Below are 119,036 nucleotides of genomic sequence, written 5' to 3'. Positions count from 1 at the left end.
ACCTTTATCCACCTTTGTCATGGTAGGAAGAACACGTCAATGTAAGGGTGGGGTCATCTAAGATAACACAAAGCAATTCGGACACCATGGTCTCTACTTTTTTTTTTAAATGCCGAATATGATGTCATCGACTTCACAAAGTTAAAATCTAATTGATATGAGCATTTTGCAATGATCATTTTTGAATCCACTGTGTTCTGAAGATGAAAACATTGATGGTTTATTTGGCAAAAAATTGTTTAGACGCATTGCATTGTGGTCTATTTTCGCCAATCGACTGAGCATCGATGCACACTGGTTTTTCGCAGAGACTTCTTGGAAGTTTCTAGGGCACTCGATTTTGGAGATTCGGACAGCACTACAAAATGGCGAACCCGCTATATAGTGAACCATGTAGTGAGTAGTAAAGGAAGTCACACACAGCCATAGACTTCTATTGAGAAATGAAACACCTTTTGCCGTTTTTAAGATGTTCTTGCTAATCCCATTTTTCCAAAATATTTATTTTTTTATTGAAATATTTCCCGTTATTAACTGATCAATCAGATACAAAACATTTGACAGATTTTTTTAGGCCTGCTTTCAAGTGGCAGGGTTGTGGACTGCAAAAACGCTCACTCCTGATTGGCGAGGGTGGTTGCCATGGGCACAATGATTATTTTGGCGCTGGTAGCAATCATTTTCTATATGTGATGTCACACTCAATTTTTCCAGAGCTATGTCCGAATTCCCACCCTAATCTCTAACTATTAAAATACGATATAGTGCGGGACTGTGGGATTTTTGCTTTTTGGAACTAGCGAGTACTTCCTGCTTGGAATACACTATATAGTGCACTATATAGGGAGTGAAGGAATTCGGACATAGCCAGGCCTTTTATACAGACAATGGGTTGAACAGTCTTTTTGCCAAATTTAAGGTCAAGTGTTCAAATCCCAAAATAAACATTCACTGGGTCATTGGGCAGGACACCTAGCCTAATATTGCAAATTGTTGATAATCTGTCTGTCCCTTTGAATAAAGGTTTCTGCAATTTAGTGTAAATAGAAAATATGTGTGTTTGAAACTTTTTGGAAAAGTTTCAAAAAATGTGGAGGCAGGATCGTCCAGGATAAGCAAACATTTTCACTGAAAAGCTTCTCCGTGTTCATCAGATTCAAAACCAAAATCAGTTACGTTTTCTTTATGAATTAAGTTTCATTTCAGGGTTGAGCTTTCCCACCAATACTGTCTATTTAAAGGCTCAAACTCTGTTTAATTTGACTTTCTTGCTTGGACATCTGCTCACTCCCACTCAATTTCTCTATCACTCTTGTAAATGATCAAGCCAGAGCTCTGTTTACGCTCGGTTTAAGAAACTTTTAGTCTCTGAAGGGACAAAATCAGGTCAAAGATGTTCCAACTGTTTCATTTCAGGACAAACTTCACTTTAATGATCCCTTTTAGCTCTCCCTGTGCTCGTCTTTGCGGAGGCTTACAAAGACTTGATTTTCACTGCAGCAACGCAAGGCTGGAGTTGATCCATGAATGAACCGCTGTATTGTTCAGGGTCAGTCGGGCAGGTCTGCGTGAGGCTCAGTTTGTAAAGTAATCTTGTAGTCCCCCTGAGTGGTTTACAGACGCACTGACACATCCCAGGCGCAGGGCTCCCTGTGCACTGTGGATGCACTCCAAAGGAAAAACATAATATTTACCCCTGACTGAAATTAAGGAAGTGTTCACCTTAAAGGCCTTCTGTGCACTGAGGTTTGTTAAAAAGAGCAGTTACCTGACACAGCTGCTAAAAGCCCTAATGGGTGTATGACAAGGAGAAATAATTTTTACAAAAGACTCAGGATGTTGGTGGTGAGGCCTTTCATTAACCAGAGCTGCTTTTAAACAAACCTCATGATCTGACACGTTTTCAGATTAAAGAGGAGGAGATTAGAGGACGGAGGGAAGCTTAAAGTGGACAACTACCCTGCATTTGGTCCCTCGCTGACCCGGGGAGAGACCAACACCCTTTCCCACAGTCAGACATAAATGTACCTCAGTGTCAGATCCTCCAATCTGAGAGAACACACCTAGTAACGCGGCAGGCAGGAAACATGGGGACATGGGCAGGAAATGGGGAGCCATTCTGGAAAGCACAGGATTTTGCATTTGTACTTTGCCACATAAACTCAGAGGGCAAAATTCTGACAGCAGGTGGGATGAATAATGCAGAAGAATCTGGAAAATCTGCTTCTAAATGTAAACTTTTTTTTAAGTTTTAAAGCAACACGGTTTTGAGCAGAAAAAAAAAAAAAGACCTGGTATCTTCACAAAAATCAAATCAAATCTAATCAAAGTACAAATTGATTCTGTTTACTTCCCATTATCCTCCTAGTGCAGGGGCATCCAAACCTTCTGCGAGGATGCCAGATTAGTCAAATCAAATCAAATCAAATCAAATCAGATCAGATCTAATCTAATCTAATCTAATCTAATCTAATCTAAGATTTAGTGACAGGAAAATGTGTGAATGCCAAACATTTGGCCTGCATTCATTGATAATAACATTAAATACAAACTGACTACGTAATGAAGATATTGGATACTCTCATATATACATAACACAGAAATATATGTAAATACATTTTTACCAAAATTAATGTGAATTTCTGATCTGAAGACCAGAAATAAAATAAAGAACTACCTGGAGTAAAAGGCTTTTGTCAAGGTTAAATCTGGGTTCCTGTACAGTGTTGTTCTTCCGCTTTCGGCACATCCCATATAAAATGTTACATATTATTCACAATTGAATGCTCACTGTAAACTTCTAAATGTAAATAATGTGAACAGAAAAATAAAAATCCAATAACAATACATATCATTACATATCTTCTCATTTGGGCCTGAGCCACAGGTTGCTGCCACATGTTTACAACAGTTTATGATGTTATTTAGTCAATTATAATCAGGAAATCATAGTTCTCAGAAATTTCTGGGGGGCGTATAAAATTGGTTTTATGCCAGGAACCTGTGGGCCAGTGGGAATTCGAATGTGGGCCACATTTGGCCCCTGGGCCGGACTTTGGACATGCCTGAAACTCTTCTGAAACAAAAATATATAAATCATGTAAATGTTTTATGAGCTGTGGTTTGAATGTATTTAAGCAAGGTGAAATCACTTTAGTTTTGTCCTCTATTTTTGTGAAAAAGTTACTTCCAACATTTAGCTTGAAATGATTTTCCCTCTGTTATTTGATCTCTAAATGATTACATTTGTACTCGTAAAAGCTTGTGACACCGAAAGCCTCGTGAGCAGCTGCACCATGCAGAGACAGAGATGCCAACTGACATGCGAGTCATGCACCGCCCCAAAGCAGATCTTTCTTACTGCGGACTGGATTGAACTTGAGAGGATTAAGAAGAGTCAGAGAGACTAAAGAACTTAAAATGACTTTTTAACTTGTCAGTGTGGAGGAAAGGGGCTGACTGGAGGCGAGGGATGAGCTTGAGTTTTCAACCACCGCCATTGGAAGAGAACACAAAGAAGAAATTACAAAGGGAACAGCACAAAGAGTAATGGGATCCGGAGAAGAAGAAACATATAGTAGTAGTCATCTTGATAACATTTTCACTTAAATCATGAACTGTTTATTTAAACCTTAGACTTTTTTTTTGGTCAGAGTCCAAAAATCTTTCCCTTTTTTTGTTTGTTTGTTGTTTCTTTGGTGTCACACAGGATCCTGTTCGCTTAATTTCAAGCCTGCCTTTATAAATCAAGAACAAGTGATTTTGTTTTGGTAACTTGATAAACATCACCTGTCTGTCATTTTGCTTTCACATGACAGGTTGGATGTTAACAGAGGAATAAATGCACTTTAGTACCTGTTACATGTTCATGCCAAAGAATCCAATTTTTTTTGTTCTTTTGTTTTTTCAAGACTACTGTTTATTGTTTGGGTAGAGTCCTGAACTAATTTAATTTAACGCTGAATCAGGATTTAAATAAATAGTTATTTGAAAGTCTCTTCTTTGACTTTTGACTAAAATGGTCATTTAAAAATGATTTTGGCAAAGAGTGTGGCATTGCATAAAAAGCAGGCTTTCATTGATTGATACTACAGTAATGGGGAATACAGTAACTTCAATCTCTGACAGTGGCTTATTTTGTGTGTGGGGGGGGAAGGAAAAGTGATTAAATTCCTTAAAATCTCACATATTCCCAGTGAACTTAACCAAAATAAAAAAAAACTGTCATTGTGTATTTTCTGCAGCGCAAGGGGATATTTGCCTTTGAATTTTGGCTCTTGGAACAACTCAGAGGCAAATTTCTAATGGTACCGTTTTCAGCCAGATTCTAGCTCAGACAAGGAAAACGAAGATGCACATGGATCTATTTGTCTACAAGAGGATGCATCAGAATGGAGAGGATCAGAGAGCATATTTTCTACATAATTAGCTCTTTTTCCAACTGCATTTTTTCATCTGCTCCTGATCTACAAAAATCTGAGTAAAGGAATACTCAGAAAAACAATTCTAGGCTTTAATTTTTTCTTGATATATATGTCCTCCATCATCAGAAAAATGCCACAACAACATTTCACAACATTTCAAAAACATGATTTTCATTGGAATAATTTTTTAAAAACAAGGACGTATGGTCACCCAGCTGTAGAAGACAGCTAACATCCAGCTGACAGCAGCATACATTCATTTACTATTGAGTATTCAGACTTGTGTTTTACAAAGAGTTTACGATCGCTGTGTTTCAAGGCTGGATCGGGTAAGCCAAATAAAAAAAGCAACTTTATTGGATGATGAAGACGTGAACTGGGTTGATGAAACACCAGCTGCTGCTCAACCCACAAGAGAAGATTTCAATCCACCACCAGTCGTGATAATAACTCCTCTTTGAGGCTGTGACTTCATGTCAAACTGTGCCAGCGAGGTCCCTGAAGTCCTGAGGGATTAATTTGATTTGCATGTTCACTAACGAGGGTGTAATGTAAATTGACAATAGAATAGTGTTACTGCAGCGCGCTTGTTATGCACCGTAGTGAGTTCAGCGTGAAACAAGTGTGAGTTATGAATAGCAGAGTTTTCTGAATTAAACATGATCTGATGCCTGAGTTGGTAAAGGCTATTTTTGGCTCGAATGTTGCCATATTTAGAAACGATGCTTCCTATGCTGCATGAACTGATTCAGGTTATTCGTGCATGTGCACATGAATACTTCTGCATTCATGTGTTCCACACAGAGCAAAGCTTTGAGAATGATTTAAGAGTCAAATGGGCTAAAGCAGTGAATGACAGCAGCTCTGTGAATGGAAGCAGGAGGGTGAAGAGCTTGATACTATCCAGCATCTGTGTGAAAACTAGCAAAAAAAGTTTGAGAACATCAGAGCTTTTACAGATATTTTACTACTAACGTGGATGTGCACAGGTATCATGTTAACCCAGTGGTGGGCCGTCAGGGCCTTCAAGGCCTTCTCTAAGGGCCTAAAAAATATCTGAATCATGTGTTAACTATATTTTCTCCATGCATACTCATTAAATTTTTCCAAATGGTCTGTCCATTCCCTTTTATAGTGTTTATGATGGTTATGCTGCTTCCAGACAGACATATTTTTTATATTGGAGCATTTAACCACTTGCATTTCAGCTGTCCTTTGTTGCCAGGCAAGGTCAGAGCTAAAGAGGCCTTTACTATCAGTCCTGAAGGTCCTCTAATGCTAAATCAATGTCAGACATTCATTTCCCTCAACCAATCAGATTTGAGTTGGTGTCAGCAGGGCCTTGGGCAACGTCACAGTATTCAGACCTTCTGATTGGACAGACGTTTCAGAAAGACAGGAAGATTTTCCTGCCCTACCTTGTCCAGTTTGACACAGACCCTCAGAGCACTATTTGATCTGTCTCAGTTAAAAACAGATCTGACTGGAATGTACGCCATGGATGATTTAGCAGGCAAATCTCCCACTGATCTCCTTGACTTCCTTTATCAGAAAGATGTGAGAGACCATGAAGCAGCCTTACAGATTTGTTTGTTTGGCCAGACCATCCCCGTGTCCACGGCAACTGTCGAGCGGACATTTTCAGCTCCAAAGTGATTTCAAACCTACGCAGAAACACAACTGGACAGACTCGACTCTCAGCACTGGCCTTGATGGAATAGAAAAGGACTTCATGATGGAACTGAAGCGCAATAATCTACATGACTACTACATGACTGTTTTGAGGAAAGAGAGGAAGATGGATTTTGTCTTCAAATAATCCAATTTTTGATGAGGGAAATGATAGATAGATAGATAGATAGATAGATAGATAGATAGATAGATAGATAGATAGATAGATAGATAGATAGATAGATAGATAGATAGATAGATAGATAGATAGATAGATAGATAGATAGATAGATAGATAGATAGATAGATAGATAGATAGATAGATAGATAGATAGATAGATAGATAGATAGATAGATAGATAGATAGATAGATAGATAGATAGATAGATAGATAGATAGATAGATAGATAGATAGATAGATAGATAGATAGATAGATAGATAGATAGATAGATAGATAGATAGATGACTTTATTAATCCCACAATGGGGAAATTTCATTTCTGTGGCAGCAACACGACATTCAGAAATAATCTATATAATATAACATCAATAAAGTACATCACAAATGACATTTATATTAGATAATTAAAAATATTACTAAAATTATTATGAAAAATTATTATCAAAAATGAGATTCTTATTAAATAAAGAAATAAATATTAAATAAATACAGCTGCAAAAGTGTAAAAAACATGCGGTCTGCAAAACATGTAAACTGTAAAAAAACATTACAAATTTTTTCAAAATACAGAAATAACTAATGAAGTTCACACCAAAAACAAAAACAAACAAATGTTCAGGAACAAAAAACAATTTAAAATTGAAAAACAACAACTACAACAAAAGTAAATGAATAAATGACTAAACAGAAAAAACACCCCTGGGACCGTGGAGTGTCACTTTGACACGGTGTTGTACAGTCTGATGGCTGTGGGGAGGAATGACCTGCGGTAGCGCTCCTTCTTACACTGAGGGTGCAACAGTCTTGTGCTGAAGGAGCTGGTCAGCGCCTCTACAGTTTTGTGCAGGGGGTGGGAGGGGTTATCCATGATGGATGTCAGCTTAGCTAACATCCTCCTGGATGGACTCAAGTGTGCAGCCCAGGACAGAGCCGGCCTTCCTAACCAGTTTGTTAAGCCTCTTCAAGTCTCTGCCTGCACTGCCCCCCGCCCAGCACACAACTCCATAAAGGACCACTGAGGCCACCACAGTGTCGTAAAAGGTCCTCAGCAGCTGTCTGCACATGCCAAAGGACCTCAGTCTCCTCAGCAGGTGAAGGCGACTCTGGCCCCTCCTGTACAGAGCATCCGTGTTGTTGGACCAGTCCAGTCTGTTGTTCAGGTGAACACCCAGATATTTAAATGTGTCCACGACCTCAATGTCTGAACCCTGGATGTTCACCGGTGACTGTGATAGTGAGGACCTCTTGAAGTCCAGGATCAGCTCCTTTGTCTTGCTGGTGTTAAGCAGCAGGTGGTTAACTTCACACCAGCTAACAAAGTCAGTGATGACCCCCCTGTACTCCTGCTCATCCCCCCCTGATACACAGCCCACAATGGCACTGTCGTCTGAGAACTTCTGCAGATGACAGTGGTGGGAGTCGTAGGTGAAGTCTGATGTGTACAGGGTAAACAGGAATGGGGAGAGCGCAGTCCCTTGAGGTGCCCCCGTAGTTGATGGTCCAAGCAACCAGATGTTGGTCCACACCTGCAACCTCCAGCTTCCTCCTCAGCAGTGATGGCTGAATTGTGTTGAAAGCACTGGAGAAATCAAAAAACATGACTCTCACAGTGCTCCCAGGGGCCTCCAGGTGAGACAGGGCCTGATGCTGCAGGTATATGAATATCATAATAAATAATATACCAAATTACTGTGGTTATTTTCTATGTTTTTTGCTGGATTTAGTTGCAGAACGAGATTTGTTTACTATTTTGTATTTGCATTTATTGTGAAGCTCGTTTGTGCATCATAAAATGGTTCATGAGCGGTTCCAGACGTAGCCCTACTGAAGGCCCAGGTGTGTAATGCACGGTCTGCCACTGCTCTTATTCAGTGTTTCAAACTTTCTGGAGACAAAAGCAGAACGAATAACAGCAGCCTCCATGCAACGATTCACTTTCTCCACAATTTTGTTTGAACCTCGATTTTTGGGTTTTGTTTTGATTTGATATATGGTTTGTGTATTACAAAAAAACAACAAACTCCAGAAAATGTGTTTTTTTATGCCAATAAGCAAGTTACAAGGGCAAAAGACTTGTCAGTTGGCTTGTACTAAGCCTGGTGTAGTGTGATAAAACAAAAAACAATAAATCCTTCTTACACATAAACATACTAGTACGCAGTAAGGACCCAACAATTCACTTTCTCCATGATTCGGATAGGTAGTGTAACATATGGTTAAGTTTAAAACTCTAGCAGACATTGATATTTTTAATCACTACAGAACTGGTTTAAAAAAAAGAGCTTAATTTGATTTCTGGTTATCTTGAAGTCATTTAGCAATTCTCTGTTGGACAGATGACTTTCATCCACAACTTTTTTAAACATTTCAGGTGTTTAAAAGGAACAGCAAGGAAGAGCAAAGGGGAGGCTCATGGATGTAGTGATGGAGGACATGAAGGCGGTTAGTTTGACCAAGCAGGATGCAGATGAGAGGGTTAGATGGAGGCAAATGATCTGCTGGGGAGCCCTCTAAAGATTGTTTCATAAACAGTGTTAACTTAAATCTGGAGGGAAATTAAAATACTTCAGATCTAAGTCACTCATTAACAAAGCATTATGGGTTTGTGGAACACAGTTGTAGGTGGGAGTGATCTTCTGCAGGCCCAAAGAAGCCCTGATTGTGTTGCCCAATCAAACCTGTGTCTGTGAAATCAACCATTTTGGCTGAGCCTGTGAGCTAAATTAATTCCTGGATGTGTTTCTGGATGATTGTCTTACTTAATTCCCCTTTTCAGTCAGAATAAACAATCCCAGCATGTTTGTGAGAACATACACAATCTGGTGCTCCTCCACTGACCTCATTCTGCAGTTCTTTACATAAAAACCACATGCCCTCTCTTTGCACATGTGGCAGCAAGACAAAACGGATGAAGATTTATTTTTCATGGAAACCTCAGGAAATTGACTCGTTTCATCCATTCATAGACGCCACATTCCGAGAAATCCTGAAAACCTACAATCCAGATTAGATGCATGACATCATCAGAAAGGGTGGTAAGACAGACATGATAATAAATACAGAAGAGGCACACAGAGTTTCTGTGAAAGGAAGTGAAGCAGTAAAACTGCTGTGTATGTCTAAATGCTCCTTCCCTCCCCCGGTACAGATTTCATGGACATTAAAACTGTCCAACGTTGACCTCACTGATTTTCACCTTTCCATCAATGGTTAAATCCAGCCTAACGAGGGAATCCACCTGCTAGATCTGCTGACCTCCCATTGAATGGATCACGCTGCCAATTCATTTCTGATTGATGGTCCCTGATATGATGTGACTACATTTAGATAATGACTTTCATACTGAGTTGGCTGTCAGGTCACGAGCATATGTGCTGACCTCTGACCTCTGGGAGCACACTGAGTTGACCTGATCATCACTGTGAGTGGGTCGAGGGCTGGACCAGTCTCTCAGTCTTGTCTAAAGATATACAGCAGTCCTTTAAAAAGGACAAATTTTTGCTGAACCCTGATGTTCCTCGAAACATCAAATACAGTCTTACCCAGATAAATTAAACCAGTGTGACATGGACTGTTTTACATGTACAGCAGGCATTTATTACCTAAAGAAAATTACAGCTTTCATCCAAATTAAGTCAATAGTTGTCTTTTCATAAGACTTAATGGCTGTGATGTCTGGGACCTGAACCCTTGACTGTTCCGACAGTTTTTAGCTTCTGAACAAACAGAGCAACAGCCATAACATCAACTGCTTCAGTGGGGTTTGATGTAAATCAGCACATGTGCTGTTAACTGTCAGAAAGTTTGTTTTATCAGGTTGTCGGTAAAAAATCTGTGTTTTATAAAATATGAACATAATCCTGTAGCACTGATAAATGTGTCACTGAAGTTACAAAGCATTGCAAAAAACTGTTTCTAGGGGCCAAAAGATGCATTTTTTATTTATTATTTATTCATTTAGTTGTAAATGCTGTTATTGTTCTAAAGTATGATTGTTGTACTGACAATAGAGCACTTTTTAAATTTCCGTTATGTCAGTGACATAATGTGCAAACTTTTATTTTCCATAAATGCTCCAATTTCAGAGGACATAAGTATGTTCTTTGGATGCCAAATGAATGCAGAAAACCTACAAATATCAAACTGCTCATGTGTTCCAACACTAGTTTTGACTTCCAGTTCTTTAATTAAAGCTAATTTCAAAGCTGCATCAGTGACGAACTGTAAACTAAAAAGCAGCAGTTTTTGTGTTTTGTTAAATGTGTCTGTGAGCAAAGATTTAAAGAGTGTTGGGGGGGGAAACAGACATTTCACTGCATCTATTTGCTTAAAATGAAAAAATGGGAGAGAAAGGGAGAGCAGCGGTCTTAGAGCTCCACCTTCTGGTAGCAAAAAATAAATAAAATGTATTTTTTGTTTCTTTTCAAAACACTTTTACAGACCATTTCAAAGTTTCTATCCCTACATCCTTTTTAAGAACTTCCTAAATTCCTTGCGAGCTGTTGGACAAAGGCAGGATGCTTCCTGAAAGGTCGCTGTTGCAGGGCCACACACTCATTGGTGGACCATTTTCTCAACCTTTTCGTTGTCACGGGGTTGCTGGAGCCAAACCCGGCTACTGTTGGGTGAAGGCGGGGTACACCCCAGTTGCCAGTCTGTCCCAGGGCACGCTATCATTCCCACTCAGACTTATCCAGAGTAACTAATAAACCTGTGAAGCATGTTTTTGGAATGTAGGAAAAGCCAGACTGCATGGAGAAACCCACACAGGCACAAGAAGAACATGCAAACTCCACACAAAAAGAACCCAGCTGGGATTTGTCCTGGAGTCTTCTTTTTGTGATGCAAAGACACGATCCACTGCCCTGCCGTGCTTCCCCCAACGGTTTCCCACTTGTGCTACACAACTTTTATTATTTTTATTTTTTTTAATCATGAAATGATTGTAATCTATCATCCATTCCCAAAGCCACATATGTGTTCCAGAAGAAAAGGAAACCACAGAACTTTGAGTTTGCCATCATTAGGAACGTTTAAGGGAAAAAAATGTAATGGTAATGTGATCATAACTCTAACCCATGGGTTTGCTAATGTGACCTGAAAGCTGAGCATCACTGACAAAAAGCTTTGATCTTAACCCTTGTGCTATCATAGATGACCCCACCCTTGCATTGACGTGTTCTCCCTACCATGACAAAGGTGGATAAAGGTGGAAAGATTTCATGTAATCCATGGACACCAGTGAAAATCACAAATCATTGAAGAAAAAAGTTTTAACGCACTGTCTAGTGGGTCTAGATGACCCAACTCCCAACGTTAAAGTGCCTAGGATAGCACAAGGGTTAATGATATGTGATCTTCACTGGTGTCCATGGATTGCATGAAATCCTCTTCACCTTTATCCACCTTTGTCATGCTAGGGATAACACGTCAATGCAAGGAACGGGTCATCTGGACCCCATAGGATAGCACAAGGGTTAGTGATCGGACTAAAACCTCACAAAACATGTAGAAAAGTAGAACTGAGTATGACTCAGCCTGTTTGTTCAGAATTATTAACACGTTATGAAAAATCACAACAAAGAATTAACTTCTTAACTATTAATTACTTAAATAGTTACCATAATCTGGTTCTTAACTTCTAAGTAGTTATTTATACTTTACCAGCCAAAGTATCGATCATTTATTAAATTCATAAGTATCAATAATATTCAATAAAGTGCTTATTAATTACAATAGAAATCTTTCAGAAATCTTTATTACACTTTTCATTATGATACACATCATAATCAATAAAAAGGAGGATGTGGTGATTCCAGAACACAAATACTTTTAAGGTGATCATGACCAAGAAAGTTATTGCCTCACACCTTAGTGACATCATGGTGGACAGGTGGGGTCCGAATAGATATAGAATGATACTCGTATCAGAACATTCCAGGTGAGGTTGAGTACTCACAGTCTTGAATTGCATTACAATACCCAGATTTTTGATGGTTTACAATAATATCTGGGTCTTTTAAAATGTTTGGTAACGCAAAAAAGGCACATTTCCATCCTCCTAAATGCCAGGATTCTCTTTAAACTCTTTAAATATGAAAATGGATTAATTTGTTAAATGTCGGATTCTCCACAAGAGCAAAAAGGAATCATTTGATTGTGGTGATGCACCACATCATAAAAGAAAGAATTTATAAGATGAAGTTATTTTTACCAATCATGCAATTCTACTGAAATAGACTCAAAAATGTCATTTTGTTGGGTAAAATTTATTTCTATCAATAACCACAATACTCTATATTTTTATACAAGACAGAATTTGTACGTGATCAGTTAATTTATTAAGAAGTGAATGGATGCAGATGATACAAAGCAGAAGCTACAGAACTTTATACATTTTTAAAAAATGAGAATGCAGCTTTTAGAGTTCTTTCAACACAGCAGCTCACTTTGAAAGACTTCATTTAATATCATCTATTAACAAACAGCAGGAAGACGAGCCTAAAGCTTTAAGAGGTTTTACATGGAAACATGGCAATGATCTTTGTGGCAGGTGGTCTTAATACACGTGCACCATTCCGTACAGGAAGGTCCAAAACAGGACGTAGGTGAAAAGGCCCCCGACGAGACCTCCAGTGAAGAGCAGCCGCCGAGATTTGAAGCATTTGTTCCATCGCCGGCCCGCTTTCAGGATGAGCAACAGAGAGAGGAGGAAGGAGGACAGGAAGTAAAAAACGAAGCCGTGAAGTCCCGTCAGCCCGAGGATGCCTGCCGTCGCTCCGGACAGGGCCGACACGGACGTGCGGCAGTAATCCAGCACGGCGGCGTTCCCTCTCATGGCAACCTCGCTGATGAACTGCGGCCCCTCTCGTTTGGCCCCGACTCCTGCCATCTTGGATATGGTTAGCTGTCAAAACAGGGAAAAACATAACAAAATGGATCTTTGATCTATAATCAGACCAGCAACAGGACAAAATGAACAATTATGATAGAAATAGGAACATTGGGGGGTAGAAACTAATAAAATAAGGTAAAAATCGAATTAAAACATTCATAAAGTGGCTTTAAAAGTAAATTTATCATCCAAAATGTTAAAGTCCCACTGCGATCATCTTTTGATCTGAAATCCCACTCAGTCGTATTTTAATTACCATTATGCCGTTTTTAGCTCAAACTGAAAAATCTGTTGTTTTCTATGACAGTTCCTGAAGGGCGGCAGTACTTCATTAGAAATTCACCCCTGAGTTGTGGGCCAGACTGTTAGCGTAGAGCAACCCCACACTCCCTTCCCGTCACCCATGATTGAGAGCTATCCGTTTATGCTCTCTCCCACTAGCTTACAGCCCCTAAAACCCAAACCTAACATCACTGGTGCAACAAAAATGGCAAATAATATTGCAGCTATCCAGCCGTTCAGTTTTGATCAAGATTCCAGCTCAGACGGGGAAAACAAAGACGTACACGGATCTATTCATGTACAAATGCATTGGAATGAAGAGGAGCAGGGAGCTTGTGGTTGCGTATTTTCTACGTCACAAATATAATCTTGTTTATGTGGCATTTTTTCGTCTCCTTATTCCTAATGATTTTAGTAAAGAAATACTCTGAAATGCAATTTTAAGCTTAATTTTATTTAAATGTCCTCTATTGAGAAAGAAATGCAACAAGAACATGTTAAAAAACTCTAAAAAGTGGATTTTCATCTGTGTGGGTTTTTAACCTTTGTGCTTTCCTAGGCACTTTAACGTTGGGAGTTGGGTCATCTAGACCCACTAGACAGTGCACTGAACCTTTTTTCTTCAATAATTTGTGATCTTCACTGGTGTCCATGGATTCCATGAAATCTTTCCACCTTTATCCACCTTTGTCATGGTAGGGAGAACACGTCAATGTAAGGGTGGGGTCATCTAAGATAGCACAAGGGTTAATGCAACCTGCTTTACATTTCCAATTGTATCCAAAGAAAAAATAAAGCATCAAACTTGAAAACAATAAGAAAAAAAGAGCAAATTTAAATTGGTAAACTGAGGGAAGTGATTTTAACAAAAAATAATAATAACAAACAAAATAGAAAAGAAGTAGTCCGCCTCTGCACTTGATAAGTCAAGTGGACCGAGCGACCGTGTCTCTGAGCAGAGCAGTTGGACTTTGTGCTTGAGGGGAAGGGAGGATGCTTTGTTAGGTGTGCGCTATGTGTGGGAGACTTCGGCCTGCGATCCGTCCCGCAGCTATAGGTGAACGAGCTACCAAACTCACGAGAACCGGGTCTCCCGGTAAAAGTGTGTATCCGAGCAGAGCTCGGGCCGTCAGCTTTTCAAAGCAGAAATGTCGCTCAGTCCTTAGAAACCGTTCAAACAATCACGAGGATTTGTGTTTTCTGTCGTGTCCCGACAAAATAAAGGCTGATGTTATTCCCACATATTTACATTCAGCCAAGCTGCAGATTGCAGCTTTTCCTGCATGGATTTTGTGTTCATCAAAGGCTAAATGTTGTTAGTCTGTGTTAGCTGCTCTTAGCCCTGGCTTATTTCCGGCTCCGTTCTTCAACAGAAAAAGCACTGACCACACAGATTAAAATTAAAATGATGAGCGAACAGGCGCTTCATAATAACCGTAACATTAATAAAAGCCTGTTTAGAAGATCATCTAGTATATTACAGAGCTGCCAGATATCTATGGATGTAGCCTCTCAGCGGAACTAATTTCCTCTTCCGGTATGTCAAACACTACTGCGCATGTGCGAATGATTTATTCCGACCGAAAGTGTGACACATGTGAACGTTTGTTATAATCAGAAAAAGGTTTTCTGGGCCCATGTACGTGATTGAATTCTAATCTGACCATTGATCCGATCAAGATGTTTTTGCACATGTAACCGCGGCTTATGGTGTCAACTAGCAGTGTGGTTGGGGGCGTGGCATCACGATGGTGTCTCTCCATCATGATGTCAGTCAGCCATCAAAATGTTGTTGTTGTGCTGTACAGGAAGGTCCAAAGCAGGATGCACCTGCTGAGGAGCATGTTGGGGGGGGGGTCCTTCCCAGGACCTTCTACTTTGCTGTGGCATCTGCCATCCCGTACAGCCCTGAAGCAGCAGCAGAACTAACAGAGAGGAAGGAGCTGGAATCAGTCAGGGAGGAGGGAGATGATCCAGTCCTGACCGACACCAGTCCCATCCACTGGAGGACACCCTGTCTGACATGGAGAGTCACAGACTGAAGCTTGTGGGCGAAGCCAGGGGACAACCTGGACAGGTCGCCAGTCTGTTGCAGGATCACAAATCAGAAACCCATGCACACTTCACAGCTAAGGACCATTAGAGTAACCAATTTATCCATGAGGCATGTTTTTGTACAAAGTATGAATGAATGAATGAATGAATGAATGAATGAATGAATGAATGAATGAATGAATGAATGAATGAATGAGATTCTGCAGGTATTTCCTTCAAGCTGTGGTCTGGCTCTATAGTGAGAATCCCTGACAGGCTCACTTTCTGGATGCAAACACTTCTTTTAGTCCTGTTTGTACATGACTTATTATAAAATGTATTTCTGTTTTTTTCCCCCCTTTTGTTCCCCTGGTACTTGCTGTGTTTTCGTAGTATGTTTCTTAAGTTATTGAAAGAGAAAGCGACTGCAATAAAAACTAAATACATAGTTGTTCCTTTTATTTCCATTAGCGGAGTCAGGATCCTTAATAAATATTAGCATAAAACAGCGCCATGAAGTTCCGCTTCACAGCAGGATCTTCTCATTCCGTAAAAACCTACAGCAGAGACCTCACGGCTCCGTTTAACCCCGCAGCCTCGCGGTGTTTAAAGGCTCGTGTCACCGCTGCTGCCGTCGTTAGCATCGTTTACGCCTCCCGCTAGCACGAACCGGCACTCACCGCTTCACGGCGAAGAGTTTTTGAGTTCCTCGCGTAGCTTTCACGGAGATATCTAGCGGTGGCGTGACGTTAAAGACTGAAATATTGGACAATTTCTAATAGAACAACGCGTCCATTCTTAGAAGGATAACGCTGCAAGTAGAAAGTCAGCCATGCTCCTCCGCAATGCATTGTGGGTACACGCCTTTGCCAGCGGAAAGGTCAAATTGTGCTTTTATGGCGCACTGAATTGTAGGAAATTTCGTTTAATTTAATAAAGTACACTTTAAACTCTTACATGTTTGTTTTAGCTCTGTTTCACCATATAAACAAAAAAAAATTAACGTAAAAAATGATAAACTGTAAAATGCTGTTTGTCTGTATTTTATGAATAAACTAAGTTGAAGACAATATTGACATTATCATTCAATAGTAGAAATAATGGAGCCAGACTCCAGTAGGGTTATGTCAGCACCATAATAAATTTAAAAACATGGCTGTGTATGATCTATAATTATAACTACGGTGGCTGGGCCAACGTACATAATCGAAGCATAATCATGAAATTGATTGGGTTAAAGGACATGGATGTACCAGCATTTGACATTAAATTGAAACACATTTTAATTTAAATTAGGAAAAAACAGTTTTAAAACAGTCTTAAAGTAGTGCCAGAAATTTTTTTATTTGTTTAAATAAAAAACTGGGCAAAAATTTAAGTTGAAACAGAAGTAACAACACAAGACGAACACATCAAGAAACAACTGTACAAAATATTAGCACAGTATGCTAACTATTTGAAAACTATTATTTGAAGTTGTTGGAGACTTAAAAAAAATGTGCACAGATTTAAAAAAATCTGTAAAGAAAGTATCTTATGGGATGGAATATTTTTCATGTAAAAATCGATTTAAATTCAGACTCTTTTTTATTTGACTTACAATTTTCTTACAGTCAAAAGACACGTGTCTGTGATCCAGCTCTGACTTTGAAATGGTAGAGGAAAATGACAAAATCGTGTTTTTATTTCGGTTTCTGCATATTTTTTCACCGAGCTTCGCCTTGTCCGACTTCCTGCTGTTCCGTGAATGCAGCAGCATCGACCCTGTGTAGGTACCATAACCATTCAGCCTGCAATAACCGTTCGGGGTCCTTTCGACTGAGGAGAATGTCACACTACAGTAACCCCACTTGGATAAACTACGTCGTAGTGGAGATCAGCTCGGGCTCTACATATTTTCATTTTCACATTTCCTTTTGTAACCCAAAGTTCTTTTCCCTCATAATTGGGTCTGATATTATTCTTTGTAATGTTTATAGAGAGATTTTGCCACAACCTACTTTGTAAAAAGGTCCGTGGCTGTTAGAATGAACCTGCTGCTCTACAAGTGCACCGTGTCTGAGTCTCTGATTCAGCAGCTGGAGTCTCGTGTTCGCAGGTGGGAAGGTGCTTTCTAATAGTGTGCGGTCCGGTGAAGGGTTCGGAACGCAGTCCATTCGGCTGCAAATGCACTTAATAATAATCTTAACAATAATAAAAGCACGTTTAGAAGATAATCTCGCTCTTTGTCTGAGCTCTGATGGTTTACAACGGACCGCATAATTTCTTCTATGGTAAGAATCATATTTTGTCCGGACCAATCAGTGTCTGATACGTCATCGGACCAACGGACGGCCAATCAGATGAAGTGACGTCAGCACTAGTCCAAGGACCCACCGGCTTTCATGTTGATGTTGAGTCTGGAGCAGTCATGACTAACTTCATCCTGGGTTTGGACGTGGGAACCACATCCGTGAAAGCCGTCTTATTGGCCACGGACTCCAGAACCGTGAGCGTCAGCCACGCGTTACCGACTGCTGCCGACATCAGCGACGACGGCGGGATAAAGGTGAGCAACTTTGCAATCAGCTCCTTCTTTCCCTGGCTGAGCGGGAGACGCCGGCGCGTGCCATCCTCCAGCTGACGTTGAAACGGCTTTGCGGTGCAGGCGAAAGAGCAGGACACCGGCCGGATCATAGACGCCGTGAACCGCTGCGTGGACGAGCTGCCCACGGACAAATTGCGGCGCGTGTGCGGGATCGGGCTGTCCGGACAGATGCACGGAGTTCTACTGTGGAGGGCGAAGAGCGGTGAGATAAGGCGCTGCGTTAATGCTGGATCAACTGATCAGATTATGTTGATCTGTAAATCAATATAAACATCTGGAATCTGTATGAAATCGTTTTTTGTGTGTTTGTTTTTTTTTTACTAATGCAGGTGTTAAAACATACAAATTATAACATTTCTGCAACAAGTTACAAGAAGGTAATCAATAGTCATCAGCTGGTAGTTTGGTCACAAAGAAGTCAACAGTCTTGTTTATTGCATCTGAAGTTCAAATGTGATTCTATTCATAGACGATTGGAAGATTCCTCATTTAAAATACAATAAAGAATCTTAAACCAACTTCTGTTGATCTTTAATGAAAGGGCCTTCAATCATATTTTATTTTTTAGCCTATAGTTATTAAAAATGATGTTTTTCACATGTTCTTATGGCATTTTTCTCATGATGGAGGGCATATATTTAAAAAAAATAGGATTAAAATAGCCTGAGTATTTCTTTATTCAAATTGTTGTGAATCTGGAGCAGATGAAAAATGTAATTAAAAAAACGTTTGTAGGTTAGATGTAGAAGCTACAGCTCCCTGTTCTGCTCCATTCTGATGCATCCACTTACAGACAAATAAATCCACGTACGTCTTTGTTTTCCTGGTCTGAGCTGGAATCTGGATCCAAACTGAACAGCTGGATAGATCCAATATTGCTCCCCTAATGTAATGTTGTGGTTGCATGGGGCTGTAAGCCAGCGGTGAACGTGAAAACAGAGGGATGTTGATCTATTTGAATGATGTCCTAGAAAACAACACCGTTTTTTTTTTTACTTTGCCTAAAAACAGCATTATCATAATTAAAAGACCAATGGGAACACTTTTACAATAGGTCAAAAGGTGATCGAAGTGAGTTTATAACATAATAAACAATCAACAAAAGTGTAAAACGGTTTAAAGAAAAACCATGTACCTATTGAAAAAGTGTTTGTGTATAGCCGCTGGATGGCTCAGTTGGTTAAGCGCAGGGAAACGGGGGGTCGGGGGGGGGGGGGGGGGGGTCTCCCTGTTCCTGTCCCTTGCCTGGATATAATACAGGGTTATGTCTGGAAGGGCATCCGGTGTAAAAAATCTCTCTGCCAAACCACGTGAGATCGGTGAAAGCTGATTCACTGTGGCGACCACTGAAGGGATGCGCTGACAGGTGAACAACATATTTACTCTTTCATACACTTTGGATTCCATTTTTTAAATGTTCTTTCCAAGATTAGGCTGCATGGTGAGATAGTGGTTAGCATGAGAAGGCACTAGTTTAAATCCCGGCCGGGACCTTTCTGTGTGGAGTTTGCATGTTCTCCCTTAGCATGTGTGGGTTTTCTCCAGGCACTCTGGTTTCCTCTCACAGTCCCAAAACATGCTTCGTAGGTTAATTGGCAAATGGCACCTCTGTGTCCATTCATGTACGTGGCAACAGACGGGCGACCTGTTTCTTCAGGGTGAACCCCGCCATCACCAAAGAGGTCACAGGCTCAGCCTGTGACCTCAAAAGGGATTCAGCGAGTTCTGAAGATGGATGGATGTAAGGATGGATGGCATTCTACATGTTTTTAGTTAACATTATTCTTATAATTAGTGATTAAAATAACTCATGATGGCATCTTTATAATAAATTTATAAACAGCTTTGTTAAAAAGGAAATATTTGTTTTTGTTAAGCATAAGCTTTGACAGCTAGATTCTGTAAGTGATCATTGCAAATGTCAACCATCTGGTGCTTAGCAGAAAAGTCGCCTAATATTAAATTATTTTTTCATGAACGGATGTGTTAAAGCAGTTTTTTGAATCCCTGCTCCTTGTTTAAAGTACCTTTGAGCATGGCACCCCTTCCCATCATCCATCGCTTTAAACCATTGACTGTATTGGAGAATTGGGCTGAGTGACTCCTCCCCTATGGCTTTCTAAACAGGAAGTACCCACTGGTTCAAATAAGCCAAAATCCCATAGATGTCTATTGAGAAATAACCAGCTATCACTCAATCTGTTTGTCAGAATAAACCTTCTTTCTCTGCCTACATGGTTTTAACATCTTATTTATAATCCTAATTTTTTAATATTAATTATTAAGTCCTAAACTGGCCAATCAGATGCCTCAGTAAAAGCATGTGGTGCCCACCGACCTCCACCTTAAACATTCAAATGTTTGATTGACAGTGGTAGGGGGTGTGGACTTCCAAAAAGCCCTCTCCTGATTGCCAACAGTGGTTGCCATAGAAACATTGACTCAGACTGACTCTGACCAATTATTGTTTATGGCTATCATCCTGTTTCAACATGCCGATGTCCTTATAGTGGAAATATGTCGACCGAATTGACGTCATTTGGTAAGAACTGGAAGTAAACCCTTTTCTACGACTGGTGTCACTCTCGCTCAGTCCAGTTCTCTTTCACAGTGGTGTGAACCATGGGTGTTGGACACCGGCCAAACATGTGTGCCGGGGTGTCCAACATGTTTTTTAACATACCTGCCATTGAAGCTCCATATTGTAAACACACGTGATCAAGGTAATAAGCAGCAGATGGGGCAGGATTTCTGGAAAACCAGCCTTAGAATTACTCAGAAATGCAATTTTAAGCTAAATTTTCTTTACATATGTCTTTCATCACCAGAAAAATGTTAAAAACACCAAGAACACGATTTTCATCAAAGTGGGTCTATTTGAGCATATTGAAGTATTTCTTTTAAGTTTTCTTTTAAGTATTTCTTCAAGTCGTCGTGAATTAAGAGCAGACACAAAAATGCTGTTAGAAAAAAAATCATATTTTTGATGTGAAAAACAGACTGGGTGGGCCAGAAGCTCCGCCCCATTCTGATCCATCCACTTGCAGACGAATAGATCCATGTACGTCTTTGTTATCCTGGTCTGAGCTGCAACCTGAATCAACACTGTACGGCTGGATAGCTCTGATATTTTTTCACTGATGATGTTGGGTTGGGGGTGTGAGAGGCTGTAAGCTATTGGAAGAGCGTGTTAAACAGAGAGCTCTCAGTAACAGAGAGGGATGAGGGTTCACTGGGCACAATTTTGAAATGGATGAAAAGATGATTGGTGAGGGTCTTTACCCCAAATGAAACCATAGCACATGGACAATATCCGCTGTTCATTTTCCTTTTCTTCACCCCCTAAGGCTGTGATTGGTCAGGTGGGGACTTCTTCATTCCCAGAGACACGAGTCAGCTGATCACATGGCAGGATGGACGCTGCAACAGCGACTTCCTCCGTTCTCTTCCAAAACCAGACTCGCACCTGAACACTGCCACAGGATTTGGCTGTGCAACTCTCTTCTGGCTCATGAAACACCGGTAAGTATGCTCAGACACCGACTGGTTGTAGTGAAGGCAACCTCCGACTGTACGGATTTCACCGCAGACCTGAGTTTCTGGAGGGCTTCACGGTGGCAGGCACCATCCAGGACTACGTGGCGTCTATGCTGTGCGGTTTGGACGGGTGTGTGATGACGCCTCAGAATGCCGCCAGCTGGGGTTTCTTCAACACTTCCACCAATCAGTGGAATGAAAGCATGTATGAAAAACACTAAATCTAAAAGGTGTTACCTGTGCCTGAACTTTATTAACAGTTTGCATGATCAGAGTCGGCTTCTTGTCCTGACTTGGCTGTGTTGTGCATGCTCTAGTTTAAAGGCCGCCGGCTTTCCTCTGCACCTGCTTCCTCAGTGTGCGCCATCTGGTGGCTTGGCAGGGCAAACGCGGTCTGTCTGGCACAGCATCCCTGCCGGTACACCAGTAGGGGCTGCTCTGGGAGACTTCCAGTGCTCCGTCTACTCCTGCATGAGTGCGCCTACAGATGCAGGTGAAACAGGAAGTCTACTCATGACTCATTCAGTGTTTATCTTTCAAATCTTAAATGACACACTTAATTTATCCTGCATGAATAGTTCTATCCACCACTTTCTAACATCACTTTAAGGTCTTGTGGTGTTTTACTCAGCGATTCTCATTTGTTGTGCTGCACAAAATGTCAAATCTCTCTTTTGGCCTCCAGTTCTCAATATAAGCACTTCTGCTCAGCTGACCTTCGCCATGCCAGCTGGCTTCAGACCTCCTGATTCTCCAGATTCAACCTCCTCCATCTCCTACTTCCCGTACTTCGACTCCTCATATCTGGCCGTGGCAGCGTCGCTCAATGGGGGAAACGTACTGGCCACTTTTGTGGGGATGTTAACCTCTTGGATGAGAGAACTTGGTACAGACACACCTTTTTATTTTAGATTGTCGTTATTTTTCTAACTTGCAAAGAAAATGGAAAATGTTGGTTGAAAACACAGAAGACTTTAAATAAGTACCGGTATACCCCATGTGTTAATAGAGCAGAAAAATCTGGTTCCTCCCTTATAAGTAGTTTCCTGTCATGTGATGTGTGCGCCTCCCTGGAGGGCAAGCGGGTCCAAGAATCTAGGGCAGGGATTAGAAGTTTCATTTCAATCAAACTCTAAAAATGACAAGAAGCTGACTTTGGCATTTCTGTCCCCTGTTTGCAATTTTAAATTCAAACGTATATTAAAACAAAAAAACTTGTAAAATTTCACCTCAGTGCAGTTATCCTGCTTATTAGATCTAACCACAGAGCTAAAAAAAAAGGTGGAGTTAGAGTGTAAGAATGGGTTTTCTGTAGTAAAGTTAGATAATTTCACACCAATGTGAATGAGGACCACCTTCATGTGTAATGAGCCCCCTCCTGGTTATCTGGGGATTTGCCCTGGCTCCAATTGTTTTAGTTTTAGTTTGTTTTAGTCAAACCTCAAAGAGCATTACACTTGAATCTGTCAATCTCATTGAATCTAGTTTTTCACAAAAACAGCATCAAAGGCTGCACAGTGGGGCAGTGGTTAGCACTCTTCACAGCAAGAAGGCCCTGGTTTGAGTCCCGACTGGGTTCTTTGTGTGAAGTTTGCATGTTTTCCCCGTGAATGTGTGGGTTTTCACCACTCCAGCTTCATTCCACAGTCCAAAGACATCCTTCATTTGTTAATTAGTTACTGTGAAGTGAACCTATAGGTGTCTGTGTGTGGGAGTGATTGTGTGCCCTGGGCAGACTAGCGTCCTGTTCAGGATGTACCCCGCCTTCACCCAATAGTAGCAGGGACAGGCTCCAGCAACTATGTGACCCCCAAATTGATTCTGCAAGTAAAGAAATTGTATGGATGGGTGGAATAGCAATAAAAAGTGAACTTTTTTTGTAACCTTCCAGAGTTCCTTCAATACTGGATTACAAATGTTAGACAGGAGGATTTAAAAAAAATCATATTATAATTTACCTTGTTGTGGCCAGTAGCTCAGAGGATTACATTCAGCAGATACACTTGAGAAGCCTTTCATGTCGTGCAGCCGGACCCCTCCTACTGTCAGTCCATGAGTGCAGGGCGGATGTAAACTGATTCCAGCAGCAGACGTCCTTTATTTCTAGCAATACCTGCTTTTCACTGGAATCCTGCTGTTCGTGTTACAGAAAAATGACATCATGTAAGAATGTGTTTTTTAAGTGGATCATTTGCAGTTCTTGCTGCGTTTTTAGTCCCATTTTAGTTCTTCTACAATTTCCTACCTTTCAGCAGAATATCTGTTTTGTTCATTTATCTGTTTGCTTTCTTTTTCCTGCAACTAAAACTAAGAGTTTGGGACAAATGTGTTTAAAAGTTGTTTTATTTCATAGTTATAGGAAACTTGTCAAATGCCCATTCACAGTTTTATCTTTAAAATCAGGATCAAATATTTGAAAATGTACTGATTTGTGAAATGTTCCTACCCCTGCAGGTGCAGATCTGAGCGAGTCATGCTTGTATGAAAAGCTGATTCATTCTGCCTTGAACCAGGAAAGCAGTGACCTGAGAGTGATTCCTACCGTCCTGGGAGAGAGACATGACCCTGGGAGCTTGGGTCAGGTGACCTACATCTCCACCAACAATCTCTCCCTGGGTCATGTGACCAGAGCGCTTTGCCATGGAGTCCTGAGCAACCTCGCCTCCATGATGCCTGCAGAGCTCCTTCAAAACGCTGGCGTCAGCAGAATTGTTGGCAGCGGCAGTGCACTAGCACGCAACCAAGTGTTCAGGCAGGAAGTGGAGAGGGCGTTTCCTTTTCAAGTGGTGTACGGCAAGAACGCGGATTCTGCTGTGGGTGTGGCCATGGTCCTCAGTGACCGGCTATGATCCACTATTAGAATGTAGGATTCAGGATTCCTGCATGTTCTGAAATCTTTAAGGACTATTTTTGGAATAACGTCTTCTTGTGCCTACAGTCGTGCACACTGCTTCACTTTAGCGTTGGAAAGTACAACAGATTGTTGAAGCAACAGTTTAGAACAAACTGTAACGTTTTTTAACAGTATTATTGTAACTTTAATCAAAATGAAGCAACATATCAAGGTTGTTGCAATAATAAATAGCTCCAAGCTGCAAAATCTTACAGATTTGCCTTTTAATTGAAATAACAGATTTTTTTTTTCATTGCGTGGAAGAAGAGGGTAAATAAAATACTCTTAAACTTATTTTCTGATGTACACTTTTCCAGAAGTACCTGGAGAACTAAACTGTGATGACTGAGAGCAGATTACTGTATTTTTCTTTGGGTGTATACCTTGCCCTGGAGTATAAGTCCCAGGAGCCAAAAATACATAAAGGGGGGGAATAAATCATATATGTCGCACTTTTGGGAGAGTTTTTTTTTTTTTTTTAAATACAAGAAAAGAACATTTCATCTTGAAAGACAATTTATAATAACAGAAATAATAATAGACTGAACATTTACATGCTTCACTATTTTAACAGACTGATGCTTATTTAGCTTCATGAAACACAGGAGGAATCTATTATATTAGCATAAGTAAATATATATATATTTTTAATCACATACTAGTTGCACCTCTGGCTGAACTATGCAAAAAACTGAGTTATACTCAGAAAAATACATAAAGGAAAGATCTCAGCTCTGTTGTGGAAATCTGAATTGTTTGGTGATTAGTTTACATTCAGTCCCACTGGAGGTTTTTTTTTACTATGATGATCATTCAAAGCTGGTGAGCTTAGATCATTTTCTTTCTGCACAACACAAGTGCTCTTCAGATGAAGGCTGCGGGTGGCTGAACAGAGACAGTTATTCACAGGATTTTTAGACAGAATGTAGTTTTTTTTACAGTAGACTGTACAGGATCTGAAGCCTCAAATTAATGTCACAACCATCGCAATGTTTGACATTTTTTCACTTCTTTTTGTCATTAACGCTGTGAGAGTTTTACTCCAGATGTAACAGGACATACCATCCTAACAGTTTTTCTTTTGTTTTACATGACCTCAATATTATTATCCTAAAGTGCCTTCCTCTGAATACATACAGAAGTCATAACATCCCACCATGAACGCTGACCTGCAGGCATGCAGTTCCTAGGGTCTTTTTGATCTCTCCTGCTGTGGTTTAATCCTGTTCCAATGTTCTTTCATTGAAAATAATGACTCTCACTGTGGTTCACTGTTGTACCAAATGCAGTTTTTTATTTGCTGCTGAATATATGAAGATCACAGTATGATGTGTTTTTTGCTTCCTTTTGTCACACAGCCATTTAGCTGCAGGTCTGCATGGTGTTTAGGCTCTATTGTGCCAAATTAAATTAATCTCAGCAACTTTTGACAGTTCTCCTTATTTTACCTCATTGTGTGTAAGCGTTTTTTTTGTGTGTTTGGCCAGATTAATTAATCGTAAAAATTAAAATAGGCTGATGAAAATGCAAGTTATATTTTAAAGTCCTGTACAAACCAGGGGTGACACATTACGAACGTGTTAGCAAGAAAAGAGCATCAGCGCGTTCTTCTATTTCCCTGAAGGGGTAAACTTCAGGAGAAAGGATGAAGAACATGGATGTAGGTGATTCTGACTCTTCTGCAAACTCTAGTAATGTTGACATTGTGACTGCAGGTCAGAACATCCGTTCTCATCTCAACCCATGTGAAATTCAATTCTGAGACGGACCACTTTGAAGCAAACAACCTTTCAACCAAATTACTCTTACACATCACCTGCACACCCCATGTGTGTAGCATTTGACCACGGTCGGAAAGGGGTCACTATGCACTCCTTACTAACGAGTAGACTGCGGCGTAAGGGCAGCGTAAAACAGCATCACCATCGTCTAAAGTACATTTAACTTACATTATTCCAACAAAAATACGTTTAAAACACACTTGAGAATGGTACGTTCCATTTTTTAATGACGTCCCTAACCCTTGTGCTATCCTAGGCACTTTAACATTGGGAGTTGGGTCATCTAAACCCACTAGACCAGAGGTGGGCACTGAGGGCCGCATTCCTGCATGTTTTCAAGCATACCCTGCTCTGGCATGTTCTAATTGGCTGGACACACCTGAACCAGATAATCAGCCATGAGTGGGGCAAGACTATCTGGAAATCATGCAGACACACCGGCCCTCAAGGCCTGGAATTGCCCACCCCTGCACTAGACAGTGCGCTCAACCTTTTTTCTTCAATGATTTGTGATCTTCACTGGTGTCCATGGATTACATGAAATCTTTCCACCTTTATCCACCTTTGTCATGGTCGGGAGAACACGTCAATGTAAGGGTGGGGTCATTTAAGATAGCACAAGGGTTAAGGTGATCACAAAAGCCTTAGGGAACCGTACGAAACTCCTACAGACCCCTTAACCCTAGAACACTTTCGCTGTAAAAAGTTACAGCATCGCTTTTGCCAATATAAATACCCAACAAAAAGTACTTCTCATAAAAAATAGATCAAAACATTACAACACATAATAAATTAGAGTGGTTTTCTTTCGTTTTCAAATGTGGTATGTTTAACAAAAAGAAAAACATAGGAAGTTCCTAAAAACATGATCTAAACTTACTGACAAATTAGGAATTTGAGAAGAAAAAAATAATAAAATGATATTCGAAACTTGGTCTTTGGTCCACCTATTCCTGGTGCATGTGAGACTTCCCTGGTGAAGGCACAGACTCCTTGACACGCGACATATTGAATTCATGTAACTAGTTTTGCCCGTGTGAAAATCACCCGGCGATAGTGCTTCAGGGTTAAGCTGCGGCTGCTCCTCTCTATGACCTTCCACGGGCCTGGGCTACCCAAAACCAATGGACCCATACAGGCACATGTGACTAAGGCACAGACCTTTCAAAATGTTATTAAAAATGTTTTATGGCGTGTTTTTGTTTAATTCCCATCTTGGTCATTACCCCATGTTCCCCTGACAGCCAATCCACTGGTGATGTCCTACCTGGTTGGACAGAGGAAGAGCATTTTTGCAGGGTTTACTTCATTATTCGTCTGGAGGTCATGGAGACGCAACAAACAGGAGGGAGATCCTGCATTTTTCCTCGTGTTTAGAGTCTCACACAGTACAAGTTACTGAAGCGAAGGACTGAATGAAAAGTAATGAATGGTAAATGTATAAGTAAGTATGAGTAAATATACTTATAGAGAGTCCTACTGCCTTCCTTAATGGTCCAAAGTGTTTTACAGTCACAGTCTCATTCTCGCACACTGATGCCAGCTCCACCACACCCAGCTAAAATCACCAGGAGCAGTATGGGAATTAGTGTCTCGCCCAAAGATACTTCTACACATGGGTGGAAAAGGCAGGAACTGAACCTGTGATTTTCTGTTCTGGTCGATTCAAAAGTGTCATAGTTAAGACATTTTTGATTGTCAAAACATTTCTCACTATCATTGTGTTACTTTAACCCTTGTGCTATCCTAGGCACTTTAACGTTGAGAATTGGGTCATCTAAATCCCACTAGACAGTGCACTCAACCTTTTTTCTTCAATGATTTGTGATCTTCACTGGTGTCCATGGATTACATGAAATCTTTCCACCTTTATCCACCTTTGTCATGGTAGGGAGAACACGTCAATGTAAGGGTGGGGTCATTTAAGATAGCACAAGGGTTACATCAGCATTGGGAACACAGTAACAGACATTTCTGCAGCAACACAAAAAAATCTTGAGGTCTCTGTGGACAAACGTAGCATTTTTACAAAAATGGGTTTTAACCCTTGTGCTATCCTATGACCCCACCCTTACATTGACGTGTTCTCCCTACCATGACAAAGGTGGATAAAGGTGGAGAGGATTTCATGTCATCCATGGACACCAGGGAAGATCACAAATCATTAAAGAAAAAGGTTGAGCGCACTGTCTAGTGGGTCTAGATGACCCCACTCCCAATGATAAAGTGCCTAAGATAGCACAAGGGTTAAGAAAGGAAATGCATTAGGGTTGGGAATGCAGGGAATCATTATTCTTTAGGATGCCCATGCAAAAGAAAACCACTTACATGTTCAATTTACAGACTTTGGAGGCTTCTAGGAATTACAGATTTGTCCATTGAGGAGAATCAGATCTGAGTAGATCAGTTCCCCAAACATCCATCTATTGTGTTCAGGGCAGACAGTAGTGCTGAGAGATCAGGACAAATCTACTCGCTTGTAGTTGATGTGCTCAAAAATGAAACTGAAACCAGGCAAGACTGGAGAATTGGCTGTGTGTTACTAAAAATAAATGTTCAGGGTATCGTTGAAATGCTTGCATGTTTGTAATGTATTATGAGGTGTTTGTGCCACAATCTAAATAAATGTTACGTTTTTGTAACAGTTTCGACCTGCTCATTAAGGGAAAGAAAGTACTGGAGTTGTACTTTTTTCATTTTCACAAACAAGTGGACAGAGCCACACGGTTGATGTATTTTGGTAAAGGTGGCACCTCTAATCTGTTTGAGGCAGATTATTGTCATCCATGACGTTTACTCAGAATAAAAGAGTTAAAAGAGGATTAAGAAGGTTTCTTTACTTGTTTTAATCTGTTTTATTGTTATCCCGAGGAAACTGAGTTCTCATGCTCATATCTCTGGATGAAACCTGTCATTTTATCAAGAAAACTCAAAAATTCATTCTGTTTTCTTGACAAAACAGAAAGAAAATCAAATGCTTGTTTACTATTTAAAAACTGTGCAGTCAAACCACAGCACTTCCCAAAATTATTCATACTGCAGGGTACAAATAATGTCAGGCAGCATTCTGAGGAGACAGAGGACCGGAATTAGAAACAAAGATAGTTTACGTTAGAGTTACTTCAAAGTAATATTACTTAAATTATTATCCCATATATGCTCTGACAAAAAAAAAATAGATTTATGGACTCAAATTAGTATTTTCTGTGAGATTTTTTGGTCCGTTTAAGTTGTTCTTCTGTCATAGTCACATCATGTTTATAATCATCAACAGCTATTTTTATTTCTGTCAACTGTCCCTATACATATGACTGTCTAGTTTTCAGATCTCTAATGTCGGTCCATCTGATTTGTTACCCTACAGTTGAATCTTTTGTTCCGGTTTTTGTCATGTTTGGGTTTATTCAGTAAATGTTTACATTTCTACCACCAAGCCTGGTCTCCTGCATTTTGGGTCTTTGTGTCGATTCCTGACATGATTGACATTTTTAACATGAGGTCTGGTCCATTGTTTAAACTTTTTGAAATGACAGCAACAAAAGCATTTCAATTCTTGTTCTAAAGTACCTTTAGCAAAAAAGTAACCTGTTTAAGAGTACTACAAGTATACTTAGGACATTCTAAAAGTGAGGCAGCATACTGGAAGTTTACTTTTTATAAACTACTTAAAATGTTCCAATTCAGTCTAAAGAAGTATTCAGTTAGTATGCTTCCTGCATTACCCATATAGTATACTTGTTATACTCAAACTCATGTATACTTAAAAATATTAAGTGTACTACTTGAACACAAAGGTTAGTGTTAAATTTTTTTACCTACTTTAGCTTTGTGCCTCAAAAAGCCCACATTTAATTGGACCATGAGGACCAGATAGGTGTTTTTATCTGGGTTTAGCACTGTTGTAGTATTTTGAGACTCCCTCACAGACAGACGAATCTCGTTTCTGTTCAGAAGAGGAAAAAGGAAGTGGCATCTGAAACGCATCTCAAGAGCACCAATGTGCTTTTTGTTTCACGCCGGTAGGCAGACGCTCTGCAACCACAGTCATAGGACCAGAAAAGCGTAAACAACACACACAGATACACACACACACACACACACACTTAGACTTAAAAAACAAAGTGCGAAACAAACGTAAGACATCGGAAGCTCTCTGCTAACTTTATGGATTGAAAAGTTAAGAGATCAGCCATCCACTGCAGGTGAGTGAATTAAAACGTTTTATTGCTTTTAGAGAAAAACAAGGACATTTATGGTTTTCTTTTCCATTTTTATTTCCTTTCGTGAACTAACAAAGGCCTTAGTATCCTCTGGATCATGTCGAGTCCATTGCTGAGAATAACTGACCAAATCTATCATGTTTTAGATCAGCAGTTGTTCATGGGAACTGCTGACATAATCATGACTTCCATTTGTGCTCATCATTGGGTTCATCTTGAAAGCTTAGGTGTCGTTTGCTTTGGTCGATACAGCATCCTCTGAAGCTCTCAGTGATGTCATCTGATCTCTTTAGGGCTGAGCCTCAAGCATCTTCAGAAACAGCAACCTCGTTTTTACACCCTGACCAGAACAGGACGCCACTGTTTGCTTTTGTTTTCAACCTAGAAAACAGTGTTTTTGACTAACAAGACAGGTAAGTTCAGTTACGTGTTTTTTGCATGAGCATGCACGGATCAGATTATATTAAACTGCAATAATTATTCATTATGTATTTAATTAATTACCATTAAGATGACAGTCTTTATATATTGGAGATTTGACCTCTTGATGCCTATTAATGCAAATATGCATTAAACCATTTCGGCTCCCAAATTTTCTGAATTGAACATCTGTTTGAAAGCAAAAACATGAGTGAATTTTTTTTCATAGCTGGAAATAAGCATCAAGTTTAAAGAGCACAAATGCTGAAAAATTTTATGATATAAAGATTTAAATTTATGATCTAAAAGTTGTGATCTACAGAGGTCTGTCTGCTTTTGTATAACTGTCATAAATCAATGACTCTTAATAATACAGCAGGACACTTTTTGACATCATGTACAAAATGCTTCTGCACACAAACCATAAAAGTCTCACATATCACCCCCCCCCCCCCCCATCTTAAAGGCAAAGACAACATTTCCATATAATTTCTGTGTCTAACAGATTGTGCTCACTTCTGTTTTTCACTGCTTTTTCCGGCCTGCTGTGCTTTACCAGTAGAATAGTCATGGAGCCTCAAGATTTCCTCTACGTCACAAATTCCTCATTTTTGTTACTTGAAAGGAGAACATTATCCTTTAGGGGCTCCGTGGTACAAAATTTAGTTACATCCATTCCACATATTTCACACTTTGCATTGACTTCACAGCTCAACATGATTTGTTTGGCTTAGTGAACTATTCTCTGGAAAAAAAAATTTTTTTAACATTCTTTAATTTTGTTTTTTTTTCTTTACTGGGACCAACAATATGTATTCAAACTCATGAAAGGGGCTGAGGGGTGAGTGCTCTGTCTGCTGTTGCTATGGAAATCTAAATAAACTCATCATTAGACGAGGGGCGGTCGGGTCACGTGACTGAAAATATGTCTGTCCCTGAAGGCCTATGAGAGCATCGGCTGTGGTGAACCCACTGCAGACAAACACTTCCTACATTTCAGCAGACACCTCTGGGTTTTGGTTCATTAATCATGGATGTGTCATCATGGATATACCCATTTGTTCTTGCAAACAAGCTTAGATTTGATGTTGTTTTTGTTGATGGAGACTGTTGAGTGACTTTTTTTGCACTGATTTGAATAGATCTTCAAGGTGAAGATGAGGAAGTCGGAGATGTTTGGATTCAGCTTGGAAACAGATGACAGGACGAAGGAAGAGCTGCTACGGGACAAACCTACAAAGAAGGGTGTTGATTTCCTTCGGGGCCAGGAAACTGCAGAGCCTCCTATGGACACTGATTATCATGAGGAGAAGGAGAAGCCTGCACCTCAACTCAGATTTAATTTAGGATTTGACAAGTAAGCCACTCCATGCAGGGATTAAATGATTTGTGGCTCCATTTACCTCCCAGAGCAGCTGCTGTAGTGTATCATACTGTGTGAAGTTAATTGAAATGGATTGTAAAGCAGTTTTTACCCAAAGTGAGCTGCAGCAACTTTTCTGTTTGTAAAATTTAGACTGGCTCGAGGTAAGGAGCAGAATAAGAGGGACACCAGGTTCACCAGGGACCTCTTGTTTGAGGCAGCAGCGAGTGGTGATGTTCAAAAACTTGAGGGTCTGGAGGATTATCTGCGTTTGAACATGAAGAATCTGTCGGACTCCCTCTGTAAGTGTTAGAAACCTTGTGACAGAAGGTGCCTCTAAAATCAAACTGCTAATCTATATCAACATTTCAAAGAGCTTTGTGAATTTTAACCCTGTTAAACCATTCATATCATATTTGAATCACCCATTTCTAACTATCTCATTAGCGTGATCCAAACCTTCCTTCAGAAATCTTTTTTATCTTTATATATAACTTGGTCCACGTTTTCTGTCCTGTTGTTATTTTGACAAGAGGTGGCCCTGTTTCCGTAAAATCTCTAAAACACTTTGGGCTGGAAAGGTTTAGCTAATTTTCTGAACTTTATGGAGAAGATAACTCATCTACGCTATTCATTTTTTTAAATAACTTACATATTGAATTATACAAAATTGTTAATAATTATTCTTTATTTACACAATGTTAAAAATGTGTATATTACATTTGAGACAGTGGGTAGCCTTTTTCTAATATTTATTGCCAATACTTTTGCATCTTAAACCAAAATTGTTGTATGAAAATAGTTGATCCCATAAAAAATATATTCCAATTCTTTTGTGAATTTTATCAAATGGGTTTAAAAACATCTTAACTCCCCCCAAATAATTTAATTTGTGTCACCTCTTTGATACAGTGAGCTTTTACAGGGTTAATGAGTTTACAGCCTACACTAACTGTGACTACAAATATGTAGTTACCACTGACTGAATTAATGGTTTATTTGCTCTTTTACAGATCAGTCCTATGGTAAAACTCCTCTGATTAAAGCACTGATGCATCTCAAAGATGGCAAAAATAAGACAGTTGAAATATTCATCAACACTGCAAAGAATATTGGTGACCTTGAGAAGTTTGTGAATGCAGCCCACACCAGCAACTACTACAAAGGTGCACTTACCACTAAATCAATTGCTTTTTGGAAAAATTAGTCCTTGTCCAGATGTTTTAAGTCTCTGCAGGCAGCATCAAGTTCATTTAACCCTTGTGCTATCCTGTGGGGTCGTATATTACATTTCATGTAATCCATGGACACCAGTGAAGATCACAAATCATTGAAGAAAAAAGTTTTGTGGGGTCTAGATGACCCAACTCCCAATGTTAAAGTGCCTATGATAGCACAAGGGCCAAAGACCCACTCCGATAATATTGGCGTCTTTGGTGTTTTTCACGTTCTTATGGCTTTTTTATGATGGAGGACACATATCAGGAAGCCTAAGCCCAATGTTACAGAATATATTTCAAATCACTGTGAATCAGACGAAAAAATGCAGTTTGAAAAAGAGCTTATTTGTGACGTAGAAAATACGTTGGGCAGGCTGCAAGCTCCCTGCTCCAAGCTCTCAGCAATGTGGAGGGGAAGTGGGGCGGGGTTTCTCCACCCCAGCAGTCCCACCCATAGCTCAGAGGTGAATTTCTAATAAACTCCTGTAGCTCTGTAGAAACTATGTCCTACAAAACAAAACAGGTGTTTTGCTTTTGCCGCAAAACGGCACAATCGTAATTAGAAGACCACTGGGAACAGATTTACGATAATTTAAAAGATGATCGGAGTGGGACTTAAACTAAAACGTGTCATCTCGTGGCAGGTCAAACAGCTCTGCACGTGGCCATAGAGAGAAGGAGTCTTCCCTATGTGCAGCTGCTGGTCAACAGTCACGCAGATGTTCACGCCAAAGTGTCCGGAAAGTTCTTCCAACCACATGACGGGCCATGCTTCTACTTTGGTGAGTGTCTGCCGTCTCACGAGGGAGACCTCTGAGCCACAGGATGACTCACTTTGGGCTGGATGGTGACATGCATGAGCTTCGTGGTGATTTCCACAAGGACTCAAGCTGACTTGTTGGCTTATCTTTGAGTAACCAGGTTACTATCAGCTTTCTTGATTTCTTAGGTCTCTTAACTGTCATGCCAGGTGGAAATATGGTTTCTATACTATGCTTGGGATTTGGGAGGTATTTTGTAAAGGTCATTTCCACCATTAATATAATTTAGGATAAAGGATGTTGATGCTCAGATGATGTCCCTGCTATGTGTTGATGGTGTGGAAGTCTGGTGACTTATACACATGCAAACTCATGAGCGGATTTCTGTGATAACCAGGTGGAACGTTGGATTAGAGGGCAGGGACAAATGTTGCAAAGATCTAGGAGGCAAAAAAAAAAACACAGTGTGAGTCTGCTGGAAATGTCTGACTGACATTTATGAACTTCCAAAAATGTTCATTTCCAAAGGATGAGTGGGACATTAAGTCTGAGTGAGCCTTGTTTTGTTTTGTTTGCTGGATGTGGGAGTATTGTTTCGGCTGAAGCATCTCTGCAACACTGCATGGACACCAGGACACCAAAATTATGGTGATGTTAACCCTCTCTAAAAAGAACAAAGAAAGTGTTTTAATTACAAGTGTATAATAGCATCTCAGAACCTCTGGTGTAGTCTGGTTGATAGTGGAACTTCAGAACCAGTGGGTGCATTCTATCCCAGCTGTTAGGGTTCATGGGAGTTAGCTCATCAAATCCATATCCATTTTGTGAACAACAACCATGTAACAAAGGATATTATGTGGGGGTTGCATTGGTCTGCGAGTGTTAGAATAAATCACCCGCCAACAGGGGGAAAGAGCATGATTCACATAACTGGCAGTGACGGACTAGCCATAAAATAAAATTGGGCTGTGCCAACATAACCACAGAGGGCACTTGATGCCTTTGGTTCCACCTATAAAGTCGGCTCGTGTCCATCGTCCCATTTGCAAATCCTGGGGCTGATGCTGTTGCACACCTCTGTAAAGCAGGCCGGAGCCCGGCACTTTGTTTCACAGTGGCATAGCCAAGTGGTGGATGGGGGCAGCTGTGGGAGACTAAAAACCCAGTGTCTGTTGTTTGTCATGTTGGATTTCTCCAGCTATGAGAGACAAGACCTTTGTGTTTAAGGCTGTTCTTGACCACAAAAAGGAGTTATCAGTCACTTTCCCCAGGCAGAAGATGGAAGTGTGGCCATGAAAGAGAAGGATGGAGTGTGCAACAGACAAATTCATCCATGTAATGCTGATTTGTGTGAAAAGTGAGAGTTGAGGAACAAAACTTCTAATTCACCAATCTATGTTGCTTTCCTTAGCAGAGATTGGGTTTGAAGCTCAGCCGTGCAGAAAAAAACTCAAAGTACAGTCACTTCTCCTCCACATAGAGAAAAGCCAGTTAGGGTGGTTTTGACTTTATATATGTAGTTGTAGAGTCCTGGGGGAGGATCCCTCCTTCTTGTGGGCACCCCGGAGGTTTCTTCGTTTTTTCCGGAATCCGTTTTTTTTAGGAGTTTTTCCTTACTGCGAAGGAGTGTCTAAGGGCAGGGATGCCAGTATAGCTTAGTCAGTTTGTTAGTTCATTTTAGTATTTTCCTATTGAACTCTGTGAAGCCCATCGAGACGACTGTTGTTGTGATTTTGGGCTAAACAAATAAAATTGAATTGAAAATTGAATTGACAAGAGGAAGCCCTGCAGCTGACCAAGGCCAGGCTGGGGAGGATATAGTTGCCGGCTGGCCTGGGAGCATCTTGGGGTAATTTCATATTGAGACTGATGCTGCAGTTGTCACAATCAGAGGGAAAGATAAAGCTTAATGGTGAGAACAGAATAAAGCTTATTGTAACCATAATCATTTTGAGTCCAGAGCAGGCAGTGTGCAAGATCTAAGGAAGGGTAAGTCCAGGGTCTGGGACAGTAGATCAGACACTCATAAAGGGCCAGAGATCAGCAAAACTCAGAGATGGGCTCAATACTGGAGGAGTGATGAGTAGCAGGAGAGTCAGGATGCCCTGCCCTCATCCAGAACAGCTGTAGAAACAAAGAAGATGACAGCAGAGGAGGCCACAGGACAGCAATAGCAGCCATGACCAGGAGAGGGAGACAGAGGGACAGGGATCTGTCAAACAGTGACACTAATGCATGCATGTATGAATAGACCAAGAGACAAATGCTATGTTTGTGTTTATGATACCTAGACAAAAAGTACACTCATAATAAAAAGAAGGAAGCAAAAGGTTCCTAAGTTATCAAGTTGTGTAAATCACGGACTAGCACGAAACAAGGAAAAAAACAGAAACAGTGAGGTCTCTGTCCATGTTTTGGAGTTAAGCTCTATGTTTACAGTTTCCAATTGATTTTTAACATTTTAGTAGAAGTTACCATCAAACTTTATTATTAATGTATCTTACTTGGGAAGAAAATTCCTTCATTACTGTCGAGCAAAAATGTAACCTCAATTTTTCGCCAAAAATGTAAGTTTAGCAGAGCTCAACTGGAAAATTTAATGTTAGATTCCCTCCTTGGTCATCATCAAACTGGCAGGACAAGCAGTCACTAAACCCAGGTGTTTGTTTACATGTGCACAAACAAGTAAAACCAACAACCCTGGCAGCTGTAGGAAAATGACCGGAACGACTGTTGCAGAGCAAAAGATTTCAGTCTGCCAAATCGAAAGACTATTTATGGTGTTTTGAAGACCCACTCCAATGAAAATGGTTTTTTTTGTAATGGTTTTATCATGCTTTCTTGGCAAGGCCCACACATTCAGGGGCACACACTGGACATGGTTTATTTTTTGGGCTCATAATCTCACAAATAGAAATATCTGAGACAACTATCTCAGATCACTTCCCCATAACTTTTGAACCACAAGCCCCTTCCTCAATCAGCAAACCACCGGCTCCGTTCTGCTGGCGTTGCATCTTCAAGTGCTCGACAGCAGGAGAGTTCTCTGCTGCATTCCAGGACTCCCAGTGGGAGCATGGTTTTCCCCCCTCCATCCTGATAACATGCTGTCTTCATTTTGTTCCACCTGATCTGAGATCCTGAACTTTATTGCTTCAAAAGAGGTCGTCCAAACCAAGAGCCGATCCCTGGTTAAGCAGCAACACTCGCACCATTCAGCAATGTTGCAGACAGGATGAGAGGACTTGGATGAAAGACAAACTGCACGTCTCCTTTGAGATTTTACGAGACTCCCTAACTGGATATCAGAACTGTGTCAAAGAGGCCAAAGCCCAGTATTTTTCTTATTTCATCTCTGCCAAAAATCATCATCCAAGAGAGTGTTGTTTAATGCAAATAATACACTTAAAAATCTGCAGCTCTCAGCCATCACAGACGTCTCCACGGCCACCTGTGAGAATTTTCTTACTTTCTTCATTGATAAAGTGGATTCTGTCAGACAGATCATAATTTCAGCAGTTAGCAGAGACTTTTCAATACTGTCTGTTGTTTCTGACGTGTTTGATCATTTTAAGTTGATTTCTCTTCCAACTCTTTCTAAAATTTTTCAATTCACTCAAACCCATAAACTGCTGTCTTGATGTGATTTTGCTAAAATTCTAAAGGCAGCTTTTGATATTATTGGGTCTGGGCTTTTGAAATTTATCGACGCGTTTTTAAGCTCTGGAGTTGTTCCAGCTGCTTTTTAAACATGCTGTGGTTAAAAAACCTCACCTTAACACCTCTGTTTTATCTAATTTCCTGTTTCCCTTTATTCTTTTTTATCTAAGTTATCAGAAAAAGTTGTTTTTAAGCAGTTGCAGTCGATTTTAGAAAATAGTTTTATTTTTGAGAAGTTTCAGTCCGATTTTAAATCTCGGCACAGTACAGAGTCCTTCCTGCTAAAGGTCCACAATGACATTGTCGTGTCTGTTGATCCTAAACAGTCCGTTGCTCTGGTGCTATTGGACTTGACAGCAGCTTTTGACAAGGCGGACAATATGGTACTCCTGTCTCGTCTAGAATATCATGTCTGCATTTGACTGGTTTGTCTTTTTAACAGGGAGAAGTTTTTCGGTCAGGATTGGTCAGGCCTCCTCATCTGTGGTGTGATGGGCCAACTCACTCTCGGGGCAACATATTTAATTTTTGAAGAAGCTGCAAAATAGACGAAATTACAGTCTAAAAGCGCACTTAGTCACGTATGCTGCAGACTCATTTATCCCGTACTGACTTCGCTTCTTCTGCTGGTCAGTTACTGATGTATTCTCATAACCCTGCACTATTAACACATACAATACACTAGTTTTTGGTGACACCTCTACAGCTGATTCTACTTTACTAGCTGACAGCTGTTTTAAATTTGACAAACAGATTGACAATGTTGTCAACATGATCTTACATTACTTGCGCCTTTTAGCTAAAGGTGAACCTTCCCTGAGTTGCAGTGATCTAGAAACAGCAATCTATGCCATGATCACCTCTCGCATAGATTATTGTAACTCTCTGTTCTTTGGTGTCATCCAGCGATCACTGAACCGTCTCCAGTTAGTTCAGAATGCAGCAGTACGACTGTTAACTGGAACATCCAGACGAGAACACATCACTCCGGTGCTCAGTTCACTTCATTGGCTCCCTATTCATTTGAGAATTCTGTTTAAACCATTATTTTTTTGTTTTCAAAGCCCTTCATGGTCTTTCCCCAGTTTATTTAACTGAGCTCTTAACTGTCTGCAGCCATTCTAGAGCTTTATTCATTCATTCAGTCATTCATTCATCTTCCGTTTTTTCACTTTCGGGGTCACGGGGCTGCCGGAGCCTATCCCGGCCACTTGTGGGCGAAAGCAGGGGGCACCCTGAACAGGTCGCCAGTCTGTCGCAGGGATCTAGAGTTTAAAGTCTTCTAATTAATAGTTACTTCATGTGCCCAGATCACAACAGAAACATTCGGGTGAACGCGGTTTTTCCGTGGCCGGCCCTCAGATATGGCACAACATTCCTGCAAAACTCTGCATGACATCTGACCTTACAGGCTTTAAATATCAATTAAAAACATACCTTTTTAGAATGGCCTTTATTACTCAGTAGTCGGTGGCATCTTGTTGTCTTTTATTTGTTTTCATTGCATTCTCATATATACTATACACTGATTGTTTTTTTGCAATTTTATGCAGTTTTTAATTTTCTTTTTAATTTACCTAATTTTGAAATTTAGTCTGTCTACCTTTAATTGTAAAGCACTTTGGTACCCTGATTATTAGACTGACTTTACTCAGATGAAGAATTAATGCCATTAAGTCTGTCTCCAGGTGAGCTGCCTCTGTCTCTAGCAGCCTGCACGAACCAGCCTGAAATGGTGGACTACTTACTGAAGAATGAGATTCAGAGAGCCGATCCTGAGCAGAGGGACTCTCATGGCAACACTGTGCTTCATGCCCTGGTTGCGGTGGCTGACAACTCAAAGGAGAACACGGAGTTCATAAACAGCATGTACGATCGCATCCTCAAGATCACAGCGAAACTGCATCCAAAGAAGAAGCTGGAGGACATTAAGAACAACAAAGGGCTGTCACCTCTCCTAATGGCTGCAAAGACAGGCAAGATTGGGGTAAGATGTTACAGGACGCTGTGAGGAATACAATAGTGGGAATAGAGACAGAAATGATACAGAAACAGGACTAAGAATTCATATACCCGCTTGGGCTGAGAGCTTACAGTTGTGTTCAGTTGAGCCTTGATTTTGTTGCTTGGTGTTTCTAGTTTGTAGTAAAGTCAAAGTTCATCTCATTTTGACTTTTCATCATTGACTGTATAAGAGAACTGGACTGAATGTGCATGAAATCACCCATAGAGGACGACTAATTTCTAATTCCAAGTAAATTCATTCATCATTTTTTCCAGCCAGACAACATCAGTAAGCAGTGATTGGTCCAAGTTGGTCTGAGTCAACGTTTCTATGGCAACCACTTTCACCAATTAGGATGGAGCCTGTTGGAAGTACACACCCCATACCTTGAAAGCAGGCTCAGGAGAATCTGTCAACCAGTGTTTTGAACATTTGACATGACACTACACACTTCTATTGAGGCACCTGATTGGTCATTTTATAACTTTTGCTACAGAAAAATATAATGAAAAAAAATTAGAGTTACTAAGAACATGTTTAAAAAAAAAGGTAGCAGATCATGAATGGTTATTCTGACAGATAGAATGACTGAGTAATAGCTGTTTATTTCTTTTTAAAAGTCCACGGGATTTTGGTTTCTTGAAATCAGCAGGTACTTCCTGTTTGGAACACCAAGTCCAGTTGTCATATACAGTCAATAGTTTTGCCCTTGGAGGAAAAAAAACTGTTACCCTAAAAGCTCCTTTTCTGTTTTGCAGGTGTTTTCACACATCTTGAAGCGGGAGTTTCATGAGAGCGACATCAAACATTTGTCCCGTAAATTCACTGAGTGGGTTTATGGACCTGTTCATTGCTCCCTGTATGACCTGGCCTCAGTGGACTCCTGTGAGAACAACTCTCTTCTGGAGATACTTATCTACGGCAGTGACATCCCCGTGAGTCTCAGCGCCGTGAAACCAGCCACAGCAGAGAACGCTGTTGTCCTGCGCTGACTCATGTCTTTCCTCTTCTCAGAACCGACATGAGATGTTACAGACAGAGCCGTTGAGCCAGATGTTGCAGGCAAAGTGGAAAAAATTTGCTGGCGGAATGTTTTTAATCAACTTCCTGGTCTACTCACTGTATCTGACCATCTTCACCTTTGTAGCCCACTATATCAGAGGCACAGCAGAATACCGTGAGGTAAAATGGATTGAGAAGAACTTTACTGTCATGTGAAATGTTTGGTTCTAAAATCTTTCATGGGTTCCACAGTTTCCCTTTCCTTTAAAAAGCTACGATGACTACTTGTTCGCCACGGGTCTACTGCTGACACTTCTGGCAAACCTATTTCTCTTTATAGCAGGGGTAAGGAGACGTCACTGATAGTTGTGGGTAACATCGCCACCCTGTGGAAAGTCTGATACATGAACTTCTGTATCTAACTTCTCAGATCACCGACATGTGGAGGAAACGGCCAAATATGATGACTGTGCTGATTGATGGATACTACGAGATACTCTTGTAAGTTTTTGGTTTGCTTCTAAAGTGTCTGCTTTATTTGTCTCAGATAAAGTAGACTTAAACCAGTACTTCATTTCATTTCATTACGGCTTACTGTCAGCAAAACACTTTAATCAAGTAAAGCATTGCTCATTAAAAAAAAAAACACCATGGTTTAAATAGATTTTTGGGTGTTTTTAACATGTTCTTGTGGAATTTTTCTGATGGAGGACATATGTAAAGAAAATTAGGCTTAAAATAGCATTTCTGAGTATTTCGTTATCAAAATTGTTGTGAATCAGGAGCAGACACAAACATGCACGTACATCTCTGTTTTCCTCGTCTGATGATCAGAGGGGGACTTCCATTTTCATTCTGATGTTGTTGGTACTTTGTTTAATAATCACTATGGGTATGTTTTTTTTAAATGCTGCAAAGTGGTTTGCGGGTTTCTTCATTCGTAGATGGGAGAGGTTATTTGTAGAAGACATATAGGATCCATTTTACTCAGATAATTCAAATGAGCTCACATACCAAAATCAAAGTTCCAGTCTCCTCCTTCAGCATTTATGAAACGTGTCTTGCCTCTTAAATTTAAACTGCAGGTAATGTCTTGTTTGTGATCCAACATTTACATCTTGGATCCATTAAATGCATCGTACATTCAGCACCAGCCATAACTACCTCCTAAACCGTTTGCCATCCACAGTACTGGATTAAATAATGTAAATCCAGTTCATGAGGTTGCACCTGTTTGCAGACCGACTGCAGCGTGTGTGTTGACAGTTGTGTGCAGGGCCTCTTCTACCTGTGTTTCGCTGTGCTGTATGTGGCTGGACTGAAGGAGTACGTCTGCTTTCTGGTGTTGTGCCTGGCTCTCAGCTGGGTGAACGTGCTTTACTTCTCCAGGGGTTACCAGCACATGGGCATCTACAGTGTCATGATACAGAAGGTACCTGATGCTTGTGGCGTCCCCCCTCCAGGCAACACAGCAGAGACGTGTTGTCTAAAGGCTTATGTTTTCATTGCAGATAATTGTTTGTGACATCCTGCGCTTTCTTTTCGTCTACGTTGTGTTTCTCTTTGGATTTTCTGCAGGTATTTTTTTTTTTACTCATCTTGTCATTTCATTTTTGTTGACTTGTGTCCATATGTGCTCCATTGCTGTTTGTTAACTGCCTTCTGTCTCCTGTCACAGCTGTGGTGACTCTGCTTATCGTGCCTCCTGAAAAGCCCAGAAATGCTACAAAGGGCAGGAGTTTTTTTACTACTCAAGCTCCTGGTGAAGACTGTTTCATACCCACCTACAAAAACTTCTCCTTTACCGTACTGGAGCTCTTCAAGTTCACGATAGGCATGGGTGACATGGAATTTTCCCAGGCCTTTCAGTACACGGAGATCTTCTATTTTCTCCTTATCGGCTACATCATCCTCACCTACATCCTCCTCCTCAACATGCTCATAGCCCTCATGAACCGCACGGTCGAGAACATTACCAAGGAGAGCACCTGCATCTGGAAGCTCCAGGTGGGTGATCAGTGATCCTGCAAGTGTCCTTCCAGCTGCAGAAGATTATTGAAGTACTGTGGTTGTTTTTAGAGAGCAGTCACTATCTTGGACATGGAGAAGAGGCTGCCCTACTGTCTGAGGAAGAGGCTTCGCTGTGGCGTGGAAAAGAAACTTTGCACTGCTCTGGGAAACGACCAGCGCTGGTGTTTCAGGTTTGTCCGTTTAAGGAGGCTTGTACTAAAACACTTCAAGACACTTGATTTTTCACTCAAAATAAAGAAGCTGCAGTGCTTTTCAGAACAGCATTGGGTTATTCTGGCTTTAGATTTAGATTTAGATTTTAGATTTTATCGATTTATTTCAAGCATTGTAGTCAAAGCAATAAATAATTTACACATATTTATCAAACTCTTTACAGAAATGATGAAATGCATAGATTAAAAAGACAGAAAACAAAACAAAAATGTCACTTAAATCACATTTGCTTAATTAAATACAGTGATCATTAACTGAAGTATAAGTAAAGTTTGATTTATTGCTTGAAAAGGAGTGGGAAAAAGCAAGCTCATATAATCCCACCCCTACTGAGTTCATTCATTTGATAGTTTTACAGTGTTTTAAATCCGGTTCTGATCAGATAGATTATTTTTCAAGTAACAAAATCCAGTGCTTTGTAACAATTAATGACCTTCAGAAAACATTCATTCATGATTTCAGTAAACAGTAACGGTACCGATATGTAATAATAATTAATTATCATTAGAACACATGATAACATTAAACCAGAAATTATTGCCACACATTGCAGATCAAATAAGCAAAATAAATAGCTTATTGATTCTAATTTAAAAATTTCAGTAATCATTATTGCACATTACAATGTAACACTCAGTGGTTGTAATTGAAAGAGCTTTGATTATTTCACCATAATCAAGTTCACACATGTAATGTAGATGTTGAAGGCATTCAATAAACAATAGCAGCACTGTGAAAAAGTTTTAAAAATATTTGAAGTGTATGTTGGCTTAATCAAAAAATATCTGCATGTGGATGCCTTAACTCAAAAAAGTCGGAAATTTATTGTTTTTAATGAATCGTTAAGTTTTTGTCCAAATGAGCAGCAACGAAAATGTTCAGACAGAAATGTGGAAATTACATCTGTACACACATTTTGTTTATTTAGTCACAATTGAGGTAAAAAGGGATTATTGCTGGTGATATTATGCAGGTGTTCCCCACCTTAACCTAACAGTATTAGGGATAGGCTCCAGCAACCCTGAAAGGGATTCATTGGGTTCAGAAAATTGATCAATGGATGGTATTTTACATTTATCCAATCCAGGGACTCAGTCAATTTACAGCACATAGGGATTCAGTGGATGATAATATCATCACTTATGTTATTTTCATCCCTAAGTCACAACTTCACCCAAATTGAAAAGTCCCCATTTGCCTTTGATCAAAGTTCAAAAGAAGAGAATTGTTTACGTATATAAAAATGTGTGCACCTGTATATATATGGAACCTAAAACACATTTTTACACTTCATCTTAAGTCTGGCTTAAATGCTACACTTTTTATTAAAGGCGGAAGATCCAAAAATGCTTTAGTCAAAGTAGCTTCGAAAATATTATGAATCAAGCAGAAAGGAAGAGCAGACACAAATATTAACTGAAATGAGAGTAAAAATACAGAAGCTGATAGACAAGTCTAAAATGAACTTTTAAAATGTAATTTTTAGTTACTAGAATAACACACTGAATTTTTTTGAACAAGTCTTTTGGCAAAAGCGATGTGTTCACTGATATATGGGAGGAAACGGGATCTTTGCTCAATTTAATGAGTCAATAAACTATGGTAATAATAAACTTCTCTCATCAAATGAATGTTTTACCTCATCGTACATCACTGCTGCCTTATAAACATTAACAGATTGTTGCTTTCTTTCTTTTAGGCTTCAAAATCTCTACTCATTTAGGAAGTTTTCTTCAGAGTCCTCAAACCTAGTTGCAAGTAACAGATGAACATTCAGCAGTTGTTGGTATGATGCAATAATGGCCATTCCATAAAATCATCTGCTGCCATTAATGTGCAGAATAAATGGTAAAAATGTCGCAAGCAAAGCAAAGAACATTGATAGGCAAAGTCCATTGCTTCTCAGTAAGTTGTGTAAGGTGTGTATCTTTTCCTCTCACATGACTTGATCCGCATCTCCATACATGGTCTACAAATCGATCCATAAAAGATTCAACTCACTTGAGTTGATAAGATACAGTCCAATTCTATTACCTTAATGGAAACAACCTAGATACTAGTTATCTAGTTAAATTATTACAATTCATTTGGTTAAACTATGAAGGAAATGTCCTATAACAGAGAAACTGTTTCTTTTTGCCACTTTTTATTTGAAGCAACAAAAACAAAATGTGTTTAATATAACAGCTTCAAACATAAAAGCCTCCATTTTGGGTCTTTTAGATCATTTTGTTCTTTGTCTTTGTTTGCTACAAAGTTTGTCAAGTTAATTTATTCAGGTAGTGTTTGCATTGCTGTGAAAAAAAGGGTTAAGTATCACTGTGGTTCACCTTCAGCCAATTGGAACTGACCTGACTTGGTAGAAGCTAGTTGGTGATCTTTTTTGTTTGCATCACATGTAAAGAGAAAGACACAACAGGAAGAGAAATGGACAGTTTGACAGAAACTGATTTACTGTCTGATCGATTTTTACCTTTTTACCATCATAATACTATTTGTGTATTTGGTTTCCAACCAACACTGCTGTTACAGGTCAATTTCTCAGTATATATCTGCATAATTTACAACCCTAGTAAGAGTACTGCTGATTTATTAGGAATGTATGCGTAATGTTATTGAGCAAAAGTAAAACAACTCAGAGGGGTACAATCAACCTTTTTAGGTAAATGTAACAGGTTGTAACCCACTCCTGAAATAAAACTTGGAGGAAAAGGTAAATTTAAGTCTACTAGTGGTTAAAAAGACGGTAAAAAACTTTTCAAAATAACTAATAATAGCTATTTTTGTAAATAATTGATAAGTATCTGTTGATAAATAACTGTTAAGTCTTTTTTTTTTTTGTTATAAGATATACCTTCATTGTCACTGTCGGCATGTATAAATTGTGAAATCCGGTGAGCAAATTAACCCTTGTGCTATCTTAGATGACCCCACCGTTACATTGACGTGTTCTCCCTACCATGACAAAGGTGGATAAAGGTGGAAAGATTTCATGGAATCTATGGACACCAGTGAAGATCAAGAATCATTGAAGAAGAAAAGTTCAGCGAACTGTCTAGTGGGTCTAGATGACCCAACTCCCAATGTTAAAGTGCCTAGGATAGCACAAGGGTTAAATTCCAATAGTCTTTTTTTTTATCCCTGTGAAGTGGGAACATCTGAAACAGAAGTGCCGAGTCAGCATGTCTGGTTTAATCAGCTGAAGCGAAAAAAAAGTCACAACCAACAAAGCTGTTTAGATCAAATTGAAGTTACCGTCTGTTTGGAAAACAGGTTACAGGACATGTTAGGGTGGTGCTGTAGTGCAGTTCTTTAGTACAACTGTGACAAAAAAAAATAGTTTTGGATTGTGATCCTGATGAGTTCAGGTTACGAAGACAAAATCTTTCATTCAAAAATGTTCAGTTTGGCACAGTTCCCTGGAAAAACCACAAAATGGATTATTACATCATCAAGCCAGGCTCTGTTCAGACTGACTTGATTTTTTTTCACAACTTAAAGCTTCTCCACAATGAATTTAAGTCTTAATTATTGAGGTTTTTCTCAAGTTTGGCTGTATTAGCCCTTATAAGATTACTGCTATTCTAATTTCTTCATTTTCCCCCTATTTTCTTACTGGCAACACTTATTTAGCAGACCTGCTTGGCTATTTTAAAAGCGGGTTTCCCTTTTTGGTATCTCTAACCTAAAAGTTTCAGCACCTTATGTCAACTCCAAATAATAATGCAGAAAGATCTTCAGAGAGAAGACAATGTCCAAACTTCAGGAGGATTTCTTGGAAAGCGGGGTCAAATGTTCACTTGGTTGAGTTAATTTACTCTGGAACTGCATGAGCAGGATCAGCTGCTGTTCACTCTGCAGACACTCATCCAACCGTGTGTCCTCTTGTCTCAGAGTGGAGGAAGTCAACTGGAATAAATGGAACACCGACATCGGCAAAATTGATGAAGATCCCGGATACTACGACCGCTCCCTGCAGCCCGGATCCGAAACCCGCCCGATCAGAAGACACAGAGGCACAGACACTCAGGTTTATTTCATCCACAGAAGTCAGGTTAGGTCTGTTCACTTTTCCTTCTTTCTCAACAGGGAGGAGCTGGAAAATATTGTTCCCGGAGGCCAGTAGGCGGTTGCAGGGATCTGAGTCGACAGAGATGAGCACCCTGACTGTCTGAGGAAGGAAAAAAGGTTCACCGAGGAGGCTCAGCTTAGCTGACAGGAGCAACGAGCCATTCAGACCCAAACGCACCGATCCAGCTCAATTCTTCAAGAAGCTTAACTGCCAAATGAATTCTTCCACGTGTCACATCCTGGTTACATTTCAATGTTTCTTAGTTAAGCACAAAAGAGGAGTTCTCCTGTTCAGAGATTAATCTGTATTATGGATGTTTTAAACTGCAATAAGTGTTGATTATGTCCATGAAAACCTGCATTTTAGATTAAACATTTAATCAAGGAGCTCCTCTGGAGTTTTTCCGCATCTGATCCAGATGTCTCATCACCTGCCTGCTCCTCTGGCATCACTCTCAACCGTCAGAGTAACCATGATCAGGGAGGTGCTGATCCTGCCCTCCTGCCGCTTGGCCTTTATACAAGGCCCGTTTTCATCACAGTCAGACGAGCCAAATCTACTGCAGCCTGCTAGAGCTGCAGACTTCACAGCTTGCTTTCTCTACTCCACCTTCTCCTGCAATGTAGCAGGAGGAGGCCTGGATAAATGGCATGAAAGCACAGCTATTGGAGCAGCAATCGCCTCCTTCAGCATTTGCTGTCACAGTTAAAGATCTGCAGTTTAGAGAGACCTTTTAAAGCAGTCAAATGTGTTCCCGCATCCTTTAGAAGACGGTTGTGTGAATAATGATCCACCCAGCTGAAATAAAAGAGAAAAAAGGAGGAGAGAGCTTAGCAGAAAACTCCAGTTAAACACGCAAGGTGATGCTCAAAAGCATAGAGCTCCGACTCGCCTCAAAGCATAAATTAGAACTTTATTTTATTATTACAATATTACAAAAAGAGTAACACAACTCTCACTCTCTTGCCCCTCATCTGTCGTACAGAATAACACAAAAAGGCTTGTGAACTGTCTTCCATTTTCACAGCAAAAGTACAAGAAAAAAGGAAAAATAATTAAATATCAAGCAGATCAAGTATCATAGTTACAACTGCGAACTGAAGCTTTGAAAAGGGGAAAAAAACATACAGCTCTGAAACTATGCAGTGCTAAAACCTTAATTACAAAATATTCCTCTTGCTTTAATTTATAAAGAATCTCAAATAAATTTGTTTTTCATGAAACAAACAGATAAACAAACTAAGCCCCCCCCCCCCCTACAACAACAAAAACAACTGCAGTTTCTGCTTATCGCATCCAGTCTTATTTGGATTTTTTTTAAATTAAAACCATGCTCATTTTCTTAGGAAAGTCCAAGGACTGAACACTTAAGGCTTTTTTAAGGGCTGTTAGGGAGTTCAGTGAAGAAAAACAAAGGTGTCATTGTGTTACTTTACACACAAACACTCGCACTCCCACCCTGAAATGCAGCCGCACACATTCACACACAATCATCAACCTTTAAAATTACAGTAGTCTAGTAGGTAAGCCAGTGTACAACAGAAGAAAACAATGCATTTGCTGTTTCACTTTGAACTCAAAAAGTCTTTTTTCTTTACTTCCAGGAAATCTTGCAAGTGATCAATTTGATTCATTAGAGTCAGTAGCAAATACAACCCCCCCCCCCCCCCCCGCCCCCCATGTGGTCAGGATTCAAACTTCACTCATTTCTTCGTTTCCTTACCAACAAGTCCCTTTAAATACCTTCAAAACAGACTCAACATTCAAGTAATACATTTGACACAAAAGCAATCAGATATAAAATGGCACAGCTTCATCCTGGTTTGTCCTCGTGGAACCTGACTTTGGCCATTTTAAGGTAGGAGAGTTAATATGATTTCAGAACGTCGACACCTGATTTCATTGCAGCATTTCGAGCAGGACAGAGCGTCGGCTTTTCTACACAGCCGCTCATCGCTGGAACATTGCAATGTACAAAAAGAACCTGATTACATGCTTCCCGTAGTGACAGAGTTATTCTTTAGTATTCCTATTATACAAATAAATAACTGGTAACAGAATAAAACTTCTGTTGAGATGTGCACACCGTCTTTGTTCTAAAACAAGACCAGTTCCTGCGTTTCCGTCCTGCAGAGATTGTTTTCTTTTTTTTTTATCTTAGCGTTACCCCCAAAGTGTAGTCAAGTAAAACTAGTCGTAGCCATAAAGCTTGGACATGGTCCTGCTCAAAAAAAGAAAATACAAAGTGACAGAGGAAGTCTATCCCACGGTTGGTGTTGCAGCTCATCAGCGAGGGATGGTTTTCCTTCTTAACGTGCATGAAAACATTTACTGCCACATCTGCTGCAGAAATAAAACATCTGTTAAGATCCAGGCACACAAAACTATGACGGAGGACAAAGCAGGGCGCAGTACATATGTTTACACAAAAGTTACCTCAAGTTATAGGTAGAAGCACTCAATATGGTAATTGATCACTTGCAAGATGGAAAAAAAGAGGGGGACAAATACTACCTTTCTGCATTTAATATATTATTTTACCTCCTCAATACTAGTTGTCCTTTAAGGTATCACTAGGGTTGTGTTGATGTGTTTCCTTTCATAAAACTAAACCAAAACAAAGGGGTTGGAAACAGAGACAAGGCCATAGCTTATCTGTACCCTGGATGCTGGAGGAGAGCGGTTCTGCCATCCCCAACCTCTGGACCCACCCTGCTCAGAGCAGGCCTGTGCATCTTGCCCATTAACCCTAGATTCTGATCGCGGAAGTAGGGTGTCTGGAAGTCCCCACCCAAGTAATCTGCAGTTTGCATCAGATTAGCCTGGGTGGAGGAGGGGGTGAAGGAGCTCGTTCCAAGCCTGTAATGGGGAGCCCCAGGGGGCCCACAGTCTAGTGTGGTACACCCTCCTGGGCCTGCGCCATGGAATGACATAGTTATGTCCTGAGACCCGGAGCTGTCACTGTTGGGTGTGGGGAGGATGCTGCTGTTCCAAACATGCGACTGGAAGTAGTGGCCATTGGTGTAGTGGGTCATAGAGCTGGGCATGTTGTTGACAGGAGGGGAGGGGGTGGGCCTCTCCACAGGAGGTTTCATTGAGTAAGGCTGACCCACACACACCTCTGCGGGGTAGCCTATGCCCTTATAATGAAAGGATGGGTCTCTGGAAGGCTGCTTGGGGAGATGCACCCCGCCGTTCTGCATCTGGGGTGCTAGAGCCAACTGCTGCTGTTTCCATGAGCGCATCTTCTGCTGCTGTGGGTTGTGTTGCTGCTGTGAGTAAAGATGCTGCTGCATCTGCTGCTGCTTGAGATCAGTGTGGCTGGAAGGCAAATGGTTCATAGCAGCCACACTAAGTGCAGGGTGGGCTCCCATTGGGGCAGCGGCTTTTTCTTGAGAACCTATAATGCAGTTGGGTGGAGGGAAGCCCGGTGTGGCAGGGTTACTGTGCATAGTCACCCTGGAACATGCACTGATGAGCAAATTGCGACTGATAGGGCTGGGGTTGGCGATCTGGCCCTCGCACATGGAGGTGGCCCCTGCCCCCTGGGCCCGAGCTTGGCAGAACTGATTGAGTTGATGCACAATGGTGCTCAGGTCCGCCTGCCGGCCAAGGAGAGGTCCGGCAGCCATAGAGAGAGGAATGGCTGAGGTAGAGACAGTAACGTTGGGTGGTACGTCGCCATCAGGCAACTTCCTGCCCCCCTGCAAGCCAGGCTGCAGCTGAAGGTGCTGCTGCTGAAGCATGACGGCAGGGGGCGCTTGAGGTTGGCCAAGGGCTGGGTGCTGAGGCATAGTCTGGAGTCTAGGTAGGCCCTGCGGATGCTGGGCCATCGGGGGAGGGTGTCTGAGACTCTGGGAATGAGCTTGCTGCTGAGGAACGGTCATGTGTAAAGTCTGAGGCAGGTCCTGGAGCGGTAAGCAGTGCTGTGGCAGGCTGGGCAGAGGTGGGTGGTGGTTTAAAGTGCTGGTTGAAGCCACTTGAAAGGATCCCGCAGGAAGGTTCATAATGACCTCAGGATGCAAGCGAGCCCGGCTGCCGTCAAAATCTTTAAGGATGCCTTTGACTGTGGGCACCTTGACGATGGCGAGGAGTCCAGTCTTGGCGCCGGCCTGAGAGGAGGGATATGGGCTGTAGCGCTGGCCCGATGTGTCCAGCCCGTTGATGGTACGGCGCACGTGGTTTCTCTGGGGGACCTTGATGCTGTTGGGGAAAATCTTGATGGTCAGGGGGTTGTTGGCAACCTTCTTAGCGTATGCATCCAATTCTGCAGGGGTTGGAAACGGAGCAGATCTCATCCTTTGTATGGTGTCCCCTGGGGGGAGGACAGGACAGATCGAGAGAGAGAGAGGAAGAGGAGACAGAATGGAGAAGAGTGAAGGAGAGAAGGGGGCAATAAAAGAGACATCTTAATTCAGTTAGAAGTGCATATGGCACAAAAGAACACATCAGTGGAAATCTGAGCAGCTGAGTGGAAGAGCTGATCTGGAAAGAGCTCTTATATTTCATATCTCCCCATTTTCCTCTGAGCACCCGTCTCATGTGGACAAAGAGAAATGCCTTCTACAGAATTATCCTGGTGAACATATTCCCAGTGAAAAAAAAAATAACCCGGTTAAGTGTTATTGGTTGGTGGCTTTGAGGCCAAGAGCTTTTACTGGCTTTAATTGACGCACAAAGGCCAAGAATAAGTGAGCATCTGAGGGTCGGCTCTGATGTTGGAATGAATCACAAACTAAACAAAGAATGAGAGCAGCAGGGATGGTCCCCTGTGGCTGCTATGGGGAGGGGAAAAAAGGATGCAGAGCAGAGCTCCATGACAGCAGACAAGCAATCAGGCACAGAAGCAGCATCTCTGATCTGCAGGAATACCTCCCAGGTCTCAGCTCCAAGCCATTTGTTACACCTGCTAAGCACAGCGTCTAAATTTAACAAAGTGACAATAGGAACATGTCTACCTGTTTGTTCATGTGAGACTGCTTCATTTAGGTGTTGGCTTGTGTGAAGCTCTTATACAAGTTAATTGATTGTAACTTTTCAGATAAAGTGGTTTATGACTGGGCTGTCAGGGTCTTCTACCTTCATACTTTGAAATGATCTGAGGCGAGCATCAGTGCGCTCACAGAACTCAGGTGAATCAGTCTTTGCACCATAATAGGTGGGTCTTTTTCCTGTTGACTGAAGACTAAATCTGAAATACCGGAGATCTAGGCAAGGCTCCGTCACATATGGTGGAGGTGGTTGTGCTCCGTCTCTCAGCATTCACACTGGGCTTATGGGATGAGGCACAGAGCTGAAAAGAGCCCCTGACACGGCAGCGCCAAGACTTGTGCCAACTGGCTAATTAATTCCTGCTTTATATCTGAACAGGAAACAATGGGCAGTTATGTGCGGGGGCTGGTCTGGTGCTGCACACAGGGGGGCTGCTGTAACTAAGTGTTCAGCCTGCTGATGACAGCCTCATTAATGCAAGGGTCTGGGCCAAGAAGCTGGAGCTCGACACCCGCCATCATTGAAGCCCAATGTCTGCCGCTTAAATAAATAGCAGCCTAGGCAAATGCAGATAAATGAGCACGAGCACACGGATTGTTTTCACCCGTCACCCACAATAAATGTTTAATGATTTTGTAGGAAATTATGTCTCAAAGTGTGACAGTAATGGACTTAAAAATATGAAGTCCGCTGGTTTTATTTTCTTAAACTCCAGTGAAGCGTGCATGAAATGTTGCTGCCAGAGGACTGCAGGTGGAAGGAACGGGATCCACATCCTCTGCTCATTAGAGCATCGATCGGCTGATTGTCTCAGAGTCAAAGTGACACTAAAAACATTTAATATCATGACTGACAGAAAAAGCATGGACACACTCCACATTCCGTCTTTTAACCACTTGATGTCTGAATTTATTGCCAGCTAAGACACAAAAATCCCCAAAGTGTTCCCTTTCATGTAGATACTAAATTAGAGTAATTTGGGAGCAGAAGTGGTTTGATATTTGCATCAATAGTCGTCAATGACCCATCTACATGTTGAAACATTTGGAGGAAGTTGGCACCATAAAATAAGTTTCCATGTTCTGCATGTGACTGATTACAGAGGTCAATTCGTTAGTGAGGCAACCGTCACACACACAAACTTTAAAGACCCACTCTGATGAAAATTGTATTTTTGGGGATTTTAACAAGATCGGCATTTTTCTTATCATAAAGGACATAAATAAATAAAAATTAAGATCAAAATTGCATTTCTAAGTATTTATTTACTCAAATCGTTGTGAATCAGGAGTGGAAAAATACAGTTTGAAAAAACTAGAAGTTATTAAGGCAAGCCACGAGATCCCTGCTCCACAACATTCTGATACATCCACTTGTGGAAGACTAGATCCGTGAACGTCTTTGTTTTCCCCGTCTGAGCTGGAATTTGGCTTAAACTGTACAGCTGGATAGCTCCAATATTGCCCGCCATTTTTGTTGCACCGGTAATGTTAGGTTGGGGGTGTGAAGGATAGTAAGCTAGCGTGGGAGCGCTAAGCAAAGAGCACTCAGTTATAGGTGACGGGAAGGGGGACGGGGTTGCTCCACGCCAACAGTCCCATTAACAACTCATAGGTGGGTTGCTAATGAACTACTGCCGCTCTGCAGAAACTATGTCCAAGAAAACGACACAAAGGTTTATTTAACGTTGGCTAAAAATAGCACAATCATAACTAAAAGACCACTTTTAACGTAGATCAAAAGATGATAAGAGTGGAGTTCATGAAATTCAACACACACCACCAGCTTAAGTCTACAACCACAATCAAAGTTTCATAGACCTTTGACCTTGGGAAGAGGCTGCCTTGTTGAATTTTCAAAAAAATAAATAAATGTTAAAAAAAAAAACAACAAAAAAAACCATAACCTTTCAAGTTAAACAAAAGCAAATGACATTTGATTTCAATACATTAGGAATGTGGCCGTGGTTAGCATAAAATCATCTGTGGCTAAATAAATCTAAAACTTTACTTTGGCGAATACTTCATAAAATTACATAGAGCTTTTAGTCATTCACAGGTAAAAATATATAGTTGCTATGGCGATAAAAGCAACAGAAAACTCTGTCATGAATTTTTCATGAATTTGGCCCATGCAGCTCTGACCAGGGTGACAGTGGGAGAACTGGAGGTCGAGGGTCGTGTAGCAGCCACTCGGCGAAAGAGGGCAGGTCAAAAGATTTGGGGTTGGGGCATTAATATGCCGCTTTTGGCTTTAATTACATTACATTTAATTATAACGTATATGTACCGTTCTGTACTGTAGGAGCTGCGTTTATTGGATCTTTTCAACATCACACACTTCAGATTAGCAGCTTTAACGGGCTAACAAGAATTATCTGCCACAAAGCTGTACTGTGGTTGTTCCAGACGCAAGTGACCAGACTGAACATAAGTATACAACGTGAGAATAGACAGAATAAAAGTTAGTTTTATAAAGAACACTAGGAAAAAGAAGAATTATAGAATCGGAGCATTAGTGTCTCTGAAGATATACCCAAGAAGATTGTCTGCCTTTCTTGCCTGTGCTTAATTTATGCAGAGCTTCTTTCACATAGGTCAAGGTGAGAGTCGGCATATGCATGTCTTTTACACTCTAGACTCTGAAACCATGCAAAAGTTTAGTCACATATGAAAAGCAGACGTGTCTGCTGGAGGCAGCTTCATTTTCCATGAGAAACAAGACATTTTGTCTGACGGACGCAGCTTAAAGTACAAGAGTCTCTCTGGTTGGTACACTTTTTAATCCACAAAAAAGTCATTGGAATATTGCACAAGACAAGTGCTACTCATTCTAATAATACAATGACAATATGGCAGCAATTGTATATTTTGAAGCTGTACAATTTTGTTGTAGGTGAAGAAATTAAAGTATAGAGGTCTGTCTGTTGGTTTGATCTCACAGCTCAGCTTTCTTTGTCCACCATGCATAATAACCACCAACAACACAACATTTGTAGAACAGCAGATGAGACTAGTTTATGTGGTACGCTGAACAAAAAGAAGCTGACGAAGCCTTGATAGTTAAGGTGTTGAGACAGAAAAAGAAAACCAACATAACATTTTCTATAATCACTGTTAGAAAAAGACAGTGTTTCACTTTTCATATGAAACAACCTCGACTGTTCCAAGGCAGTCCCATCAAAAAAAGGATTCACATTTTCACAGGTCTCCAGCAGTGACTGTATGTCTGCAATCATCCACGGCCAGTACATAAACATTCACTGAAAACAAACTGTACATCCATTTAAAAACAGCAACAGTTGCCAAATGAATAAGAAAATGTTCTTAAACTAACATTTGTAATATAAAAAATAAGACAAATGGAACATGCATCAGTTTAAAAAATTCAAGTCTTGATCTCCACAAATTAGCAAAGTCGGGCAATAGAAATGGACCTCAGATCTGGTAATAGCTTCTGTCAGCGGCTGAACACGAGTTCCAGTAAGCAAATGTATCTTATTAGCATTTCAACCTAAACCTGAAACCTAGATTAGCTACAGCTTAAACATAAATGGAGGGTTAATGAGGAATATGAGCAAAGTTTGTAAGTGGAGTGGCTGCCACTGGCAAGGAGCGCATCATCTCCGAGATCTCCCGCTGGGCACATTCGCAGTGAGGAAGCTGCAGAAAAAGGGCCACTCTGGCCGAACACTAATTATCCTGCTGCTAGCAAACTGATTGGAACACAAGTGCACAGTCAGCAGGCACTAATTAGGGTTTCTTTTATTCAAACTACTGTTTTTATTGAGCAGCGGGGAGCAGAAGCTCATGCTGCCATAAACTGCAGTTTTTGCACATGAGCAGGAAATTAGATCTGAGGTCTCCACGTCAAATTAGACATGATTTGAGTTCCTTTTCGGGTTTCTGCACTTTTGAAAGTAAAATGATGTTGATGGAGCAGAGACGCCAATCCTTCGATCATCGGCCGACCTGCTCAACCGCCTGAGCAACTGCTGCCCCAATAGTTGTAGTTTGTCTTCGTTTGACAGTAGCCTGGGATAGGCCCCATGACCCAAACAGGGGGGGGGGGGGGTGGGGGGTGGAGGAGGATGGATGGATGGATGGATGGATGGATGGATGGATGGATGGATGGATGGAGTTCGGCTGTCGAAGGCCTGTTAAATTCTGCACAGACTGCTAACATGCAACAGCTGATTGGGACTATGATCAGCAACCTGAGAACGAACAGTATTTTTTTTACTGGCTCCGAGATAAAATAATTACCTCCAAATGAAATACGGATCTGAAGCTTTTGATGTAACACAGTGTCTGTTTGAAGAACAGATGAAAAGGAAATGCATTATGAGGGACCGATAAGAGGAAAAAATGGATTGAAATTACACTTCCAGGAATGGCCGTGCAATGGGAAGCATGCTCCATCACCTAAATGGATTACAGCGTCGGACAGAAAAACAAATTGAACTGGGGTTGTGCCTTGTGCTCTAATGTGTCTTAGTGTGAGGGGTAGAGGAGGAGCAGAGTCTGCTTGATGGCTGCACCATGTCACAGGCCTGCCTGAGGGAGGCAACAGACGCTGGCACTTAGCAGACTCCCTCACACTCGCTGATCTCCTGGGGGTTGACTGATTACTGTGATTCTGAAATTACAGTCTTGATGAGCAGGAACATTTCACAACAACAACACAAAAAAAATGCAGAAATGGGTCAGGCTGGGGAGGAGTCTCCACTCAGGGAGGTAAGGGCAGAGGAAGACTTCCTTGTGACTGATTAGCTTAAGCTGAACATTGGACACTATTCAACGCTAACGTAAATGCTAAAAGGATATCACTTGGCATCAGCTGGAAACTTTTGACATGATATATGTTAAGAATCAGTTAAAAGTGAAACACCAGCTTCTCTCTATTTCTGTTTAGTGAGACTCAGCTCTCTGTGGCGATTGCTGCTGACCTTCATTTTTCATGTATTCTGCTGGTTCTCCAGTTTTTCAGCAGTTAAGTAGTAAAACTCGAACACATTGACTTCAACTGGCAAGAACTGACAAGTCTGTTAACCCAGGACAACAGATTGCATCTTATATTACAGGATCAGTGGGGCAAAACCAGTCATCTGCAATCTGTCTGCCAGTCTGACAGTAACTAACTCTTCCTAATTGTGAGAAGGAGGCGAGATGGTTGAGTGAAAACACTTGATGGAGATGGTGGTGGTGTGAGCACCAGGCAGCCAGTTTACCGTTCATCAGCACGTTCATGGTGCCGCTGGCTCTTAATTTCCCTTCAAGGCGGATCTGTGGTTCCGCAAAAGCAGAACCCTTTCTCCGGCGCTGCAGGAGGACGGGTCAGCGCAGGAGCGGTTGGTAAAAACGGAACAGCTGAGCTGAGGTGCGGGTTGTGTGAGGTCAGTACTTACATTTCAGAAGTCCAGTGTTCATCTGCGTGTGAGGGAGAAGCTGGAGGGGGAGGTCACCTGGCCCTGGCAGACAGGCCAGCATTTCACACAGACACTAATGCAACATGGGACACGCACTTCTCCTCACACTGCAGAGAGAGCAGAAAACGGGGAGAGGTCAGACGTGACTGCAGGGCAGCACATGGTGCGCGGCGATACAGAAGCTGGGTCTGGACTAATAAGACTCTGTAGCTGGTCCCTGAAGGCACCGAGCTGTGGGAGACACATTTAGCTTTCAATTGGAAACTGATTCACACCTGCAGCATCAGGTAAGGTGACATTTGATGCCAATAAAAACTTAAATTACACATCAAACAGCTGAAGTAAAACGGCCTGCAGATCATGTTAAAAAACATTAAACTAACATTAAATTCTTCAAAGAGCCCGCAATTGTGATAAATAGGTAAGAGGAAATGTGCAAAAACCGTTGAAAGTGCCCACTCCAATCGTCTTTTGGGTGGTCTTTTAATTATAATTACCGGTATGCCATTTTTAGCCAAATTCAACAAATCTGTTTAGTTTCCTAGGACATAGTTTCTGCAGAGCGGCAGGAGATTATAAGAAATTCACCTCTGAGACTGTTGGTGTGAAGTAACCCTACCCCCTTCCTCTCCCTGAAACCGAGAGCTCTCTGTTTACACCATCTCCCGCTAGCTTCAACCAATTACTGGTGCAACAGAAACGGTGAGCAACATTGGAGCAATACAGCCGTACAGTTTAGAGACGGATCCCTTCTCTGACAAAGACAAACAAAGACGCACATAAATCTATTGGTCTACAAGTGAATGCATCAGAATGGAGAGGAGAGTAGGTTAGCTAGCTGTTGGGATGCTGACTGTAGTTTGTAAGCAATAACTACAATCTTTTTCAAACAGTATTTTTCGTCTGTTCTTGATTTACTACACTTTGAATAAAGTGATACTCAGAAACACAATTTTGGGCTTAATTTTCTTATTATAAGTCCTCCTGTGGCGACTTCCGTACAGATAAGCGAAAAGGTGAACAACCTTATCAAAAAAATGCCACAAGAACAGGTTAAAAACACAATTGGGTCTCTAAACTCCTCCAAAGGCTGGACACTAAGAGACAGAGCAGTTAGCATGTTCCACTTGGCTTACTGCTGTATTCAAAACACCACAGATGCCTGCTTAATCAGCACTGTAGAACAGTCAGGAAGGAAATTAAGTCTGCAGAGTCCGTGCCCTCCCCATTTGCTGTGCGGCGTCAGAGGAGGGCTGCATGTGTGCACAGACAAACAGCTTCTACCAGAAAGGCAATTACACACAAAACAACCTTGGCATGCCTGTTTGCCGCAGGGCGACGGCTTAAAAGTATCTTACCCCCTGAAGAGAGAAGAGACAAGTGGAAGAAAGAGTGACAAAGCGGGAGGGAAGAGCAGGGAGGATAAAAAAAAAAAAAGGACGGGTGGCGGGTTCGGGGCAGCGGGGGGCTGAACGTGCTTTAAAAAGCAGGACCTCAAAAAGGTCAGGATGACAGCTCATTTAAATCCTCCCAGGGAAGAGTAGAAAAAACAAGGCTTAATGAAGCTGCCAGTAAGACGTAGGCAAGACGCAGATACCTGAGGGCGTTGCACCTTGTGATGCTGCAGGGACAGGGTGGCGGGGGGTGGTATTTGCGGGTGGTAAGCGGAGTGCGACAGAGACGGTTCTGAGAATCAGGGAAAAGCTCTGTCTGGTTGATGCTGCATCACTTTTTCTCGTTACTCTGCCTCCCACTCCCTCATCCTCCTCCCTTTTCCCTGCTTTCTGATTTACAGCCTGGACTGCCATATGGCAGCAATCCCTGCCCTCGATTCAGCGTGTCACCATGCATTAACTTTAATTGGGCTGATATGTTATTCTTTTCCCTCCGGCCTTGGAAGGATTTTAGGTACACAGAGCCTTGATGTCAGCAGGCAAGATTTCTACTTCTCCCTCCCTCATTTATCAAGTTGATCTCAAACAAAGATAACAGTGATCTCTCTGACGACAAGCAGGTATGAGGTGAGAAAAACTTTATAATAATTAAAGCAAAAAGAGTGACGGAAGATCAAAACTATGTCAAGTAAAACTTACAATCAGAATATTTGTTAGGAGATCACACATGTCAATGCGCTACAGGCAAAAAACAGCCTCCAGGCCAGCCCCCTCCTGCTTCCCCCACAGCGCCCCTGAATGTCAAAAAACTGTGGAGTAGGGAGTGCGGCGGCAAAGGTCAGCCTATGGTAATGCACAAGCTGACTCTCTGCTTTACAGAGCAGAGCAGGAGGAGATGAAACCCGACAGACATAAGCCTGACGTCTACTGACTCGCTTATCGGCGGCGCTGCCACAGAGACTTCAAATGCACCAAGGCTCCTTTCACACAAGGATAATCCCGCGGACTTGGTTCCAATGGGCGGATAATGCTAATACATTTTACGCCTTCATCTAGTTAGGTTGGCTTTCAAATGTGGTGCTCTCCAACCAAAAAACTGCCAAGAATTTTTAGTAAGCTCCAAACGGTGCTCACTAGGGGGCGATATTTCCCATCCAAGGCAGCGAAAAAGGAAAGAAGAAGAAAACCAGCTATTAATGGCTAGTCCCGGTTAAAACAGTTATAGTGGGGTGGGAAGAAAAATTAATGTGTTTCTTCCCATTCCCTTTCACGCAACAAATCAAACTGACTTTAAATTAACAAACATTATATTTAATAAATCTAATATGACTTTTGTGCATTATTGGATGTACAACTGAAAATTTGTCTAATTATCATGAGTATTAACACTGTCAAGAAGTTTCTTTTTTCTGTTTCTGATAAATACTTTTTCTGAAACGGGGTTGAAATATCTACTTGTGATTGTTTTCTTCCATTTTTTTAACTCTTGAAATAAACCAATTAATCATATAACGTAGTAAGAGGTTCCTGTAGCTCCTTCTACAGTATTTGCTTTGTTGACCTTGTTCTTAGAAATCTTAGAATTTTTTGAGTCCCACTACTTCAGTTTTGTGCAACCCGAACTTCACGGCACTCAAGTCATTTAATCCATTCATCATGTGAAGGGAGACCTTCGCTTTCAAGGGGACCAGGGTTCATGCGTTTGGTCATAATTCTGGTAAGTGGACAATCTGAACCAATGAACATGCTGCTAAACAAACCTGCCAGGGTAAATGCCCCCCAGCACACACACTTTCTAAAGAGGCACACGCACACACACCAGCAGAGGCTTTTAACCATGTTCTATTTCTGCATCAGCAGCTGGATGACTGCATCTGACAGCATCAGGTCCAGATGGGGACTTTGCGAGTCATCATCAGCACGTGATCGACCCGAGTCCTGACTAACCTCTGAACATCAGATAGGTGGTTTAGGTCAGTCTGACCCAACCCATCACAATAAGCCAATAGCTTGAAGACAAGCGTGTCTGGACATGGGTCCGAGTCTGCAGAGCCCCGTAAAACTCGCTGCACAGGAGTTCGATGTTAAGCCAAGTGTCTCACGCTCCACGCAGAGGAACATCACAGAGCTCTCAGAGTCTTAACCAGGGCCCGTGTGACTCGGCAAGTCTCCACCAGCTACTTATAGAGCCGCAATAAAAGTGTGTGAATAACTGTGTCAGTTTCATTGCAGACAAATAAAAGTCAGCAAACAAAGCAGGACTTGAGCAAGTGATGCGCATGGCTTGTGTCATGTGTCAAATTGTTCCCATAAAAGCTGACCTATATTTTCTTTTCATCCCTCAGTGGGGAAAAAGAAATGTCATTCGGTGGTTAAAAAAAATAAAAAAAGTGAAAAGAATCAAAGGAAGATTGCAGGGAAAAAAATGATACCAAGCAGCTGCATTTCTTCAGAAAGCATTTTTCCAAAACTGAAGCTCAGCGAAAGCAGCAAAATTCCAAACGTTCACCCACAGATTTCATACAAGCTCATTAACAGCATGAAACAGAATATTGATTAAAAATAGGTCAATTAAATATTTCCTTCTTTTTCTATCATTTATAAAGTAAATATAAACGAGGAGGGTCCCTTGTGTGTAGATTGGAGGCTCTTACAGCAGATGAAGTGAAGGTAGTAGAAGACATCAGATAGCTGGTATTTTAATTGCATGTTTACCCCCAGGTTACAAGTCTGAAATGAAGCCAAGAAAAAAAAATATTGAAGCAGAAATTCAATAGAACTTTACTGTGTTGATTCTCTCAGGGACACAGAGTGGAATCACTTTTCTTTGCAAGCCGAGCGTCTGAATAGGATGTAAAAGAAAAAAAGGACAGGAGATGAGAATGGCTTTTTATTCTTTAATACCAAAGCTAGAGGACTGTGCACAAAGGAGTAGTAGGAAAAAGCCTAGACTCAGAGCACATTGAGAAGAAGAGACTGTTTGGTGAGGCCTTGAATAGCCCATTAAGAGTTATATACCACAGTTGTAGAAACAAGGAGTTGCCAAGGGCTGGGAGCATGTTAGGCCAGTTCACCGTGTCAGTCAATAAATCCCAATGACCCCAGGGATTTGGGATGGCCAGTGGACTTTTGTCAGGAAGCAGTGCAGAGTATTATCTCAAGCCACAAGAGAAAGATTCCGGATGGAGGACGGCCATGATTGTAAGCACCAAGTGTAAAAATGAAGAGATGTCAACCAAGCCAAACCCAGCTAGCAGCAAAATTGAAAGTCAGTTCAATGGTGGTTTCCAAATTGCGAGATTGCCAGCGGTAAAACTGTCAAGCGAGGTATCTGTGCCGGTAGTGTGGGAAAGAGAGAAGACAGATACTTCTTTCGAATAAGTGAAGAGACCGGGAGGCAGGGCGAATGCTTCATAACTGAGTGATGAAAAATTGACAGTTCCCTGAAGTGAAACGAGGCAGTGTACGGGGAAGGAAGCGAGACAGCATGCCTCAAGAATACTGCAAAAGTCCACAACTGGATCGGCTGCATTCTTGTAAAGATCCAGAAAGGGTCTGCGGTCAGAAAGTAACACGACTAAAAGGAAACTCTCTTTCCACTGCTTTGTCAGATTTTTTTTAAACAAGAGTATTTAGCTGACAATATGATTGGAACAGCAGCAATGGTCAAGCAGTGACCTCACTTTCACATACGACTCCTGTTCACAACCAGTGTAGAACTTGGTTTCACCGACAGCCACTTAAACAGTGGAAGTTTAAAGTCAGCTTTACCCCACAGACACAAATACGGAAGGAAAAGCTCCGTCATGTCATGTTAGCCAAGGTCAGGTGTGCAGACAGAAAAGACCGGCGGTGCCAGAGCCGCATCGAGAATGCCAAGATGCTGTGCAGCCCCTGACTGTGCAGTTTGACAGACATGTTTACACCTGATAGAAAATCTGGTGTGGATGGCCTGCCAAAACAGAGGCGATGCAAAGCGGGGAATGTCAGTGTAGTTATTTATTTATCTACCACAAATCCACCGAGACCACAGCCAGCAGCTGGGCATTATTCAGGCAGGAATAAGTCAAGCTACTATCAGAAATGACAGGCCTGAACGACTCAAGGGAGGAAAAAAAGAAAGAGGTAAAAAACAAACATTAAAAAAAAAAAAAAAAAAAACACCTAGGGAGATTTTTCTGGTGATTAAACTAGTTCTAAACACCTAAATAAAAGAATAATTCTAACAGAAGGTGGTGTTTAATCAAACATATAAACAGTCAATCCTGACCGTCAGCGCCCGGGTGATCATGGCATTTATGCGAGATAAACACTGCTTCTTTTATCTCCTCTGTGATGCCTCAGCATCTTTGTTATCGCAGTTGGTCACATCACTCCAGACAACAATGTGCTGAGTCACGTGCAGGCGTGTCAGATGGCGGCGTGTGGTGCATCGCTGAAATGTCAAGGTTAGGCACAAACACCAGACCAACAAAAATCTACAGTCTGAGCGCAATGTGGAGTGACTAAAACCGCCAGACCAGAGACGGCCAGACCCCGCATCCGAAAGACTGCAGATCAGTTACAATGAATACAGTTGTTCTAAACAGAAATGATCAGACACTTGAGGAACAATTTTCCTAAAGTTTATTTAATGTTAGACGTTAGCCACTGCTGCATAGTACAGGTTAAAGACCCCAGAGCTTCTGCTCACTATTTTACTGTAAGAGAAGCAAGCCATCTTCCTGCTTAGTGGGAAATAACTCAATGTGCTGAGAGCTAAAGTGAGGTAGCATTGTTCCAGCTGGTGGAAAAGGGGGAAATGAAGATGGAGTGGTTTGATTTCATTTGTTAGCAGGTGCATCCATTTTGCGTCCCCCCACTCCCCCCGGCCCGTCTCGCCTCTCTCAGTCAAAGCGCTTATCAGAAATTCGACACCGCAGTGACAAATTGAGCCTGCGATTAAAGGGAGAAAGAGGAAAGCTTTGTTAAGTGCTGCTGATTGGGATCCCAGGCTGCCCTCACACATGTGTGATGTGCGAGTTTGTGCGTGCATGTATGCATGGTTCAGAGCCAGCGGCAGAGCTGACACCGCCGCCGCCTCCTCTCCAATTTTCCAGGTGTTCCCACGGCTTACATTTCTGCTCCGAGTACTCAAACAACAACAAATCAATGCAGCTGTTCGCCCATCGCTCCCTCTCTCATGCACACACATGCAGCACATGGAGTGCATGCAAAGCAAACTACAAAAGCCCTAATTAATATACGCTGGTGCTTTTTCCCTGCAGGAAAAACTTAAGTCTGTGTTTGTCTCACTCAGACCTACTTTATTGACCCAGCACACTGCACAGTTTTGCCTCTTCTAGGCAGAATCGTGCACTCGCTGACTCTCACAAATTATCCTAAAAGGGCTTAACACACAAAACCAGCATCCGGGGATACACAGGCCTTCTGTGAAAGATTTATTCACCATGCTATTATTTAAACCACCTTCCACCCATGTGAACATATAGATAAATATATATGAAAAATGGGCGATGAACAAAGATCCTGACCGGCTGATATGCAGCATGCGTGGATAAAAATATAAACCCTGATGCTTGAGGAGAATTTGTCAATCCTTCCCTGCAACAAGATACACTAACTAGACTTAGGCCTCAGAGTTAGCACACCTTTACTTATTCCAAAATGAAAAACACTGATGTTTGTTGACATTCTGTCTAAATCGAGGGTGCCCAAAATGTCACGAAGGAAGAGTGGGTAGATTGAGGGCGATCAAAAAAAGTAAACAAACAAAAAAAGTATCGATATTTTATAAGTTGCATTCAGATCATCTTTTGATCTTTTTTAAAAGCATCCGACATGGTCTTTTAATTAGGATTATTAAGTTAAAATTCTAAAACCTGTATCGTTTACTAAGACATAGTTTCTGCAGAGCAGCAGGAGTTCATCAGAAATTCGCCTCTGAGTTGTAAATGGGACTGTTGGCGTGGAAGTAAGCCCACCCTTACTTCCTGACATCTCCTGTTTCACAGCGATCTGAATTAAGAAAAACTCAGAAATGCTATTTTCAGCTCAATTTTATTCTTAGTAGTTCTCCATCATGAGAAAAATGCGACAAGAACATGTTAAAAACATTTTTTCTATTTATCATCAGCCACCATCGACCTCGATTGATCTGCAGAACTGAACATCGTCTGATAGAAACGTCATGTGTCACTAAAATGAGCACCATGATCAGTTTGCAGATGTGCAGTTTTATTTCCTCCTAAACCTCAGTAAGATGTGAGCATTCAGCGACAGACTCCTTACCGCTGATATAGCTGCTAATGTGCTTTATTTTTTCTTGAATAGCACAAGTTCAGTCAATCAAAATGAACCTCTAACAGAGCGCACACGGAATGTTTAGGTTTTTCGGCACACCATGCTCTGCGGCCTCGTTGACACAGAGACTACAAACATACAGGTCCAAGTCAATAACATGTTGAAAGAGAAAGACGCAAAGCATCTTAACACAATCATGAGCACCAGTTTAAAATAATTTTGACTAAAGCTGAAGTTTAGTTTTAGGTATAGATGTTGAAAATTACGTTTTACTCTTTTTTTCTTTTTAGTTTTTGCCTTGGAAGAGAACCAAAAATAGAAGGTCTTCATTCAGACTTCACTGAACCTAGCAGGAAACGGCCTGGGAACAAACCTAGCTAAAATCTAAATATATACCCTAAAAAGTTTAGTATAAACAAGTTAAAAGTAGATCGCTGTTTGTTCATTTTAAGCTGTGCAGTAAAACAGAATGTGTCCATATGGGTGTTGTAAGGTCAGCACCCTCCATGGCAGTCTGACCTCCAAGGAGTCCAAGCAACCCCCACCTATGCCCACAGACTACTCCAGGAAAAAAAATCATATCCAGTTTTACCCTTTGACTGATCTGGGAAAAGAAGTAAGTCTTTTAGACTTTACCACTGCATACAACATTTGCAGTCTCTCTTTGGTAGGTATGCATATCTAAGCTGGTCTGCTCCCAGCTCCTTTGCCGGTGGAGAAGGTGTTGGAGCAGAGGGCAGCCAGGCGGCGACTCTGGAGAGCAGGGCAAACACTGGCTCAGCAAACATCTCACCTCTGTGACAGCATGGGAACCCGCGGTCCTCCTTAGCTCAAAGGGCCGTCCATCTGTCTAAATGTGAGCCTACGCACAACCCTGGTGTGTACTGGTGTTGTCATGGAGCCAGTTTTTCCCTCCCACACAGGTACTGGTTGATGTACAAAAAAAAAAAAAAAAGAGAGGCTACACTTTCAAAGCAAATGAGAAAAGTTCACTTTCAAGTCCTAAATTGTAGATTTAGTTGCTTAAATTTACAATCTGACAAAAGCCCTGAGTAGAATAAAAGCTGTTTGACTTTCTATTACGCTGCAGTTAAAGAATGAAATAAAAAAAAATAAAAAAACATTTTTAAGTATTATTTCCTGGAAACCTTTAAACACCACTCCAATCATATTTGGTCTTTTATTTAAAATTAGGGTTTTTTCTAGAACGTAGTGTCTGCAGAGCAGCAATAGTTTATTAGAGAATTGCCTCTGAATTGGTGCGGCGCAACCCCAAACCCCTTCTCCTCCTTGTTGCTGAGAGCGCTCTGTTTACACCCTCTCCCACTATCTTACAGCACATTACACCCCCAACCTAACATTACCGGTCCAACAAAAATGCCTTTCACCTTTCGGCATATCCCTTCAGGGGTCACCACCGTCTCAGATGAGGAAAACAAAGGATGAAACAGCAACAACGGTGAACAATGAATCTAGTTGTCTATAAGTGGATGCAGGGGAATGGAGCAGTGCAGGAACCTTTTGATTGTTGTGGCCCGCCCAGACGTCATGTTTCATCTGCTCCTGATTTGCAGCAATGTGAATAAAGAAATACTTAGAAATGCCATTTTGAGCTTAGTTTTCCTAATACAAGTCCTCCATCATTAGAAAAACACCACAGGAATATGTTAGAAACAGCAAAAGCACTCTTTTTATCAGTGGGTCTTTAAAAGAGCCCGATCCACGGCCTTAGAACAGACCACCCTGCTGTGTCATGCCTGCCCTACCCACCCCTTACTGTTGTCATTAGATGTTGATTTGACTTAACTCACCTGTTGCAAATAATCAAGTGGCCTTCCTGATCTAAAAAAGATTTTAAAAAGTACCATCATATTTTCTATGCATTTATCAGGGTGTAGCATTGGCTAACACTGGCTTAAACTACTCACTGGCGATTCAAGATGTATTGATGCTGAGATTTTTTTCTGTGTGGCTACTTCCGACTTTAACTCTAAATCTTCATTACCTCTGTCTGGCCTGCATTGACGAGACAAGGTCATGTGAGTAATAGAGTTAAGCCAGCAGATAAAAAGTTTTTGTTTTTTTTTGGTCGATCTCCCTCTCTTTCCTTCTTGCATCATGCCCGCCTATACAGATCTCCAGTGGCCATCCAATGAGTCAAGACTGATGAGGCTTGCTCAAAGGTCTGTGCCATTGAACACAGCATTAATGCACCCGGCAGCAAATTTTTTGCCATCGACCCCAGTTCTCTGCAATAAGGACAGAGCCATCAATCAGCCTGAGATAGCCGACACCAGACACAGGTTGATGAAGTGAGGGACTTTGGAGCTAATGACAAATGTATCTCTCAGATATGGTCACAGTATGCCATGACAATCTGCTAAGAACATTTGACCTTTACTAAAATCCTCAGCAACTTTTCTGCCTGCACAGCAGAGGGAATGAAAATGGGGTATATGTACTGTAGGAGGTTATGAAAGAGCAGAATATTTCCTTAGTTCAGCTGAGAGCCTCAGCACCGTCAGAGCTACCACTGTCTGGCCCGGCCTCCCCTTTTCGTACACCAAAGCTCTGAGAGTGACCTTCAGCAGGCTTGCCAGTCTTGCTAATTGGGGTCTCTTCAGAGCAAAGCAATCTACCCCCTCACACTGCCCTATGGGGCAGAAGGAGTGAGAGATAACAGGGTACTGGGTTATCTGCTCAGAGGAAAACAAGCACAAAATGAAAAGGAAACACATAGCACTTAAAATGAAACAGCAATGCCACACAGAGCCAAGTAACATTGAATAAATGCAACAAACAAGTAACATAAACATGACTAAAGGGAGTTCCAACTAAATCCTACTAAGGCTTGAGCGGAGTTTTGAACTGCACAATTAATTTCCAACACTGTTGGAAAACTTCGCCTTCCTGTTTTAGGCAGGTTTGAAGACAAAAGTAGCTGGGGCCAGGTGACTTCACCAGGTAAGCTGGCTTGTTAGACAGCAAAATCAACCCTCAATCTCTTTAGTGTTAAAGGCCCAACTTTACAACAGAAATAAATATTCAGGATGGTTCAAACGGTTTCAGTTTCATATTAAAGAACCATAATATGTAATATATATTTAGGATTAAACCAAAAATCCTTTCAAGTACTTTATAGGTCACTTATTTAGGCCAGTATTTTAAAATTAAGACAATCTGACCTCACTGGAATGATCTGGACCTATTAAAGCATAGATTTGGATGTTTTTGTGCAATGCTAGTAGTAAATTTCTCCCTATGAGATAAAGTTCAATTCAATGCTTTGAGACAACCCCCTAAATTATTAAACTACTGCTTTAATCATAAACTGAATTGAATTCAATCCAACACAGAAGAGACCATCAAAAGTTCAGCTCTTTAACTGTATTTCTGGGCGTGTCCACAAACCGTCAGGCTTGGTTCAGTCCCCTTCATTGCTCGATTGAGTGACGACCACAGAGCAGAAAAACTGGCTTCAGAAAACATTCCTAATATTCCAGTCTTGACAAACAATATGTTACTGTTTTAATTACAGGAGACTTTGTTTGCTTTAAATTTAAAACTTTATCGGTAGAAGAAATAGTCACAGAAGTTTGAGGACACTATCAGCTATTCTAACTGGCAAAAACTTTGATGTTTGTAGAATAAAGGTTTGATACAAATGATACTTGAAAAAGAACTTTATATGTCAATATTTGTGGCAACAGGCTGTATGCTTTGCTCCAGGAATGTGAACAGGGATAGTCATTTAGTTCAGGCTCCAGTTGGCTAAAGCTTTTCACTTTGCCAGTGCCAACAGAGAGCCACGTCCTAAAATGTGATCAGCTTTCAGCTAAAAAAAAAAAAAAGGACCAAAAATGAGCGAGGAGTCATCCTGTAAAAAATAAAATAGAGTTTGTGTCTGTGGGGAGTTGTTTAATTTCCTTTAAAGCGTTTTTCAAGGATTTAAAGGGAATATAGTGAACCTGGAAACCTTTAGGGAAGAGCGAGTGCGATAGATCCAGTGAAAGACACTATTAGCAAGAAAAGCCACAAATAGAAAGGTGTACATTTAATTTGCCTAAATCATCATTCTTATTGTGTTGTGTAACAAAGGGAAGGGGGACTGGTTCATTCAGAGGCAATGGAGCATGCTGAGGGGGTCTGTGTGGCTCTCTGTTAGGTGTGTAGTGCTGGTGCGGGGTTCAGCAATTTTGTTTCATTTATTACTCAGCTGATTCGTGGTTGGTTGTACGGGTTCCAGTTGACTGTTTCTACAAATAATACATGTTCTTGTATGGAAGACGCATAAAAAGAAAATTAAGCTAAAAATTGCATTTCTGAGTATTTGTTTATTCAAACTGTTGTGAATCAGAAGCAGACTAAAAAAATGCTGTTTTGAAAAATAGCTTATTTGTGACATTGAAATGACACAGAGTGGGCCACAAGCAGCTCCGCTCCATTCTGATGCATCCACTCGTAGTCGACTAGATCCATGTAGGTTTTTGTTTTCTTCATCTGAGCTGGCATCTGACTCAGGACTGTACGGCTGGATAGCTCTGATATTGTCCATTTTAGCTGTTTGATGTGTGAGGGGCTTTGAGCAGGAGAACGTGTAAGCAAATAGTTCAGTTATGGGTGATGGGAAGGGGGGTGGGGTGTCTCCACGCCAACAGTCCAGCCCACAAATCAGAGCGAAATTTCGAATGAACTACTGCCTCTCTAAAGAAACTCTGCCGTAAAAAAAACTACAGGCTTTTTTATTTGGGCTACAAACGGCATAATCATAACTAAAAGACCACTGGGAACACTTTTACAATAGATGAAAAGATGAGCAGAGTGGGACTTTGTCTGATTTTCTCTTATTCTCAGCAGATGACTATAATGTCAGGAAAAAAATTGTTTTGTACAAGCCAACTTTATTATTTGTTTTTATTAAAGCCATCCTTGACAATAAAAAAATGGAAAGTTTGGTTTTTAGGGTAGGTCTGTGTTTTCCCGTTTTTGGTTGTTTAAGTGAAGTGTTTCTTCATTCTGTCTCAGCAAAGCGTTGGTGCATGTTGAAAACCAGCTTTGAGAGTTGGTGCCAAAGAACCAGCATTTAGTCAGACTCCAAATCCGAACCAACAGTGGAACCAAACTCTCTCGTTTTCCAACCAATGTGTCTCCGGTGGCCCAAAAAGCCCAGCTAGCATTTGGGACTAATCCCTTCTAGTCCAAAGAATTATTCAACTGTGTTTGACTGATTAACCCAAAACCCCTTGACTCCACTTACAGTCTATTTGTTCCATCAGGTCCCCTGCACTCATCACGCTACAGCATGTGGGTGGAGATGAGACAAAAAGACCGAAAAACGTGGAGCAAAATGACTGCAGAGGGAAACTACTCATTTGTCATCAGAACACAAAAATCGAAAGGACAGTGTTTGCTTGTTGACGTTGAAAGCGTGGTTTCTGAAAGAAGCTGTTGCTAACATGCAAAGGTTAAAGAACTCCTACATGCAGAGAATACAAGAAACAAGCCTGCATCAGTGATTTAGCATACATCACTGCCATTCTGGTTTTTACTGGGGTCATGGGAAAAGGAAATTTAAAAGCACTGTCCCCTGTGCAGAAAGGAGGTTGCAATGAAGATTAACCCAGCTTCCTTTTATAGCCTCTGACAAGAGGTTAAATCACACATTACGCTGCCTGAAATGTCTCCTAGTAATTAGATCAAGAATATTACTCTCTGTGCTTTCCCCTGCAGACTGCATCTGATCAAAGCCTAATGATGGTGTCACTGCCATTGGCGGTGCTGGCTGGGTAAATCTCCCCATCAGGGTGGCAATCTGTCAAGGCAGCGAGCCCTGCTAAACAGCACACAACGCGAATTCTATAATGGTGCTTGACGCAAAGTGGACTAAATGAACCACATCCTTCACCAACAAGCAATCCATCAGCTGAGCATCATTAAAATTCATTTCTTTGTTTTGGGTCTCTGATGGTGTGTTTACATGTATACAGACTGCAAGGCTGCACGCAGTAAGAGGCACACCGACGACATATGTGAGCTCATCCCGACAACGGTGGAACTACAGTGCGAGCTGTAAATCTGCTACGTTTTAGTGCCAGTCGATCTAAGCAGCACCTGGTCTCCTGATGAGTGAGGGGGCTGCTGGTTATTAATTACAGGAAGCCGACATGCAGTACAGGCAAACCCTCGCAATGAGACCCTGAGACGTCAGATGCACAGCAAGACGGATGTTCCCCCCCATCACACATCAACACGACCTGCCTTGGAACTGTTTACACACAAGTACTTTCAATTATATCTTTGATACTATGACCCACCCTTCCTACTTTACTTCTCCCCTTCACCTTAGTGACAGAATAAAACTTGACATTTTCCTTTTATAATCCAATGCTTCTTTTATAAACAACCTCGCCTTTTTTATGTGGACATGAACGCAGGCAGCAAATGTGCCACATATAATGGTCACCTGGCTGCAAACGGAACGAAAGAATGGCATGCCCGTCCTTTAACGTAACACCATAAAAAGACAGCTTTTTTTTCTTCAGTCACTCCACCGCATAAAAAGCCCCGAGAAAAAAGGTGTTGGACTTTTGAAAGAGATGTGACCCTAAGATTAGGTGGTAAAGCTCTGACAGGAGATAAGTTGACAAAGAAAGCAGTTTTTAGGCCTGCTTCAAGAGAATAGGCATCCTAATGATGCCTGTTCATTTGGTCAAGTCGGTTTTTTTTTTACCAAAATCATCAATCATCTGCATAAAAAAAAGCTGGAGAGCTATGTCAATTTTTTCAACTTTCTTTTGCCCTTTTATAAAGGCTTATGTTGTTTAAAAACTAAAAATAGAAACACCAAAATGTAGAGGAGTTGAGAATCATAACATAGATAAAGAACAAAGATTTTCTAACATTTTTACCTATGTTTTTATTTATCCTGATCAGATGCACATTTGCATCAGCCTTAGATCTGTTGTTTGAATCAGCTTTTGTAAATTGAGCATTTTTTTCGTTACCTTCCCTTTAACGTGAGAAATATAGATCATACCCCATCTGCGCTGGATCTAGCTCTCTTCTGATTGGCTCTACAGCCATACCTAAACATCTTACTTTACGTACTGAATTTTTTTAACACACATTTTTTCCTTCAACGTGAAATCTTTTTGTGTTCACGTCCAAGAAAAAAAAAACTGCGGCCTGGTATGAGTAAGCTTTCAGGATAAGAAACACTTCCACACAGCTCTATAAAAGACCCAGTCTGATCATTTTTTGAGCCATTTTAAAATCGATGCCAATGGTCTTTTAATTATGAATGTGCCATTTTTATCAACAACAAAAAACTTTTTCTAGGACAGTTTCCGCAGAGCAGTAGAAGTTCTTTAGAAATTCACTTCTGCTGCACGGGACTGTTGGTCCACTTCCTGTCCCCCATAACTGAGAGCTCTCCGTTTACACACTCTCTCTAGCTTACAGCCCCTCACACCCCCAATCCAACCACAGGTGAAACAAAAATGGTGAGCAATATCAGAGCTATCCAGCCGTACAGTTTAGGTCCAGATTCCAGCTCAAACGAGGAAAACAAAGACGTGCATGGATCTATTTGTCTGAAAGTGGATGCATCAGCATTAAATGACATAGGAAGCTATGTCATAAATACAATCATTTTTAAATGGCATTTCTTCATCTACTCTTGATTTACAATAATTTGAATAAAAATTTTTTCAAAAAAGGTAATTTTAAGCTTAACTTTCTTAATATATGTCATCCATCATCAGAAAAAGGCTACAAGAAGACTCATACATCTCTTTAATTAGGAGAAACTCAACAATTGTAGTTAAAAGAAAACTGAATGTACTGTGCTATGAAGCTTTAAACTTGGTGGAATTAGTGTGAAAATGGGAAAGGAATTAAATCTTAACAAGAAAATCTTAATGAACGTTTCAGGAGAATATAGCACGACAGTGTGATTCTAGCTTAGTTTACGCAGATGACACCGCTGTAGTATGTACTGTGATTATAGACAACAACCCCCTGCAGGGCGACAACTGCATCTCTGCAAATTCCAGGAACACAGCAGGCTGGAGACAGCAAGTACAGCAGAGAGGAGACGACATAAACAATGCTGAATGATTTGAAAGCTGCTGCCATGTTTACTGTATCAGTGAGAGCGTTTCATCCCCTACAGCTTTTACAGCAACTCTGGCATTTCAGCATGCAGTACAGAAGGGCTCCTGATGCCAACGGTTTGGACGTTGTAGGTGCCTGACACACTGCCTGTCTGGAATAATGATTTAGTTCACAGTCTTTATTCTTGAATAAGTCCAATAAAACTCCAACAAGTTTTTTTGGGGGGAGTAACTTCTGAAGAATTCCTACCGTGATTGAAACTGCATGTTGCCATCTATGAGTGAGGTGTGCATTTGCTTCAGACAGCCAATAAATGACGTGCCAAAGATTAGCCTCAGAAGGTCACAGGCTTCGCCTATCCTTTCAGCCTATTTTCACAACAGAACCTGGGACCCTTTTGAACAACAGGAAGAATGTCATCTGGTTACTTTTCAAGGCACGGAGATACCATTCACAGCGGCCAACAATGGCCGCAAACACGACCAGCGGGTTAGAAAGGTTATAAAGGACCCCATTCTGAGCTCTGCTCTCCACTACACTGCTCACACACAGAAAAAGACACCCACCCATTGAGGCCTGGAGAAGTGGTGTAATCCATGATAAAATGAGGAGGGTCATGGCAAAGTGCCTTGCACTGACCGCTCTCCAACAACAGCCCTCTCTCAGCTCAGCCCTCATCCCTCCCCAACACAGATCCTGACATCCCAGCCAACCCTACAACCTCAGATCAACATCCTCTTCAAGTTACTGGGCCCTGCAAAACACGGCCCAGGTTTTTCAATAACAAAGTAATGGGGGTGTAACGATTAATTGATTAAATCGATTTATGTTCGTGTGATCTAACCAGATCGATTTCTCTGAGGCTGGTTGTTAATCAGATAGATCTATAGCATTATAAAACGTGAACGAATTTGCCATTAATTCTTGTTTACTTGCTTGTTTGTACACAAACCAATATTGACTATGAATCACCACAAATAAGTATATGAATCGAATTGTTAAAATAAATCGTTACATCCCTACAAAATAATGTTGTTATAGCAACTATTAAAGAAAACAATCACTCAGAGTACCCCACATAAGCACTCACCATACAGAGTGTTAACCCCCTACTAAGTTAGGTTTTAACAATTCTTCTGAAATATTCAAAATAAAGTCCAATTATCTGACCAAATGTACCATCCCCTCCTCTAATCCTCTTGCAGGCCAGCCTTATCTCATGGCCGCACCATCTATGACACTTAAAGCTCACTCTCGCCCTGTCCCCCCCCTCCACTTGATATCCTCCACAGCTTTACTGGAACGTTGCTGTGGTGTCCTCATGACCCTAAAGACAGAATCAGACTCTGAGCCTCTCAGTCGATGGCTAATGAGGTCCTGATATGTGTGCAACTGGCATGGACTTTGGAAAACTGCAGGAGTCATCATGCACATGCAGATGCTTTCTCTTAGGATTACTTAAGAGCGCCGTTGGGCTTATTTAGCAATCACTTTTGACAGAACATTTGGTGCAGCGGGTGGATACCGCCGGTGGAGGGTCAGTGATCCGAATGAGACGACCTTATCATATGCTATAAACAGATAACAGTATCTGCCCTGTTCTTCTGCTGTTCCTGTGAGATGGAGGCGGATAAACAAGCCTGTCATCTGCAGTGTCTCTGATAAGCCTGATCACCCGGACCAGGTCTTGTTCATGCACTAACGGCTGCAAATGTCACCAGGAGGCTTAGATTCTACCGTGATTAGCCTCAAGCTAAAGACATAACAAGTTCAGAAATCCCTTTGGTTCTAATGTTTGTAACATCACTCCCTGGGACCTAATTTGCCCTTCCAGCTACCACGCAAATCTGAGCACAAAAATATGACTAACAAAGGCACAAAGTGCATCTTGACATCAGGCCAATCGCCTGCAAGCAAGTGTAGCCAAAATAAAACAAACCTCAAGAAGCAAAGTAAATACCAGCTCAGCCTCAGCTCTGCAGGTCAGCTTTTTTCTTTTCTGGAACCCTGAAGACCATCATGCCTTCATGTGGCTGCTGTTGATTTTGCTCCCTCACACAAACACACAACCAAACATCTACTGTGAGTCTGAAACTGCACTCAGAGAACACACCCGGTGTCCTCACAGAGACTTTTTTCCAACTTGTGGGTGGCTGAGTGGGTGAGTGTTGGCTTACAGCTGCAACGGTGACTGCAGAACTGAAAAGTGGAAGTAGCTGGCAGCCTCATTTAGCAAATGGAAAACATTCAACGAATGCGGCACGTCTGAAATGACTAGGTGAAAAAGAAATCTGCAAACCTGCTATGCACGGGGAACACAGCGACAACACATGGGAGACATTTAGCATGCGCTGGCTCCTGCTAAAATATGAAAGAAGCAAATTTATGGCACGAGGGAGAGCAAGCGGTTGCACATTTCCAATTCAAGCACATCACTAAATACGCTACATCAAATCAGCAGCTTTGAATAACCCAAAATGAGCATCAGCCAAGTGGCTCATTCCAGCACAGAAAATTATCCAAAAGAAATACACCCGTTAGCCAAGTGATTTCACAGTCAACAATCAAGAGAATCAGGATTGTTACTAATCAATACATTTTAATTAGCTGCCTGTGAATCCCAAAAACTGATGAAACATAAAAGCTCCCTCTTTGTACCTTGTAATTTGTTATTCAGAGTCCTGCTCTGTAGCCTAGAAGAAGTAAAGCTGCGCGTTGATGTTATCGTCTTATCACTGCTCGTCTGAAACAAGCCTAATGTGATTCATATCGTTTGGCTGTCACATGAAAAATGTGGTGCAACATTTAAAATACACAAAATGATTGGGTCTGCTTTGAGAAGCCAGCTGTCTCAGCAGAGAGGTGAAATTCCTGCAAAATGCTAACCGCATCTAAAAGCAGCTGTAAGAAAGCAGGAGTCCTCCTAAGAAAAATGATAAATCTCCATCCACGTGCAGATCAATGTGCTCAAGTGTGTTTGTCAATGGCGTGCAGGAGAGGAAAAAAAACAAACAAAAGCAAGCTTGTTTTTTTTGTCAGTTTGCTCTCAGGAAAAGGCTGTGGATTTGCAATGACAGGTCAAAGAGTCAGCACATGACATATGGGTAGGGGAGGAGAGAGGCTGGCTGAAAAGCCACCCAGATATCTAATTAACACATGCATTCAAGTGGTAGTTCAATTTGCTGGAACGCAGCAATTTTCTGCATTGCTGACCAGCGTGACATAAGCAAATGAACCAGGTGCTCCTGGCACTCCAACTGACTGCCTCGCCTTCATGAGTGCGCACAAACACAAACGTCATGTTCCGACATAAATAGAAACCGAAGCATGTGTTCGAGAACACACGCAAAGTCACAAGTTTGGCACCAAAAGCAAACATCTAAATCAATGCGTGAGAGAGTGCTAAATGAATGTGTGCATTATAAGAGATTGATAACCTCTGTTCCGCAAAGAATGTGAGGTATTTTACACCGATTCCTCTCCGTGTTTGTCAGACTGCTGTCATTATGGCTGAGCTGCATTTTGCGGGAAGGAAGAGGCCTCACAGTAATTTGCTGTTAAGACCTAATTAATCTTCATTGTGCTGGGAAACATAGCACCCAAATGCAAAGTAGGTTCCTACTGCAGGATAATTTCAGAGTCTTGAGCCTTTAGTTTTTCCAACAACAAGGTCTGAGATTTAATTATCTGCTCTTTGGAAAATGTAGAGCACTGCAAAACTGCACTTTGGGCTAAGTAATATCAGGCTCTTGTTTGAGTTAGCACAGGATATCACTGAGCACATCCTCCCTACTGCCATAAATCTAACAGTTTCACCTTTGTTATAAAGAAGGGAATAATAAAAGCTTTCTTTAATGCAAAGCGCAGCTAGTCTTACAATAAAACAGGGGTATAAATGTAAACACAACAGCTCGTTTTTCCACTAATAATGCATCTGTTCCATGTTACCACGTGCACAGCCTCCATAGCAGAGTCAGTCTCACTGCAGTGTTGCTTTTTTAATCAAATCCGTCAAGCTCCATGACATTACAGTGCGATTACATCAATAGAAGCCAGACTGGAAGCAGGCTAAAGACAACACACCGACACGCTGTGGCAACATTAACATTCCACCTCGTAAAGATCAGCTTCAGACGGGGCGACACGTCGATCAATCCCATCAGTTAAGTGCGCCCTTAGGACACCAGAGATCTGGTTAGAGCTTCTCCTTCCAGACACGCTGGAAGAAATGACAAAAAAAGATGCTCTCCTCCTCCTCCTCCTCCTCCTCCTCCCGAAAGTGCTCCCTCTGCTCCCCTCTTGGTGGTCGAGGTTGTGCGGCAGGATCAGGATGAGCCCGGTGACGTCAACCTTTTGTTATCACCTTTAACACTTTTGCTCCTGCAGGTGCAAGTTCCGTCCTCCGCCGCTGAAAGCAGAGCCGACTCGGTGGGGGGGGGGTAAACTAGCAGCGGGTCACCAAATCAGGCAAACTACTTGCGGTTGAAAAATAACCGACTTCACTTTAGCTAGCACTTAAAACCAACACTTTTTTTTCCACCAAACTGCCCGTAACATTGACTGTAATTTGGCAGGTAAACCGGTCTCTTGTACTTCTTGTTTTGCCACACTAAACTAGCTTTAAAAAGCTCTAAACACACAGAGCTAGTTCTGTCAAAATGAAAGCATAATTAAATGCTAAAAATAAAACTGTTACCGTATTTAAAGGGGTTAAAACAGATGAACAAAGCTTTAAACCTGCAGGTTGCCAGTCAGTGCCAGCTGACTGCCTGGTTAGCTTTGCTAGCCCAGTCCCAGACACAGTCTCAAACATACAGTCCCATTGTTGCCTCCACAGCCTCCTGCCTAAATCTACGCGACTCCGGCTCAACCAGATGCCGAAAGCTTCCGAACTGCGAGTGGCCCACGAAGCGGGAACTACTTACTCTTCGTGGAAGTCGGCGAAAGGCATCGTTCAGAAGAACGTAGCCATGGTTTAGAGCGGACAGATTTTCTCCCGTTACCCTGCGCTGCCCGAATCACTGCTGCTGTCTGCGGCAGCAACTTCCGGCGCATGCGCCCTGGCTGCGGCTGTTCCAGACTGCGCAGGACGCACGAATCTTTTAAAGGTACAGTCCACGCAGATCACGACCCACGGCCACAGTGATCCCTCACCCAAATCACCGAATAATTTAAGAAAATTAGGGTAAAACAAAAACACGTTGACATTTACAAATTGTCTTCTATAAATATGTAACTGTAAATAAAGAAAGTAATATCAACAATGGTGTGTATATATATATATATATATATATATATATATATATATATATATATATATATATATATATATATATATATATATATATATATATATATATATATATATATATATATATATATATTTTTTTTTTTTTTTTTTAATTTATTTATTTTTTTTTTTTTTTCAGCCAAGGGAGTCCTGATGCTAAATGTATTGTTGGACACCCTTGATTTTTAACATGGTGTTCGTTATGGACAAATTATGAGGAGCACAAAAGTCAAACAACAAAACACCGCTCGAGTTAAGACCAGGGAGGCTATTCCTACCCATCCTACCGGATGCCGCTGTTGTTGCCCACATGGGCATTCAATTCCCCCATGAAGACAATGGATTCTCTCTTTGGGGCATTTTCCAGTACTCATTCGAGAGACACCATGAAAGCAGGGTACTACAGTTAGAGACCTGTCACCCACCTGCAGGCGAAGGGACATGACCCTCTCATCAACTAGGGTGAACGCCAACACCTGGCAGCTGAGATGGGGGCTCATTAGTAAGCCCACACCAGCCCGCCGCCTCTCACCATGAGCAACTCCAGAATGGTAGAGAGTCAAACCTCTATTGAAGGACTGAGTTTCAGAGCCCAGGCTGTGCATGGAGGTGAGCCCAACTTTATCTAGCCGGTATCTCTCAACCTCTTGCACAAACTCATACCCCTTCCCTCCTAGAGATGTGACGTTCCTGGTCCCAAAAGCCAAGTTCAGTGACTGGAGTTTGTGCCGCCAAGGCACTTGCCTTCAGCTGCTACCCAAAACCACATTGCAACGGCCTCTTCTGAGCTCTCCTGCATGTGGTGGACCCACTGGAGAGTGATCCCACCTCGTTCTTTGGGGCTGAAATTGTTACACCCCCCAATATAGATAGTTTTAGTTTTTCATTAATTTTAACATTTCTTAGGTAAATTTTAAATGCTTCTACATAAACGATTCTTTTCAGATTTGTGAGTGTGTTTATTAGGGATGCAATTATTTACTTTCTCGAGGATTTGATTCAAGCCTTGATTTTTGGGTCACAGTTTTGTTTCATTTTGTTATATTATTAGTGTATTGTAAACAAGTGTAGTGTAAACAAAACTAAACTAAAAATTCAGAAAAATATATTTTTTTGATTGGCCAATGAAGAAAAACCTTTCGGTTGGCTTATACTTTCAATATAAACATTTGCAAATGAATGCAGTAGGGATGCAACAATTCACTTTCCCTACGATTCGATTCAACGGTGTAACATACGGTTCCGTTTTAATTGTGGCATCCCCAGTGTTTATGGTGTTTTTTTTCATCTCATTGGTGGATATGGCTCTCTTCAGACGAATGTTGCATGACTCCCCTGGATTAATGACATAAAGTTTTCTGAATGGAAATCCATTTTTCACTGAATTGTTTTCTTTACGTTACAGATTCAAGATTCAAGATTCAAAGGGTTTATTATCATATGCACAGTAAAGAAACGGGTTTCCCTGCACAATGAAATTCTTTCTTTGCTGTCTGCTCCAAATGCCAAACGTATAGAGGAAACAAAACAATTCACTCACATCATACACACAAAAACACAAGATGTCGAGTGGCAGTACAGTGCGGATTCCTGACGTCTACTGTCAAGATTTGTCCTGATCTCTGTAACCTTGGCAGTTTGCATGATCGTGGCTGAGCATTGCCTTATGAATCTTGCTGTGAAAAATAAATGCCAGTGAAGGGACCGGTGGTCAATAGGGTCTCATGCTTTGTGGTTTGATGAAACGTTCCATTTGTGCAGCCTGCTGTGTGCGGCTCCCTAATCAAAGACTTATTTTTCTGTGACAACTAAAATAAATTACTCCATTACATTCGCCCACCTGCCCTCTCTGCAGTATTGATACAATTTTATTACCAGAAAAAGACAGATGGACATCACTGTAAATTGGTTTGAGCTATGCTTGAAAATGGGCGCTCGTGGCTGTGTATTGTCATGTCATGTTAGAACATCGTCAAATAAGATGCCCTGGGAGAAAATGGCACACCTTCACCTCGACGATAATCTCTGCTGTGGCACATCATGAGCTGTTCTCGGCCTCCAGAACAATCCAGGCTCACGACAATACTTTAACTAACTCTGGCCCGCAAGCTTCAGCTCCCTCATCAGCAAGTGAAAAGGGGGAAGCATTTGGTCTGAAAGCCCAATCATACACAGCCTCTGAGTTCAGCAGGTGGGGAAGTAGCAGCGGCGGGCTCCATCAGGCAAAAATACAAAGTTAATGATGCAGAATGGTGTCTTTCTCCCTACCAAAGAAGACGTCAATTCAGGATGTTTAAGAACGCCGTTCCTAATTACGCTTTTTAAATGCACCACAGACGTGATTGATGATTTCAAAGGGAGGCATTATTGATCCACTTCACAGACAAGTCCCATCGATTGCAAGTCTAGAATGAATAAAAGTTTTTTCCCCCTCTTATCTCCCCCACTGAGGCAGAGATTGTACAATCAGTGTGACCTATATGGGTAGTTTTGGAGCCAAATCACCTATTTTAAATGGAGGCCCTGGCAAAGAGTTGTGAAGCCGTGATTGCTGAATTGAGGGACCTTCGGGGTGTCACATAAAATGTAAAGTAAAATGCTGCTGCTCTCTCATTCTTCACTAATGCCTCCATACATTCATTAATCAGTGAGGTTCTGGACAAACAGCCTTCCTTTGTTGGAGTTATCAACATGACAAAGTTCAGGAGTGGCCGCTTTATGGAAAGCCAGCCGGCTGTGCAGCATCCCGCCTCTCACTGCAATCAACGGCGACGGAGTGATGGATGTTCTGACGCACCAGCAGACTGTTGCTTCGCACCTCTACGCCCTAATGACGTTCCCCGTGGTTTGTGTTTATACGGTGATATTCGTCGTGACTGTAAAGTTCTTTAAAGTGATGCAGGAATGGACAGTTGTTGCACATCTAATTGATGAAGTGGCTGCAATACTCTGTGTAGAGGTGAGTTTAAATTCAATGCTACTGATTCACCTGAAAAAAACATTAAAGTTCCACTCCAATCATCTTATGATCTATTGTAAAAGTTTTCCCAGGGGTTTTTTTTTTTTAATTATATTTATGGTGTTTTTAGCCCAAATCAAAAAAAATTTCTACAGGTAATATTTGCTTATGAGTTGTGGGCAACTGCCTTCGTTCATCTGCTCCTGCTTCACAATGATTTGATTAAAGTAATACTCAGAAATGCAATTTTAAATGTAATTTATTATTACAACTCCTCCATCATGAGAAAAATGGCACAGGAACATGTTAAAAACACATTTTTCTTTGGAGTGGGTCTTTAAAAAGACCAGACTTTTTAATGAATTAGCAACCAGCATGTTGAATTTTGGCCAAGTTTCCATCAGAATATGCTGGCAACTCCACATCAAATAGAAAAGTGGATGACAACTCATTATCAGCTGTAGTTTGGCGAAGCCTTTTGGCCCCTTTTCTGTCTTTCTTCTTTTTTTTATGTTCTCCTTTTGAAGACTGAAGTTAATGCAGTTAAAGCGGCAGCTCCAAAGCCCTTCCATGTTAAGTGGTCATATGAATCAAGCCCAGAGGGGATTGAGGCCTTGAATGAATTTAGCAGAGAGCTGGGCTGATGTGGAGAAACTTCAAACATTTCTAATCCTCAAATATCCTTTTGGTTTCTGGTTCAATTGGAATTTGGCAGTAAGTGTCTGCTAAAAGCTCCATTTTTGTTACCCCTCTATTGCCTCTGAGCTTTTAGAGTTAGATGATGACAGATTGCAAGCTACCTGATATCCTTCATCGTTCTCCCCAGTGGAGATGTTTGCTCCAACCCCAGCGAGTCCGCAAGGACTAACAAACAGCCGCTGTGTTTGATGGACCATGGGGAGACATCTGATCTGCCAGCTCTTGGTATACAGCATGAGAACAACATGTTACGGTAATCAATCAACATACAAAACAAGTCCTTTCAGACTGGTGATTAATCTTGCAGACCTCATGCTTATTAAGTCCTCATATCAACTTGTCATTGTGCATTGGTTCTGGAAAGAGAGAGAGCACGACAGCATGTCAGTGTGTTCCTTAGATCGGCATATTGCTTTAAGCACAGATGCTCAATATATCCTACACGACGCTTTGCTTCAAGCACCCTTGGGGAAAAGCTCTGCTCTGTGTACTCAAAAGGAAAAATCTGCTCCATGCAGTCTGATATGTGCTTAGAGGAGCAGCATCCCTCACAAAGTAATCTAGAGAATATCGTCCTCACTAAAAAAATTCTGTGAGTGCCGCATCCCATTTTAAACTGCAGGTTGCTCGTGTCAGCAGATGTGTTTCAGCAGTGTGATGAAGCGCTTTTGGAATTTCAGATGGCTGATTTCAGCCCCACAATGTCCCACCTGCTGCTGACAAAGGGTTACTATTTGGGCTCAAGGGATGCTGTTGGACACAAAAGTTTTCCTGCTGAAATTGTCCACAAATTATTATTTATATTATTACAAAAACAGTATCACATGATTGTCATCTCTGAAGAACTAAATAAGTTTATAGGTCTTGTCTGGTACCCTTTTTTTTGTTTGTTTTTTTACTTTACGTTTAAGGTAATTTAAGCTCTGAGTTTAAGAAGGAAAGTCTAGTGGGAGAAACATTCTTAAATGGTTTTAGAAATAAGTTTTATAAAACAAATACATATATCATGTCAAGAAATTTATGATTTAGACAGGTTGAGGTTTCATGATTGAATAGGTGTTTGAATATAACAGCTCTCAGGATCAGCAGGTGGCTTAAGTTATTGAATCAGGAGTAGATCTACCCCTGGAGGCAGTATACATCACTCCAGAAGTTATTTCAGATGTATTTATTCAAATGTATTTAAAAAACTTAGTTTGGGAAATGTAATAACTATGATTAATCTTTAGATTTTAAAAATTATTTAACATTTCTAGATTTTCTAGAAATATAAACTATAATGCATTATATACTGTATATGTTTGCTTTAATGATAGTTATTTTTTTAAGTTGTTGTTTTTTTTTGTATATCTTAACACTTTGATATGTGCTTTCTTTATCATATATTAAAAAATGCCACCAAAAAAGTTATTTTTTTATATAATTAATGATGCTGGGTCTTTTTTTTTAAATCATTGATTTTTTTATTTTAAAAAAATGTATTTGTTTACACACACACACACACACACACCCACACGTAAAAAAGATGTGTCATTTTTAAGTTAACGATGTGGTCACTAGGGGGCAGTGTGGTTTTCACACAAACTGACTTAAAAGCGGAAGCGGTTCGTCGTTGGTTGTAGCAACATGGCGTCACCATGTAGCGCATGTGAACGTAAACAAGTGGCTTTATAAATCAGACATACTTCTAGATTATTTAGAGCCCATCCTGTTTCAGAGGTGCGATGGCCCTCGGGACGTGCGGTCGGTTCTTCCGGAGCTGCTCTGTTCTCTCCGCGCGGGCCCTCGTCTGTGCTCGGCAGGAAAGTGCGTCATGTTTGCTGACAGCGGGTCAGTCAACCATATAACATTAACAAAAAATCAGTTTAAAGTAATTTTGTTGTGGTTTCGGGGGTTTAATAAAGTCTGCTGCTATTTAAAGTCGTTTTATGTACAGATTTAGTCATGCGTTAGTTTTAATCGATTGAGGGTCACGGAAGCCCTCCCCGGCGTGAATGTACCTGTTCGGGTCACTGGGTCACCCTAAGGGTGGACCAGACCCCCCCCCCCCCCCCCCCCCCCCCTTCAGTTTAATTGAAACCATTCAATAAGGGAAAAAAACTGATTCATAAAGAGTTTTGTATTTTATGTGTTTGCATGTTTGTCATGTAGATTAAGGTCATTTAAGGTAACCAAGGTAATTTGGGTTTGTTTGATCAATAGTTTTTTTCTTAATGTCTCAAATGAAACTGTTAAACTAACACGAAAATAATTCAAAAACAGTGTGAAGGGACAGCATTTAAAGGAAGTGCATTCTAAACCTGCACCGCAAAGAACGTTTTCAATAAGTGGCAATAAATTTTATTCACGCTGTGGAGGATTTCATCGCCTCCTTTTTTATTTTTTTCAGGATTATTGTAATTTAGCTAAATTAAAGTGCTTTCAGTCATCAAAAGCGTGTGAAAGTCATGCAACAGCATCAAAACCGGACTTGTTTTCTGGACAAAACCTTTCCCAAAAGTTTACCTTTCGTCTCCTCAATCCACAGAGCATTTTCCCCAATTTATGGGGGATCATCAGCGCGTTTTGTGGCAAAACAAACGTTAATCTGTTTAATTTGCTCAGGTGTGGTTGTCCTGTCTTTTTGTCTTTTTCCTTTGGCAGAGCCGTTGCAGATTGTGGTCTTTCCTCCAAGAGTTGTTTTTGTTCATGAGTTCTGTCTGTTCATGGATAACGACTCACTGTGGTTCTCTGGAATCACAAATCTTCAGAAATGACTTGATACCTCTTCCAGAACAATAGAGATCGTTACTTTTTCTTGTTTTTCTTTTTTTTCACCCCTTAGTTACACTGTAAGAGACACGCATACAGTTTTATTTAACTGAAGTTTAGTTTCTTGGTGGGGTGTTGTGTACAAGCAGACAATAAATTGAGTTGTGAACATGATAATCTTTTTTATCTGTGATTTTGAAAACAGAGAAGTTATGAAATAATTGTGGTGTATTTTTCACTGTTAGATTTTGTTTAAAATCCAATTTTGATCATATTATGATCTATTGTAAAACAGTTCCCAGTGGTCTTTTAAACATGATTTATGCTATTTTGAGGCAAAAAAAACCCTGTTGTTTTCTAGGACATAGTTTCTGCAGATTGACAGGAGTTGATCAGAAATTCAGGTTGAGTTGAGTTGAATCTGACCTGCTGCCCAGAGTTCTTTCTACACGACAACTACAATCCTTTTCCAAATGAATTTTTGCTCATCTGCTGCGGATTCACAACCATTTGAATAAAGAAATACTCAGAAATGCAATTTTAAGCTTAATGTTCTTTATATATGCGGTATATCATTAGAAAAATGCTACAAGAACATATTAAAAACGCCAATAACAATTCTTTCACTGGAGTGGGTCTTTAATTACAGTTTGGATGTATTACAGAAATGTTGGAAGATAAAGTTTTACAAAAAATACTGATGTTGCTTTAAAATTTTCTAGAAACTGATGAAATATTGAAGCTAAACTTTCTTTCTTTTTTAGCAGATATTACTGTGATGGTTCTACTTTCTTTTCTGATGAATTCAAGGCTGGTTTTTTGTCTCCTGTAGCTTCTGAATTGCATTGTTGTTCTGTGTTTTATTGCAGAACTAAAACCGTTTTCCGTCTTCACAGGAAATGGTGGCTGCAGCCAAAGAGGGAGAGTTGGATGCATCTTCACTCCTGCCTGTTTGATCACATCCGAGGCCTTCGTCAGCAGGCTGAGGAGAGGTAAGGCGGCAGACGGCAGCGTTTACCGTCTTCCTGCCTCGGTTCCAGCAGACAGAGGTGAGCGACCCGAAGGGTTTGCGTTTGTCTGAGCTAAAAGTTATGCCGGTGGTTTCACAAACTCTTTTGTGCCGTTTTAGGGGAGCAGTTATCTTTGTTGATGAGACACCCCGATCAGCCTCATGACCCAAAGGTTTTAAAGGTGGCTGTGATCGGAGCTCCGAATGCTGGCAAGTCCACGCTGTCCAACCAGCTCCTTGGCAGAAAGGTCTTTGTTTTTCTCCTAAAGCTTCCTGCTGTAACTCAGCAAGAAAAATGCTGACAAACCAACGGTGCTATCGTCTGTTAAAGGTGTTTGCTGTGTCCAAGAAGGTGCACACCACACGGGCGCGAGCCCTGGGCGTCCTGACGGAGGACGACACGCAGATTGTAAGAGCGTTTTCACTCCCTGCTGGCCTAAAATGATGACGTGAGGTCACTGTTGTTAATCCTCCGCTGGCATATTTTAGATTCTGCTGGACACTCCTGGTCTCACCACTCCATCAAAGGCCAAAAGGTGCCTTTTCTGTTTGCTTTTCTTCAATTCGTATGTTCAGCGTGAGATCTCTGAATGGATGCTCTGTCTGCACAGACACCAGCTGGAGAAGACTTTGCTCGTGGATCCGTGGGACACCGTCAAGGAAGCTGACCTGAGTGCGGCGTGTTTTCTGTCAGACATCGTCTCTGCTTTGACTTCCTTTGACTCAATTCAAATCTGGTGTCTGTTCCAGTGGTCGTCATGGTGGATGCGGGAGACAGATGGATGTGCAGCAGGCTGGACTTGGAGGTGCTGAAATGCTTGGCCCAGCACCCACAAATCCCAGCAATCCTCGTCCTGAACAAGGTATTTTGTTTTTTGTTTTTGGTTTTTACGGTTTTTACACTCGAACAGCCGGCTTCGCTGGCTCAGCACCACCTCCACCATCCTGAGATGGATATCATCTTTTCCTGTGAGCAGCAGATTTGTTTTTGCTGCCTTTAAAAAAAAAAGTGTTTGATGCATCATTGGATTCTGTCTGCTCAAAAAAACTGACCTGCAACACACCAGCTGCTACATTCACTCAGGAAGAGGGTTTTGAATGACTAGACTAGAGGAAAAGCAGAAAATAGATGACAGCAGATCAGCAACTAATGTAGTTTGACACTTGAAGTGACTAAAAGTGGCAAACAATGATCTAAATTTGGTTTTCATGACTCAGTCCTAGATAACTGCATTTCTTTGACACCCAACTAAAAAGTTATTTAGCTGTAAAGTTGACTTATTTCTGATATTTACCAATATTATAATTAAACCCCTGTAGTCTAACACAGAACAGCAATTTCCTGCTCATAGAAATGTGCTCAGTTTGATTTTATCTTAGAGTCAGGACTTGTTCCTGCTCTATTAGGAAATAATCTAACCTTGCAGGTTTTAACTCTGATTATTAGTGAGTTTAAAGAAAACCCGACAGCTTGCCCTCTTACAGGATCAAAAGCATATTCATTATTACCAGATACCCGGTAAATCCTAGGAACGCTGTCTCCACCTGCTGATGTTAGGATGTGTGTCAGGCATGTCACCATGGTAACCTGGTTCACACTTTCATCTGCTGAAACATCTCTTTTGGCAAAATGTCTTTTATGACGATTTATTTGTATAATCCAAGTGCACTGACTTTTTATCTCTGGAGTTTCTTACACTTTTTTAAAGCATCATAATAATTAACATTGCACATTGCATGGAAGTATTAACAGATTAATATAAACACAAAACATTCATTTTATTAAGGGTTGTATAAAGAAAAAAAAAGGTTTGTTTGGTTTGGTCTTAAAGGGCCTGCCCTATATAATGCTATTCTTAAGCCTTTCAGAGTAAACTGTATCCATATGTATGATAATATATTACCATTGGCACACTAAAGAACATCTTTTTAATGAAATATTAGTTATTCTAGCAGCAAACCATCTTAAAAACGACTCGATCTCTGAGGCCCCGTCTTTCATGATGTCAACCTATAGTCGTCTCTGCAGCGTTTCTCCGCCGAAAACCAACAACATCCAAACTTTTACAAAGACGATTGTGCATACTGTGCATAAAAGGAAAGTGTTTAGCTGATCACCACTATCACCAATGAGAAAGTGGGAGTGTGTGTTGGCTTGGGGGCAGGGCTGGCAGTGCAGGCCCTTCCTGATAGGGGCTGTTCCCCACTTTGTGACGTCACAATCTACTCGGCTTTGTGGATTGGGAGGGGCTGATGCTATGAGAGTAGGTTTTTAGAGGAACACGCACAGATGTACCGCTTTTGGGTTATTTTTGGTGAGGAATGAACAAATTCAGTCCAAAGCAATCTTTGATTTAATGTCTAATTATCATAAGTTTGATATGTCTTTGTATGAATGATGATTGTATTGTTTTGTGCATTATTCTTGCTTTGATTGCTTGAAATCAACCATTTCAAATCAAATCAAAAGGCTATTTAATGTGAACCTTTAAAGGTTTTTTGTGTTGTGCTCCCATTGACTGTATATTAGAGCTGGACTGAGTGAGTGTGACATCCCCCATAGAAAAGGACTCACTACCTCCTTCATATACAGTCCATTGGTGCTTCTTACTGATGCTCTTTTTAATGTCTGACACGCTGTATGTCATGTGTTGACAGACAGCTCAGACTAAACGTTTTTACATTTGATCTAAGCTGGTTTTACAAAAAAAAGTCATGTTTTTATGAGTGTCCCGAGTTTAACAAGTAAATGTTGAACAACCAACTTTACGATTAAATTAGTATGTCTACTTTTAGAATTTCAAACATTGTCACCTCTGTGGTTGAAGCTAATCTGCCTGTCTAATGATCTGGGATGAATCTTTATGTATCGTTTATATCGTTCTGTAATAAAACTACTTTTCTTAATAACTGCCTCTCAAACAGACAGAAATAACATTTTTATTGAGATGGCGACAAAAACACACAAACAACAAACAGCTGAATGAAGTTTATGCTCCCAGCGTCACTCATTCCTGACGCAGACGTTTTTCACCTTTGCTTGCCTCTAAGGTGGACCTGGTGAAAGCCAAGGACAGACTGTTGGATATCACGGCCCATCTGACCTGCGGGGTGGTCAACGGACGCAGACTGCGCATCAGGCCGGTGATCAAACCTCCGTGGGCAGAAAAAAAGCCGGAGAGAGATTTGGAGTCTAGTCCTGAAGACAACGAAGAGCAGAGTTCATCTCTGAGCAAAGAGAAGCTGAAGGAGCTGAGGACCCAGCAGGGCTGGCCCCGCTTCAAGGACGTGTTCATGCTGTCGTCGGTGGACGGAGAGGACGTGGAGACGCTGAAGGTCAGCACACCCTAATGGAGATTTAAAACAAAGTCTATCACAGAAAGATGTTAAACCTGTTACAAAAAGACTCCCATGAAAATGGATCCTCAAGGACAATAAATGAATTTGCTTGGTATTTTGTCATCAAACCTGCTCTGCTATCTGGGGGCTAAAACCTAAAGAAATGTGTGCCCCATAAACCGGTCTAAAACCTAATGCTGTTATAGGGAACTGAGCATGCTCAAAACTCTGGAGTTGAGCAGCTTCACTAATCTTTAAGCTAAATTTTAAAAAGGCAATGAATTGCTGGACTGCAGGGAACCCCAACATCATTTATGATCTGTATCCCACCTGTAGAAGTACTTCATGGCTGCAGCCAAGCCTGGAGCGTGGCAGTACCACAGCGAGGTTCTGACCGACCAGAGTCCAGAGGAAGTCTGTACCAACCTCATCAGAGAAAAGCTGCTGGAGTATCTGCCACAGGAAGTGCCCTACTCACTCACACAGGTGATTATTATCTACACACACACACCTGTGTGCTGGACGCATGTTCTCCCTTCAGGAAGATGGAGACCAATGAGAGACCAGCGACACAGAGACCAGCACAGAGACCGGCGACACAGAGACAGACAGAGAGACCAGCACACAGAGACCGGCGCACACAGCCTTTTGTGTTCTTTGAGTTTCGCTCAGACAGAAACTAAAGTGTTTCCTCTGGTTCACTACATTCCAACTCGAGTTGTCTCTCCAAACCTTTTGCTCATGTCTCAGACTTTTTATACATTACACACATAGACACACATTTTTATAAGTTTGTTGACTTTTTTTCAGACGATTGAACTCTGGCAAGAAGGGACGGACGGGGAGGTGGATATTTCTGTGAAACTTTACACAAAGAAAGAGACTCACATGGTTGGTGCTCTAACATTTTTTATTACTTTCTTTCAACAAACAAAAGAAACCAGTAAAAATATAAATTTTTTTGGTTTAAAAACACTTGTTTAGAAATAGATTCTGATAACTGGTCAGATGTTTTAAATGTTACCACAGGAAAACAGGTGTTTGGGGGTCACTTTTGAACCTTTGATCTGTTCTTTATTAAAGACCCACTTGTTTATCTTGGGTTGTGAGGAGCTGTAAGGCAACTGGAGAGGGTGTAAACAGGTGATGGGAAGTGGGGGTGGGGTTTCTCCGCGCCAGGTGAATTTCTAATGAACTCCTGCCGCTCTGTCCTAGAAAACGACACAGGTTTTTACATTTTGGCTAAATACAGCATCAGCATGATTGAAAGACCACTGGGAACGCTTTGAAAACAGATGAAAAGAGGATGGGAGTGGGTCTATAGGGTGGAGGTGTGCGCCTCTTCTCATTCTGAGCTCTAAGACGTCTCTGCTGTGTGGAGTTTTTCCTCCTCAACGTTTCTGTTGATCTGGAACTGTCGTGTTTATTGTACATCGTTTTAACCAAAAACTGTAAGGTCATTGCAAATAGATTTGCAGCTAAATGTGAGATCACTCTTCAAATTTGGCTTGAATATTGTTACAGGTATGACCATTTCAAAGCCCTTTGGAGTCGTCCTCTCCCCCTCCCCTCCTCCACGTTCTGTTATCTCCACAACAGGACGATCTGTTTTCTGTTGCGTTTTGTTTCCTCCTCAATGATTCAGGAAGCAGAGGAGATGCAGGAGCTGCTCTCTTCAGCAGCTGCAGCCTCCACCGCTGTTTAGTTTCTTATTCCTGCCTTTCCCTCTAAACTCCTGCCATTTTCCTTTTAACTGGTAAATATTTGAGCAGCCTTTCAGAGCTCTGCATATTTGATGATGGAGACTGAAACTGCGGCCGGGAAGTTGCAAAGTTGTGGGGGTTTTTTTGGCGGGATCAGTGGCACTTCCTGGTAGAAATCATATCTTCTGCAGTTCAGACGTCTCAGTGGAGATTAGTTTGATGTCTAAAGATGTTTTATCAAATATTCAGGTGGAACTGGGTGTATTTTGAACCCGCTTTTTCTTTTTTTGTTGGCGTTTTATCGTGTCCACAGAAGATGGTGATCGGAGCTGCAGGACAGATGGTGGCACAGATTGCCCGGGAGGCCGGCGAGGACTTGAGCCGCGTCTTCCTGAGGGAGGTGCGGTTAAAGCTCACCGCCAAGCTGAGAAAGTGACAGAGATGGAGGACTTTTACAGGAAGAAACCAACACAATAAAGGCTTCGTCTTCAAGCAGAGACTCTCTGGGCATGAAGGAGTCTTCTCTTTGTCCGTCAAAGCTTCCATCACGTTGAAGGTGCTGCAGATGAGCCCAAGTCAGATCTGCACAGTCATGCCGATGGAAACCTCCCTCCCATATAACCTCGGCCTTTAAACACAAGGCCATCCACCCCTGCAAATAGCCATTTTTTTGTCCTGTGTTGCTTCTCTTCCCTCCTCTACAGGGAATCTGCCCCCGCGGCTGAACCTCGTCTCTAAGCTGATGTTCTATCCAGAAATGTCCTGTACTGAAGTGAAGTGGGAGGGGAGTCCTCTGAAAAAGCGGCCTCAGCGCCTAACGGCTGCTCCCCTCTGATTAGACGAGCAGAGGCGCCCGCTCAAGACCCTATTTTAAATAATGCGGCACACACGTGAGAGTCCAGAAACTTTATTTAAAAACACAAAAACACACATTTTAGTGACTTCTTCCTGCTGGTTCCGATGCCTTTGAGCAAAGGCCGTGGAACCCTTACCATTACTAAACTCAGTAATGGTAACGGTTTGACGGCCCCGCTCTGTGTTGGTCCAGCGGAGGCGGTTTGACTCAGCAGAGGTGGAATGAAACCCTGGATAGTACATCATCTATACTGTAGTGTCTCTTTATTAAACTTACAGTATAAGATGATATCCTGTCCAGGGCTCAAGATGGAGCCGTGAGGCGGCACCCGAAACGCCTTCAGCTGGTCGGTGTCGTCGAAGGGGGGGGTCTCGCTGGACCTGTGGCTCCCCTCTGCACGCTCCAGCTCGCGCTCCTCGAAGGCGTCTGCTCCAGGTCTCCTATCTGCCACACTTTAAAGCCCCCCTTGGGTTCATTTGCATACGTGATGACATCTGTGCCGGAGCAGACAGGACTTCTTATCTGCTCGCACCCAGATTGCTTCAGTCCAGAGTTGGCCTACGCCCTTTGCTACACCCAGAGGTGGCAGTAACCTCGCTGCCACCTCCTTCTGACTAAAATGTCCGTCCTGTTTTCCGTTTATGTTGGTCTGTGTCTCTCACGTCTTCATGTTTTGTGTAAGTCAAATTAAAGCCTTTCAATAACTCACTGGACACAATGGTAGTTTGTGATTTTTACATTTTATTCCAACATATTAATAATACATTTTCAATTTATTAGCAAATTCAAACCTACAAAACCTTGATTAAAATTTTGACTTGAATAACTAAGCTATATAATTATCATGGTTTATAAAATCAAACTTTATTTGTTGAGCCTTTTTTCTACTGGTGTGGGTCAAAGTGTTTACATAAAAACATTTTGAATTTTAAAAAAAAGCAAGACAAAAACCTTTACACGCAAAAAAAATCAGAAGTATTTCTTGTCGTTAAACAAAATTTTATTGTCTAAATTTATTGGCAATTTAATTTTAACAGATCATTTTGTAAGATATTTTCTGTCTAATTTCTATAGTTGCATAAAAAACAAAAATAAAACAGACTACATATAAAATTAATTGCTTTAAATGTATTGAATTTTTAATTTGGTAAATCAATAATGGGAAAAATTTATTTTTAGGCCCAGCCTTTGTCAAAACCACAGGATTAGATAAATAAACTCTGAAGGAGAATCAAACCAAGCTGATCCTAAAGATGCTCAGATGATGTCAGATTAATATGTGCTATTCTAGGCAATTTAACATTGGGAGTTGGTCATCTGAACCTTTTTTCTTCACTGATTTGTGATCTTCACTGGTGTCCATGGATTACTTGAAATTTTTCCACCTTTATCCACCTTTGTCCTGGTAGGAATAACATGTCGATGTAAGGGGGGAGGTCATTGAAGATAACACAAGGGTTAAACGTTGGTCGAAATGCTGCATGAGACACAACTTTGTGTGACTTTTTTAACGGCAAATCCACTCAAAAACGAGTCAAAACCCGTGAACGTGTAAAAACATAAACATACTTTTGTTGGATTATTATGAACTAGTTGAGTGGTTTTCGCAGTTTATCAGTTTGATAGGATCAAGTGCTGCGGTTTACGGGACAGAGACGCATCCCAGGACTTTTTCAGGTCCCAGCTCATCTGAATCTTGTAAAAACTCAATCATCTGATTCATAAAGGCGGTCTTTGTGGAATGTTCCGGATCAGAAAGCGTTTGCAGTGAATCAATGCTGGATTTTATGGTCAGTCGTCAGCGTTATCCACATTTCTGATCCGTCAACTCAGTCCCTGCCAGAAGCTGTTGGGTCTGGTAGGAACTTGGCGGTTGCCATAGTGACGTGCTACCTGGACAGGGTGTGGGGTCTAGCTGGGGGTGTAAGGGGTTGTCCTGGCTGCACAGATAAAGGCGGAGGCAGGACTATCGGGGCGGTGTGCTTCGCCTGCAGCTGCTTTATCTACAGCAGCTCTTCCTGCAACTTCTCACATGATAACCCCTTCAAAGAAGAAGAAGCAAACTGTTTAGAAAGTTTGCCCTCAACTCGTCAAACAACTGATGGACTTTATAGGACTAGAAGCTTAAATCCGCTCCACCCTCCTCTCTCTTAGAAAACATCCTTATTCTGCTGAAAGGAAAAGGCAGATCTTGGAAAAAAGACAGACTCATATAAATTAGACAGTACACCCCTTCTGATGAAAAATTGAAAGCATCTGTTGATGGATCGGGATCTCCTAAAGCACACACGGTTTGGGACGTGAAACTTTCATGAGCCCATTTGAAGCACTCAGTTGCAGATGTCAGAGGTCACAGCAGCCAGGTTCTCCCAAACGCTGCGGGACCGTCGGAGGCTCCTCCTGAAAAACCGTCCCAGAAAACTCCAAGTCCCTCCTCAGAAGGTGTCAGAGGAACACAGCAGTGTGGTGTTTATTTTAGGAACTTTTCGTTTCTGTGTGTCTGAAGCAATGGCCTGACAAGTTTACAATGATGCCCTCAAAAATTCAAAAAGGAAAAACAGAGTGTTCGCAAATGTCTGCACCAAAATAAACATACGTGGCTAGAGAACAGGACTAGACAATGTAAACTACATTTCAGGGGGAGGAAAGGATCACAAATGTCAGATATTTAGTGCTTTATTAATGCACAAAACTTAAGTTTAAAACTATTATAAAACCTGTTTGCATGTGATTCTTATTAATGGCGCTATTTCTTACCAAAAAGATCAATAAAGGTTCATCTAAAATGTTCAAAAATGATTTTTGTCCTTTATGCAACTTAATCGGTTGAAACTTTTTTCCTTAGTTCACTTGAATGTAATTGTTCATGCTTATGGTTGAAAGAAAAAAGAATTTGTCACTAATTATGAAAGTTGTCCCACTAAAAAGTATTAATGTCCATCCATTTACAGCAGAGGAAATCATGTTTGATTCCACGCTGGTTGGTTTGCCCACTTCAAAATTACATTAAGTCTGTCGTCGTATTGGTTGGTTCATTTGAACAGTGAGAGACAGAAGACTCCACTGTAAGGAATTTATATACATATGTTTGCATTTCACTGAGGGTAATGAGTATTTGAACCTTCTTGCCGGAAAGACGCAATACTGTGGCAAGTTGATGAGCAGGTTTCTGCACATATCAGGTGGATGTTTTTGATCACTCATCTTTCCAAGTGATTTCTAAATCATTCAGATTTGGTGGCTGTTGGTTAGCAACTCAGAGCATGGCTCCATCCATCCTCCCATCCACACGATAAAGTAGCCCAGTGCAGAAAAATACCCCACAGCATGAAGTTTCCACCTCCGTGCTGAGTGGGGATGGTGTTTTTGGGATCACAGGCAGCATTTCTCTTCCTCCAAACTGGTTGAGCTGACGTCAAAGAGCTCCATGTTGGTCTAATCTGAACATAGCTCCTTCTCACAATCATTGAAGGTGTTCATTGGTAAACTTCAGGGGGTCTGCACATGTGCCTTCTTAAGCAGGACGACTTTGCGAGCTCTGCAAGATGTTGAACCACTGCAGAGTAAAGAATTCCCAATGGTTTTCTTGGTGACTGTGGTTCCAGCTGCTCTGGGATCATCAACTAACTCCTGCAGTGTTGTTTTAGGACGATTTCTATCTGTTCTCATGATCATGGAAACCCGGCCAGGTCAGATCTGGTTTGGAGTCCCAGTCCTAAAGGTGGATCGATGGTCTTGTTCTGTATTTTGTCCCAATTGCACCAACAGTTGTGACCTTAACCTCCAGCTTCTTGCTGATCGTTTTGTTGTCCATTCTGGTCTTGAGCAGGTCTACAGTCTTCTCCCTTAAATCCACTGAAAGCTTTTCCATAGTGGAGAGTTTGGACTCTGACTGATGGACTGCTTCTGTGGACAGGTGTCTTTTCTACAGGTTATAGGTCGATTAGGATAGGTTAACTGGTCTGTTTGAACCAGAACTCTTAGGGAATCAAATATTTATTTCCCTCAATGAAATAAGTGGGTTTCTTGATTTTCTTTGTCTCACTGTTCAAATGAACCTACCATTAGGAGGACAACAGACTGTCCATTTATTTTTTAGGTGGGCAAACCTACAAAAATCAGCAAGGGATTAAATACTTATTTCCTCCACTTTAAGGACTTTACTGTAAAAAAAAAAAAAAGAAATTCAGGAAATCACATTTTACACTTTTTCCTCTAATTACCTTTTTCCCCCCCTTTTCTGAATGCTGAAAGAAAAATGAGGAATTTGGCTGGAATGACATCTCCCAGAGGCTGACAGTTGGTGATATATGTCATTTATTAGAGGGTGGTGCAGAATACACAGAACACCATGACCACATGCTGAAACAGACATGCTGGTTCATGTCTCCAGAATTGAGGGTTACATGAGAAGAAAAACCAAAGTCCCAACAAGACGTCAGACAGACATTTCAACAACAGAAGGATGCATATGAAAGTTAAGGCATAGGTGTAATATGTTTGGTCATTTTTCTTACATGCTACAAGAAGAATAGAAGTTGCCGCTATTCTGATTATCCAAAGGTTCTCTCGAGCAAAAAGGCGACGGCAAAAAAACAAAAACAAGAAGGTAAGAAGCTGCAGAGATATCTTGAAGCGTACAACCCCTTAAATAATTGTATATAAAAATGTATAATCCCATAAGTGTTTGCAAGGCGGGACGACCTGAAGCACATAGAACATAAGGAGAACTCTTACTGAACATTCAGAACTGAAATAACGCTGTTTGGCTGGAATGGACCACATTCTTGAAAAAGGGAGTCAGGAAAACGCGTTTATGTACAACTGTCACTTTGGTCGGTGAAAATGCACAACTTTTAAATTTCTTAAACAACAAATAAAAGTTTTCTGTACATATTTCCCAAAACAAATGCTAATAGTTGAAACGGAGAAGGTAGTTTGTGTGTGAGCTTTCAGCAGCAACAATTCAAATGCAACACTTTTTCCCTAAAAACTAAAAGGAAGAGTCTTGATTGTGATAATCTTGTGAGTTCAGTCCTGATATGGTGTAACCATCACTTAAAGACAAACAACGTGGTAACATCTATTAATGGAGGATCTCTGTTGGTTTGAATGGAACGTTCCTGATCGACTGTACAAAAAAAAAAAAACATCCCATCACAGTTAAAGGAAGGTCGTGTTGGCTGGCTAAAAACAAGTCCGGATTGTTTTTTTTCTTTTTTTAAATGATAAGAAAAATGGCCTGGCTAATTAAAAAAAAAAAAAAAAGCTACATGTAAAAAGCAAGTCAACAGTTTTCAATCAGCTGGTCAGGAGAGAAAAAAGGAGGGAGATTCATTTGTTTTATAATCTCATCAAAATGCTGAAGAAACTCTGCCCTCTAGTGGTCAAAGTATGCCAGGTCAATTCATTTGTTGCTTCTGATTTCTACAAAATAGCCTTTATTTTTCTAAAATAGTGGTTTATCCGTATTTTACTAAAAGTGCTGTGTAGAAATGAAACCTTAAAGGCTTTGTTTGCAACATGCTTGTTTTCCCAACGATCATCTGAAATCCCAGGAAACGCTTTTCTCCCAACATAACATAACATAGATCCAACATCCACTATTTCAATGTGTAAGAAACAAAAAAAAAAACCAGGACAATCGAGGGGCAGAACAAGGTTTGAAGTGAGACCCCGAGAGTCCAACAAGGTGGAGCTGAAGCGCCATCAGGGTCTCTGTTAAGGCTGCATATGGCTTTGTGTTTGCGTTATGCTGTTCAACACAAAAGAGCCGAGTCAACACTAATGTTAGTATAAGCAGATCTACTGAGAGCAAGCAGGGAATTGAAACCAACCAACTAAATAAAGCTTTGAGCACTTGAGTGGTTAATAGGCACTGCACTTCAGAACGAGAAGACGGGTAACAAGACAGTTTACTGTGAGGTAAGAATATCTTACAAGAAGTGCTTCAAATATTTCTACTTTGATAAACTATAAAACTTTTTTTAATCACACGGATGTCTATAAAGATTTAGAGACACAGAACTTCACCTACAGTCTGAAAGCAAGGAGGAAAGAGGCCCGGGGAGCTTCAGCCGGCCTCGCTGAGCCTCCAGAAACAAACAGCAAGGAGTTTCTTCCTGCACACCCAACGCAAAACGGCTTCCTCCAGAGTCCGAGAGGAAGCCAAAAGTTTCTCCGTCTAATGAGTCTTCCACATTTCTGCATTCTTTCTCCCTAACAACCGTTAAACTGGCCTTCGGATGACCTGTACAGCTCAACAATATCATAGTACAATAGGAGAAACTTCACCACACAGAAACTAAACACTAGTGGCCTTTATTTTCCCTGAAGAAAATAAAAACTTCCTAAAACAATTTAAAAAAAAAATCACTTAGTGTGAAATTTTTCTTGTCAAATGCAGCTGCATAAGGGGTCTTTTACTAAAAAAAAAAAAAAAAAAAAAAACATATCTTCATGACTGAGGCAGATAAACAGTACAATGTCAAACAGATCTTCATCAGATGGCTTCTTGGCATTGTTGGCCGGTGATCTTCTGGAGCAGAGGGATCTGTGGGGTCAGAGGACAGATGGGTCGCTGGGTTTCAAAAAGCAGGAAGGATTTTCAAATTTACAAAAAGAAAATATTTGTGCTGGGTTTTTTTTACGCCAAATGATCTGAGTGTGACTTCAGCGCCCCCTGGTGGACGAACACAGCGATGCTAACAGATTTACACTGAAGTAGTTCCAAGAAACTAAAGTTGTTTTTAGTGTTTTTTTATCTGACTAAATAATCATTCAAAAATATTTGTGCTAAAATCAGAAAGTTTAGGATGCCATGAGGACCAGAAGGACTCTCACCTTCATCAGATCGACCCCGGTGAGGGCGTTGACAGAAACGGGCAGCTCAGCCAGGAGGCGGTTGACCTCTCCAGTGACGCGGCTGCCATCTCCACTCAGGATGACGATTTCATTCGTCTTGGAAAGGGGAGCGGCCACCTTACCAGCAATCTTTAGACAAGGAAAAAAAAAAGAGTCAAACATCCTTATTTTTAAACAAAAACAAAAACAGTTGGGGCCTTTTTTCTCCCAGGGATAACCTGATCAGGTATTTTTGGCCCTCATTGGACCCAAAGTCAATTGATTTTAGGCATCTGCTGACACGGAGTCCCGATCCAATACTTTGGTAACCCATAAAAAAAGAAAACTATTTATAACCAGATCCAGGGTCCCTCTGTTATCAATTCCTTTTTATCATTTAACTCTAAATCTCTTGTGAAGTAGCTTGAACAACCGTAAAAATAATGCAGCTATAATCTAGGACAAATAGTTCATCAACAAGTAAAAATAGGTGAAACGTCTAGTGACTGTAGCTCTAGGGTCTTTAGAACTATTGAGCATTTTTGATCAGATGTGATTCATACCTTAGATTATTTTTAAATGATTGTAGCATGAATGTGATGATGAGTTTTCATGACTAGCTCTGGTCAATGAAACCATTTCTTAGTTTTGGTTGTTTTTGACAAATACTGGATTCTTTTTGGGTCTTTTTCCCTCATTCCCAGAGTTTGAACTTTGTAGACGGTCCCTTGGAAATCATCTCACTCCTGTCTCTTTGTTTAATTCTCATTGAAAGTAATTAAAAAATATATATATGTATTTTTTAAATATATATAAAATATATTATATATATTTATATATATGAATATATATTAGGGCTGCACGATATGAGGAAAACTCGCGATATGCGATATTGGTAATTAATATTGCGATAACGATATAAATTGCGGTATATAAACAAATAGCAAAAAAAACCAAAAAAATCATATCCATTTCACTGCAACAAATTATTCCAACTGACCCTTGTCGACGTAGGAGGCAAACATCAAACATAAAAGGGCTCATCTGATTGATCAAAAACGTAAACGGGTCCTTCTGATTGGTTAAATGCATAAAGGGATTTATTTCATTTGTTCAGTATTTCAAGCTGCCATTAGTTTGTTTTAGCACATTTAAGGTAATCATTTATTGCGATTTGTGCCGTCTTTTGCGGTATGCATATTGCACAGCTTGATGTCGCGATAACGATAAATTTGCGGTATATTGTGCAGGCCTAATATATATATATATATATTTAATGGCTTTGTTGTTTGCATTAAAACCAACCAATGGAGACATTTGCTGTTTTAAATGTTTAATAAAAGAGTTATTGATACTGGAAGTGGGAATCTGTGAATATCTTGCTAACTTTACTAAACTGTTGTTGTGCGTCTCCTGCACAAACTGGTTCCGCGTTCGGCTGCGTTTTACAACAAAAAATGTTGTGATCCGTTCATGATATGCAGTATTCTAGTAGAGTATTTATCTTTAATAATAGACTTAATAATAAACCGCTGATTATAAGAATGAGAATACAATAAATATCAGATCCCAAATCGGAATACTTCCTTCGATTCCATCTCTATTTTCTACTTGATCCCAAATTAAACCAAATGTGAAGAGAGTGTTAGAAGAATCCAGAGGCTCTGCTGCTTCATACGTTCAAAGCAGGTAAAGGTCAGAAATGTGATTCTATTCTAGTAAATCCTGCTGTTGTGCAGCTAGAACAGGAGACCACTCAGTCACTCTTCTCCTTCTTGTGTTTATGCCGTTTCCGTCAGAGTAAAAAAGGCTTTAGGAAGAAGCTCCACTAACAGTTTTTGTCACCTTTAACAAGATCAAAGTGGAATGAGAGCATAGACAGACCTTGGGTAAGGCCTCAAGGACCAGAGCCGTCTTGGCAGCTTCCCCGTATTGTTGGTAAGCCTCAGCTTTCAGCCTCATCTTCTCGGCCTCCGCCTTCCCCACGGCTTCAATGGAGGTGGCCTCGGCCTCACCGATGCAGCGGATCTTCTCCGCCTCTGCCTGAGCCGTCAGCACTTTCTTCATCCTGAGACAAGGAGCCAGAACATCAGGCCTGGCGCTTATAACTGGATTTTATTTATTTAATTTTGTTTTTTAAACAGAAATAAAGTTCAACATGTCTGTCCTTATAACAGTGTGAAAGGTCATTTAAAAGTTCAGTTTTGCATAAATGATCAAAAATGTTCTCTTCCACTTTACCGTTAAAGTGGAAGAGAAACTCCTGTTGCAGCAGTTTCTTTAGTTTCAGAAGCTTCTGTCAATAAACTAACAAAATCAACTAGGAATGCTACTATTTGCTGAAATCTGTGCCTGATAAACAGCGGAGTGCTTTGTGTTAGTCTGCAGAAGGATCTCAAGACTCACTTCTGGCCCTCAGCCAGCTGCTGCATTTTGTAGGCCTCGGCCTCAGCGGGTCTTTTCACCGTGGCGATGAGCTCTTTCTCTGTGCGGTCGATCTCCTTCTCTTCAATTGTGATCTGTTTTTTCCTCTGCACCACCTCAATTTCAATCTCCTCCAGGCGGATCTTCTGCTGCTCCTTCGCCGCCTGCAGCTCATAGGCCAGCTGAGCCTCTGCTTTCTGAAAACCAGGAGACGCTTTCGTACATTCAGGCAGATTTTCTCATGTGTGGAATCCAGTGGAGTCAACAGGATACCTTTGTGTTCACTTCTTGATTGAAGGAGGCTTTCTGCATTTCCAGCTCTCTTTTGGAGTCTGCCATCTTTGTGTCGGCAACGAACTTCACATCCATCATTTCCTTTTTGCACTCGGCTTCCTAAAAGACGCCAAAATGAATGTGGACGCAGTTAAGAACTGTTTCGATGATGAGTTATTGACAGCAAACATAAAATATTCATAATAAAAACCCTAAGGTGCTTAGTAACTGGTTTATTTGAAAGCTTTTTAGGCAAAATATTTATTTTTAGCAAATTGTAGACTTCTACAAGGAAGACGTTTTCATCTCTCGCCTGGGCTTCAGAATTTGCAGTTCCCTTGTTTAGCGTGGAAGTTACGTTCCAAGTAGCCATCTTTAATTTTTACAATTATTATGTTATAATTTCTAAATATTTGTTGTGTTTTTTGCATTTATTGGCCAAGGGTGCGACTTATATGTGGTTTTTGATTCTTTATTATATATTTTTGGCTCCTGCTACTTATATTCTGGAGTAACTTCACAGTTCTTATCGTGACAGTTAACTTCTTTAAACTTTATATGCCCATAACCAGTTTTGAACATCGGGAAACACATTTTTTCATTTTGACGTTGGTCCGGTCGAGGCGTGCTGCAAGGCGGTAAAAGCTGCTTCAATGAGCCGGCATTCATCCGATCACATTTTAGTGAGTTGCTGTGTCTCATGGTTGTGGTGTTTTGGCGTCATTTTGAGAGAATTCTGTTAAAGAACTACAAGGTAGCTTTTGGGATGATGCCTTTCAGGCGCAAGCTGACAGAAAGAGACACAGAAAAGCGTGTTAGAAGTGTTTTCAGCCGTGTTAAAATAAACATTCTAACAAGCAAACAGTTGGACCCTATTTTCTGTTTGATAACATGACAATCGTTGCTCTATATCTGTTCACAGCAACTCTCTGTTTACGGCCACGGTGGCCGTTTTTATCAGTTATTCCACTCAGGGGATGGATTGTATTCAGACTGAAAATGTGTTCAGGACTATCAGGGAAAACGAACTCTGGTTCACTTAAAGGGAACTAAATGTGTCCAGTCTGAATACACCTCAAGATCAATCACACCGAATTCAATACAGTTAAGGTCAGAACAAAAACCCACATTCCTGCACTGTAGTCCTCGCCTGTGGAACAGCAGCAGAACTTCTTCCACTGTGGGGGGTTTTAAGAAAAAACTTAAATCTCATCTTTCTAGTTTTAAGTGGATTTTAAATTTTCTCATTTTTTGATTTGTTTTCATAATAACAATGGATTGGATTCATCTGCAGTCCCGACACTCAAAGCGCTTACAATGTGTCCATTACTCATTCACAGGAAAAGGCCGTTTTCAATACAGTTGATGAGAAGTATTTTTAGGGCATCAAAAAGAAGTTTGTGAGTTTAAGGACCCTGTTGTTCAATTATTTAAAAAACAAAATAAAAACATGTTCATTCTGACCAAAAAGATTAATTAAAAGACCCAATCTGATCATTTTTGGACTTATTATAGAAGTGCTCCCAGTGGTCTTTTAATTATAATTATGCTGTTTTTGGCCTAAATTCCAAAAAAATCAGTGTCCTTTTCTAGGACATGGTTTCAGCAGAGCGACAGTAGTTCATTAGAAAATTCACCTCTGAGTTGTTGGTGGGACCGTTGGGTTAGAGCAGGGAGCTCGTGGCCCCTCCCAGAATATTTTCTACTCAACAAATATGATCTTTTTCAAACGGCCTTTTCTGCTATGAATCAGAATGGAGCGGGGAACTCGTGGCTCACTCACTGTAGGCTGTATGTCACACCTACAATTTGTATAAAGAAATACTCAGAAATGCAAACTTAAGCTTACTTTTCTTTCTATATATCCTCCATCGTGAGAAAAATGCTACAAGAACACGTTAAAAACACCCAAAACACCATTTTCATTGGAGTGGGTCTTTAAGTTTGATTTACTTGATTATTAAGGTTTTCATTAAGCTCATTAGCCTGCTTTTCACATCCCGTCCACCCAGAACAATTTAAAGTTTCAATATACAGACTGGAGAGGAATTTATTTTGAAAAATCTGTCAGCTCACGGATAATCCCTCACATAATAAAGCAAATACAGTTTTTTCTATTGCTCCTTGTTAGTGTGATGGTGATGCTAAATTATTCTAAATAGAATCAGCATAAATTCCTAATTTACTGTTTCCTCACAGCAGAGCCAAGCCTTATTTACTTTTACAAAAAGTATTCATTGTGTGTGTGGTCAAGGATGTATGGGGGGCAGGGGTTAAGGGTGGGTAGGGTTTAATTTTCTAATTCTTTGTGTCTGGTCTTGTTTTTATTTGTAAAGTGCTTCAAGCTACCCAAAGCAGGAGAGGGCTTTTTCTATCCATAAAGCTTGATTTGATTTGAAATAGGGTGCTTTTGGAGTCTGAGGATACTGCCAAGCGCCCTCACGGGGAAGTGTCTCTCTCAGGATGAGATCAGATGGTTGCAGGTCTCCTTCTGGATGCTCCTCTTACCCTGATCCCAGCATCCCTCTCTGCCTCTGCCACTCCGATGTCAGCATCTCGCTGAACGGCGGCTGTCTGCGTTTTACCCAGAGAGCTCAGGTACTCCACTTTGTCATAAACATCCTGTCCAAGAGGGAGAACGGCATTAAAATTAAAATACTAGTACTTGAAAAGGAGAAGGAAAAAAAAACATCTAAATGGGGGAGAGATAGATTTGACACCTTGATGGTGAAGCTGAGGATCTCGATGCCCATCCGTCCAACATCTGGAGCAGCCACCTCTCGCACCAGAGAGGCAAATTTATCTCTGTCTTGGTAAATCTGCTCGACTGTGAGGGTGCCTGAAAGGGAGTGAGTGGTTAGTACTCTGCACAGACTTACCAACAAGGACACCAACAAAAGTGAAAAAGTGAAAAAACGCACAACCAACCGGCGTGCACTTTCTGTTCTACTTGATGCAAATGACAGCAGAACAAAGGATGAAAATGAAAAGAAGTTTTGGGACACTACCTACCAAGGATGGCGCGCAGGTGACCCTCCAGGGTCTGCAGGATGACGCTCTTGATCTCCACCACAGACTTTCCAAGGAACTGTTCACAGGCGTAGCCCAACAGTTCCCGCTCCGTCATCACCTTCACCTGGCACCAGCATGGACACACATCGTCAGCTGAGGTCAGGCGCACATGAAAACACCACACACTAGCACCGGCGCCGTCCCCCAACAAAAGCTCATCAGTCATCCCCGCTCACTGTTGCCTCATGGTCGTTTCATTATTGAACAGCTGACTCCACAGACGAGACGGAACAACATCACAAACATCTTAATCAGTGTTATTGTGACATGGATGCATAAATGTTGTCATTTTACTTTATATTTACTGTCAGTAGAATAAATCTGCAGACTAGCAGGTGCTCAAACTGGGAGGGCTTCTCGCCTCCATATTCGTTTGCATGTGTCATTTCAGTGGAGGGCGCTAAAACTTTGTGGTGAAAACTATATCACTAGATGAGGGGCCAGTGCTGTGCATCACCACAAACACCTTAGAGGCAGAACATAATTCAACTCCACGATTATGGATCTTGATCAAATATAGCAGATACAGTGTTAAGATCTGGCAAACACATCGGTGACTACATTCAGCCCTCAGTTCTGTTCAAAGGCTTCAAAGAAAAACCCAATCAAGTCATGTACATGGAATAACAATCATTTAGTGATCTAAATCAGAACACAGATTCACAGTTGGAGCTGGTACATGTAAGATTTTATCTTTATTTTTAAAAAGAAAAGAGAAAAGGACAGTGAGCTGGGTCCTTAGGTGAGAGGTCAACACATGGTTTTGTTTTCAACATGCACGCCAACCGGAAATGAGTGGGAGGGGGGCACAAAGTCAGGGGAAATTGTTATCATTCAACACAAACACTGTCTGAAAAACTGAGAAGGCTGCAAACTATTCACTACAACCACAGACGGAGGCCAGCTCAGACAAACAGCAGGGACAGACGTTCATGGCAACTGCTGTTCTTTTTAGCACCCCCCCCCCCCCCCCCTTCGTGTCTCCTTCAAAATAGAAAAGAAAGTAAGAAATTAAAGGTTTTTTCATATTGGGCGTTTAAACAGACCACTATCAGCTGAGCTGCCAACAAACAGACGAGTTCCACAGAAAAACGGAGGTTCATTTGGGTTTTTGGACCTCAGCTTCTCCAAACATGGACTGGTCCTTGGTTACTAATTCTGACTGTATAGGACAACTGGACTGAGTCAGTGTGACGTCACCCACAGTCAACGACTTTCATCCTGGTTCTGTTAAACGTTTCAAAATGTAGGACCTAAGACCATGTGCTTTTATCGAGATATCTGATTGGTCAGTGTCTAACACGAATAACTTGTACTGCAGAAAAGACTTCATGAAAAAAAAATGGGATTAGCAAGAACATATAACTAAGTAATAGCTGTTTATTTCTCTATAGCAGTCTATTGGAGCCTGCGCGTACTTCCTGTTTGGAACGAAAACAGGAAGGAGTCATCCAGTCCAGTTCTCATATTAAGTCAGGGGTTACAAATACTCTGGTTTTCTTACAGAGGATCAGTCCCCCACCCACCCCTTCAAGCCTTAACATGTATGTCTCATTAACGGGGGGGGGGGGGGGGGGGGGGGGGGGGGGGGGGGCAGACTTTCTATGTCCCCTATTTGATTGGTTGGACTGGTCATGCGAGGGGCACGATGGGCCTCCCAGAATAAAGCAAAAGGAGTTCTTCAGCTTCAGACACTGGGTTCTTTGTCAACACACAGGAGACAGAGGCTGTGGACAAAATGATGAAGCACAGGAACATGCAAAGGAAAACAGATGGAGCAAAAAAAGATCAAAAAACAGTAACAAGTCCTCAAAGAGACAAGCTTTGTGAAAAATACCTCTACTACAGTCTGTCAACAAGGACATGTTTCTAAAAGCAGTCGATGCAGGCTTTAATTAAATGGAAACGTCTGCTTCAGCATTGTTTAACCTTTCTATAAATGTATTCAGATGGATTAACTGTACTATATAATATAATAGCCCGCTTTAAAATATTTCCTGGTGTTTTTTCCACACGTTTTGGAGTCTTGTGTGATAAAGTTATGATAAATAGGTTTGGTTTGTGTCAACAACATAATTATGTTCAATATAAGTTAATAAGACTTTAGACTTGACTTGGACTTGCAAAAAAAAAGACTTGTGAGCATCACTGCAGTACTCCAACATATTGTTGTGGTTCATTGGGTTTATGTATAGTCACAGTGCATGAAGCAGACGCGTTTCGCTTCGTCTGTAGCACAAAGTCAAGTCCCCATAGAACGTGGCAATGAATTTTAATTTGCTTTGATCTAATTTCAGTATTTGGAAAGGGTTTTAAGGTTGAACATAGTCCATGTCAGGGTTAAAGAATACTGGAGCGTCACAAAGACTTGCATCGTTTTGTACAAACAGTGTACGCATGTAAAATGACGTACTTAAAAAAACTTCAGGCTGGTGCATTCTGCCCAGATATGAGAAGATATCATGCAAACAATAATGTGCTTTCAAAACGTAGTAAAAGAAAGGTTGACTCTGCGGGATCATAACCAGATGCCAGAAGATGGAGGAAGGGTCGGGGGTTATTTGAGTCTGAACTGGCATTCCTAGGAAAGTGTGGTGATTTACCTGAGCCACCCCTGTGACAGTTATAGCTACACCTTCCGCTGTCTCTACATCCTCACACTTGGGCTGCAGGGTCATTATCTCAAGCGTTATCCTGTGAAGAGTGTGGAAAAATATAAAACAAAAAGTGACATGTTTGCAGGGAGAGAAAATGAGGGGAAGGAACAGAACACAAGGTAAAACAAAAAGGAGAATAAATAAATCAAGACAAAGTGAAACCATTCACCCAAGGACTCCAGATCACTAGAAACAGAGCAATGTTAAAGGCTACTAAATGTCCAGAATCCTTCGGATACATGTGGGACTTTAAAAGCCAACTCACTGCCCTTAGGACCCTTTAGATCCACATTTCTGGTCCTTTTGTGCAAATTTACTCAAAGTCCCAGCTTAAGAAAACCTTCAGAGCAGAGCTGAATGAGAAAAGCAGAGTGACACATGCCTGTCTTTGACTGCAGAGGAAGAATTAGAAAGCATACAGGATGGGAGCACACATAGTCACTGTTAGTGTATTAGTTGCACCATTGTCTGTTGTCTTCTTGGCTTTGAGCACCGGCCACTGCTGATTTTTTGTTTCGTTTATTTCTTATTTTTCTGAATGTGCATTACCTGAGCCACCCCTGTTACGGCCAGGGGAACACCCTCCGAGGTTTCGATATTCTCACAGCGACAGAGGATGGTCATAACCTCCAGAGACATTCTATGCAGGCAGCGGGAATAGCAAAGGCAAAACAGTAAGTTGGACAACAGCTGTTAGGAATGTCAGCAACCCACAGCCAGAAGAAAAGGGAAGAGAAAGATAGCAAAAGAAGACACCCGAGCTTCTGCCTAACCGGTTTCATCACCAGAGCTTGCTGTGTGTTTGATGTGCTACTGAGAAAGCCTGACTCTGTAGCTACACGTCGGTCACAGTTTTTGAAAATGAATCCTCTGGATTTTTCTATAAATACACTTGTACAAAGATTACAAAGGAGTGTGCATTCAAATAACTAAATCTGAGTGTTAAAACAAGTTGAGATTGGCTGGGTTTTTTTTCTGAGACAGCTTTTCAAAGCTGATGACAGAGACGCCATTGCTCTTTCTTTGTAAACATGAAGTCGAATGAAGCTTAGTGGTTGCTTGATGGAGACAGGCAGCAGCTTGAGTGACTCTGTTTTAGGAGCTCCACATCCCTTACTTTCCTTGAGAGCTCGATCAATGAGTCCGGCCTGCACATTAGGATGATTACTGCGTCATAAACAGGAAACCACACTCCCTCCCTACTGCAGCTGGACAGAGCATGTGCTTGTGCATGCAGAGTTTTTAGTAAAGATGGTCTTTATACTATGTCGTCTACAGAGCAGTGATAACCAACCTCTGGGCCAGTCTGTGGGTCTCTTGGTACTGACCCGCAGAGGAGAAAAAAAAGCATAACTTGGATTTTTTATGCATTTATTTATCATCTGATTCTGAATGAATGCATAGTTTGTGAAAATGCTGGATTCTTTCCCTCACATCCGTCTATGACTTACTCTTAATGCATGTCTACATGCTTGCCTCGGTCATGTGACTTAAAATCCCACTTCGATCAAGTGTTCCCAATGTCCGATTAATTATGATTATGCCGTTTTTACCCCAAATCCCCAAATTTGTGCCATTTTCTATGACAGTTTCTACAGAGTGGTAGGAGTTCATTAAAAATTTGGCTCACTCTGCTCTTTGTTTAACAAAGGTTAAACAAAGAATTTCTCAGAAATGCAATGTTAAGCCTAATTTTCTTTACATATGTCCTCCATCATCAGAAAAATGGCAAACCTTAATTTACCAAAAATAAAACCAGAAATCCTTATGGGAAATATGGATTTATTGCATCAATTATTCAAACACACCAAGCCCACTCTGCATGATATGCAACAACTGACTCTCTAATATTGGGATTATAATGCTAATAAAGTTGCAAATACGTAATTCAATATTCTTACAATTATAAAATATTTAATTATTATTATGTAATTTGGTGCATTTCGGCAACACTTTGAAAGTTGGACGATGCTGAAGTTGGAATTTTTTGCCTCTGCTTTTACGGTTCAGGATAAAGTCATGGGAAAATATAATACATCTGAATGGGTCTCACAAAAAATCTAGTTTAAGAAGAATATTTTAAGCAGCTGCAGATGTTTTATAGAGGATGAGGAATCATTTTAAAAAAGTTTCTGATTTGTAAACAAGACCATTAGGATTTTTCCTGTTAAATAGTACTCTATGTTTAAAATAAATACACAATAAGTCGAGATTTATTTTTACTTTTAAAAAGTCGTTTTACCCTGAAGGATTATCTGAGGCTGAATTTAGTTGTTCCAGTGCTTAAATGGCATTCTATTCTAATTTGACTTAAATGAATTTTCACAAATCAGATATGACTTTTGCAAATCAACCATTTTTTAATCAACATTTTACTGTCTGTAATATATCTACAAAACAGATTTTCCTGAAACTAGAAGTTAACAAAAATAGGATGCCAACTCCAGTCTGATAGAGGACAGTCAATGAAAATACTGTCTGACACTGGGGTTGGGGATGGGGTTCGTGTGGCCTAAAAAAAAGGTTGGGGACCACTGCTCTAGATGGAGCATAGCATAGCAGTGAATATGATTTTCAATAAAAGCAGAAAGGGCAAAACCTTGAAAGTCTATCTAAGGGTTAGTAAAATGAAATGTGTTATTTTGATCCCGCTTTAGATTCCCAATCAACTTGTGACTAATGAGATTACAGCGTTCCCCCGCTTATTCGCGGTTTCACGAATTTGCAGATTTTTTTTACAGTCACATGACTCCTCCGGTTCATCACAAAGACTCAACTCAAGACGCTTGTATGAGACTTTTGCGTCTGAAAATATTTCACAGCTGGCTCCACCGGCGAGAAGAGGATGGCCTCTCTCATGTAACTGATGAAGGAGGAAGCACGGGCTCCTGGTTGTAAGGCGCAGAGTGACACTCCTAATGAGCGATATAAAGTAGGCTACGGTACAGTCTTTTGCCCTGAATACAATTCTTCGGCCGCGGCGGTGGGGGTCTCCGTATTTGCCGATTCTGCGTATTTGCAGGTGTTTCTAACTACCGCGAATACGGGGGAATAATGTAGTACAACGAAGAAGGAATTCAACCGCTAACACAGGCTAGGATCAATACCAGCAAAGAACAAAGATATTAGAAAATCAGAGAGGCAGGCGAACAAACAAGGCATTTAAAACCAGGACTTAAAGAAACAACACACTCACATTAAATGTCTCTGGCTAGAAAACAAATGGTGAAAATGGGAAAACTTCCCACACACTTTAGTTGAATTCATTGATGTTTATAATCAATCAGACATGAAAAAGAGTGACTAAAAGCTGATAATAAGCCAACCAGTCTGCATGGAATTGTAGACAGAACACTGCGTCCCAATTGAAAGGCTTATGAGGCTATATACATTATATACATCAGCCTGAGCCGAAATTCTGCTTTACATTGGATTTATTCACATAGGTTCTGTTTCCTAATTGGTACCAGATGGAATTAAACACATATAGTATAATTTGGATAAAAAACTGTTTAGCATTGAAAGTCAGCAAAGAGAAGCTACTGGTTTCCAGTAGTTGGCCGTAGCTTTTCTTGAATAAGCATAGACGACTATTGGTTTACTTAGATGATCGCTTATTAGAGCAGCAAAAACGCAAACAAAGTCTGCTATGTTTACACATTGGATAACAAATAGAACAAATAGAAAAAGATTTAATTTTGCCCCCCCCCCCCCATCCCATCATATTTAGTGTATTCATCAGTCACATGTACACCTTAGAAAATAAAACATAAATTAACCCCCTCATTCCTTACATTTATTTCCAAATATATGTAAGATATTTTTCAATCAAAGTAATGCTAAATTAAGCGAGTACTAGATTTGATGTTACGCTGCCAAAGAGCGCCATACATCATGAAGGGGTTAATTAAAACAAGTAATTTACTTTACTTTAAAGTGATTCCTTATGCTTTTATAAAAGGAAAGGACAATTGTTCTGTTGGTTTTTAATGCAACCATGTCAGATTCTACAAAAACAAATCTGTCTCTGCTTATTTTATTATGTGATAAATAATCACAAGGGTTATCAAGCCAAATTGGTTTTGACTGAAAACATAAACCATGATTCAATACTTAATCAAATTGTGCTAAATCCTGAATTAGGTTGCAAATTAGAGGAGATAAACTGAGATGGATCTGTATTTTAGCAATGACATCCAGTTCTGTTAGTCGTGTTACAAAGGACTTTTCAACTGTTCCAAACTGGTTAGTTCCACAAAAACCAAGGATCCACAGTATATGCAGCTACTTCATGAAAGCAACAGCAAAACAAGATCCTTTTGTTTACAGATGCTTTTTTTTCTTACAAGTGTACAGCATTTTCTGATTACATACCCTAGGTTGAAATGTTTATTTTTGTTCTAAGGATTTTTATCTAACACATAACTTTGTTCCTGAGAACTGGGGAACATTTAAGTATATAAAATATTCAATAATCTAAAGTAGAACATAAAGTTTTACATTCTCTTCTGAAAAGAATGTTATATTATTCTGGGTTTTTTGTAAAGCTGGATTAAACAACCTGTCAAGATCATAACAAATAACATGAAGAACATTTTTTTAAAGCCCAAAGCTAAAAACATGTCAGATATAACAGATGCTGCATGCTAAATATTTAAAAAGATTTCAACAAAATTAAAAAAAGATGTGAAATATTGCCTTGACTGTCCCATAGTTTGGTTTTACTTTTAGCTCAACTTCAAGTCTTATGGAGAATGTTCCTGAAGCTATGCAGTTGTAAGTCCTGCGTGTTTATGTATATTAAAGTAGAGTTCCAGTAAAAGTGTTGCTTTTAATATATACACTGCTCAAAAAAAATAAAGGGAACACCTAGACTCAATGTTACTCAAACAGTACTGACGGTTTGGCAGTGGGTCAGTAATGGTTTGGGGTGGCATTTCTTTGGTACAGAGAGTAGATTCTCAGACCCTTGTGAGACTGTATGCCGGTGTGATTGGCCCTGGGTTCCTCCTAATGTTGCTGGAACGTGTCAGCAGTTTCTGCTAGACAAAGCGATTGATGCAATAAACTGGCCCGCCCATTCTCCAGGCCTGAATCAAATTGAGCACATCTGGGACATCATGTCCCGGTTCATCCACCAATGCCAGGTTGCACCACAGACTGTCCAGTAGTGGGCGGGGGGAGATACCCCAGGTGACCACCCTCCACCTCATCAGAAGCATACCCAGGTGTTGCAGGGAAGTCATACAGGCATGTGGAGGCCACACACACTACTAAGCCTTATTTGACTTGTTTCAAAGACATTACATTCAAGTTGGATCAGCCTGTAGAGTGTTTTTCCACTTGAATTGTCTATGAATCCACATACAGGAATAAAGCATTTCAAAAGAATATTTCATTCATTCTGCTTTAGGGTGTGTTTTGTAGAGATCCCTTTATTTTTGTGAGCAGTGTCGTTAAAGTTGGAGCCTTCTTGAAAATGACCTGCCTGAGAGTAAGACCACACTTTAACAAGTGGCTTGAAGCCAAACAGATCTTACCTTTGTATGTCAGAGATGAGCCACCACGCCCAAGCCCAGCCTCCCACGACATACGTTTTTTCATCTGAGCCACAGCAGCCACCTAAGCATCAACACACTTAATGTCAGAGAGTCCATGCAACACCAAATCTTTTACAAAGGATGTAATGATAAGCAAAGACAGATCCACTCCAGCGACAAATGCAGAAGTCTTTAAAAATGATTCATCAGTTATCTCCTTGTACATTCTTTAACCACGTTTTTTTTTTTTTTTTGCTGATGATCATGTGCTGTTTAGTCACCAAAGAAACTCCACACCACTCTCATTTTAAACTCACTGCGGTTGGCTTTTCCCTGCTGCCTTTGATCCTTCAACACATTGAACCTGCACTTCTGTTTCGATGCAAACTTTTTGCTCCGTGTGGTTTAGACACCAGTTGTGATTTGACAGTTTGATGCGTGCATCCCCCCCCCCCGGACATTCTCACTTCTTTAGAAAGCAACTTACTGAGCAACAAAGGAGAGGAATGTTGAAATTTGAGACTTTAGAGACTACAGATCTACTGATGATTGGCCCTTCTACTTGTGCCGAAACATGCCCTATCCTTTTCTTAGTCTGAATTTGACTTGTGTACTCCAGAGGCTTTTATGTCACATTCTCAGCTGTCACATGTTAAGTGACATGGAGGGGGAGGGAGGCCTTCAGACTATCTTTACAGAACAAAAATCACTCAACACAAATGCTAACCTTATAACATATTAAGAACAAACTTATTTTAGTTTGAAGAAAAATAATCCGATGAAAACTTAGTCCAAAAGTTTTGTAAAAGTGCAAAAAAAAAAAAAAAAATCCAGAAAAACTGAATGATACCTTCCCATACAAACTATAGGCACCTATTGCAGAATGTATAGGTGGGGAAATAAAAAGTAAAAAAAGAAATAAAAAAGAAAACACTGCTTTTGCCTTAAGGACATGGAATCAACAGAAAAAACCTGTGATTTGTATGTTTTAGAACTTTTAAAAAGCTTATTACTTTTGTTTACAGAAACATGCCTGAATTAACTCTCCCTATGATGTTAGAGCACTGTGGCAACAGCTCATTTTCTGGGCATTGTGGCATTAAGGTTATGAATTTTGGTAAAAGTCTGTTACATATTCAGTGTTATATCATGAGGAGACATTTGAGTTTGAAAAGACATTTTTACGCATACCTACAATGTTTATTCGTATGGGTTGTCTGGTGCACAAGAAACCTGAACTGATGGCTGCAAACAAACAGTGCAGTGAGTCTTTTCACGACTCAGCCCAGGACACGCCACGGACACTCCCCTGCTAATTCAATTTACTCCTGTGGCAAAGCACCACCATATTGATGCTCAACAGGACCAACATTTAAAAACGAAAAATTAAAACAAGCTTTTTCATTAACAATAACTCTGTATCACAAAAGCCTAAATCAAAATTACCATTTCATTTTTACTAACCAAGAGTGGCACATTCCAAACCGGAGCAAATAAATAGAACCTAATCTGCATTTCAGATTTCAACAGTCTTAAACTGTTTTTAGAGAGCATTAAATCAGTAAAGAAATACGATATAATACTAAATAAATGTAGGTTTTACCGAGATGTTGTCCCTTTCAGTTGAATTAGATCGTCGTTTGTTTGCTGACCTGACGGTGTAAATGATTATAACGTATTTTTGCTGCAATGATACACGTATTGCTAGCTTCTGTTTGGTCAAAAACACAATAATAGTCATATTTCTGGAAGAGGAAAAAGATTTGAGTGAGTACGTGATGTGGAATCCGTATGTCGTTTCAGATGTATCCGTGTTTACACTCCTAGGAGGGTAGATCGCCGAGAAGAAGAAGAACACAACGTCCAAACAAACCCTAAGCTCACCTGAAACTACAAGGGCTTCGTTCGGTCCCACGGTGTGGCAATTTCCCATTATATCAACGGAAGAGTGTGTTCAAAACATAAAAAAAACTTATTTCTTTCACAGACTTCTCCGTTTTAAGTAAGGTTTTACTCCTCACGCCCCTCTCATCGACAGATTCTTTCCTCTCCTTTTTTTCTCCAAAATGGAGCGTGGTGACGGCTGAAAAACATACGGCTCACCACCGGGAGAGAGAACTTCCGTTTATTCTTTTCAAATTAAAACCAATCACCTGAATGTGCTGTGACCAAATTGACCATTTATGTGTTTTATTTTGAAAAGTTAAAAGGTTTGCTTCCTCTAGCGGCGCTGCGCTCCTTGACTCCCTTAATGGCCACTCCTCTGCTCGAGCCTTTCCATTTCCCGACTTCTCCAGCTCAAAATTTAACATAATGATAAAGAGGGCGTGGTAGTTCAACATTTTTCACCAACGAAGAAAGGAAATGACATTTCATTTCTCAAAAGCCCACACTTTAGGATTTGTTTTACATGATATTTGTTCAATGCATTAGGAGTAAGGCATACAGCACCGTTTAGTTTTAAAATTAAAGGCGGTGTAGGGACCATAACCGTTTGGCCTGGGACCTCCGTTCGGGGTCCTTTCGACTGAAGGTAACGTCACACTACGGTAATCCTACTTGGACAAACTACGTAGCGTCAGGATCTGCTCGGGCTCTACAAATGTTCATTTCACATTCCCTTTTACCTAAGGTTATTTTCCCTCATGAATTGTGTCCGACAATATTCTTTGTAATTTTTTAAAGACATGTTGCCACAATCCGCTTGTTATTCCAGTTTAAGTTCAGCCGTGGCTAAAAATGTTGTCAGCACGGCTAAATCTAAATGTTGATCTTCCGGATCCGTTCTGCCATAAAGCACTGGGCGCACGGATTGAAAAAAACTATAAGCGAACATGCATTCAATAATAATCATAACACTACTAAAGGCACGTTAAGAAGACAATCTCGCTCTATGTCGGAGCTCTGTGTGTTTACAACAGACTTCAGTAGTATCGTAATATGTCCAGACCAATCCCTGTCGGACCAACGTACAGCCAATCACATAATGTGACGTCAGCATCAGTCCCAGGACCCCGAACGGAAGTTCCAGGCCGAACCGTTATGGTACCTACACCGGCTGCTCAGAAAGTAGTCTGACCTTCATCGTCCTCACACAGGATCCAGCTGAAATGGCCCATGAGGAGACAAATGTAATGTTCAGTCAAAAAAAGTTGCACTTTTGTCAGATTTGGCCAATTTTTCAAATATAAATAATATAAATGCTACATTTATATTATCTAAAGATCAGATTTTACTATTACCAAATGTACATTGTGACACTTAAAAACATGTTAATTTCAAAAATAAGTATAAATGTAGATGATAATGAAATTAAAAAAAATGCTACATATAAATCAAAATGTAATATCTAAATATTTATTCATTCATCCATCTATTCATTCATTCATCTTCTAAACCCGTTTTGTCCATGTCAGGAGCCTAACCTGGTCACTTGTAAATGTGTATTTAATGTTGATCTAATGCTAAATTGAAATCTTAAATCTAAACATTAAATCTAAACAAATGAAATATGTACAGAACCTTTAAAAACTCAGCCACGTCTACATAGATATACTGCATGAAAAGCAGGGGACTTACTTACTAGAGTGCTATTAAGCAAAGCAAAAGATATGTATCAGGTTTATCATGTCTTTTTCTCTCTAGTTGTCCCTAAATATCAGTGATCTGATTTGGATAAAGTTCTATTTAATTTCATATGAAAATGGAAATAACTTTTTTATACCCATGAACAGAAGGGTGTCTAGATGTTTTGAATTTTACTGTCTTTAATCTAAATAATTAGAACAATTTATGTATCATTTTCCCAAATAATCTATTTGATGAAATAGGAGGTAGATTTCTTAAATGACAGCAACACATTTGCTGTCATTTAAGTGTGCAAAACACAATGAAATGTCCAAGAATCTTTTCCTGACTTGCTGCCTGAATTTTGTGGCAACACCTGCCTTCTTCTTCTTCCTGACCTTCAGTGGGGCGCCATCAGTGAACAGACTGACATCACGTGACCAGTTCACTCCAACATTGTCCAGCAAAGTAACTCGAGAGCTGACTATGTAATCAACTGTTGTGTCCATCAAGAAACTCCGCTGTGACGGTCTCTTTAACACTTCTAATAAATATCCACAAGTATATAAATCTTTGATATCGGTGCTTTCATGAACAGCGACCGAAAATACAATAAATGACTGGATTCTTTCATTTGGCTGCCCAAGTCTTCTCAGAGATGTTGTATCTGCAATCGTAATCCTTGACAGACTCATGTTGGCAAAGGTCAACTGCTTTTTGGGGTACAACCCTTCTGTAGCCTTCAGCATTTTTCAATAAGTTCACCATTCGAAAATGGTTTGGATGTTTGCTCCAACTTGTTTGCAATAAGGTAGCTGTCACTGCTCCATCACTGACGTCACGGCTGCAGTAAATGCAGACGGTTGTTTTTCCGTCCAGCTAATAGTTAGTAAATCTTCTCTTTTCTTAACTCCAAACGGTTTTCTTTGTAGTGAGTCTCATAGTGGTGTTGAATGTTATATTTGTTGAGCACTGCGACCTGTTGATGACATACCAAGCATGCAGGTTTTGCATTCAGCTCCCTAAACAAATACAACTCTTTCCATTTTTCCTGGAAATCTCAGCACTTCGCTTGAACCTTTTTTTAACTTTTTGACAACATCTCGGTCATTAGGGTGTCACTACTGATCATTCTTATGGCAATGTAACAGTGGTGAGGCTCACGAGGAACCAAAGTACATCTTATCCAGACACAGAGCTGTGAGGTTTCGCTTTTGACCCATGCAGAGATAAGCTATTTCACCTGTTTTGCTTTTCCTTTTTCTCCCCTAGTGGGGGAATTGTGCATTTCGGTTTATTCTATTAAAAAATCATAACTTGCCACAGGAACGGACTAGAAACATGCTTTTTTTTAAAAACATTCCTTACAAGTTTTACTGTTCATGCCTTGGCCAGATTGAACCATCTGGCGGGCCGGACACGACCCGCGGGCCGTATGTTTGACAACCCCTGACCTATGACCTTCATAGCTATTTACACCGTGTTGAAGCAATAAACACCCAAGTATGAGGTTTTATTTTATGCTTGAGAAACCCAGTTAAACACAATGCAAAACTGAAATATCAGTTATCAAAATTGAGGGATTCTGCTTTAATTTTGTCACGACCACCTGCTGTGTTCAAAGATGTAACAATGATCTCCTTGTGGTTTCTCAAAAACACTTTTGCCGGGAAAAGTTTGGTTATTTTCAAAACTTTATGGTGCAAATAGGTAATCTATTATTTTTTAATGACTATTATGAAAGAATGCATAATTTATGGAATAAATATTTCTTTGCAGTTACACCATGTTAAAAATGTATATTTTTTCATCTTAAAATAACTTTGTTGTGAAGAAAAACTTACCAAGTCTCCCAAAGTATCATGATTGATACCATCTCCCAGTATATTGCATTAAAAAGTTATATTGCATGTTTTTGGTGGATTTGATCAAAGATTCACCACATCAATTCTTTGATGTGGTGGACGTCACAGTGTTAACGAACCTCAAAACCAAGAAAATCGAAAATCAAACATTAGCTCACTGTCTTTGTTTAAATTGTGACCAGTATTTTCTGATGCTACCCAATTTGTAATGACTACCCTGGTCGGGGAATGACAGATGGGTGTACATACTATCCCAGCTCACAGTGTCAGCCATACACCTCATTTTCAGAATCAGATCGGAATCATTTACTGTCATTTTAATTGTTAATTGTTTTCAGAATCAAGCCGCTAAAAAACAGACAGAGGACATCAATTGTGCAAAGATGGGAGGTAGACTCCATGTGCAAATATGCAGTTGCACAAAGATGCAATTGTGTAAAAATGTATATTTTTTATAAAAAGTGGTAGAGGTAATGTATGGAAGTAAAAGAGTAAAAAGTACCGGTAGTAACAAGTAAGAAGTCCAGTTTTTCAACAAGGGGTACAGAGTCTGTGGCATTGAGCGGGGTGTGCTTATATTAATGGGCATTAAGTAACGTGAATCATTCTGCTGAGGCAGCAAGACCATCAGATGTCTGCCAGGGAGGGGAGGGCGTGGCCCATGGTTCTCTCTGCTGATCTGATCTCACCAGCCGTTCTGCTTCC

The 119,036-nt window shown here is 40.9% G+C and overlaps 6 protein-coding genes and 1 non-coding gene across 9 annotated transcripts; 3 read left to right on the top strand and 4 right to left on the bottom strand.

Annotated features, from left to right (window-relative positions):
- Nucleotides 1-12,524: 12,524 nt before the first annotated feature.
- On the bottom strand, nucleotides 12,525-16,366 carry emc6 (ER membrane protein complex subunit 6). The gene is made up of 2 exons (XM_004076610.4): nucleotides 16,168-16,366; nucleotides 12,525-13,183 (listed from the first exon to the last, which is right to left on the bottom strand). Exon 2 carries the CDS (start codon nucleotides 13,166-13,168, stop codon nucleotides 12,836-12,838), a length of 333 nt encoding a protein of 110 aa, XP_004076658.1. The 5' UTR covers nucleotides 13,169-13,183; nucleotides 16,168-16,366; the 3' UTR covers nucleotides 12,525-12,835.
- Nucleotides 16,367-17,822: 1,456 nt separating this feature from the next.
- On the top strand, nucleotides 17,823-25,931 carry shpk (sedoheptulokinase). The gene is made up of 7 exons (XM_004076609.4): nucleotides 17,823-18,035; nucleotides 18,135-18,276; nucleotides 21,422-21,596; nucleotides 21,664-21,816; nucleotides 21,929-22,104; nucleotides 22,297-22,497; nucleotides 24,066-25,931. Exons 1-7 carry the CDS (start codon nucleotides 17,898-17,900, stop codon nucleotides 24,458-24,460), a joined length of 1,380 nt encoding a protein of 459 aa, XP_004076657.1. The 5' UTR covers nucleotides 17,823-17,897; the 3' UTR covers nucleotides 24,461-25,931.
- Nucleotides 25,932-30,307: 4,376 nt separating this feature from the next.
- On the top strand, nucleotides 30,308-47,639 carry trpv1 (transient receptor potential cation channel subfamily V member 1). Its single transcript, XM_011483742.3, has 17 exons — nucleotides 30,308-30,487; nucleotides 30,799-30,918; nucleotides 32,068-32,282; nucleotides 32,442-32,590; nucleotides 33,302-33,454; nucleotides 34,153-34,290; nucleotides 39,618-39,916; nucleotides 40,693-40,869; nucleotides 40,949-41,116; nucleotides 41,189-41,281; nucleotides 41,367-41,437; nucleotides 42,203-42,368; nucleotides 42,448-42,514; nucleotides 42,615-42,943; nucleotides 43,016-43,137; nucleotides 47,075-47,196; nucleotides 47,270-47,639. Exons 3-17 carry the CDS (start codon nucleotides 32,083-32,085, stop codon nucleotides 47,353-47,355), a joined length of 2,340 nt encoding a protein of 779 aa, XP_011482044.1. The 5' UTR covers nucleotides 30,308-30,487; nucleotides 30,799-30,918; nucleotides 32,068-32,082; the 3' UTR covers nucleotides 47,356-47,639.
- Nucleotides 47,640-48,145: 506 nt separating this feature from the next.
- fam222b (family with sequence similarity 222 member B) lies at nucleotides 48,146-78,546 on the bottom strand. Its single transcript, XM_023962284.1, has 3 exons — nucleotides 78,410-78,546; nucleotides 57,652-57,779; nucleotides 48,146-51,567 (listed from the first exon to the last, which is right to left on the bottom strand). Exons 2-3 carry the CDS (start codon nucleotides 57,731-57,733, stop codon nucleotides 49,904-49,906), a joined length of 1,746 nt encoding a protein of 581 aa, XP_023818052.1. The 5' UTR covers nucleotides 57,734-57,779; nucleotides 78,410-78,546; the 3' UTR covers nucleotides 48,146-49,903.
- Nucleotides 78,547-84,018: 5,472 nt separating this feature from the next.
- On the top strand, nucleotides 84,019-92,803 carry eral1 (Era like 12S mitochondrial rRNA chaperone 1). Of its 2 annotated transcripts, none has more exons than XM_011483739.2 (11): nucleotides 84,019-84,262; nucleotides 86,080-86,232; nucleotides 86,313-86,440; nucleotides 86,524-86,601; nucleotides 86,682-86,728; nucleotides 86,804-86,865; nucleotides 86,943-87,055; nucleotides 89,244-89,528; nucleotides 89,868-90,017; nucleotides 90,342-90,422; nucleotides 91,548-92,803. In XM_011483739.2, the coding sequence occupies exons 1-11, from the start codon at nucleotides 84,157-84,159 to the stop codon at nucleotides 91,668-91,670; spliced, it is 1,326 nt and encodes a 441-aa protein (XP_011482041.1). In that variant the 5' UTR covers nucleotides 84,019-84,156; the 3' UTR covers nucleotides 91,671-92,803. The 2 variants fall into 2 exon arrangements, with proteins under 2 accessions (XP_011482041.1, XP_004076656.1); XM_004076608.4 differs by having other exon boundaries at nucleotides 84,035-84,238.
- On the bottom strand, nucleotides 92,302-92,409 carry mir144 (microRNA 144). The gene has a single exon (NR_107165.1). It is a non-coding gene; the product is annotated as a microRNA 144 (primary transcript).
- A 3,586-nt stretch (nucleotides 92,804-96,389) lies between the features above and the next one.
- On the bottom strand, nucleotides 96,390-114,995 carry flot2 (flotillin 2). Of its 2 annotated transcripts, none has more exons than XM_023962285.1 (11): nucleotides 114,784-114,832; nucleotides 112,900-112,981; nucleotides 107,306-107,396; nucleotides 104,643-104,766; nucleotides 104,351-104,469; nucleotides 104,139-104,252; nucleotides 101,631-101,750; nucleotides 101,340-101,554; nucleotides 100,818-101,001; nucleotides 98,934-99,083; nucleotides 96,390-98,643 (listed from the first exon to the last, which is right to left on the bottom strand). In XM_023962285.1, the coding sequence occupies exons 1-11, from the start codon at nucleotides 114,830-114,832 to the stop codon at nucleotides 98,593-98,595; spliced, it is 1,299 nt and encodes a 432-aa protein (XP_023818053.1). In that variant the 3' UTR covers nucleotides 96,390-98,592. The 2 variants fall into 2 exon arrangements, with proteins under 2 accessions (XP_023818053.1, XP_023818054.1); XM_023962286.1 differs by lacking the exon at nucleotides 107,306-107,396 and adding an exon at nucleotides 107,909-107,999 and having other exon boundaries at nucleotides 98,572-98,643; nucleotides 114,784-114,995.
- Between the last annotated feature and the right edge of the window lie 4,041 nt (nucleotides 114,996-119,036).

This window comes from Oryzias latipes, chromosome 14 (genome assembly GCF_002234675.1).
Source record: "Oryzias latipes chromosome 14, ASM223467v1".
NCBI lineage: Eukaryota > Metazoa > Chordata > Actinopteri > Beloniformes > Adrianichthyidae > Oryzias > Oryzias latipes.
This window is presented reverse-complemented; position numbering and strand designations above follow the sequence as displayed.

Bases quoted from the DNA above. Each gene is read 5' to 3' on its own strand.
- emc6 (XM_004076610.4), bottom strand. From the start codon at position 13,168: ATGGCAGGAGTCGGGGCCAAACGAGAGGGGCCGCAGTTCATCAGCGAG.
- shpk (XM_004076609.4), top strand. From the start codon at position 17,898: ATGACTAACTTCATCCTGGGTTTGGACGTGGGAACCACATCCGTGAAA. The intron at 18,036-18,134 runs GTGAGCAACTTT...TTTGCGGTGCAG, and splicing joins GCGACGACGGCGGGATAAAG to GCGAAAGAGCAGGACACCGG. The intron at 21,597-21,663 runs GTAAGTATGCTC...ATTTCACCGCAG, and splicing joins TTCTGGCTCATGAAACACCG to ACCTGAGTTTCTGGAGGGCT.
- trpv1 (XM_011483742.3), top strand. From the start codon at position 32,083: ATGAGGAAGTCGGAGATGTTTGGATTCAGCTTGGAAACAGATGACAGG. The intron at 32,283-32,441 runs GTAAGCCACTCC...TGTAAAATTTAG, and splicing joins TTTAATTTAGGATTTGACAA to ACTGGCTCGAGGTAAGGAGC. The intron at 47,197-47,269 runs GCACAGACACTC...CTTTCTCAACAG, and splicing joins CCCGATCAGAAGACACAGAG to GGAGGAGCTGGAAAATATTG.
- fam222b (XM_023962284.1), bottom strand. From the start codon at position 57,733: ATGCTGGCCTGTCTGCCAGGGCCAGGTGACCTCCCCCTCCAGCTTCTC. The intron at 51,568-57,651 runs GTAAGTACTGAC...TCCTCCCCCCAG, and splicing joins GAACACTGGACTTCTGAAAT to GGGACACCATACAAAGGATG.
- eral1 (XM_011483739.2), top strand. From the start codon at position 84,157: ATGGCCCTCGGGACGTGCGGTCGGTTCTTCCGGAGCTGCTCTGTTCTC. The intron at 86,602-86,681 runs GTAAGAGCGTTT...GGCATATTTTAG, and splicing joins CGGAGGACGACACGCAGATT to ATTCTGCTGGACACTCCTGG. The intron at 90,018-90,341 runs GTGATTATTATC...ACTTTTTTTCAG, and splicing joins TGCCCTACTCACTCACACAG to ACGATTGAACTCTGGCAAGA.
- flot2 (XM_023962286.1), bottom strand. From the start codon at position 114,832: ATGGGAAATTGCCACACCGTGGGACCGAACGAAGCCCTTGTAGTTTCA. The intron at 112,982-114,783 runs GTGAGCTTAGGG...GTTGATGCTTAG, and splicing joins CGAAGCCCTTGTAGTTTCAG to GTGGCTGCTGTGGCTCAGAT. The intron at 108,000-112,899 runs GTAAGATCTGTT...CTGCCTGCATAG, and splicing joins CTCATCTCTGACATACAAAG to AATGTCTCTGGAGGTTATGA.